The sequence below is a fragment of the Solanum dulcamara genome, chromosome 3 (genome assembly GCF_947179165.1).
Source record: "Solanum dulcamara chromosome 3, daSolDulc1.2, whole genome shotgun sequence".
In the NCBI taxonomy this organism is placed as follows: Eukaryota; Viridiplantae; Streptophyta; class Magnoliopsida; order Solanales; family Solanaceae; genus Solanum; species Solanum dulcamara.
In genome coordinates, this window is record NC_077239.1 from 37,741,314 (window position 1) to 37,885,492 (window position 144,179).

At 38.5% G+C, this 144,179-nt stretch overlaps 1 pseudogene; it reads right to left on the reverse strand.

Annotated features, from left to right (window-relative positions):
• Window positions 1–75,273: 75,273 nt before the first annotated feature.
• On the reverse strand, window positions 75,274–75,394 carry LOC129883808 (5S ribosomal RNA; annotated as a pseudogene).
• Window positions 75,395–144,179: the final 68,785 nt, after the last annotated feature.

Below are 144,179 nucleotides of genomic sequence, written 5' to 3' on the forward strand. Positions count from 1 at the left end.
TAGTGAGTCATAGGACCCGACTTACTTGTGTAAGCTATTACTTTGGATGTGTTATATACGTAAGCTACCAACTTGGAAATTTTACATACTTAAGCTACTTGAGTATGTACCAAGCTTACGTAGCAAGGATTACATAAATTCATAAAAGAAGACGAGATTATGAACCCACGAGGGGAAAAGAAGGTGACACGTGGCAACATGAGAGAGTGCCATATGGAAGCATGAGAGAGTGCCACATGGCAGCAACTGGAGCAAGGGGTGGGTCCCATATTCCACATGGCATCCCATGATTAGAGGAAGGGATGTGTTGGCCCAATGAGGGCTTGACACGTGTAACCACTTAAGGCTTAAATGTGTCACCACTTAGGGGATGACATGTGTCCCCTCCAAAAGTGGTCTATATATATATATATATATATATATATATATATATATATATATATATATATATATATATATATATATATAATTTAAGACTTTAAGTTCATCCTTATCCTATAAATCATCTTATCTCCAAGAAAGTTCTAGACAAAAAGAAGAGAAGAGAAACTTAAGCTAGAGAGAAGAAAGAGCTATGGTTTCGGAAGGAGAAAAAGGTAAGTTCTCCAATTCCGTTTCATGAATTAATTATATGGGGTATACCAAAAAGGTATTAAGGTGTTATTAATATAAATTTATGGTTTGGAGCAGACCCAAATGGACAACAAACAGCCACAAAGTTTCAGTCGCGCTAGAAGAGCTTCTAACGCGAGTTTTGGCGAGTTTCGGGCAAGGTAAGGATTTACCTTTCAAATTAAAGTTTATGATGTTGTTATGGGGTATATTACATGTCTTAAGTGAGTCTGTAAGTATAAAAAGTGTATAAGGATATTTGACGTTAGAAACAAACTAAATTAAAGTCGTAGTAGGTAAATCAAAGTCGAGTAGCGTATTGTTGTTGCGGTGCTGCAGGTTGGGGGTAGTTTAATTGTGTATTGCAGGGATGGAAAGTAATCAAAAATTTTTGTGTATTCTTCTGGTTTCATCCACACGACCCTTCATTTCGTATGGTAAAAGAGTTTATGAAATAAAGTCTAAGAACTCCATTTTGGCATCGTAGTTCGGAGCTAGTTGTTTGGAGTTGTATTAGGTAATGTTGAAGTGATTTATTTATATATATTCTGTTGGTTGTTGTTGTTGGTATGGTTTTTGAAATTTTGGCCGAGTTAAAATCTCGGGGATGTTGAAGTTATAGGGGAGATGCTGCCCAATGTTTGGTAACTTAGGAACTAGTAATGAACTAGTCGAGGGAAATCAATAAGGAAATGACCTCTATGGAGATTTGGTTGTAGAGTTGGAATTGGAAAGTGAAATATCATTTACCATAGTATTACTTTCATGTTAAATAGGTTCAAGAGACGACGAGGCGAACGTATTAGGAGTAATCCGTAAGAGGTATGTAAAGCTAACCATTCCTTCTTTTGGCATGTCTTTGGCATAAGTATGTAAAGATAATCGTTCCTTCTTTTGGTATGTCTTTGGCATAAGTATGTAAAGCTAACCGTTCTTTCTCTTGGCTTGTTTTGACATAAGTATATAAAGCTAATCTTCCTTTTTGGCATGGTTTTTATGAAATAAGTGTATGACTTTTATATGATTCCAAGGAAGTTCCTATTCGTAGAGCCACTAGGATGGCCAACTTCTTGATTTTCCAAAGGATATTTTATCATGCCTAGATACGTGTATATGATTCCAAAAGTTCTATTTGGATATAACTCATAGTGATTTTCAAAAGATACTTGATATGACTCTTGTCTTGATTTTTGAATAATAGCTCATTTTGTTAACTCCATCGAGTCTCAAAAATGATTTAAAGTACATTAAGTTTCTCACTACTCCACTCGTGGATGCCTCAATACATCCTTCACCTAGCCCAAGTTAGCTTTTATTATCGTGTGTAGTTCTCTGCATCATTCGCCATGCCCCGATGTGAGAGGGTAGGTACGCCCTGCACATGGGTTTGATTTGTGGGGTTATGTTGTTCCATGTACACATAGGATATGATATGATCTGATATGACCATCTGATATGATATGATTTGTTATGGAGATATTCTCTACTCTAGATTTATGATGTGTTGTGGCGCCAGTGATGGGAGGCGACCATGATTTGTTCACCGAGTCACATAATGGGGCCAGATATGGCATATGTTTTTCTCCATACATTATCTATGTTTATGAAAAGTATTTTGATATTCTAGACATTTTGCTCATTTTTGCACCTTATATTCTGGTAATGGCTTTACCTATTATAGTCCATGCTTTACATACTCGGTACATTATCCGTACTGACCCCCTTTCTTTGGGGGCTGCATTACATACCCGCAGGTATAGGCGCTCGGTTTGATGATCCGGTCGCTTAGGAAATCCACCCTGTTGGTTGGCAGTGCTCCTTTGTTCAGAGCCCTATTTTGGTGCTAACTTTTCTGTTGTACATTTGTACATGTTGGTTAAGGGTACGATGGGGCCCTGTCCCATTATATGACTAGGATATCATTCTGTAGAGGTTTCTAGATGTGTGATGTGGGTTATGTATATATGTTTTGGGCTTTGTATTCCGTGATGGCCTTAACAGCTCTCTTGTGCTATATCTGTTCTCATGCACTCTCTAGCGACCCCTTTTTGTTTTTTACTTTTATTTATTTTGCTAAAACGCTAAGTGGGGATAAGGATACATATGGGTGCCCAACTCAGGCACCAGTCACGACATACGGAGTTGGATCGTGACAATTCTGCTCCACATATTTCATTGTACTGACACGTAGTTGCAGTCTATTTTGTCATACTTGTTTCTCTTCCTTTACTTACTCTTAAGTTCTCTTATATTCTAACTTAGGAGGGACTTCTTCTCCTTTCTCTTTGTCTACTGGTATGTCACAATATTGGTAGCCAATAACTCTTCTACCAACATCTTAACCTTTAGTCAAGTATAGACTGACTATCCCTTATAGTGTCTTTAAGTTCTCATTATTATTCCTTTGTTGTATCCATCCCTTCTTATATGCGCTCATCCTTTGATGTCATACTATTCAAGGTCCTTCCTAATAATCATCCACACTGTCTCAGGTATTATCTTGGCTTCTATCCATCTATTACTGGCTTTTAGATCTTGCTAATTTAATCCAGTATGGGATATCACTTCAAGTTTGAGTGTTCACATTAACACATTGTAGTGTCGGTTGATTTAATCTCACACATGTATTTCTCATATCCACTTTCTCCCTTTAGGGCGTACCCATGTCATTGTCTGTTTGTTTTCAATCCTTCAAATGCATATGATTTTTTTCCAACACCTTTGGTATACTGCATCATATCCCTATCTTCATTTAGACCATCTATACCTTAGATTACCCATGTACGAAACCTTAACACGATTATGAGGTGCTTAGAGTCCTCAATATACAACACCAAATCTAGTCTGAACACTGGTACTCGAGTAGTATCCTTAAGGTAGCAATGCATTGAAGCCACATTCTATTCGTCCCAATCAGTAATTATCTAGTGTTCATAATCGCTTCAGCTTCTCCATTCGGGAGCACTTGTACTCTAGTGACCTGTGTTTCTAGCTTTACTGTAACACTATCTTTATCCAAGTAGATACCACTCATTCCTCTTACTAGATTCGCAACGCATCAATGATTTTGCAGAGCTGCCTTCCTCATCCTCTAGGGGTCTTATTTATTCCATGGTGGAATCATATATCTACAATACTTTTTTATATTTCATATGCTTTTATCCTTATCGGGTACCTGAGGTTAACTTCCAATCCTTCTCATTCTCATGTCAACTTTATTTTAATAGCGGTCTTGTCTTCCCGCCTTTTCGTACTACACCCTCAGCTCATAGCCATCTATTCCCCATTTTGTCTGGTACCAATACTTAATTGATCACGTCTATCTAGAGTGCTTCCTATAGCAGTCCTTTTATTCTTCCAATCCATGGCCATTTTTTTATGCTCGAGGAGTTTCATCTCATCCCTATGTCCTTTGGGAAAATCATTCCTTAATTTCAGCGACTCTTCTGAATCCTTCTAGTATGTTACCCAATATGTGAAACACATGACTCTGGACAGCCCATAAGTTCATGTCTTTCATCCACAAGTTACCTTTTCATTTAGTTACTTAAGAACCAATAAAAAGTTACCCTAAAGCATCCTCCAACCACCACCAAAAGGGGATTAAAATCCAATAAGCACCACAATACCTTTTAGTGCTTAATTCACATGGTTTCCCTCTAGGTTTATTCTTGAGTCATGAACAAATTATCTAGTTCACCACTAATCGTTCACCACTAATGGTTGAGGGTTCTGTACTTTCTTACCAAAATGGAATTCAATCGCTGGGCACTATGCCCTCCAACAGGAGTATTCTTCCGAAATAAAACTTCCCGAGTGAACATAGGGTCCCTCTTACCAACATGGAGGGTACCCCTACAGCTTTAGTTCATCATAATAATGGTACTCAGTATCGACTTCCAAGCCGTATGATGACCTTTTTATTCCATAACATATCATATCACAACCATAATGCCTCATAGGGACAACATATACATATGTTTCTAGCATCTCATACTATAGCCACACATGGCTTACTTTGACCCAGTGATCTAGGAGGTGAAGTGTGGTCCCCATCTTTATCTGTTTGCCATCTGCTCGTCTTCCCCTCGTCATCTTCCTCGCTTGAATCCAGGAGATAGATAACCAGGTAACCCCTAATTTACTGATGACCAAGATAAAGGGATCGAATATACTGTAACGCTTACCATAGAAGCCGACCTGACATAGTGCTATATCATAAGAGCAGCTGGTATGGCTTCTGGAACCATTTCCCTAGTCATCAAACACTCTAGGGAATTTGTTATTGGGCCCTCCAAGGGATCGGTCTCAATAGCATAATTGGGGTCTTCCGAAGGATCGGTCTCCGTGGAATAGCTGGAACTCCTCCTGCTAGGTCCTAGAACCTGAGGTCCTGAATGCACCCTGGGCCTTCTCTACACCCCCTCCACAATCTAGAGCTGGCTTTTTAATTTTTTCCCCATGATCTGTACCTACCTACAAGGAAGGAGGTCAGAAACAATCTCCCCTTATAGGCATTGGCATACATAATAATCTGTTAGGGAGGGATGGTCCTTAATAAGACAGCTCAATCGCACGATCTTGGATATGAAGGAAAGGTAACATCTTAAATGCCCTATAGCCTATTTTCTATAGATATGGTGCATAACACACCGATAAACAAGACTCTACTAGACATGGTCTGTAGATATTCCAAGGAAGAACTGCTCTGATACCACTTCTGTCACGACCCATCCCCATAGGCCGAGACTGGGGTTCGACTTGGACCCTTGTATACCTAACTATTAGATATAAGTACTTTTGTATATATGTAGCCTCTTTCATTTGCATCATACCATGGAAGGCCACGCAGGCCGATAAGGCTACCATAACATATCAATATTTATAACACATTATTTAGACACAGCTGATACAAACTGGTAATTAACCTACACACATATCTACAGACCTCTAAGAGTATGAGCCATAACATATGGAGGGATAGGGCCCCCATCGTACCCTTGAATAACAAGACCAATATATACATCAAGAGACCAGTACCAAAACTAGGCTTCGATACAATGAAGCTCTTTCCAACTTGCTAATTGGAGTCCTAAGCTGGTGGGTCTCCAAAATATATGTCTGTATATGCGGCATGACATGAAACGCAACCCCCTCGGGGAAAGGGGGGTCAATACGATATATATACTGAGTATACAAAGCATAACGTAGCATAAATAGAAGCATATCTGAAATAGAGGCTTAGGAGATAAGTATGTTACTTAAGAAACCACTGTATCTGTACCTTGTGAATCATAAAAGCATGCATGCCCATATCATACAATATAGCTGGCCCTTTTAGGGACTCGGTGAATCATATATCTTTAGGACCATCATAGGGCCCAGCTCCATCATCACCTTATCACACCACATCATCATATATATGCATACTTACCCGACCCTCTAGTGAGGGACTCGATGAGTCAATCATGTTATTGCATTATTATGTCTTCATATAGCATACCCGGCCCTTTAGTGAGGGACTCGGTGGACTATACAGTGAACTAGACACGATTACGTACCCGGCCCGGGACTCAGTAAAAGAAGTATTATAGTATGCACAAGCAGAGTAGTGAGCAACCATCCATATGCAATTTAAATCATCATTTAAGAGATAGAATAAGAAGAACAAGCTATCGTTTGAGGACCAGAGGAGTAGTGTAGTCATCTTAAGTTCCCTCTAAATGCCATTAGGGGCTATATCAATTAGGACCTTAGGAACCATAGACATATACAAAAATAGTGCTACCAGCTTATAGAATCGGAGATACCTGTTATCATATAGTCCTTAGGACTAAGGGCTTATACTTTTGTTATTTCTTACATATCGAGGGTTCAAGGAAGGTAGTTTAACTACTTCAAGAGTTTGACATCTAAAAGTGAATAAGAGATAGGAAGCACATTCGAAACTTAGGAATGGAATTACCCTGGAACTTGTATCATATTTAACTTACATCTAAGACTTGTCAAAAGAAGAGAAAGGATAATCTTTACATATTCCCTACTTTCCCTCATGTAGTCATCAAATACATATGTACCGAGGAATGTACGACCCAATCCTTATATAGAAACATGTGTCGAAGGACGTTTGGCCCGATCCTTATATACATATACCATACTCGGCCCATCAAGGGACTCAGCACCATAAACATCTCATCATAACATCATATTTATGTCAAGGACATATCAAGAGAAAAGAAGGGTAGATTTACATACCTTTTGATGGATTAACTGTAATCCAGCTTGCCTCGTTATCTCCTTAACCTATTAACATGAAAGTAATACTAAGATTAATAACCTTCACTTTCCAATTTGCAAATCTACAACCAAGTATCCATAGGAGTCATTTCTTTATCCATTTTCCTCGACTAGTTTATTACTAGTTCCAAAGTTAGCAGAAATCGAGTAGCGTCTCCCCTATAACTTGCCCTATCCAAATTCTAATCTTACCAGCCATATTACCAAAAAACACCAGCATCTATATACAATCAAATCACTCCAATATGATGCGCTACAAGTTCTACACAACTCTCCCAAAACCACAATACCAAAATAAGGTTTTTAATCTCTATTTCATAAAACCTTTGACCATACAAAATAGAGGGTTGTGTGGTTGTAATACACTCCATAACAATATTATTAACTCCACTTTGAAAGGGAAGACCTTACCTTGTCCATAACTTGGCAAAATTCACCTCAGAAGTCCTCTTAACGCGGCTGAAAGTTTGTGGTTGTCTGTTATCCTTTTGGTGTTTCTCCAAATCATAAATTTATATTAATAACACCTTCATTCCATCGTAGTACACCGTAGATAATTAATTCATAGAATGAAATTGGAGAACTTGCTTTTCTAGGCCAAATCAATAGCGCTCTCTCTCTCTAGGGTTCTAGTTCTTCTTTTCCTTTGTTCTCTTTAAATTTGTTCTAAGTGTAGAGGCTGAACTTAAGGAATTAGTCATCAAACATGTATATATACACCTCATGTGATGTTATGCAACGTACCTTTGTACTTTAGAATGCTTTCTTAAACTTTTTAAAAGTTGCTACGTGGCCCAGATTAGGTATAATGTTATTGAATAACTCTAAGGAAGAAAGAATGTAAAGCGCCATAAGAGTGAAGATTGGAAATAGGGTTATAAGTATTTGAAAGAAGTTGTGGGCCAAATAACAAGTTGTGGGACTCGACTTACCTGCGTAAGCTACCAATTTGGGTATTTTACACACTTAAGCTATTGGAGTGCATGTCGAGTTGATGTAGCAAGGATTACATAGGCTTTTAAATCGAGACGAAATTACGAACCCACATAAGAGGCAGAAGGAGGCGTAGCACCTACTCGGAAGAAAGTAGGTGATGCACCTACTTGGACTAAGTAGGTGACTCACCTACTTAATGTGGGTCCTATGCTACCATGTGGCAACAAAGAAGTGGGCGCATGATTAAGGTGGTACCCTAGGGGGATGCCACATGTTACCCCTAGGGGATGCCACTTTTCCCCTTTTAAGGACACATATATACATGTGTCTTAAGATCAATTTCTTCGCAAAATCAACTTTTCACTTAGAAAAGTTGAAAAAGAAACCCTAAAAGACTAGAGAGAGGGGCGACAGCTTTGGCCAAAAGAAAAGGTAAGGCTCGATTTCGTTCCATATATTAATAATTTAAGGTATTCTATGGTGATATAACGATGTTTAATAAAAAAAAGTTCATTTTGGGGCAGCAAAGTAGTGACATAAATAGTCCGCTAAGTTTCAGCACGTTAAGAGGACTTTCGAGGCACATTTTGACAAGTTTTGGACAAGGTCAGGTCTTCCCTTTCAAAGTGGAGTTAATAATACTGTTATGGAGTGTATTACATGTTTTAAATGAAGCTGGAAGTAAGAAAATTGCATAAGTAAACTTGGCATTGAAACAAACTAAATTAAAGTTGTTTTAGTTAAATTGAAGTCGAGTAGTATGTTATGATTATGGTGTTGTGGATTGGAGGGTTGGGTGGTACATTTCAGTGATAGAAAGTGTTCTAAACAAGGTATGGGTGCTGCTGATTGCAGCCACACGACCCTCCATTTCGTGTTGTTAAAAGTTTTACAAAATAGAGATTAAAACGAGTTGTTTGGAGTTTGTGTTGCATAATGTTGAAGTGGTTTACTTGTATATGAGCTGCTGATTGTTGTTTTTGGTTGGCTGCAATGATTGGAGATATAATTGTAAGTTCGGATAGGGCACGTTATAGGGGAAGTGTTGTCTGATTTCCGTTAACTTCTTAACCGATTAATAACCTACTTGACAAAGGCACCTAAGGAAATGATTCCTATGGATGCTTAGTTAGGGTTTGAGAAGCTGGAAAGTTGAAGGTTATTAATGTTAGTATTACCTTCATGTTAAATAGGTTCAGAAGGCGACGAAGCAAGAGTGGTTATGGTTACTCTATAAAAGGTATGTAAAGCTACCCTTCTCTTCTCCTAATATGTCTTTGACATAAGGTATGATGTTATGATGAGATGTTTATGGTACCGAGTACCTTGATGGGCTAGGTATGGTATATGTGTGTATAAGGATCGAGCCGTACATTCCTCGGCACATGTATATAAGACGACTACATGAAGGAAAGTAGAGACTATGTAAAGCTTATCCTCTCTCTTCTTTTGGCATGTCTTAGATGTAAGTTAAATACAATACCAACTATGGGGTAACTCCATTCCTAAGTCCTGAATGTAGTACATGTCTCTTATTCACTTTGGGAGGTCAAACTTTTATAGTAACTGAACTGCTTCTCGTGAACCCTCTATGTGTTAAGAAGTAATGAGTGTGTACACTCTTAGTCCTAAGGACTATATGATGACGGGTATCTCTAATAACATAAGTTAGTAACTTTGTGTTGGTACATGTCTATGGTTCCTGAGGTCCTAATTGATATGGGCCTTAATGGCAATTAGAGGGCACCTGAAATGAATACACTACTACTCTGGTCCTCGAATGATAGCTTACTCTTCTTATCTTATTGAGTCTCAAATGATGATTTAAATTATGTATGGTTTCTCACTACTCTGCTCGAGTATATGGCAACACATCTTTCTTTGAGTCCCGGGCCGGTTATAGATTCTTGCTTAATCTCACTATATTGTTCACTGAGTCCCTTACTAGAGGGCCGGGTATGTATGAATATATATGATGATATGACGTGATAAGGTGATGATGGTCCTATAGGTATATGTTTCACTGAGTCCCTAAGTAGGGCGGGTATAATATGTGGTATGAGCATGCATGCTTTTATGATTCATAAGGTACATGTGTAGTGGTTCCTTGGATACCACATTTGACTTCTGATCCTCTACCGTAACTGTGTTCTTATTTGTGATATGTCATGCTTTATATATTTAGTACATATATCGTACTGACCTCTCTTTCCTCGGGGGGCTGCACTTTATGCCCGCAGGTACAGATACAAGTTTTAGGAGTCTGTCAGCCTAGGATTCTGCTCAGCCAGTTTGGAAGGAGCTCCATTGTATCGGAGCTGAGTTTTGGGTACGAAACCTCCTTTGTATATATTTGTTTATTCAGGGCTACGGCGGGGGCCCTTTCCCGCCATATGTTATCTTTAACACTCTTAAAGGTCTATAGACATATGTGTGGGTTATGTATATATGTGTCTTTAGTTATGTCTGTATGACCTATGTTTTGGGATGTTCCCTTATCGAGGAAGCCTTGTTGGCTCGCGTGTATGTATATAATAGGATGACCCACATGCTATGATAGTCTCGTCGGCTTATATGTTATGCTACCTAAATGATAAGTTATGGCCTCTTAGGAGATAGGCTAGGCCAATACGTGATCATGCAACAGATTTACTTACAATTAACAGGGGTATACATGAGTGTCCAGCTTGGACAACTAATCGCGGCCCACAGGGTTGGGTCATGACAGAAGTAGTATCAGAGCAGTTCGTCCTTGGAGTATCTATAGACCGTTCTATTAGAATCCATTTTATCGGTGTGTTGTGCACCACATCTATAAATAGGAGGCTACAAGACATTTAGGATGTTGTCTTTCTTTCTTATCTTACATTGTGCGATAGAGCTGTAATATTAAGATAATTCTTCCCTAATGGTTTATCATGTTTACAGCAATGCCTCCAAGGAAAGCAGACACTGCCTAGAAAGGCAAGTCAGTAGGAGGGGAAAGTAGTCAGACCCCAAGATTTACTAGGGCTCATGCCCAGTCTATGCTAGGGATTGTGCTGCAATTGGCAAGTTCTACTACAATGCCATTTTCAGATGAACTTAGAGCAGCGGCAGCTACAGATCCCGAGACTCCAATACTTGAGCCTCCAACTCTACAACCAGGGCCTGAAGATAGGGCCATGAGGGATGTCATGCAGTTGCTGACCGGAATAATGGAAGGGCAGGCTCGAAAGCATGGGTTAGGAGCAGAAGATACAAATAGACAAGATAGTTTAAGGGTCGGTGACTTCCTATCCTGTAACCCCCCAGAGTTTTATGGGTCAAGGGCTGTGAAGGAGCCACAAAAGTTCACTCAGCAAATGCAATGTACATTGTGAATCATTAGGGCCTCGGAGACTGAGTCGGTTAAACTAGCTTTATATCGGCTGTGTGATATAGCCACTAACTGGTATGAGACTTGGGAGTTATCGAGGGGCGAGGGCACTCCTCTAGCAGAATGGGATGAGTTTATAGAAGCCTTTCGTGTCCATTTTCTCCTTCAGAAATAAGACGCGCCAGAGTTGATAAATTCCTACAATTAAGGTAGAATGGTAGGAGTGTTCGAGATTACAGCCTCGCGTTTGACTCATTAGCAAGATATGCACCCACAGTTGTAGCTGATATGGCAGATAGGGTGCATTGTTATGTGATGGGATTGGATCTCTATTTGGTTAATAGTTGTATGGTCGTGGCTTTTCAACTAGGTATGGATATTGCCCGTGTGCAGGCGTATGCCCAAGGGTTAGAAAAGCGGCATAGAGGGCGTTAGCCCAATAGAAGTTATGATAGAGGCCAACAAAAGAGGGCTAGGTCAGGGAGTTATCCGGGGGAACTTCGGAGCGGGTAGCCCCAACAGCATGATAGATATCTTTCCCAACTAGTGCGAAGTGTGCCCCCACAGTTTCCAGGTGGTAGATTTAAGAGCACAGGGTATCCGGGGGGCAGTCAAGGCTCCAGGATTTCAGGTACACAGGTTAATCGAAGTTCGCATCAGTTAAGACCACCATTGGCCTAGTGTCCCCATTATGGTAAATCTCATTTTGGAGACTGTCAATGGAATACAGGTGGTTGTTTTGCTTGTGGTCTTCAAGGCCATGTGATGAGAGAGTGTCTATTCAGGGGTACTCCAAGTGGCGTAGCTCAGCCTACTGGGTCGATTGTTGATTCTTCTTCTTAGGTAGCTACATGCCCTATAGGGCAGGGTATGCAGACACCAGCAGGATGTGGTAGAGGCCATGGTTGAGCTTCCAGTTCTAGCGGCTCTGCAAATCATATTCATGCCTTGGCCAGTAGATAGGACCAGGAGGCATTGCCAAATATAGTTACAAGTGCATTATCAATCTTCTCCCAAGATGTATATGCATTGATAGATCCAGGCTCCACTTTATCATATGTATCTCCTTTTATTGTAAGTCAGGTCAGAATAAAATCTGAGTCAAAAGATCCATTCGAGGTGGCTACCCCGATAGGAGATTCTATTATAGTAAAGTAAGTATACAGAAATTGCACGGTGGGTGTAGGTAGTCGTCATACCTTGGCTGATTTACTGGTGTTAGATATGATGGAGTTTGATGTTATTATAGGTATGGATTGGTTAGGTTTTTGTTATGCTAACGTCGATTGTAGAAACAAAGTAGTTCGGTTTTGGCTCCCAGACGAGCCAACTATTGAGTGGTTTGAGAATACGGCATCTCCAAAGGGTAAGTTTATTTCATACCTCAAGGCAAGGAAGATGGTTCAAAAGGGGTACATTTATAATTTGGTGCGCGTACATGACCTGGAGGTAGAGGTACCGACTCTTCAGTCTATACTAATAGTCAATGAGTACCCAGATGAACTCCCAGGTTTTCCTCCCGAATAGGAGATAGAGTTCACCGTAGATGGGCTACCAGATACTGAGGCCTATATCTATCCCTCTGTACAGAATAGCACCTGCAGAATTGAAGGAATTAAAGGAGAAGCTGAGGGACTTATTAGAAAAAGGATTCATTAGGCCCAGTACATCACCTTGGAGAGCACCGGTATTATTTGAGAAAAAGAAAGATGGGTCGCTGCGAATGTGTATTGACTATAGGCAGCTGAATAAAGTGATAATAAAGAACAAGTATCCTCTCCCCAGGATTGATGATTTGTTTGATTAGTTGCAAGGTGCCAAGTGTTTTTCAAAGATAGACCTGCGGTCAAGCTATCATCAAGTACGGATAAGAGAAGCAAATATTCCAAAGACTGCGTTCAGAACCCGATACTGGCATTACAAGATTAGGGTGATGTCGTTCGGATTGACCAATGATCCAGTGGTGTTTATGGACCTGATGAACCAGGTGTTCAAGCCATTTCTGGACTTGTTTGTGATTGTGTTTATTGATGTCATCTTGGTCTATTCACGATTGGAAGAGAAACACACAGATTACTTGCAGACGATACTTGGGGTGCTCCAACACCAGAAATTATATGTCAAATTCTCTAAGTGTGAATTCTGGTTGACCTCGATATCATTCTTAGGGCATGTTATTGGGACGGATAGCGTACGAGTTGATACGCAGAAAATTGAAGCTGTAAGGGCTTTGCCTAGACCAACGACTCCTATGGAAGTACGTAGTTTTCTGGGGTTAGCAAGATATTACAGAAGGTTTGTGGAGAACTTCACTTCAATTTCCGCACCTTTAACCAGGCTAACTCAGAAAGAGGCCAAGTTTCAATGGACCGGTCCATGTGAATGGAGCTTCCAGTTGTTAAAGGACAACTAGATTATGACCCCAGTCCTTACTCTTCTTGAAGGACCAGATGGCTACATTATTTACTGTGATGCTTCTGGTGTTGAGATAGGTTGTGTGTTAATGCAGCATGGTAGGGTCATATCTTACGTCTCTCGACAGCTTAGGAAGCACGAGAGGATCTATCCAACCCATGAATTGGAGCTGGCGGCTATAATTCATGCATTAAAAATATGGAGGCACTATTTGTACGGCATACATGTTGATATTTATACAGATCATAAAAGCCTCCAATATATTTTCAAGCAGAAAGAACTGAATTTACGGCAAAGAAGGTGGCTAGAACTATTGAAAAATTATGATGTCGATATTCTATACCACCCAGAGAAAATGAACGTGGTAGCTGATGCACTTAGCCATAAGTCAATGGGTAGTTTGGCAGACATATAACCAAAGCGGAAAGAGATGGTCTATGAAATTTGCCAATTAGCTAACCTTAGAGTCTGGTTGGCCGATTCAGAGAATAGTGGAGTTTCGGTTCGAGGGTTACTGAATCCTCTATCATGGAAGAGGTAAAGCAATGCCAGTACAAGGACACTATCCTGGTATAATATAGGGACGCAACTCTTCAAAAAGAAAAGACTCCATTCGAGATCACGCATGGCAATGTACTAAGATGTAAAGGCAGAATCTATGTACCTAGAATTGCGAGGCTACAATAGCAAGTGATGGGGGAGGTACACCATGCCCACTATTCTATTCATCCAGGGTCAACCAAAATGTATCATGACCTCAAATGTCTGTATTGGTGGGATGGCATGAAAAAGGATATCGTCGAATTCATATCCCAATGCACAAATTGTCAATAGGTTAAGATTGAACATCAGAAGCCTGGCGGACTGTTATAGGAGATGGAAATACCGACTTAGCAATGGGAAGCAATCAATATAGATTTCATTACAGGCTTACCTCACACTCTGCAAAAATATAATTCCATATGGTTTATTGTGGAAAGACTGACGACATCAGCCTATTTCCTTCTAGTTAGGACCACATACTCTGCTGAGGACTATGCAAAGTTGTACATCAAGGAAGTGGTGAGACTTCATAGGGTCCCTACATCGATTATATCATATAGGGGAGCTCAATTTACCGCTAACTTCAGGAGATCATTTCAAGAAGGATTGGGGACGCAGGTAAACCTTAGCATAACATTCCATCCTCAAACTGATGGACAAGCTGAATGTACTATTCAAATGTTAGAAGACATGTTATGGGCTTATATTATTGACTTTAAAGGTAGCTGGGATGATCATTTACCACTTATCGAGTTTTCCTACAACAATATCTACCATTCTAGCATTCAAATAGCATCGTATGAGGCTTTGTATGGCAGGAAGTGCAGGTCGCTAATTGGCTGGTTTGATATTGGAAAAACATGACTAATAGGCCCAAACATGGTTCAACAAGTGGTGGATAAAGTGAAGCTCATTTGGGAGAGGTTATTAGCAGCTCAAAGTCGATAGAAGGCATATGCAGATAACCGACATCGACCTTTAGAGTTTCAGGTAGATGATTGGGTATTCTTAAAAGTGTCACCCATGAAGGGAGTAATGAGATTCGGCAGGAAGGGGAAGCTTAGCCCAAGATATATTGGTCCTTATTAGATCATCCATAAAATGGGCAAGGTTGCCTATGAATTGAACCTACCATCAAATCTGGAAGTAGTACACCCAGTTTTTCATGTATCGATGCTTCGTAGATGTGTCGGTGATCCTTCCAGAATATTCCCTATAGATGATATCTAGGTGACTGAAGAACTCTCGTATGAGGAACACCCTATAGTCGTGCTTGATCGCCAAGTCATAAGATTGTGCACCAAAGATGTGGCCTCCATCAAGGTGTTGCGGCGAAATAAGAATAGAGAAGAGATGACTTGGGAAGCTGAGGAGGAGATGAAAAATAAATATCCATACATGTTCCCTATGTCTATAGGTAATCTCAACCCCTGAACTGTTACATTGATTGCTTAGTAAAATAATATATGGTTGCAATAAATAAAATTTCCCTGTAATCTATATAAGACCTTGAAGAGGGTTTTTTTTAACATTCGAGGATGAATGTGCTAAAAGAGGGAAGGATGTTATGCCCCGTATCTTTGTACTTAGGAATGCTTTCTTAAACTTCTTAAAAGTTGCTACGTGGCCCAGATTAGCTATACTGTTATTGAATAACTCTAAGGAAAGAAGGATGTGAAGCGCCATAAGAGTGAAGGTTGGAAATAGGGTTATAAGGATTTAAAAGAAGTTGGGGGCCAAATGATAAGTTGTGGGACTCGACTTACCTGCGTAAGCTACAAACTTGGGTGTCTTACACACTTAAGCTATTGGAGTGCATGTCGAGTTGATGTAGCAAAGATTACATAGGCTTTTAAATCGAGACGAAATTACGAACCCACAGAAGAGGCAGAAGGAGGCGTAGCATCTACTCAAAAGAAAGTAAGTGATGCACCTACTTGGACTAAGTAGGTGATGCACCTACTTGGACCAAGTAGGTGACACACATACTTAAGGTGGGTCCCACACTGCCACATGGCAGCAAGAGAGTGGGCGCAAGATTGAGATGGCGCCCTAGGGGCTGCCACGTGTCCCCTCTTAAGGACACATATATACATGTGTCTTAAGATAAATTTCTTCACAAAGTCATCTTTGCACTTAGAAAAGTTGAAAAAGAAACCCTAACAGACTAGAGAGAAGGGCGACGACTTTGGCCAAAAGAAAAGGTAAGGCCCAATTTCGTTCCATGAATTAATTATTTAAGGTATCCTACGGTTATATAATGGTTTTTAATAACAAAAAATTTCATTTTGGGGAAGAAAAGAAGTGACACAAATAGTCTGCTAAGTTTCAGCATGTTAAGAGGACTTCCGAGGCGCATTTCAATAAGTTTTGGACAAGGTAAGGTCTTTCCTTTCAAAGTAGAGTTAATAATGCTATTATGGAGTGTATTACATGTTTTAAATGAAGTTGGAAGTAAGAAAATTGCATAAGTAAGCTTGGCATTAGAAACAAACTAAATTGAAGTCGTTTTAGTTAAATCGAAGTTGAGTAGTGTGTTATGATTGTGGTGCTGCAGATTGGAGGGTTGGGTGGTACGTTGCAGGGATGGAAAGTGGTCTAAACAGGGTGTGGGTGCTGTTGGTTGTATCCACACGACCCTCCATTCCGTGTGGTTAAAGGTTTTATGAAATAGAGATTAAAAACCCTATTTTAGTATCATAGTTTTAAGTGAGTTGTTTGGAGTTTGTGTTGTGTAATGTTAAAGTGGTTTACTTGTATATGAGCTTCTGATTATTGTTGTTGGTTGGCTTCAATGATTGGAGATATAATTGGAAGTTTAGATAGGGCACGTTATAGGGGATGTGCTGCCCGATTTCCGTTAACTTCTTAACCGATTAATAAACTACTTGAGAAAGGCACCTAAGGAAATGATTCCTATGGATGCTTAGTTAGGGTTTGAGAAGATGGAAAGTTGAAAGTTATTAATGTTAGTATTACCTTCGTGTTAAATATGTTTAGAAGGCGATGAAGCAAGAGTGGTTACGGTTACTCTATAAAAGGTATGTAAAGCTACCCTTCTCTTCTCCTAATATGTCTTTGACATAAAGTATGATGTTATGATGAGATATTTATGGTACCGAGTCCCTTAATGGGCTAGGTATGGTATATGTGTGTATAAGGATCGGGTTGTATGTTCCTCGGCACATGCATATAAGACGACTACATGAAGGAAAGTAGAGACTATGTAAACCTTATCCTCTCTCTTTTTTTGGCATGTCTTAGATGTAAGTTACATACGATACCAACTCTGGGGTAACTCCGTTCCTAAGTCCTGAATGTAGTACATGTCTCTTATTCACTTCGGGAGGTCAAACCTTCATAGTAACTGAACTATTTCTCGTGAACCCTCTATGTGTTAAGAAGTAATGAGTGTGTACACTCATAGTCCTAAGGACTATATGATGACAGGTATCTCTAATTACATAAGCTAGTAACTTTGTGTTGGTATATGTCTATGGTTGATGAGGTCCTAACTTATATAGGCCCTAATGGCAATTAGAGGGCACCTGAAATGAATACACTACTACTCTGGTCCTCGAATGATAGCTTACTCTTCTTATCCTATTGAGTCTCAAACGATGATTTAAATTATGTATGGTTTTTCACTACTCTGCTCGAGTATATGGAAATACATCTTTCTCTGAGTCCCGGGTCAGTTATAGATTCGTGCTTAATCTCACTGCATTGTTCACCGAGTCCCTCACTAGAGGGTCGGGTATGTATGAATATATATGATGATGTGACGTGATAAGGTGATAATGGTCCTACAGGTATGTGTTTCATCGAGTCCCTAAGGGGGGCGGCTATAATATGCGGTATGAGCATGCATGCTTTTATGATTCATAAGGTACATGTGCAGTGGTTCCTTGGATACCACATTTGACTTTTGAGCCTCTACTATAACTGTGTTCTCATTTATAATATGTCATGCTTTATATATTCAGTACATATATCGTACTGACCCCCATTTCCATTGTCGGCTGCATTTTATGCCCGCAGGTACAGATATAGGTGTTGGGAGTCCGCCAGCCTAGGATTCCGGTCAGCCAGTTTAGAAGGAGCTCCATTGTATCAAAGTCGAGTTTTGGGTACTAAACCTCCTATGTATATATCTATTTATTCAGGGCTACGGCGGGGGCCCTTTCCTGCCATATGTTATCTTTAACACTATTAGAGGTCTATAGATATATGCATGGGTTATGTATATATGTGTTGTTACACCCCACACTCTTGAGTTCAGAATATCTCTCAAGCTTCTTAGAAGTTATCAAGTGAGTCGGATAATCTACTACACTATCACATAACTCTATGGAAGGGAGAATACGATACCCTGTGAGAGAAAAAGTTGGAAATAGGGCTAAGAGAGTCCGGAAGGAGTTGGTGGCCAAGTAATGAGTCGTAGGACTCAACTTACCTACGTAAGCTATTAGTTTAGAAGCCTTACATATTTAAGCTACTTAAGTACTTACCAAGCTTACGTAGCACGGATTACATAGGTTCTTAAAATAAGATTAGATTATGAACCCACGAGGATGAGCGGAGAGTGACATGTGGCAGCATAGGGAAGCGACACGTGGTAGTAGGTGACCCACTTGCTTGGGTTCAAGTAGGTCACCCACCTTCTTGGGGGGGAGAGGGGGGTTGGACCCCACTACCATATGGCAGTCTCTAATTGGCAGTATGTATGTGTTGGCCTAATGGGGGATGGACACGTATCGACCTTAGAGGTTGACACATGTCACCCCCTAAGGCAACATATATCTACATGTTAAATGACTCTTAGTCTCATTCCTTGTCCAAAAACTTCAGCAAGGACAAGAAACAAAAACCCTAAGCTAAGAGAGGAAAAGGTGACGGCCTAGGGAAGAAAAAGAGGTAAGTCCCAATTTCGTTCCATAAATTAATTATCTATGGTATAAAACGATGATATGGAGGTATTAATAGTATAAAATCATGGTTTGGAGAAGCACCAAATAGATAGCAAGCAGCCACGATGTTTTAACCGCGTTAGAAAAGTTCTGAGGTGAGTTTTGGCTAATTTCGGATAAGGTAAGGTCTTGTCTTCTAATTTGAAGTTTATGATGTTGTTATAGGGTGTATTATACACCTTGTATGCTGCTGGAAGTTAAGAATGTCGTAGAAATTCTCAACATTAGAAACAAACTAAATTAGAGTCGTTATAGTTAAATTATAGTAGAAAGAAGCATTGTGCGTGTAGGGTGCTGCTGCAGGTGTATGGTGGTGTGTTGCAGGGATAGAACATGGTTTAAATAGAGAGTGGTTTCTGCTGGTTGCATCAACACAACCCCCCATTTCGTATAGTTAAAGGTTTTATTAAATAAAGATTACAGACCCTATTTTGGTATCGTAATTTTAAGCGAGTTGGTTGGGGTTGTATTGTGCAATGTTGATGTGAATTGATTATATACATGCTGCAGGTTGTTGTTGTTGGTTGGCTGTAGTAAGTAGGGATGTAATTGGAAATTTCGATAGGGCACGTTATAAGGGAGGTGCTTCCCGATTTTTGGTAACGCCTTAACTAACCAAAGAGCTAATTGAGAAGACGAGCGAGAAAATGAGTTCTATGAATACTTGGGTGCAACTTAAGATGCTGAAATGTCAAGGGTTGTTGATATTCGTATTGCTTCTGCGTTGAATAGTTTCAAAGGACGACGAGGCGAATGTGATAAAGAGTAACTCGTAAGAGGTATGTGAAGCTTTCTCTTTGCATGTTTTTGGCATAGGTATGTAAAGCTAATTCTCTTTCATTTTGGCATATCTTAGCCTTAGGTGAATTGTATGTGAAATATGGGAATAATTCCATTCCTATAACTCCAAGTACGCCTCATAATCCCTATCCACAGCTTGATATTGGAACCGCTGCAAGAATTGAGTATTGCCTTTCAAGGCTTCTACGGGTTAAAGAGTAGTGTATGAAACTATCCTTCCTTTCCCCTGAGGTGTATTTGGCATGGAAATGAGGTAATGATGCCATGGTTGTTCACCAAGCCCCATGATGGGCCGGGTATGAAATATGTACATAATGACCACATGAAGGTAAGTACAGACTATGTAGAGCTTATCCTCTTTCTTTTTTTGGCATGTCTTAGACGTAAGTAGAACATGATACAATCTTTGGTGTAATTCCATTATTAAGCATCTCCTATTTACTTCTGGATATCAAACTCTTATAGTAGTTGTACTATTTTCCTTGAAACTTCTACATGTTAAAAAGGTAACAAGTGTACACGCTCCAAGTCTTAACGACTATATGACAATAAGTTTTTCTGGTTCCATAAGTGATTTGGCCTTACTTTAATACATGTCTAGGGTCCCCGAGATTCTAAGTGATATAGACCCTAATGGAATTTAGAGGGCACTTGAGAGGACTACACTACTACTTGGGTTCTTAGATGATAGCTTAATTTTCTTATACGATCTAGTCCCTGATAATGTTTTAAATTGCATATACTTACTCACTACCCTACTCATGCATACTGTAACCCTTCTATCACCGAATACCGAGCCGGGGTATGTAGACGTGCACAGTTCACTATATTATCCACTGAGTCCCTCACTAAAGGGTCGGGTACACTATACGAGGACATGATAATGCAATGACATAAAAAACTCACCAAGTCCCTCACTAGAGGGCCGGTTAAGTATGTATATATATGATGATGTGTTGTAATAAAGTGGTGATGGCATTGGGCCTATGATGATCCTACAGATATGATTCACCGGGTCCTTGATAGGGGCGGCTATATTATATAATTTGAGCATGCATCCTTTTATGATTCACAAGGTACAGGTATAGGTTTCTAATTTGATATTCTATCCATTACTTATCTATTTAAGATATGCTTCTAGTCGTATTATGTTATGTTTTACATACTCAGTACATATGTCGTACTAACCCCTTTTCTTCGACGAGCTGTGTTTCATGCCCGCAGGTACAGATACAAGGTTTGGGAATCCGTCAGCTTAGGATCCGTTCTACTCAGCTAGAAGAGGCTCCATTATATCAGAGCCTAGTTTTTGGCACTGGCCACTGATGTATATAATTGTTTTTTTTGTATATCCAGGGATACGGCAGGGGCCCTATCCGGCCATATATGGCTGTTAATATTTTTAAAGGTCTGCAGATATGTATATGTGGGTTGGGTATGTCAGTTTGGTTCAGCTGGGTCTACATGTATATGGTACATGTTGTTATGTTATGGCAGCCTTGTCGACTTGCGTGTCCTTTCATGATGTGATGCAAATGAAAGAGGCTACAGGTTTATGAAAATATTATCACCCAATAGGGTTCTGTTGTATGGTATGATTTTATTTATAGTTCGACTTGACTACAGCTGATAGACGTGTATATGAGGGTTCAGTTCGGACCCCTATCGCGGCCTACGGGGTTGAGTAATGACAAAAGTGGTATTAGAATAGTTCTTCCTTGGATTATCTACAGACCGTGTCTAGTAGAGTCTTGATTATCAATGTGTTGCAAGTCACGTCTATAAGTAGGAGGCTATAGGAAATTTAAGATATTACTTTTCTTTCATATCTGAGATTATGCTATAGATCTGAGTCAGAGGAAATCTTCTTATATTAACCTTGGATCTTAGCAGGAGGACAACATCGACAAAAGGAAGTAATTGACGACATGAGAAGTTACAAAGCATGCAGGTAAGTAAAGTAAAGGCACAAAAGATATTTGTTGGGTAAGGTACTGAAGTAAAAGTGAAATGTAACATCAAAAACTTGAAGGAAAAGTAGATAGGAAAGTGTAACAGATGCAGTTTGAAATTGGACACATGAGGTAAGTCCATTATTTCTATATTATTGTTGGTATTGAATGCCCTGTATGGCTGCGATATGAGATGATATTGAAATCTCTGTATGGCTGTGGTGTGATATGAATATATATATATATGTTGGCCTTGTGAGGCATTGTTGGTATTTTCTGCATGCAGTTTGTGGGACAATAAGAAGTATAGAGGAAACTCTGCCGAAATTTTCTCATAACAAGGAAAGGAATGAAACATAGATTGTTAATATGTCTTGGAAGTTGATAACGAGCACCCCTACTATGTTTAGTTAAAGCTGTAAGAGGTACTCTCCATGTCTTCGATAAGGGGCACCCTTTTTACTTGGAGAATTTTATTTCAGAGAAACAAAAGCCTATCTGAGCAGTAAAGTTTAGACAACGGCATCTCCAATCGTATTTGTGCAAAAACAAAGAGAGAAGCTCAGGTTGAAGGGTAAAATATCTCGTAAATGGGTTTCACTTTCCTTGAAAAGTACCAAGCCCCCAACTCCTAGTTATAAATTGGATAAGTTATTTATGAATCGAGAATAAACTCAGGGGGAGACTACGTGAGCCGAGTGTTAAGAAGTACTGTGATGTTTAAGGGATTCTAGTTTTCTTCTAACGATGGCTGGGAAGTGCTCTATGCTAACAATTTATTAATTCTCCACCAACTAATTGGAGAAAGAAATTCTAACCAAACCACCCCAGAGAGAGGTCATGAACTTAGAATAAGTATGAACTAAATAGGGGATACACAAGTATGAATTTAAAGGTGTGGTACAACAATACGGAGATAAGGTAAGACTATTAAAAAAGCGCACTTGGTAAGTGTTGACTAAGTTAAAAGCCTATGTTGGGTAGACAGTAAGGACAAGGGGCATAAGGTATAAAGGAATGATGTGTGTACATAAAATCACCCCAAAAATAATGGGACCCTTAAGGGACAAAGATGGTCCTTAAGGAATAAATGGTGCAACTTATGTTCACCCAAGAAACCAAGGATATAGGTTGGGATAAAGCTACTACTCCGAAAGAACCTTGGACAATCATCGTCGAAATACAAATGCTACCTAGTTAAAAGTGGAATGGCTACAAGTGTGGATTAACCTTTCATAAAGATAAATATAATGTGGCCTTGGATGAGTTGTTTCCTGGATCACATTACTCAAGTACAGATTAATGAATGAGATGTCGCAGTATGTATGGAAAGATTCTCATCGCCTTGTGATTTAGCTAAGGTTCTGTACGTAGATAATCAGGTTATAAAATATGCAAAGAGACGGAGACATGATACAGTACCAAGTAGATTGGGGAAAAAGATCAGATGAATTTGAGACTGGACATAGAGATATAGATAAAGGTATAAGTACCCTCTAAAGGGGGAAAGCAAGTGAGAAAACTGCAAGGGTAAGATGGAGGCAATTGATGTGGCAACATATTTAAGATGGATATTTAAACTTAAATAAGATCCCTTGTTGAACCAAGTTAGAAAGGCCTGGAAGCCACCAATAATTGGATAAAAGTCAGAATGCTATGTAATGCAGTGTTAAGAAGTTTTTAACAAGACATTGAATGACATCATGCTAGAAGAAAAGCCAAAATATTGGCTATAGAGTTGGTCGCAAATGATGTTGTAATAGATAAATAACCAAGGAAAAATGAACACAAAACCTCCTATGATAGGGGACGAGAACAACAAAGAGTAAATAAGGGACAAGAAAGGAATATAACAAGATGGGACAAGCAAGATTCAATGTGAGTGAGATGCGTACAGCAGAAGGAACCAAGAGACGGAAGGATTACATCTACCTCCTACAAGTTTCATCAGAATGGTTGTGCAACCTACGGATATGTACATATAAGCATCAGGCTAAGTGAGTAAGTACATGATAAAAGGAATAGGGGTTCAATAATGGCAATACAGTTATGATATTTTAAATACCCTACCAAGAGATACGAAGATAGGTTAAGCTAAACTATCGAGATGGAATTAGTACTACTAGAAAAGTAAGACATGGCCATGGTTGGACCAAAGGTCTACCCCGATACTGACTGTAGGATAAGGGAGGAAACGGCAAGGTAACATATGAGACTTAGCGAGACGACGCTAAGATATTTCTCAGGTTAAGTTGAGCACCTTCTCATATTCTTGTAAAGGTAAAGGATGACACAAGATAATAAATCTAAAGTGCTACAAGTTGGGGTGAGGAAAATTGTGAAATGGTTTAAACCAAGAAGAGCAGAACTAACGCGTTACTAAAAGATGGCGGACTTATATGCCAAATTCCTTTAGAATTATATCAGGTAATGACAGATGGAGCATAGAACGACTATGAAAGCCAACTTTAAGGATTGAAAGACAAAACCCAAAAGGTAGAGTACTAGTTAAGGCTTTGAAAAGAGTTGAAAAGGACTATATGAGGCTAAGGATTCCTAAATTATCCATGTCATTATGAACCTATTTTATACTCTGTGAGAGTAGGGTGCTATATGGGTTATTGTGAGTAGGCTAATGAACCAGCCCATTTTCTTTCAGTCAAGACCACCTATGCAGCTGAAACTAGGTAAAGTTATAGGTCAAGGATGTAGTAAGACTCCATGAGGTTTCCCCAGCTATTACCTCAAATAGAGGGACTTTAATTATAATTAACATCTGGAGATCAGTTCAAGAAGAGATCAGGAATATAGGTAGGTCTTGGTACCATATTTTTCCCTTGAGCTGCTGGACAGACTAAGTGTACTATCAAAATGCTAGAAGATATATTGCGAGCCTGTATTGTTGGCTTCAAAAGTAACTAGGACGATCTTCTACCACTTATTGAGCTTGCCTACAAGAATGGATACCATTCCAGTGTTCAGGTCCCCATACAAGACGTTGTATGGTAGAGTGTGTAAGTCCCCCTATTGGAGAAAAGACTAAAAGGCTCTGACATGATTGAGCAAGTTGTTGACTAGCAGCCTAGAGTTAGCAGAAGTAATATGCAGATAATTAACAATGATAGTTAGGGTTTAAGTTAATGATTAGGTGTTCGTAACAGGGTCACCCAGGAAGGGAGTAATAAGATTCGGCAAGAAAAGGAAACTTAGCCCAAAATACATTAAACCTTATCAAGTTGCTTGTAAGATGGACAAAGTTGTCTGTAAGTTGAACTTACCACCTGATTACGAAATGATACGCCCAGTACGTCTGATACGGATACCTCACAAATGTACTGGTGATCCACCTAGAGTATGTCCCATAGATAATGTCCACAAAATGGAATCCTGCGAGAAAAAACCTATCGCCATCTTGGATTGGTAAATTAGAAGGTTGCAAACTAGGACGTGACTTCCATAAAGGTATTATGGTAAAACAAAAAATAGAAATAGGATGACCTGGGAAGTCAAAAAGGAGATAGAGAGAAGATATTCGTACTTGTTCCCTATATACAAAGGTAATCTAAACCCCTAATTGGATTGAGAGACAACGGTTATACAAAACCCCAGAAATCTTTGTGAAACCCTACGAGGTAAGTTAACATTCGAGGATGAATGTTCTAAAGGGGGAAAGGATGTTACACCCCACACTCTTGAGCTTGGAATATCTCCAAAGCTTCTTAGAAGTTATCAAGTGAGTCGGATAATCTATTACACTATCACACATCTAAGGAAGGGAGAATGCGATACCCCATGAGAGGGAAGGTTAGAAATAGGGCTAGGAGAGTCTGGAAGGAGTTGGAGGCCAAGTAATGAGTCGTAGACCTCAACTTACCTACGTAAGCTATTAATTTAGAAGCCTTACATACTTAAGCTACTTGAGTACATACCAAGCTTACGTAACATGGATTACATAGGTTCTTAAAATAAGATGAGATTACGAATCCACGAGGAGGAGAAGAGAGTGACACGTGGAAGAATAGGGTAGTGAAATGTGGCAGCAAGAGGCCCACCTGCTTGGGGGGTAAACCCCACTGCCATGTGGCAGCCTCTAATTGGTAGCATGTATGTGTTGGCCCAATGAGGGCTGGACACGTGTCGCCCTTAGGGGATGACACGTATCACACCCTAAGGAAACATATATCTACATGTTTAATAACTCTTAGTCTTATTCCTTATCCAAAAACTTCAGCAAGGACAAGAAACAAAAACCCTAAGCTAAGAGAGGAAAAGATAATGGCCTAGGGAAGAAAAAAAGGTAAGTCCCGAGTTTATTCCATAAATTAATTATCTAGGGTATACCATGATAATATGGAGGTATTTATAGTATAAAATCATGGTTTGGAGAAGCACCAAATGGATAGCAATCAGCCACGATGTTTTAACTGCGTTAGAAAAGTTTCTGAGGTGAGTTTTGGCAAGTTTTGGCAAATTTTGAGTAAGGTAAGGTCTTTCTTTCCAATTTGAAGTTTATAATGTAGTTATAGGGTGTATTATATACCTTGTATATTGCTAAAAATGTAATAATGTCATAGAAATACTCGACGTTAGAAACAAACTAAATTGGAGTCATTATAGTTAAATTATAGTCGAAATGAGGCATTGTGCGTGTGGGGTGCTGCTGAAGGTGTGTGGTGGTGTGTTGTAGGGAAGGAACATGGTTTAAATAAAGTGTGGGTTCTGCTGGTTGCAGCAGAACCCACTCCTTACCTACGTAAGCTATTAATTTAGAAGCCTTACGTACTTAAGCTACTTGAGTACATACCAAGCTTACATAATACGGATTACATAGGTTCTTAAAATATAATGAGATTACAAACCCACAAAGAGGAGGAGAGAGTGACACGTGGCAGCATAGGGAAGTGAAATGTGGTAGCAAGAGGCCCACCTGCTTGGGGTCAAGTAGGTGACCCACCTGCTTGGGGGGTGGACCCCACTGCCATGTGGTAGCCCCTAATTGGTAGCATGTATGTATTGGCCCAATAGGGGCTGGACACATGTCGCCCTTAGGGGTTGAAATATGTCACCCCCTAAGGCAACATATATCTCCATGTTAAATGGCTCTTAGTCTCATTCCTTATCAAAAAAATTCAGCAAGGACAAGATACAAAAACCCTAAGCTAAGAGAGGAAAATATGACGGCCTAGGGAAGAAAAAGAGGTAAGCCCCAATTTTATTTCATAAATTAATTATCTAAGGTATACCACAATGATATGGAGGTATTAATAGTATAAAATTATGGTTTGGAAAAGCACCAAATGGATAGCAAGCAGCCACGATGTTTTAACCGCGTTAGAAAAGTTTCTGAGGCGAGTTTTGGCTAGTTTTGGCCAACTTCGAGTAAGGTAAGGTCTTTCCTTCCAATTTGAAGTTTATGATGTCGTTATAGGGTGTATTATACACCTTTACGATACTGGAAGTGTAATAATATCATAGAAATGGTCGAGGTTAGAAACAAACTAAATAGGAGTCGTTATAGTTAAATTATAGTAGAAATGAGATATTGTGCGTGTGGAGTGCTGCTGCAGGTGTGTGGTGGTGTGTTGCAGGGCTGGAACATGGTTTAAATAAGGAGTGGTTTCTGCTGGTTGCATCCACATGAACCCCTGTTTTGTATAGTTAAAGGTTTTACAAAATAAAGATTCAAGACCCTATTTTGGTATCATAATTTTAAGCGAGTTGGTTGGGGTTGTATTGTGCAATGTTGATGTGAATTGCTTATATACATGCTGCAGGTTGTTGTTGTTGGTTGGCTGTAGTAATTAGGGATGTAATTGGAAATTCGGATAGGGCACGTTATAAGGGAGGTGCTTCCCTATTTTTGGTAATGCCTTAACTAACCAAAGAGCTAATTGAGAAGACGAGCGAGAAAATGAGTTCTATGAATACTTGGGTGCAACTTAAGATGCTGAAAAGTCAAGGGTTGTTGATATTCGTATTGCTTCCGCGTTGAATAGGTTCAAAGGACGAAGAGGCGAATGTGATAAAGAGTAACTCATAAGAGGTATGTGAAGCTTTCTCTTGGCATATTTTTGGCATAGGTATGTAAAGCTAATTCTCTTTCATTTTGGAATATCTTAGCCTTAGGTGAATTGTATGTGAAATATGGGAATAATTCCATTCCTATAACTCCAAGTACGCCTCATAATCCCTATCCACAGCTTGATATTGGAACCCCTGCAAGAATTGAGTATTGCCTTTCAAGGCTTCTACGGGTTAAAGAGTAGTGTATGGGAAACTATCCTTCCTTTCCACTGAGGTGTATTTGGCATAGAAATGAGGTAATGGTTCCATGGTTGTTCACCAAGCCCCATGATGGGCCGGGTATGAAATATGTACATAATGACCACATGAAGGTAAGTACAGACTATGTAGAGCTTATCCTCTTTCTTTTTTTGGCATGTCTTAGACGTAAGTAGAACATGACACAATATTTGGTGTAATTCCATTATTAAACATCTCCTATTTACTTCTGGATATCAAACTCTTATAGTAGTTATACTATTTTCCTTGAAACTTCTACATGTTAAAAAGGTAACAGATGTACACGCTCCAAGTCTTAATGACTAATGACAATAAGTTTTTTTGGTTCCATAAGTGATTTGGCATTACTTTAATACATGTCTAGGGTCCCCGAGATTCTAAGTGATATAGCCCCTAATGGCATTTAGAGGGCACTTGAGAGGACTACATTACTACTCGGGTTCTCAGATGATAGCTTAATTTTCTTATACGATCGAGTCTCTGATAATGTTTTAAATTGCATATACTTACTCACTACCCTACTCATGCATATTGTAACCCTTCTATCATTGAATACCAAGCTGGGGTATGTAGACGTGCATAGTTTACTATATTATCCATTAAGTCTCTCACTAAAGGGTCGGGTACACTATACGAGGACATGATAATGCAATGACATAAAAAACTCACCAAGTCCCTCACTAGAGGGCCGGGTAAGTATGTATATATATGATGATGTGTTGTAATAAGGTGGTGATGGCATCGGGCCTATGATGATCCTACAGATATGATTCACCGGGTCCTTGATAAGGGCGGCTATATTGTATAATTTGAGCATGCATGCTTCTATGATTCACAAGGTATAGGTATAGGTTTCTGATTTGATATTTTATCCCCTACTTCTCTATGTCAGATATGCTTCTAGTCGTATTATGTTATGTTTTACATACTCAGTACATATGTCGTATTGACCCCCTTTCTTTGAGGCGCTGTATTTTATGCCCGCAGGTACATATACAGGTTTTCGAAGTCCGTCAGCTTAGGATTCCGTTCAACTCAGCTAGAAAAGGATCTATTGTAGCGGAGCCTAGTTTTTAGCACTGACCACTATTGTATATAATTGTTTTTTTGTATATCCAGGGGTACGACGGGGTCCTGTCCCACCATATGTGATCGTTAATATTTTTAGAGGTCTGTAGATATGTATATATGGGTTGTGTATGTCAGTTTGGTTCAGTTGGGTCTACATGATAGATGGTACATTTTGTTATGTTATGGTAGCCTTGTTGGCTTGCGTGTCCTTTCATGATGTGATGCAAATAAAAGAGGCTACAGGTTTATAAAATTTTTATCACCCAATAGGGTTCTGTTGCATGGTATGATTTTATTTATAATTCGACTTGACCACAACTGAGAGACGTGTATACGGGTGTTCAAATCGAACCCCATGTGTCAAGTAGGTGCATCACCTACTTAGTCTAATTAGGTGCATCACTTGCTTACTTTTTATTCGTGGGTTCATAATCTCGTCTTATTTTAAGAACCTATGTAATCCTAGTTACATAAGTTCGGCATGTACTCAAGTAGCTTAAGTACGTAAGACGTCCGAAGTGATAGCTTACATAGGTAAGTCGAGTCCTATGACTCATTGCTTGGCCTCCAACTTCTTTCGAATTCTCATAACCCTATTTCCAATCTTTCCTATTATGGGTATCCCATCCTTCTTTTCTTATAGTTATTTAATAGCGTGGTAGATTATCCGACTCACATGGTAACTTATAAGAAGCTTAAGAGACATTCCGAGCATAGGAGTGCAGGGTATAACAAAAATATACGTATGTATTGGAGATTTACGCATATATTTGGCACATTATTTATCTATCTGACACAATTTTGATGTATCCAATAGATTATTGAGTTAAGAATTATATGTATTTAGTTTTTATTGGTGTATCTGGTTAAGTGTATATGTATCTGACAAAATATACGCATGTATCTAAATAAGAGTTCATCAATTTGAGTTAAGAAGTCTAAACTTTACAAAATTGCTAAAAAAAACATTTTAAGTATTTTAATTTTTAAGGAGTTATGATATGACATATCCTCTAAAGTTGTTACAAATATGATTTTCTTCTTAATTAATGACTTTCAGTTATATCCCTTAATTAGAAATGCTCTTTAATTAATGACTTTCAATTATATTCCTTAACTAGACACACTAATTGATATGTATCTGCCTTACATATATGTCATATACATTTATCTAAAAGAGGCAGATACACATATCGAAGGCCCAAAGTAAGGTATGAATATAATATTCCAAACTAGCATGAATCTAACCCGTTAGCTCTTAAAATAGTGGAATTTGTCTAAATTACCCTAAAATATTTGACCCAATACATATTTGATATGGATAAATAGATAAACCTAATAGATAATATGAATATATGTATTATCCATTACTTCTTATTATGTAAAGAAATAAGTAATTCCACATTACAAGATTTTTTTCTTAATCTTTTGCTCCTTTTAAGGTGTGTTTTGCATAAAGGAAAACATTTTCATGTTCCTAGAAAATATTTTTATATTTTCCGAGAAAATATTTTTCTAAAAAATGAGTGGTCTTGAATCTTGGTTGGAAGGAAAAAATTTGGCTCTTGGGTTGGAACCAGGAGGTTGGTTGGGGTGGAAGTCAGACCTCAGGTCTGAACCCATTTTGGGTGCTAAGGTTTAAGGAAAATTTTAAAAGATATTTTTCTGATTAAGAACAGTTTTGAAATTTTTTCCCCTTACTTTATGAATGGAAGTCATTTTTCTTAAATTAGAGGAAATAATTCCATTTGTAAAATGATTTTCAAAATATTTAAGTCAATCAAATATGAAAAAATTGGAAAATATTTTTTTCATTTCAAACACATTCTTAATAAGTGTACTTTTAGATGTTCCTACACCCTTATGTAATTTAAGGGTAGTGCGATTGATGGATACTCATGCTTTAGTCATATATACTAAATGAATAATATGTGTTGATCCACATTTGACCCACTTTTAAATAAGTAAATAATCAACCCATTTAAAATGAGTAGGTTCAAATGAATAACCATAAATCTTAGTCATTTTTCCACTCCTAGTTGGAACTAAAGTATCACAACGAAAAGTATTATTAAAAATAAAAATAAGTACAAAAAAATAAATGAAAAATAATACAGTGTGGTTGCCACAAATTTAATGACCCAATTTTGTGGCATTGGATCCAAAATATATAGCAGAAGGGTCAGATGGCTACATAAGTTATTATGTATAATCAAAAGTTGTTCACTCAGAAGGAGGAGACTACATATTTCTTTATTTGAGACTATGTTCTAAAACTGCTGCTGCAAAAATCAACGAACTATTATGCAGAATGTCCAATTTAGAGGAGGTTAAAAGGATAATGTTTAGCTAAGTAGATCCAATGCAAGTGGTCTTGATGGACTCATAGGCCTGTTCTATCGAATTTGTTAAGAAACAGTTGGGGAGATGTGTTCATTGTTGTGACTTCTCTCTCGGACACATTTTACCTAAAACTGTTACCAAAGAAATCCATCATTCATACCTTTTCATACCTAAAGCTCATTAGTTTGAATTATTTTATCAAAAAGGTCATGTCAGAGTGGTTCACGAAAGGTTGGAGGATATCCTTTTCCAAGTAATATCCTCCAATCAATCTAGCTTTGTGAAATGGAGATGTATCATAGAAAAATATTTCTGTTGATTCAGGAAATCGTTACATACATTAGAAAAAGGGGGAAGCTAACTAATGTAGTGAGCTAGGTAGATATGATCAAAGCATATGATAGGGTGTCTTGATTATATCTCACTAGTGTCCCTAAGAATAAGTTTTGCAGAGATTTATTGATATGATATGAAGAATACTGTCCAACCACTAGTGTTCAATTCTTTTTAATGGTCAGTCTCAGGGCTTTTTTTCACTCCTATACAAGAAGACCTTTTATCTCCTGCACTTTTCATTCTATCTGCTGAGGTCTTATCAAGAGTATTTGAATGCTATAATGGATGTTAATAATTATCAAGAATTTGAAATACCTAAATAGGGTATAAACTATAGTCTTTTCATCAACATAGAGGGGTTCTACTGAGAGGATCAAGACCATTTTGCAAGGATATGAGAAGGTCTCGAGTCAATTTAAATAGACAAATCTGACTTTTGTATGCAACAAAAGTTTTAAAAGACCATATTAAAGGAGGTAGCCACAGTCTTTGGTGTCAGAAGAGGCTTTATCCCTTTCAAGTATTTGGATTTTCCAATCTTTCATAAAAGGAAGAAAAAGATGTACTACAATGATTTAATCAAAAAGATAAAAAAGCAGGCTCCATAATTGGAATAAAAAGCTCTTATCATATGGAGGAAAGGTTGTCCTAATTACCAATGTTCTACTGAGAATGTCTATGTATCAAGTGTCTGTTATGGCCCCTACTAAACATACATTGAATGAAAATCATGGAATATTTTTAAAATTTTATTGGAGTAATAAGGAAGAGGGTAAGAAAAATCACCGATCGGAAAGGTCGGCCGATCAGGATCAAGTCCTCATGACTAAAATTCTGTCTGCCAAAGCAAGAAGGAGGCTTGGGGTTTAGATCCCTATTTGATGTCTTTAGAAAATGTTTTTTCCATGTTGTGGTTTAAATTTAGATGTAACACCTCAAAAATCCTAACTTAGAGCAGATCAGAAAAGAATAAAAAAAAACTTTAAGTCTGCAGAATTCTAGGGTTTACAAGCATCATTTAAGACTAGTAAATAAAACTACAGCTTGTAAACCTACCTAGTGAAACCAGCTTCAGAAATTGGAAAATAGGCCCAAGATTTACCGACCAAATGTATGGACTGTAAATCCTTTTATGAGTCATATACTTGATCTGTAACACCCCATACTATCTTAACTTAGATAAACCCTAAGAACCCAGAGAAAAGTTGAAATGTGCACTGACCAGTAAGGGTACAAGTGCCACCTATGAGGCGTAGGCTATTCTAAGAGTCGTAGGGATGACTCATAGACTCCTCCCATACTTCTTACAAGCCGTCAATCATTATATGATACGTCAGTTCAATCATAAAGACGTGCGATACATTCCAGTAGCTACTAGAATATGCATTTGGATCATACGACCCAGGTCTATTAACTATCTAGGGTTCTACAACCCATAGACCCTAGGCCCAATCCCAGCTGAGTTCCATGAATGATCCTTTATTATCACACCTCAAATCCTAATGAGATGGACAGGCACCCAATACCTTTAAAGCTCGAAAGGACCAACCCATAACATGTGCTTACCACACATATAGCTGTGATTATAGTGATAGATGACCAACATAGATAGGCCCAAAATTTATGTGTAGGACTCTGCCGTTAAGGACACAATTATTAAGAGACAAGATACAACTTAACTTTATATATTAGTGTACAAAGCCTCTATAATACAATAACAAAAGAGATGCCAAAAATTCGGTAAAGCCTCGAATGACCTTGGAGCTCACCAATAACAACTAAGTGTCCTGTGCTTTTACTGGGGAGGTCTACTAGCTAGAGTACCTATACCTACAGTATGAAATGCAGTGTCCCCCATGAGGGACATCAGTACGAAATAATGTACTGAATATGTAAAGTAGTAGCATATGTAAAACAAAAACTCAAATAAATCAAGTATCAATACCTCAATGTATAAATCAGAATAAAATACCACCTTTGTTTACTCTTGTGGGATCATGTATGTTATATTCTTTTGTTTACTCTTCTGTGCTTTATAATATTGTAGGCATGTGATACAAATGACCAACTAATCAGTATTAAAAGAAGATGAACCATGCTATGCATTTTGACCCCTGAGATGTGGTCCTCATAAATATATAATTGGGATCGGACCATACTAGGCTTTCGCCTCTAGGCTGCCACCCTTATTCACAAATTGGGATCGACCCATGCTAGGTTTTTGCCCCTAGGCTGCCACCCGTACTATACAGATTGCTCCATCTTTTTCTTTAATCTTTAAGATTGTTATTTTGCTCGTCATAATCATTCTTAAGCTTTGAAACTATGGACCAATAGTATACATGAAAATAATCACTTAAGGCAGTACAACGACATAAGGAACAAATGTAACATTAACGTAATAACTTAGGAGTTTAAATGACACAATTAATTCTATGATGCTTGTTGTGGAAAGTATATTTTTCATACTAGTGCTTGGAAGAGTAAAACTGCAGATCTAATAGTAGCACATATTGAGGTACTTTGACACACAAGAAAGGGGGGAAATATTGTTAGCTACGTTGGAGATTGTATGCTGCCACTATGTATCTTTTAATTGAAAGAACACTTAAGAAGCTCACGTGTTGGTTGTGACACAAGTATTAGATTTCATGCCAAAAATTATGAAATTGAATAGCCTTAAATACCTTGTTGTACCACTCGGATAGTACAACAAATTAACCTCTTTCCTTTTAGATTATTAATCTATAATGAGATGAGTAATAGAACTAATATTAGTAGCTAATCAATAGATTGGGCTACCTGATCTTAGCAAAACAGAAATTGGGCAATAAACTCGTACTCTATCAAATCAAAGGTATCCTTTCCATTCCTTCTCCTCTAATTACGTCTATATAACAAAAAACCTTCTTATAAGGAGCCCCAAAACTCCCCAGGCTTCATAACACATACAAAATAGTATATACAAGTATTGCGGGCAGGAAGCTCAAGCAACACTCGATTAAGTGGTATATCACCACGCTCTTCAATGTTTTGACCTTTAAGAAGTTCTCATAACTCCCCCCTCACATCCAGCAATACCTCTTTATTTTAATATTCATAAAACAATCCTTAAACATTACAATGTGGCAGGGGGCGATATGAACTCAGGGATTCTGATCACCACCCCGTGATGTAACATCTCTCAAAATTTGAAAAAATAATAATTTATATATATACCCTAAGAATGCCTTGGAAATAGACCGCTCATGTAATGCATTACACTTAATATTTTTGAAAAATTCAAATTCAGAATATCGATCAGGGGGTCAAAACCTGCGGGAAAATGGTCTCGATGGATTTTTAGGATCCGTAGAACAAAAAAAAGATCGAAGAAACCACAAAATAGTGTGGTCCGTGACAGAACTGCATCGCAGATCTGGGAAGCCACACAAGATAGAGTAGTCCGCGATAGGACCATATCGCAGACCTAGGGACAGTCTTTTATCCGAGTTGGTTGCGATAGGTCCGCATCACGGACTTGAGAAGGTGTCCTAGCTGAAATTAAGCTTTTTTAAGGGCATTTTAGACTTTTTCAAAATTATTAGTTAATGAACCTAGACGTTTTTAGGACCTAATTCAACTCTATAAATTAACCTAAACCTCTAATTCAATTCATTCTTCTACAATTCATCTATCAAATACTTCTCTCTCTACAAAAAGGCTCTCAAGGGTTTCCATTGAAGACTTCAAGCAAATTCACTCAATTTCTCCATCAAAACTCTCAAGTTCTTCCAAATTAATTGGTGTTCTCACTCAAGGTATGTGGGTATTGATTCATGGATCCTTTCAACCATGTAGCTCAATCAATTTCTCAATGTTTTCTATCAAATTAAAGTATGGTATTTTATGAGTTTTGTGATCTCTATCTCAATTGTATGAATTTTGATTTAAAGTATGATCATAAGTCTATTTTGATATAATTTGATGGCTATTAAATTAAATTAAAGAGTTTTTCCATGAATTCTCCTATTTTGATTTCTAGGGTTCATGATGTAAATTATGAGTATTTTGATTCATACTTCTAAAGGATATTATCTATATGAATTATGTATGGGCTGATATAAAGTTTATGATTGTGCATGTTTTCAAGTAAATTTCATGAATTTCAAGTCAGTTGAACATGCATTATAGTCATGCCCTAATTTCAAGATTCAAGCTATGGTCATGAATTTTCAAAGTATGAATTATGACTATGTGTTTCCATAATGATCATGAATTCTAAGTATGTTTCAAGTTATGAATTTCATGCAAGTTATGAGGTAAGGTGACTTAGGATCCTATGTGGTGACCTAAGACTTATTGATATGAATTATGCAAAAAAATGATTGTAATGATGAAAGGACAATTCTCACATTACAAATATATTATAAAAATGAGCTACTCTATGATTTCAAGCCTATGAACATGACTATGATATATGATATTATGATCTTATGTTATATATGTATTCCGTGGGATTTGACTTAGCACCGAGTGGACTTAAGGTGGGGGCCCTACTAAAAGCTTTAGTAGTAGTCTCATATCCCATAAACTACGTGCCACTGTAGGTTGCCTTTATGATCTAGCTAGTAGATCCACAAATAGCACATGTTCATGATTAGGAGTCTACCTTGGCAAAGTAGCATCCTCCTTCTCGATGAGGGTATCATCGGATTCCATGTTATATCTCGCATGGTCTTATATCGGTTATGGTTCCTGTCCCACATATGTATGATTTCTTAAGTATGTTATGACTTGAACTTATGTTTTTAAATATTTTGGTCAATATGATTATCTCATGACTTTACGTATTTCATCTTATCATGTATTTTACTTAACCTTTGCATTTCATGATTTATGTTGCATGTCACGCCCTCATACTTAGTACATTCCAACGTACTAATGCATACTTTTTTCTTACATTGTCTCATAATGTAGGTGTTGAGGTTGAAGATCCTTATCGTCCATGTAACTAGTAGGCATCCTCTATTTGAAGGTGTTGTGGCGAGTCCTCATTGACCGAGGACTAGTTTCAAGTTACTTACTACTTTCTTTTCAAAAAACTTTTGCTTATATTGTATATTTAGGGTGAGATAAGGACATGTCTTATCCCCCGCCCATACTCATGTTTAGAGGCATCTAGTTGGACATATGTTCGACCTCAACACCTACATTATGAGACAATGTAAGAAAAAAGTATGCATTAGTACGTTGGAATGTACTAAGTATGAGGGCGTGACATGCAACATAAATATTTTTTTTCAGATTTCTATTAATGGTTTAGACTATCTTATGATGTTTTCGCTTTTATATTTTACCTTATGTATGCTTATGATATGTATAAGAGGCTTGGTTGGAGCCCTTCAGGGTTTCGATCGCCGTGTTATGACTAGGTCCTAGGTCGGGTCATGACACGTGAGTTCCAACTAACATTACATTTAAAATTCTCAAATGAGCTAACAATTGAGTTAGAAGAGACTCCCCCTCCATGGTTGTCCCAACATGCACAAACTACCACCATATCTTCCCCAAGATTACACCATACAAAAGGAACAATCCCAACTTGACTAACACATACCAAATATCCTAATTAACTCAAGCACAAGAGAGGGAGAAAATTGTAATAGCTTACTTTACTTGGAGGAGATTTTTATTCTCTTAACTCATACCCCCCAAGAGCTTGAACTCTCCTTCAATCCTAGCTTGAAAATAGGGAGAATATTTCAAGAACCCTAATGGTATGTAAGGCTTCTATATGAAGCTAAGAGAGAGTAAGAGAGAAGTCTAGGAAATCTGACTTTTTCCAACTTGAAATGGATGGAAAGAGCTGATCCTAATCCCTTTTAAAAGGACATGCTTTGGCCAACTTTGTTGGCTTATTTTGGGCCATAATTTGTCAAGTAGGTGATGTACCTACTTGGCCATTTAACTTGGACTTTGTTGGACTTCAATTTCTTGGGCCTTGGCTGCCTATTCGTCTCTCTTTCTTTCACTTGGTTTGGGCAAGAATTGTCAAGTAGATGTTGAGTATACTTGGGCCCTATAAAATGGTCAAATAAGTCATAGTAGGTGATACACCTACTTGGATCTTAAGGCTGTTCAAAAGTATAAGTAGGTGATTATTATACCTCGAAAATGTGAAAGGTCCTAAACCTAGGAGCCAAGGAAGAATTCTCAGAAAATGCAGAAAACTAGCACCAGGAGTCGACCACGGAAGCCATCATGAGCCGTGGTAAGCATCACAGACCGTGGTAAGCAACTATGGTAGAGAATCAGAGACTCTCACTTGCAAGGAAGGGACCATGGATCATGGTGTGTCCTCGTGGTGGACATCCTGTAAGTCCACATACAGGACCTGCACCACGGCTACCTTTCACGGACCGTGAAGGTGCACTGTAGTGATACTTTAGAGACTACCCCTGCAGGCCCTTTTCCAAGATATTTCTAAGTTCCTTACCACGGGATCCCACCACAGACCGTGGTGAGCACCACAGATTATGAAGGGTCTCTATGAAGTCCTTTTCGGCCAGATTTTAAAAAGGGTATTTTTGTCTTTTCCTGCGTCTTTACTCTAAATAGTGTCATTTTGGAGGTTGAATCCTTCTATCTAAAGACTCTAAAATTTGTAAAACCCTCATTCTTCATATTTAGACTCAATGTACTAAATTCCCCTCTTCTCAAGCTCTCCCAAGAGCTTCAAGGCAAAGCTAGGATTTTAATTTCAAGGCATTCAAGTCTTCTTTCTTCCTCAAGTCTTCATCGAGATTTTCATTTCCCCAAGGTATGTGAGTTTTCCATAAATGGGTCCTTCCACCCATGGATCCCAAAAGTTCTTCTCAACTTGATATTTCAATTCTAATGATGAATCTTCATAGGCTTTTATAAAATGACTCTAAAGGCATAGATTATGATGTATTTTAAGTTTATCTACCTGTATTGATGTATTTTGACTCTCAATTGCATAAATAGAATGATTTGTTAAAGTGCCTATATGATGGCTTGTAAGAGGTTTTTTAGTATGAATGGTGGTTGTTTTGAGATATTCTAAATTGATGTATTTCATCACTCTTATACATGCAAGAACTCTTTAAAATGCATTTGAAGGTTTATAAAAAGAACCCACCTAGTTTTTCTAATGATTAAAGTTATGTTGAAATGAACTTTTTGACTCCAAATGAAAGTTAAGAAGTAAGTGTTTATGTAAAGGGAGTCTTATGATTGAATCGATTGATGAAAGAGCTTAGCCAAAGTAAGGTTTCAATGTGAAAGGACAATTCTTGCATTGAATCAAATAAAAGGTTTTTAATAAGTTATTCCACCGAATGATGATTTAATGATAAAGTTATATAATGCTTATGCTAGTATGATGTTTAAAACGCATTCCATGGGATTGACCTAACACCGAATGTAGCATGGATGGGGACTCAACCTAAGGGGTCCTTAAGTAAAGTCTCATGTTGCATTAACTATGCGTCAACATAGGGACCCTTGTCGACTATTTTAGGCTAGTGAATCCACGATTATCCATAAAAGTTAAAGTTAACGAATGTTTAAAGTTAATGGAGCTCTACCCGATAAGTAGTTTTCCTGTTCCAACATAGGGGGTTAAGTGGGATTCTATGTAACAGCATGGTCTTAAATGTCGGTTACAACCACTTCCCCACAAAATAAATGTTTTAAGGTTTCATATGATGCTTCTCATGCATGCATTCACTTCTGCATATTGCTTACATATTTATGTGCCTTGATGTTCTTCATTTTAGCATGCTCACATATTTAATACAATCAAAGTACTAACACATACTCTTTGCCTAAATGATATCACCATGTTTTGGGAACAACACTCCTTCACCATGTTTTGAGAACAACACTCCTACATTTTTCTAGCTTATGTTATGTTTAAACATTTGAATTACTTTTAGTATCTTTTGACTAAATTTTGAGGGTGAGCTAGGGACATATCTTAGCCCCCGCGAAGTCTTATGTAGAAGGTATTGTTGGATATAGTGTATGTTGAGTTTGACTCTTATTGAATGTGAACTCACTTAGTCCCAATTACCCCTTATGTTTCTGCTTGTTGTTTATCATTACCGATGAAATATTCAATGAATGCTAAGAAGCTTGGGTGAGGTGCCTCCAGGTGCTTCATTCGCCGTTTCACGTCTAGGTTGTTGTGCCCCATTTTTCTCAAAATGGTATTGCTACAATGTGACAACTCTTTTTAGGATTTTTAAAAGAGAGAAGAGTCGCCACCTAATGAATTAAAGGCGTGTTAGGGCACCATTCTATTCTATAATACAACATAAAACAATTTTTAAAAAGGTTTACACTCTAAAAATTCGAATAACGATTTAGGTTACCTCAAAAGAAAGGTGTTAGGCACCTTTTAAGGTCTACAAAGGTTGGTCCCAGCTGAATCTTATAAATTATGTGAGGGTTTTAAAATATAGCAAAAAAGGTCTCTATTTTTATTAAATTTTAAGTAGAACTAAGTGATGGAAGGATTTTAAAACAAAGAAATGGAGAACATATTTTAAATATTAACTACCATTATAAAAGAAATAGACAAGCAAGAAGATAAAATTTTACACAATCATATATAAATTACAATATTCATTTTTATTAATATTTAAACTACCCCAAATAAATACAAATAAAAATATTAATTTAAACTAAATTAATTTATTCTACTCAAATCAGTCTCACGCTTCAAAAGACAAGACACATAAAATATGCCCAAATCGCCTTTTCATCATTTTCAAGGGGCCTATTTACCTCTACCTTCCCCTCCTAAGTTCATTTATCATTATAATTCTAAAATGATCTAAAAGAAATTATAAAATTAACGTCCTAAAAAGTGCTTAACGACTTGATTTAATATCCAAGAGGCATTGAAATTACTAATTGGATAAGTTCTAGACTAGAGAAAAATATAAGTTTCCTAATTAGACTCTTCGTCAATCAAAAAAAGTAAGTCAAGCAGTTAGTACATAAAATCTCAAGTATGCCTCTAAGTTAATTAATTAACATGCTTGAAAACACATAAAAGTTGTTAAAGCCATTATAAATTATGTGTGGATGCATACAATCAGATGTATGAGACTTAATGAAAAACTCGAACACGATAAAAAGAAAGGAATTCTTTATAGTTTTAGTTATTAACTAAAGACTTTAATAAAATCCTATGAACATAATTACTTATTAATAACATGTTAAAATATAGCAAATAAAATAGGCATGGTCCATAGATAATTAATTTATTAAAGTTTATAGGCATAATCTTTACTATAAAAAAAAGAATGAAAACTTATTAAAATTTTATAAGCATGTTTTCTGTAGAGAATAAGGCAAGCATTTATTAAAATCCCAAAGGCATGCTTTCTATACAAATTAATACGCTAAGAATAATTATTAAAACCTATGAACATGGTTTCTAGATAATGTAACATGTTAAAAATATTTATGAAAATCTTGTAGGCACAATTTCTATATGATAATAGGATGAAAAACTTATTAAGGTCCTATAGGCATGATTTCTAATTAATTAAGATGCTGAAAATTATGAGATTTAATGAATATGATGACATACAAAAATACTTGTTAAAGCCTATATACATGATTGACTATACCAAATAAGATGCTAGAATGTATTAATCTAATTTTAACGTGCTGCAAATATTATAGACAGTTTCTTTAACAACATGCTAAACTGTTCTTTAAATATATAGGCATGATCCCAACACAAAAATATGATAAACTTTTATTTAAATCCTATGGCCCTGATTTTTAGATAACATAATATGCTGAATATTCATTTATAGCTATAGGAATACTTCAAATAAAACAACATGACAAATGTATATTTAAAACCTATAGACATGATTACTAAATGATGAAATATTTATTAAACTATAGGCATGATTTAGATTGACAGATATGTAACAACACACTACATGAAACATGATTTCTATGTGATTAACATATTGAAAATTAAATCCTATAGCCATAATTTCTAAATAACATACATGTTCTAATGTAAACTTGATTATTTGAACAATTATTCTAATAATATGGGTTGGTGATTTTAGTTTAAACTAGACAAATATAAACATGTAAAAGTTAGGCAAATCTTTTGGAAATTCATATCATAATATATGAGAAGACAATACTAGGATAAGATTATTGGTATAGTAATTTCAGGCCATTTTTCCAATTACATAAACAAATACCTATAAAAAATAATATTCAGACCCAAATTTAGAATTTAATCTAAGTATGACGGTGATGGCATGATTTTTATAACTAAGATTAGTTTAACTACTATAAACATATTATCTTGCGCAGACACAAATTAAATCAAAGTAAACTAAATACAAGTAGCACATAGTTCCCCTCCCCCTTAGATTGCCCCCAACTTTTATTATAGAGTGTTTTACACCCAAATTATTACAGAACCAAAGAATAAATAATTTTAGATATGTATAAACTAGTCAAAAACATTAAAATAAGACTAAAAGTCCCGAAATTCCCTTCCCGGCGAATTCTTCTCATCTTGAACTTTATGTTCAAACCCTGCTATCAACAAAAGAAGAAATGAACAATATACCAAGAAATACCACACGTATGCGTAATCATTATAGGTACAAATAGACATGGAAGTGCAAATAATTGATATGGAGACTGACCTGGATGCTTTCCACAGAACGCTTAATGCATTCAAGCTTTCCAAATATTCAAATAATACAGAGCTACCATACAAACTATTGAATGCGTCATTAAGAGAACTAACCAGTTAAGTGTAGCTTAGTAAAAATAGATCTAAAAGACTAATAGCAACACCAAATAATTATCCGAGTTTGTAGAGTCTGCGTTCAACCTTTGACACATCAAGTTCACAAGAATCTCAAGGATTCCGAGCAGTGCTTGTGTAAAAGAGAACGTCTAGATCAAACCGAGGTAGGCCAGCAACAGAGAGCCAAAGTGTTGTATATATTGATGTTCAAAATGTATCCAAAGTATTCAAGATTTCAAGTAAGAAAATATAGAGTATGATATTTTAAAAATATGTGAACTTTGGTAGCTTCAGTAGATAAAGTAGTATCTCTGTCTAAAGCTGGAAATCAATTGATTGATATAATATTCAAAGTTACCATAAAGGACTTAGTAAAACCCAATCACTAAGTCAATTAGATTTTGAGACTGAAACAAAGGTTACCAAAAATATGAGTAAGAAAAGGAGCTTAGATTTTTACCAAATCAGTAGCAATAACTGGGAAGGATAGAAATTATATTATTAATTATATTATTTTCTACATCATCATAAATAAATAAGTAATAAAATAAATTAAATAGATCGAAATAAAATGTCAATGTTGTAAATTCTCCGACTAAATTATAGCAATTTTTCCATAAGTAATGCATGAAAGATGTTAAATCAATTTAAAAAGAAGAATGAAGCGTAATTAGCAAGAGAAATCTTTTCTCCTCCAAACTAATTAAAGAAATTGTCATTTCAGAAATAAATAGAGAAAAATAAAATACCACATTACATCTTACCAAAATTGGATCAAAATGCTAGCAATTTTAACAAGGCTTAGGACACATGATTTGGAATCAGTAGAGAAAAGAGTGTTATAACACAATACAAATTATTTGAAGCTCTAAAATATAGTAATATTTCAATAAGACATGAAATGGGTTAGGCAGAAGGTGTTAAATCAAAACACATAGGAAACATGCAAAAGAACAAAGCAAATGTGGGAATTTTATCCCTCTAAATCAGTTCATGAACAGATCAAACAACAAAATATTTAGAAAATCATACCTGTGACGGATAGATCTATCTTGAAAGAAATGACTCCTCAAAAACTCTAAAAGAAATAAAACATTTTAATCTTCGAAAACCTTCTGACCAAGATTTGAGCTCGACTGTGGTGGTGTCGTCATTACTGGCTAGAGTTGTTTTTTAGCGGCGTCAATGGTTGTCCAGCGGAGATGGAGTGGTGTTGATGCTCGACGACTATTGTCTCTCTCCATAGACGGAGTGGCGTTGGAGGGGAGGGTTTTCTCTGGTGGATCTTCGTCGGCGAAGAAGAGAGAAGGGAGTGGGGGAAGAAGAGGCCACTAGAGGCGTGGGTTTCTCATTGGAGCGGCGAAAAATAAGAGAGAGAACGGAGACGACGGTTGGTGGTTCGATGGTGGAGAGGACAGCGGTGAGGATGGTTCGCCGGAGAAGATGGAGAGACTGTAGGTTGAGAGAAGAGGGAAAGGAAGAAGGATATGGCGATGGAAGGTGTTTATGGAGGTTTCGCCAGCGGCGATGGAGTAGAGGAGATGGGTCGAGGTTCTTCTTTTTTAGAGAAGATGAGAGAAAACTAGAGTGTATGTGGGGCGGGTCTGATAGTTTTGTTGGGAGAAGAAGAAAAATTTTAGGGTATAGGGTGTGTTAGGTTAGAAATAGGAAAACAAAAAAAGGAATTAATTGTGGCCATGGATCAAGATAAGATGGACGTCTAGGATTACAAGTTGAAATTTGGGATTTATAATTTAGCCACATTTAATTAAAATGGGCCAGAATTGTTAATATTTGTACAATGAATTGGCTAGAATTGAATAAACAATTGACTAGGATTGAAATAAAATTGAGTAGAGAAGGTTATAATTTAAATAATTTGGAAGAAAATTGAATTGATTTTTATTTAATTAATAAAAAATACTACACATATAAAGTGAGTAAATAAAGAATAATGTTTCATATAAAAAAATATATTTCATAATACATTATATAATGTATACATACTAAGTAAACATTTAAACCTTGAAACTTATATAAAATTATTATTCTAAATTAAAGATCCATAATAATAAATAAATAAATAAATAATAACAACAACAACAACATACTGAATAATACTCAAATTCTTTTTAAATGTACGAAAAATTCATTATTCGAAAATTAAGAATTCATAAAATAGTTAAATAGTTAAATAATTATATAAATAATAATAAAATTAATAATAATAATAATAATAATAAATTTAACAACAATAGTTTTCTGTAAATTATGCATACCAAGATATGTAATTGATCGGATAAAACTTAAATCATAAAAATAGATAAGTTTTAAAATACTTACTCAATCAAATAGCAGTCTGAGAGTGGGTTTTATGTCGGTCAAAATTGGGTGTCAACATAGGTCCTAGACTTGGGTTGTGATAGTGATGCACCTACTTGTCACCTACTAGCTTAGTTAAGTCAATCAAGCAGCTCGCTTATTTTGTTCTATTTTTTAAATCTTAATCTATTTTGCTTTAACTTAACATTTCACTTTAAACTTTAAGTTCAAATACCACCTTACTACCTTGAGTTTAAATACTTCCGTCCAGGTTAACTTGGAATATACATATTGAAATGAGCAAGGCACTGCAACACCTTTCAATCTATTTCAAACCAACACTACTCATATAAGAAACATGGTCCCTCACCTATACGATAAAGTTATGTCACGTGTCGTATGAATAGAACTAGCATATGGAGAATACGGGGTGTTACATTTATGACCCGTCTTAGGTTCTACGATCCATAGAAGGTGGTCGTAGACCCATTCAGAAAACTTCTAGAAAGTCCTATTTTTGGACCCAAAGTTGTAAGACTGGCCTTCTACGGTTCGTAGAAGCCAGAAGCCAATTTTAAGTGGGGGTATATTTGAATTTTTCCACCTTTTCCAAACTAAAATCATGATGTTATGGGACTAAAATTAGTCCCTTATCAGTACCCAACGTGCCTTTTCTCTTATTATTACTTAGAATAATTTGAGAGCAAGGATTGGAGAGAAGAGGAGAAGCTAGGGTTCAAGTGTTTCAACCAATTTCTTCGAGTTTCGTTTAGATCTTTGATCTTTCAGGTATTTAAGGATAATCACAACATTGGATTAAGGTTTTTCCTCATGCCCTACATCTTTATTTAGTTGAGTTGAGTTTTGAGTTTGAGTTTCAAGCCTGTTAAATTGAGTTCTTGAGTTATCTATGTAATTCCTTGTTGTGTTCTTTATTTATAAATACATTGTGATGATTCCCATGATTTAAGTTCTTGAATTGTTATTCATGTCTAAATTTACATAGACCCTGGTTAAGTTTCTGCAGTAATTATTTTATGCATTATTTTGAGTAATAAGAATGATTTATTTCATCTTTGAATTGACTAAGAGTTGGAGCATGAGTTGAGTTTTGAAGAAGTCTTTTAATTATTATTTTGAGTATGAGCATTATGAGTCTAAATGAGTTGAGTATTAATGCATTCGAACATTTATTTTGAGATTGAGTTGAGAAGTCAAACTATGCTTTTAAATGAATTATTCAGTTGAGACTATATCAATTTTAAAGAGAAGAGATGAGTTGAGTTTTTGAGAAAAGTCCAATTAGACGAAATGAGTTAATTGAGTACATACACACACTTTAGATACAAGAATAATAAATATATTTTTGAGAGTAGTATTGAGCACTGATTTGGGTAAGAGTATAAAATAACTCGGACCCCATAAACTACATAGCCAACTATCACGACCCAAATTCTCAGGATATGATGACACCTGCTAACACCCATCAGTAGGTAAGCCTAACCCTTTAATCCTTAGCTTGGAACCAAAGGCAACGGGATATCAAGCGGAAGATTTATAAATAAAGTAGAAAGTGAGTGCTAATGAGAAGAGAAAGAACAATTGAGACAAACACAAGAAACCACCTAAGACCTGACATCAGTCAATAATCGAGCATCTAAACCAAAATAGAAGTACAAGACTTTTACAAATACAATATGAGTATAGACAGTCTTTAAAAGAAAGTAAAGACTATTCCTAATCTGGCATGGATGGAAATTGGGAACTCCGAACGCCAAGAGCTCACCAAATCTCCAGGTCAGAAGCTGCTCCGCACTAGTCCAAATAAACAACGCTAACCTTCACTATGATCTATAGGGGGAAGAAGTGTAGTATGAGTACCAAATGAATGGTACTCAGTATGCATAGGCCGACTGAGCTCCACAGATAAAGCAAGTATAATTAACATAGAATCAGGTAAATACTACATAAGTACATAATCAGGAATCTTCACACTAACGATAGGAAACAAGGCAAGAAGACCGGGAGCCTAGATAAAGGAACAGAGTTAAAAAATGCACCAAAACGCAATCCAACAACCTATTAACAGGAAGAAGACATCATAGGAGTGTACTAATAAAAATACAGTGCTAAGTGGCAACTCCAACCGCATAGTCACCTAGGAACTAATCTGACTGAGTTTAGCAGGAAGGGCCAACCACCATCCACTTAAATACCATATAGACAAACTACAAATACAACCTAGAGGTACCAACTACAAGTACAATAAGAGATAGGCACAAGTATAATCAGAAAATAACCAACCAGATGCTCATATCCCCGGAAGGTATAAGCAAGCACAAATATACCCCCGGCCCCCATAAAATTAGGGGACCACACCATACATATATGTAGGTAATAGGTGATGCTAATGAATGTAAATTTGTAGTAAAAACCAGTGACATCATCGGTGACTCTCAGAGATCAATAACAACAAGTGTATAGACCCACCTAAGCCCCCAGACTGCTAGGTAGGACCCATGCGACTCCCTCATCCAGTTCAGTGATGCATTGGCCAGAGGAGTCCATAGGGGATGCAACAAGTCCGTATACACTACCTAGGCAGAACCAGGTTTTACAAGATAAATAGTCTCCCCGTAGTGGCACCGGAGAGTGAGCAGCCAAGCTGATGTAGAATGGGTGACACCGCACTGAATATTAGTAAATCAGTAACCTTAACCGTGAGCACCCTAAAAAGGGGCCGCCCACCCAGCTAGTAAACTCACAGGGGCATGGCCTAGCTAACAAGAGTAAACCTCAGGGCATCAATGGGCCAAGAAAGGCCGTTGACATGCCGAACAACCAAGTAAAACTGAACACATCCCAGATGCCTCTAACGCCCAAGTAGAAAACAGAGCATGTCCTCGATGCCTCAGAAGTTTTCAAAACCAGTGACCAATTATCCATGTGGTACAACCCCCATTAAAACCAGTTTAAAATAGAAAAATAAGAAAAAGAATTCTCAAACATAGTAGTAAAAATTGCAATGTCAATACCAGAATCGTACCACAAAATGAGTGAATATGCTTAAACAATGCAAGCATGCCATCATCAACATCCAAACAAGATACACAAAGCCATAAGAAAATACCAGGTCCTAACACACAAATAAGTCAAGGGACTAACCTGGGATCCAATCACTCCTCGGATACGTCCACGAGCCCAATAATAGATAACAGGTGAGATGACATCATAAGTCTACCGTTAAACAAAAGCAAGATAATTAAGACATGGTTCAGAATCAGATAGGGGGAGAAATATCTCTAGGATTGACGCATTACCTTAAAAAAACCACTTCAGCTCCCAACAAGCACAACTAAGCCCCAGAGGCCACAGGCACTAGCATAAAGAGTATCATATCCATAATAAGCCCTATTGGAAGTTATGCCTAGCTAAGAGGGCAATAAACACCAGATAAAGCACCTAAGGCCCAACCCTAGACAGGCTATAAATACCCTTTCTAAAAAGGACAATAATGCTAACTTAACACCACAACCAAGGCCCACAACCTAATCTAAGGATTTTATGGGAATATTCTAACCTAAAGCTCACCTGGGAATAAGAAAACGAAAACGGATGAGGGGAATGCTAATCTCGGTAAATACTCACCTAAGTCACATGTAAAATATACTACACGATATATAATAGAGTTTAGTCAAAACGGGGAGACCATAGCCTACCTCAAAGTCGAATACGCGTGCTTTGAATCAACCACGATTAAGCTCTCGACCTCCAAATCGCCTCTAGTCGCTGCCACGCTAAAAAATGTTAAGCACCTCATCAATATGATTGTTTTGATGCTAAGATTATCTAATTTAGAGATGGGCCAATTTCAAAGTTAAATCGGGAATTATGGGACCCACGCTGTAACTTTTGGAATTGACTTCAAAAATAGGTCCTAAATGCTAAACCTAGCTTGTGTTCCAAAAGGAAGCATAATTCGCACACTAAAATAACTTCAGTATCAACATTCACCTATATACATAATTTGGCAAAAACCAAGAAGACCACAACAAAAACGAAAGAAATTACCTCTAACGAAGCTTCTATAGTACCTTCTGAGCACACCACCTGATTTCTCTCAAAAAACCATGCGAAATAGCCTTTTGAATTGCCCAAAATGCCCCAATATTGAGAGAAATATCAAGTCTCAAAGACAGATATTAAACTCCAAATTTGAACCTTAAAACAACCCTCAGGTGTTGCTTAAGCGGACCCTCGATGGTTACTTAAGCGACCACATCAAAGAGGTCGGCCTCGATTAAGGGAGGACCCATCGCCTTAGCGAGGGATCGCTTTAGCGACACCCGCCCATGAGGGACTGTCCACTTTAGCAGCTATCGCTTGAGCGATAGGAGTCGCTTTAGCGACGACAATAGACCCAGCTGGTGCAAAATGGACTAGACATGTCTAAATTTTTCGATAGGGTGCTCAAGATTCATTTGGAACCCCATGCATGCAAATGAGATATGCTAACCCACCAAATTTGATATTCCGGACTCAATGGCGCAGTCAAAATTTCCATACGAGGTTGTTATTACTGAATGTGGGTCCCACTCCCAATGTCATTTTAAACTAACTTCCACAATGGGCCTCGGGAAGTAAATGAAGGGTCGTTCTAGACCAAACTCGACATTCTGAAACTGACCATGCTATCATAATTTTCAATTTCAGTGTGTTTTCCAAGAATTTTGACCAAAGTCAACCATAGGCCAAATTTCAAAAGCAAAAGTGACGCATGGACCCAAACTCATATCAATTTCCTCGATACTTGTGCTGATCATGCTACCACCCTAATTTGTCCATTTCAGAGCTGACAAAACCATCAAAATTCTATTGTGAGGTTGTTAACTTGAAGTTATGACTGAAGTCAATGTTTCAAGTTATAAAAGCTCCAAAATAGGGAAACAAACATACAACCCAAATAAATGATCAGACGACCGAACTATTAGTGCCAGTAAGGCATAAATGACTTGGGGTCATTGCAGGGAGCTCTAAACGCTAAAAATATCAGAGAATGAAGAAAATGACCTAGAGGATCATTACAACATCTACTACTAAAAGAACTTTCGTCTACGAAAGTAAAAGTATAGTTGTAGTCTAGAGGCACAAAAGGACGAGAGTATTGCCTGCTCTGCTAGACCCTTGAATACCCTATCAGATCGAACAATACCATCACTGAACTCAGCTGAAAGGAAAATCCTCAAATTCCATTCAAACTCCCAAAAATTCTCCAATCCCTTCCCGAGTTCCAACTCTCGCTCGCTTTGCCCGCACTAGACTAAAACCACAGGGTTTTAACTGAGGTCGACCAAACTAAGCCAAAACCACTAATATAAGACATACAGGACCATGGCAGATGCAACTTACTCGAAATTCCAAATACTTGTCTTATACTTCCAAATCCATTTTTCTCTAGCCACCAGGGCGTTAGGCCAATCATTAGCTATCCTAAAAACCTTCAACGCCATTCTATAATTTTCTACCAAACCATGCAACACCAACATCGAAGGAGTTACTTATGTCGGGAGGAGGAGAAGAACAAAGATAAGGATAACTTTCTTTCTTCCATTACACTCTTGCTCCAATCCTAATAAGATAAATAGAGCTAGCACTTTCTATAAGGGCTTCTGACTTATCTAAAAATCGGTGGATGAAAACAACCCCAAAAAAGAAGATACCCCAGATAAAGACCCAAATCTCCAATCTGTACTCCAAAACCCACAATTCAAGCGTGAAAATACAATCTTCTGAAACTGAATTCTCCTCTCCAAAGGCATCTTCTTCCACTTAAAAATACTGCAATCTACCAAATATGTCGAGATCAAGCCTTTCATTCTAAACAAGTTCAAAATCCCAGACTCTACAAATTACTTTGACCCTATTTTATAGATGAAGTTTCTAACCAACTCCCTAACTTCCAACTTAGGCTATATCTATAGCCACCAAAGAAAACTACTACACCAAAACTAACTGACCAACAAAGCCTCTAGAGCTACCAACACCACTATGGGGAACTAATAAATGTAGTTAATAAGACACAATGGGAGATCACACATCCCAAATTCTTAACAAGCCATAACCGGTACCGAAACTCTTAAAAGAGATATCTCCCAAAAGATTGAACAAATAGAACACAACGTGCAGCTGAGAATAAGACCAAGGCAAATAAGAAGAGACGGCCAACTAGGATTACTACAAAGAATCCAACCACATAGGATAACTGAGCAAACCTCAACCCACAACCTAGAACCGAACCAACCAATACCCAACAATGAAAATAGACATCTAGGCCAAGAAACTAGAATGGAAAGAGAGAAATTCTATGTTATGCCCCATACTTTTATACTTTGAAACACTTCTTAAACTTCTTAAAGGTTGCCCTGTGACCTAGATTATCTACAACCTTATCAAATAACTCCAAGAAAGGGAGAATGTGATGCCCCATAAGACAGCAGATTAGAAATAGGCCTAGAGGGACTTGGAAGGTGTTGGGGGGCCAAATAATGAGTCATGGTATGCAATATACTTGCATAAGTTATCAACTTGTATGTACTACATATTCAAGTTACTTGAGTACATATCACACTTAAATAATGAAGAATACGTAAGATCTTAAAGTGAGATGAGATTACGAACCCACAGAAGAGGAGAAGGGAGGTGTAGCACCTACTTGGAAGCAAGCAAGTGATGCACCTACTTGGACTAAGTAGGTGACACACCTACTTAAGGTGGGTCCCACACTACCATGTGGCAGCCTTAGAGTAGTGACATAGGTTGGGTGGTCTAATAAGGTTTAGACATGTGTCACCTCTTAATATGTAGTATATAAGGACCATTTTATGACTAATGCATCATAAAGTCATCTTTTACACTTAGAACAAATAAGTAAATATTGAGAGAAAAACCTAGCAAGCCAAAGGGAGAGCTAGGGGTTTGGCCTCATCAAGGTAAGGTTCTAACTTTCATTCTGTGAATTAATTATTTAATATATTATACGGTGATATAATGGTGTTTAATAATGAAAAATTTTGGTTTGGGGCAGCAAGGAAGGGTAACGAGCAGTCCACTACTTTTCAGCGCGATTAAGGATCTTCCGAGGAGAGTTTTTTAAGTTTTGAACAAGGTAAGGTCTTCCCTTTCAAAGTGGAGTTAACAATTTTGTTATGGTGTGTATTACAGGTGTTAAATAAAGTTGTAAGTAGGAAAAATGTATAAGTATGCTTGGCATTAGAAACAAACTAAATTGAAGTCATTTTAGTTAAGTCGAAGTCGAGTAATGTGTTGTGATTGTAGTGGTGTGGATTGGAGGGTTTATTGGTATGTTGCAGGGATGTAACATGGTCTAACTAGGGTGTGGGTGATGTTGGTTGCAGCCACACGACCCTACATTTCGTGTGGTTAAAGGTTTTACAAAATAGAAATTAAAAACCCTATTTTGGTATCATAGTTTTAAATGAGTTGTTTGGGGTTTGTGTTGCATAATTTTGAAATGGGTTACTTGTATATGTCTGCTGATTGTTGTTGTTGGTTGGGTGTGCTTATCGAGGATGTAACTATATGTTCAGATACAGCTTGTTGTAGGGGAAGTGCTGCCCAATTTCCGTTAACTTCTTTATCGATTAGTAAACTACTTGAGAAAGACATATAAAGAAATGATTCCTATAGATGCTTGGTTATAGTTTGAGAAGCTGTAAGGTTTAAGGTTATTAATTTCAATATTACCTTTGTGTTAAATAGATTCAAAAGGCGACGAAGCAAGAGTGGGAACGATTACTCTATAAAAGGTATGTGAAGCTATCTTCTTTTCTTTTGGCATGCCTTCAAGTTAAGTAATGAATGATATGAGGCTAGAGGTCATTCCATTGCTAAGTCCTATATATAACTCATGACTCATATTTACTCATGAATGTAAAGTCTTTATAAGAATTAAAGTCTCTGATTGCATAAACTATATGGCATCATCTTGATACGTGCCTCTGATACTTGAGAATTTACTTGATATGATTCCTACTGACCGTTAGAGGGTACTTAAGATGAATTCTATCTTGATCTTCAAGTGAGGGTTCACTTGATTACTCAGTTGAACCTCGAATGATAATTCAGTTACATATGGTTACGCGCTACTTTGCTCGTGCACACAGTAATACATCTTTCACCGAGTCTCGGGCCAACTATAATATATGTATACGATTATGTATATATGGATCGGGCCGTCGTTCCTCAACATTGTTATATGATATATATCTATATGGATTGGGCCATTGTACCTCGATATTATTATGCAATATATGAATTGGGCTGTCATACCTTGGCATTATTATGCAATATACAGATCGGGACATCGTACCTCGGCATTGTTATATGAGATACATATCAGGCCGTCGTTCCTCGGCATTATTATACAATATGTGGATCAGGTCATCATTTCTCGGTAGGTACTTGCTATATACATGGATTGGTATGTATGTTCCACAACACTAATAATACACATGTGCTCATGATATTAGAATGATGTAATTATTACACTAAGTCCCTGAATAGGTCGGGTACAGTATGTGATAATAGTATGTATGACTTTGTTTTATAAGATGCAGGTACTGTGAATGGATAAATGTTATACTTGACCCTGCATCCCTATTTTAACTGTAATTTTTCACATAATGTTGTATGCTTACATACTCAGTACATCTGTCGTATTGACCCTCTCTTTCTAGGGGGCTGTGTTTCATGCCCGCAGGTGCAGACACAAGTTTTAGGAGTCCGCCAGCTTAGGATTCTACTCAGCTAATTTGGAAGAAGCTCCATTGTATCAAAGCCTACTTTTTGGTACTGACCTTTGGTGTATATATTTACTTTTATTTATTCAAAGCTACGACGGGGGCCTTGTCCCGCCATATGTTATAGTCACTACTTTTAGAAGTCTATAGACATAGAAGTGGGTTGTGTATATATGTATGCTTAATTGTGTTTGTATGAGGTATGTTTGGGATGTTTCCTCTATCGTGTCAACCTTATCGGCTCGCATGTATGTATATAATGGGACAACCCCATATGCTATGATACCCTCATCGGCTTATGTGTTGTGCTGCCAGAATAATAAGTTGTAGCCTCTGAAGAGATGGGTTGGGCTAATACGTGATCATATAGCAGGCTTACTTATAGTTTACAGGTGTACACGCGAGTGTCTAGCTTAGGAACCCAGTCACGGCCCACAGGGTTGGGTCGTGACAAAAGTGGTATCAAAGTAGTTTATCCTCGGAGTGTCTACAATCCATGTCTCGTAGAGTCTTATTTATCGGTGTGTTGTGCACCACATCTATAGACAGGAGGCTACAGGACATTTAGGATGTTGTCTTTTTTCTTATCTTATATCCTGCGATAAAGCTATGTGATAGAGGTGATCTCTCACTAACATATTATTATGGTTACAGTGATGCCTCCAAGGAAGGAGACAACTACCTAGAAGGGCAAGTCAGTAGCAGGGGAAACTAGTCAAACTCCGAGAGTTACTAGGGCTCATGCCCAGTCTATGCCAGGGATTTTGCTGTATACGGCGAGATCTACTATGCTGCCACCTCTAGAGGAGCCTAGAATAGCAGCAGCTGCAGATTCTGAAGCTTTAATGCCCGAGCCTTCAGCTCCACTGCCAAGGATGGAAGATAGGGCCATGAGAGATCCAGTGCAACTACTAACTAGGATAATGGCAGGGTAGGCTCGAAGGCATGGGTTAGGAGCGAATGATGTTGACAGATACAATAGTTTGAGGGTTCTGACTTCTTGACTTTTAACCCTCTAGAGTTCTATGAGTCGAGGCCTATAGATGACCCGCAGGAGTTTATTCAACAGATGTAGTACACATTAAGAGTAATTAGGGCTTCTACGGCTGAGTCTGTTGAGTCGGCTTCATATTAGCTGCGTGACGTAGCCATTAACTAGTATGAGTCTTGGGAGTTATCGAGGGGTGGGGGTGCTCCTCCAGCAGTCTGGGATGATGAGTTCATGGAAGCCTTCTTTGGCCATTTTCTACATCTGGAAATAAAATAAGCCAGAGTTGATAAATTCTTACAGCTGAGGCAGAATGGTAGGAGCGTTAAAGACTATAGCCTTGAGTTTGAATCATTGACGAGACTTGTGCCTACTATTGTGGCCGATATAAATGATAGGATGCATTGTTATGTGATGGGGCTAGATCATCACTTAGTTGATAGCTACATGGGCATGGCTTCTCAGCCAGGCATAAATATTGTTCGGGTATAAGCGTATGCATAAGGGGTGGAGGATTGGCATAGAGAATGTCAGCCCAAGAGAGATTTTAATAGAGGCCAGCATAAAAGTACTAAATCAGCTAGTTATTATGGCATTTTTTGAGGCAGGCAACCTTAATAGTACGGTAGATACCTTTCCCAGACAGCCTAGAGTGCACCCTCACAATTCACAAGTAGGAGGTTTTATATCACATGGTATTCAGGAGCTGGTCAGAGCTCTAGGGTTTTAGGCTCATAGATGAATAGGGGTTTGCATCTGTTGAGGCCACCTTTACCTTAGTGTTCTTATTGTAGTAAGTCTCATTTTGGGGAATGTCGTGTTGTTCTGGGTGCTTGTTTCACTTGTGGCCGTCAAGGTGAGTTTATGAGAGATTGCCTACTTAAGGGTAACCTAGGTGGTGTAGCCCAACCTACTAGGTCGGTTGTTGGTTCTTCATCCTCGGAGGCTATATGCCCTATGGGGAAGGGTATTCAGGCGCCAGCACGCCGCGATAAAGGCCGTGGTGGAGCTTCCAGTTCTAGCAGCCTTGCAAATCACAATTATACCTTGCCAGTAGATAGGACTAGGAGGCGTCACCAGATGTGGTTATAGGTATATTATCAATCTGTTCTAGGGATATATATGCATTAATAGATCCAGGCTGCACTTTATCATACATATCTCCTTTTGTTGCGAGTCGAGTCGAAATAAAATCTGAGTCAATAGATCCATTCGAGGTGGCTACCTTGATAGGAGACTTTATTATAGTAAAGCAAGTATATAGAAATTTCTCAGTGGGTATAAGTAGTCGTCATACCTTGGTTGATTTACTGGGGTTAGATATGACAGAGTTTGATGTTATTATGGGTATGGATTGGTTAGCTTCTTGTTATGCCAATGTTGATTGTGGAAACAAAGTAGTTCGTTCCGGCTCCCAAATGAGCCAACTATCAAATGGTTGGGAAATACGACATCGCCGAGGGGTAAGTTTATTTCATACCTCAGGGCAAGGAAAATGGTTCGAAAGGGGTATATTTATCACTTGGTGTGGGTGCATGACCTGGAAGCAGAGGTACTGACTCTTCTGTCAGTACCAGTGGTCAATGAATACCCAGATGTATTCCCAAATGAACTCCCAGGTCTTCCTCCCGAACAGGAGATAGAGTTCACTATAGATGTGCTACCAGATACTCAACCTATATTTATCCCTCCTTATAGAATGGCACATGCAGAATTGAAAGAATTAAAGGATCAGTTGAGGGACTTGTTAGAGAAAGGCTTCATTAGGCCCAGTACCTCACCTTGGGGAGCACCAATACTATTTATGAAAAAGAAAGATGGGTCGCTGTGAATGTGTGTTGACTATAGGCTGCTAAATAAGGCAACAATAAAGAACAGATACCCTCTCCCTAGGATTGACAATTTGTTTGACCACTTGCAAGGTGCTAAGTATTTCTCAAAGATAGACCTGCGGTCAAGCTACCATCAGGTATGGGTAAGAGAAACGGATATTCCAAAGACTGCGTTCTGAACCCGATACGGGCATTACAAATTTAGAGTAATGTCATTTGGACTGACGAATGCTCTAGCAATATTTATAGACATAATGAGATGGGTGTTTAAGCCATTCCTTGATTTATTTGTGATTGTTTTTATTGATGATATTCTAGTCTATTCACGATCAAATGAGGAACATATGGATTATTTGCGGATGGTACTTGGGGTGCTTCAACACCAGAAATTGTATGCTAAATTCTCTAAGTGTGAATTCTAGTTGACCTCGATATCATTCTTGGGGCATGTTAATAGGATGGATGGCGTTCGAGTTAATACACAGAAAATTGAGGCTGTAAGGACTTGGCCTAGACCGACGACACCTATGGAAGCATGTAGTTTTCTGGGGTTAGCGGGATATTATTGAAGGTTCATGGAGAACTTTGCTTCGATTTCTGCACCTTTAACTAGGCTAACTCAGAAAGCGGCCAAGTTCCAATGGACTGATGCATGCAAATGGAGCTTCCAGTTGTTAAAGGACAAGTTGAGTATGACCCCAGTCCTGACTTTTCCTGAGGGACTAGATGGCTACGTTATTTATTGTGATACCTCCGGTATTGGTCTAGATTGTGTGCTAATGCAGTATGGTAGAATCATAGCCTATGCCTCCCGACAGCTTAGGAAATATGAGAAGAACTATCCAACCCATGACTTGGAGCTAGCAGCAGTAATTCATGCATTGAAAATATAGAGGCACTACTTATACGGTGTACATGTTGATATTTATACAGATCATAAAAGCCTCCAATACATTTTCAAGCAGAAGGAGCTGAATTTACGACAAAGAAGATGGCTAGAATTGTTGAAAGATTATGATGTTGATATTCTGTACCACCCAGGAAAATCAAATGTGGTAGCTGATACACTTAGCCGTAAATCAATGGGTAGCTTGGAAGATGTACAACCAGAGCGGAAAGAGATAGTCCGCAAGATTTTCCAATTAGCTAACCTTGGAGTTCGGTTGGCCGATTCGAAGAATGGTAGAGTTTCACTTTGAGGAGTTGCTGAATCCTCTATCATGGAGGAGGTAAAGCAATGCCAGTACAAGGACCCTATCCTGGTACAATATAGAGACGCAACTCTTCACAAATAAAACACTCCATTCGAGATCACACCTGATGGGGTACTAAGATGTAGAGGCCGAATCTGTGTACCTGAAATTACAGGGCTATGGCAATAGGTGATGGGGGAGGTACACCATGCCCACTATTCTATTCATCCAGGGTCAACCAAAATGTATCATGACCTCAAATGTCTGTATTGGTGGGATGGCATGAAAAAGGATATCGCCAAATTCATAGCCTAATACCCAAATTGTCAACAGGTTAAGATTGAACATCAGAAGCCTGGCGGACTATTACAGAAGAGGGAAATCCCAACTTGGAAGTGGGAAGCAATTAATATAGATTTCATTACAGGCTTACCTCGCACTCTGCTGAAATATGATTACATATGGGTTATTGTGGATGGATTGACGAAATCAGCCCACCTCCTCCCAATTAGGACTACATACTCAGCTAAGGACTATACAGAATTATACATCAAGGAAGTGGTAAGACTTCATGGGTCCCCACATCGATTATATCTGATAGGAGAGCTCAATTTACCGCTAACTTCTGGAAATCATTTCAAAAAGGGTTAGGGACGCAGGTAAATCTTAGTATAATATTCCACCCTTAAATGGATGGGCAGGCTGAATATACCATTCAAATGTTAGAAGACATGTTATAGGCTTGTATTATTGACTTTGAGGCAGTTGGGACGATCACCTACCGCTTATCGAGTTTGCCTAGAATAACAGCTATGATTCTAGCATTCAAATAGCGTCGTACGAAGCTTTGTTTGGCAGGAAGTGTAGGTCACTGATTGGCTGGTTTAATGTTTGTGAAACATGACTCATAGGACTAGACATGGTTCAGTAGGCCGTAGATAAAGTGAAGCTCATTCAGGAGAGGCTATTGGCAGCTTAAAGTCTATAGAAATTATATGCAGATAATCAACGTCGACCTTTGCAGTTTTAGGTGGTTGATTAGATGTTCTTGAAGGTGTCACCCATGAAGGGAGTATTGAGGTTCGGAAAGAAGGGGAAGCTTAGCCCAAGATACATTGGTCCTTATCAAATCATCCGTAGAATAGGCAAGGTTGCCTATGAGTTGGACCTACCATCGGATTTAGAAACGGTACACCCGATCTTTCATGTATTGATGCTTCGCAAATGTGCTGGTGATCCTTCCAGAATATTCCCTGTGGATGATGTCTAGGTGACTGAGGAACTATCATATGAGGAACGCCCTATAGTCATACTGGATCGCCAAGTCAGGAGATTGCACGCTAAAGACGTGGCCTCCGTCAAGGTGTTGTGGAGAAATAGGAAAAGAGAAGAGATAACTTAGGAAGTTGAGGAAGAAATGAAGAATAAATATCGTACTTGTTCCCAATGTCTATATGTAATCTCAACCCCTGAAACTATTACATTGATTACTTACAAAAATCATTTATGGTTGCAGTAAATAAAAGTTCTCTGCAATCTGTATAAGACCTTGAAGAGGGTTTTGCTTAACATTCAAGAACGAATGTTCTAAAGGGGGGAAGGATGTTATTCCCCATACTTTTGTACTTTTAAACACTTCTTAAACTTCTTAAAGGTTGCCCTGTGATCCAGATTATCTACAACTTTACCAAATAACTCCAAGGAAGGGAAAATGTGATGCTCCATAAGAGAGAAGATTAGAAATAGGTCTAGAGGGACTTGGAAGGACTTAGGAGGGCCAAATAATGAGTCGTGGTATGCAATATACTTGCGTAAGTTATCAACTTGGATATCCTACGCACTCAAGTTACTTGAGTACACATCGCGCTTAAATAGTGAGGAATACCTAAGCTCTTAAAGTAAGATGAGATTACGAACCCACGAAAGAGGTGAAAGGAGGCACAACACCTACTTGGACTAAGTAGGTGATGAACTTAATTGGACCAAGTAGGTGACACGCCTACTTGAGGAGGGTCCCACTGTGCCACATGGAAGCCTTGGAGTGGTAGCATGGGTTGGGTGGTCCAATAAGGGTTGGACACGTGTCACCCTTAGGGGTTGACATGTGTCACCTCTTAAGATGTAGTATATAAGGATCATTTGATGACTAATGCATCATAAAGTCATCTTTTAAACTTAGAACAAATAAGGAAAAGTTGAGAGAAAAACCTAGCAAGCCAAAGGGAGAGCTATGGGTTTGGCCCCATCAAGGTAAGGTTCCAACTTTCGTTCCATGAATTAATTATTTAAGATATAATATGGTGATATAATGGTGTTTAATAAAGAAAAAATTCGGTTTGGGGCAACAAGCAAGGGTAATGAGAGTCCACTACTTTTTAGAGTGATTAAGGAACTTCCGAGGAGAGTTTTTGCAAGTTTTGAACAAGGTAAGGTCTTTCCTTTCAAAGTGGAGTTAATAATGTTGTTATGGAGTGTATTACAGGTGTTAAATGAAGTTGTAAGTAGGAAAAATGTATAAGTATGCTTGGCGTTAGAAACAAACTAAATTGAAGTCGTTTTAGTTAAGTCGAAGTCAAGTAATGTGTTATGATTGTGGTGGTGTGGATTGGAGGGTTTGGTGGTATGTTGCAGGACTTGAACATGGTCTAAATAGGGCGTGGGTGATTCTGGTTGCAGCTACACAACCCTCCATTTCTGTGGTTAAAGGTTTTACGAAATAGATATTAAAAACTCTATTTTGATATCGTAGTTTTAAACGAGTTATTTGGGGTTTGTGTTGCATAATGTTGAAAAGGGTTACTTGTATATGTGATGCTGATTGTTGTTGTTGGTTGGCTGTGCTTATCGAGGATGTAACTAGAAGTTCAGATAGAGCAAGTTATAGGGAAAGTGCTGCCCGATTTCCGTTAACTTCTTTACCGATATGTAAACTACTTGAGAAAGACACATAAAGAAATGATTCCTATAGATGCTTGGTTATAGTTTGAGAAGATGGAAGGTTGAAGGTTATTAATATCAGTATTACCTTTGTGTTAAATAGATTCAAAAGGCGACGAAGCAAGAGTGGGGACTATTACTCTATAAAAGGTATGTGAAGCTATCTTTTCCTTTCTTTTGGCATGCCTTCAAGTTAAGTAATGAATGATATGAGGCGAGAGGTCATTCCATTTCTAAGTCCTATATATAACTCATGACTCGTATTTACTCATGAATGTAAAGGCTCTATAAGAATAAAAGTCTCTGATTGCATAAACTATATGGCATCATCTTGATACATGCCTCTAATACTTGAGACTTTACTTGATATGATTCCTACTGACCATTAGAGGGTACCTAAGATGACTGCTACCCTGATCTTCAAGTGAGGGTTCACTTGATTACTCGGTTGAGCCTCGAATGATAATTCAGTTATATATGGTTACGCGCTGCTTTAGTTGCGCACACAATAATATATCTTTCACCGTGTCCTAGGCCATCTATAATATATGTATACAATTATGTGATATGTAGATCGAGTCGTCATTCATCGGCATAGTTGTATGATATGTATGTATACGGATCGGGCTGTCATACCTCAACATTATTACGCAATATATGGATTGGGCCATCGTACTTCGATACTATTATGCAATATACAGATCGGGCCGTCATACCTCGGCATTGTTATATGAGATATGGATTGGACTATCATTTCTCAGTATTATTATATGATATGTGGATTGGACCTTCATTCCTCGATAGGTACTTGCTATATACATGGATCGGGCTGTACATTCCATAGCGCTAATAATACACATGTGCTCATGATATCAGAATGATGTAATTATTACACCAATTCCCTGAACGAGCCGGGTACAGTACGTGATAATAGTATATATGACTTTGTTTTATAAGATGCAGGTACGATGAATGGCTAAATGTTATACTTGCCCTTGCATCCCAATTTTAATTGTAATTTTTCACATAATGTTGTATCCTTACATACTTAGTACATGTGTCGTACTGACCCCCTCTTTCCGAGGGGAAAGGGGTTGCATTTCATGCCCATAGGTGCAGACACAGGTTTTGGGAGTCCGCTAGCTTAGGATTCCGCTCAGCTAATTTGGAAGAAGCTCTTTTGTATCAGAGCCTAGTTTTTGGTACTGACCCTTGGTGTATATATTTACTTTCGTTTATTCAAAGGTACGGCGGGGGCCTTGTCCCGTCATATGTTATCGTCACTACTCTTAGAGGTCTATTGTCACGACCCAACTCCATAGGCCGTGATTGGTTCCCGATTAGGGCCCCCATACGTACCCTTAGCCCCACTGAGTATGTTAGTAGAAGAAACAAATAAGGAAATCAAAATAGACCACTAGAGAGCGCACAAAAATAAATGTGGCACATGAAGGCTGTTAAGGTCGTCACTGAACACAAGCCCAAAACATATATACATAACCCACATCACAAGTCTACAGACCTCTACAGAACAATAGCCTAGTCATATGATGGGACAGGGCCACATCGTACCCTTAACCAACATGTATAAATGTACAATAGAAAAGTTAGTACCAAAATAGGGCTGCGGACAAAGGAGCACTGCCAACTAATAGGGTGGATGTCCTAGGTGAGCGGATTAGAAACCAAGCATTTGTACATGTAGGCATGAAATGCAGCCCCCCAAAGAAAGGGGGTCAGTACGGATAATGTACCGAGTATGTAAAGCATGGACTATAATAAGTAAAGCCATTACCAAAACAAAAGGTGCAAAAATGAGCAAAATATCCATAATACCAAAATGTTTTTCATAACCACAGATAATGTATGATGAAAACATATGCCATATCCTGCCCCATTATGGGACTCGGTGAACAAATCGTGGTCGTCGCCCCATCACTAGTGCCACAACATATCATAACTCTAAAGTAGGGAATATATCCATAACAGATCATACCATATCAGATGGTCATATCATATCATATCATATGTGTACATAGCACATCATAACTCCACAAATCCCATGTATAAGTCGTACCTGCCCCCTCACATTGGGGCACGACAAATAATGCAAAGAAGTACGCATGATAACAAATCCTAGCCCGAGCTCAGTGAAATAAATATTGATGCATCCACGAGTGGAGTAGTGAGAAATTAAATACAATATAAAATACAAAATATTTCCAGAGACTCGATAGCATAACCCTGATGCGAAGTCATATAGGAGAAATTGAGTGATAATCATAGTGCATGTCTTTTAGATGTCATGATAGTCTATGTCAAAATAGTCTTTCTGAAATCGTTTCCATATTTCAAACTATATTATAGGGCTCAATGGAATAATTAAAATAAGCTATCATTCAAAATCAAGACAAGAATCATATCAAGTACCTTTTGAAAGTCACTATGGATTACATCAAAATGGAACTTCTGGAATTATATACTCGCATCAAAGCGTAATAAAATGTTTTTTGGAAATTAAGAAATTGGCCATCCTAGTGGCTCTAGGAATAGGAACTTCCTTGGAACCATAAAAAAATCATATATTTATTTCATAAAGACCATGCCAAAAGAAAGATTAGCTTTTCATACTTATGTTAAAACATGACAAGAGAAAGAATAACCTTTACATACTTATGCCAAAAATATGCCAAAAGGAGGAAACGTTAGCTTTACGTACTTGTGCCAAAAATATGCCAAAAGGAGGAAACGTTAACTTTACATACCTCTTACGAATTACTCTTAGCACGTTCTCCTCGTCGTCTCTTGAACCTATTTAACATGAAAGTAATTCTAAGGTTAGTGACCTTCAACTTTCCATCTTGTAATTCTACCACCACTTACCTATAGGAACCAATCCCTTATCCATTTCCTTAGACTAGTTCATTACTAGTTCCTTAGTTAGTTAAGGAGTTAACGGAAATTGGGTAGCACCTCCCCTATAACATGTCCGATCCGAATTTCCAATTACATTCCTAATTACCACAGCCAACCAAGAACAACAACCTGAAGTACATATACAAGCACTTCACTTCAACATTACAATATACAAACTCCAAACAACTCGTTCAAAACTACGATACCAAAATAGGGTGTTTAGTCTCTATTTCGTAAAACCTTTAACCCTACGAAACAGAGGGTCGTGTGGCTGCAACCAGAAGAATATACAACCCTTTTAGAATACTTTCAAGCCCTTAAACCCATAATCAAACCACCTGCAAGCACATCACAACAACCATAACACACTATTCAACTTTGGTTTAACTATAACGACCTTAATTTAGTTTGTTTCTAAAGTCAAGCATCCTTGTGCAATTTGTATACTTCCAGACACATATAAGACGTGTAATACACTCCATAACCACACCATAAACTCTAAATTGAAAGAAAAGACCTTACCTTACTCGAGATTGGCCAAAACTTGCTAAAACCCATCTCAGAAGTTCCTTAATTGCGGCTGAAACGTCATGGCTGTTTGCTATCCATTTGGTGTTGCTCCAAATCATAACTTTACATTATTAACACATTCATATTATTTCCAAACCCTTACCAAAACGTGAGATAAGAGAACCAAGACATATCTTACTAAAACTTGTCTCGGAAGTTCTCTTAACATGCTGAAAATTAATGGATTGTTTGTACCTCTTCCTTGCTTCCCCAAAATGAGCTTTTACGTTATTAAATATCGCTATATAACCGTATTATATCTTAAATAATTAATTCACTGACCAAAATCCGAAACCTTACCTTTAATTGATCCAAATTTGTGGTTCTCTTTCTCTTGTTCTTCACGTTTTTCTCTCCCTCTCTCTCATGTTTTCTGGTTGTAAAATGAAGTCCAAAGTAAATATTAGTCATCTTTACACATGTATATAACCTTTTTGGAGAGTGATACATGTCAGCCCCTAAGGGTGACACATGTCAAGCCCTTAGGCAGCTACGTTATCTTATGCAACCAATCATATGTTGCCACGTGGTGGGTGGGTGGGGGTCCGCCTCAAGCTACTGTATCACCTGCTTGAACCTAAGAAGGTGCATCACCTGCTTGTCCAAGTAGGTGCATTACCTACTTGCTTCTCATAGGCGCATTGTTTCCTTATTTTGCTTTCGTGAGTTCGTAATCTCGTCTCACTTCAAGAGCCTATGTATTCCTTTCTACTTAAGCTCAACGTGTACGCAAGTGGATAAATTTTATAAGCCATCCAATTTTGTAGCTTACGCAAGTAAGTCAAGTCCTACGACTCATTACTTAGCCTCCAACTTCTTCCGACTTCTCATAACCCTATTTCCAACCTTCCCTACTATAGGGTATCACATTCTTCCTTCCTTAGAGTTGTTTGATAGCGTTATAGATTATCCGACTCACATGACGACTTCTAAGAAACTTAAGAGCCTTCTCAGAAACTTAAGAAGCTTAAAAAGCGTTCCAACCTTCTTGAACAACTAAAGCATCACCAACAACCCTCTGAGCTGTACCGCTAACTGAAGGTGGCATAAAACCATGATACTGACCTGACTGAGAAACCTGTACACTGGTCACACGCCGGGGACAATCTCTAGATTGATGGCTAAGCTCTCTATAGGTACAACAAGGCCTAACAACCCTAATCTGGTGATTATGAGCATACTCAAAGATCGAATCTTGCCTGGGGTACTCCCGAGACCAGTGGTCAAGTGAACCACAATCATAACATCCATGTGACTATCAACTGAAAGCTGAAGGTCAACCACCTCCTCCCTGACTCGGACCAGCACTAGAGCCACCCTGATGGGGTTGCATGCCATAGCTATCCCTTTCCCTAGTTGATTGCACCGGGGCTCTATAACGCTCCCTAACAAAGTAAACTTCCTCTACAACCTCAAGGCAACCGTCACCAATGACATCCAGCTGAAAGGACCCAAATAGGTTAGGATAATATTATACCCCGTACTTTTTGTATATGGGAATATTTATTTAGCTTCTCTAAAGCTACCATGTGATCCATGTCATCCATAAGGCTATTAAATAATTCTAAAGAAGGGAGGATGAGGCCGCCACAATTTTTTTTAAGCTATCTCTATTTGAGTAGTTCTCACGACCCAACCCCGTAGGCCGTGATTGGGGTCCGACCTGGACCCCCCATATACCTAACTATCAGCCGTGGTTAAATTGAACTGTAAATAAAACAATATCATGTAACAGAGCCCTATTGGGTGATAACACTTTTATAAACCTATAACCTCTTTTATTTGTATCACCTCATGAAAGGGCATGCACGCCGACAAGGCTGCCATAATATAATAACATATATCATACATCACGTAGACCCAACTGAATCAAACTGATATACACAACCCACATATACATATCTGCAGACCTCTAACAATATTAATGACAACATATAGCAGGATAGGCCCCCAGTCGTACCTCTGAATAGACAAAATAGTTCTATACATCAGTAGTCAGTACCAAAAGCTAGGCTCCGATATAATAAAGCCTCTTCCAGCTGAGCTGAGCTAAATCCTAAGTTGACGGACTCCAAAACCTGTATCTGTACCTGCGGTCATGAACGTAGCTCCCTCAAGAAAAGGGGGTAAGTATGACATATGTACTGAGTATGTAAAACATAACACAATACGACTAGAGACATATCTGAAATAGAGAAGCAGAGGATAAAATATCAAATCAAAAACTTGTACCTGGAAAAGTAAAATTATGCATGCTCAAATTTTCAATATAGCCGGCCCTATTAAGGATCCGGTGAATCATATTTGTAGTAGCATCACCTCCTTATTACAACACATCATTATATCATCATATATATACATACATACCCGGCCCTCTAGTGAGGGCGTGATGAACAATGCAGTGGATTGTGCACGATTACTATTCCCGGACCGAGCGCGATGAAAGAAGTATTACAGTATACACTAGTAGAGTAGTGAGAAACAAAACACAATTTAAATCATTATCTGAAACTCAATGAAGTCATCAAGTGAACTATCACCTGGAGATCAGGGTAGGAATGTCATTGTCAGGTTCTCTCTAACTATCACTTGGGGCTATATCAGTTAGGATCTCAGGGACCCTAGACATGTACTACACTAATGCTAACCGCTTATGAATTCAGAAGCACTTGTTGTCATTTAGTCTCTCAAACTAGGAGCCTGTATAGTTGTTATTTCTTTAACATATATAAGTTTCCAGGGAACTAGTTTAACTATTATAAGAGTTCGATGTTCAAAAGTAAATAAGATATGTTCAAGGATAGAGTTACCCCAAAGCTCGTATAATATTTAACTTACAACTAAGACATGCCAGAAGAAGAGAAAGAATAGGCTTTACATACCTATACCAAAAACATACCAAGAGAAGCTTCACATACCTATTACGGGTTATTTCTTATCCCATTCATATCGTTGTCCTTTAAACCTAATTAACATAAAAGAAATACGAGTATTAACAACCCTTGTCTTTCCAGCACATTAGGCTACCCATAAGTATTCATAGAACTTAACCCTTCTCTTGCTTTCTCGACTAGTTTCTTAACTAGTTAAAGAGTTACCAAAAATCGGACAGCATCTCCCCTATAAATATGCCCTATCCAAATTTCCAATTACATACATAATTACTAAAGCCAACCAACAATAACAACCTGCAGCTTATATACAAGTAAAACATGGAGACATTACACAATATAAACTCCAACCAACTTGCTGAAAATTACAATACCAAAATAGGTTTCTAGTCTTTATTTCACAAGGCCTTTAATTATATGAAACGAGGGGTCGTGTGGCTGAAACCAGAAGAACCCACACCCCTTTTATAACACATTTAGTACCTGCAACAAATCCCCACACACCTGCAATAGTACACCACAAACATAACACTTTACTTCGACGACAATTCAATTATAGCCATTCCAATTTAGTTTGTTTCGAACATCAAGCATTTCTATGACATTTACATATTTCCATCCACCTATAGGGAGTATAAAATACTCCATAACAACAAAATAAATTCCAAATTGAAATAAGAAACCTTACCTCACCCGAAATTGGCCAAACTGCCAAATTACAACTCGGAAACTTTTCAAACTTGCTGAAATCGCGCGGACTGCTTGTTATCCGTTTGGTGCTGATACAATCCATGATTTTTAATTATTAACACCTTCATATCATTTACAAACCCTTACCAAAATGTGGGAGAATAGAACCAAGCCATACCTTAACAAACGGCTTCCCAAACTTGCTGAAAATTAACTTCGGAAACCCCCTTAACGTGCTGAAAGTTGCGGACTGTTTGTACCACTTCTTCGCTGCCCCAAATTGGAATATATTGCTATAAAACATAATTATACAACTGTGCTATACCTTAAATAATTAATTCACGGAATGAAATTTGTCCTTACCTTTTCTATGGACCAAACCCATAACCCTCTCTTTTTGGCTTTCTAAGTTTTCCTTTAACTTTTTCTTTTTTGTTCCAAGTGTAAATCTGAAAACATGATTCCGTAGGCATACTAAGACACATATATACACTTCCACGTGGTTAAGGAACACCGTAGGTAAGTAATTCATGGGGAGAAACTTGGAAACTTATCTTTAATTTCTCAAAACTATGGCTGCCTTTCTTTTTGCTCTTCACGTTTTTCCTCTTCTTTGGCTGCTGAAGTTTTGACTAAGAACTGAAGTTCTTAGTCACAATACATACATATGTAGGGTAGTTTAGGAGGTGACACGTGTCATCCTCTAAGGGTGACACGTGTCCAACCCTTATTGGACCACCGTAACTATGCAACCACTTAGGGGCTGCCATGTGGCAGTAGGGTCCACCCCCACCCCCAAGAAGGCAGGTGGGTCACCTCCTTGCTTGAGGTTCTTCCATGTATCACTCTCTTATTGGCTGCCTCGTGTCATCTTATTCCCTTCCCTGTGGGTTCGTAATCTCTTCTTACTTTAAGAACCCATATAATCCATGCTACGTAAGCTTGGTACATCTTTAAGTAACTCACGTGTATAAGACTTCTAACTTAGTAGCTTACGTAGGTAAATCAAGTCCTGTGATTCATTTCTTGGCCTCCAACTCATTCTGGATTCTTACAACTCTATTTCCAACCTTCTCTCTCATGGGGTATCACATTCTCTCTTCCTTAGAGTCATTTGATAGTGTCATAGCTTATCCGGCTCACATGATAATGTCTAAGGAACTTAAGAGACATTCTGAGTTTAAAAGTGTGGGATGTAACATCTTTCCCCCCTTTAGAACCTTCATCCCTGAATGTTAAATAAAACTTCCCTTAAGACTTTATACTATTTGTAGGTAGATTATTTGCTATTGCCATAACACATTCCATCCAAGTACTTAGTATACGAGTTTCAGGAGTTGGGGTTACTTGTAGACATTAGAAATAGGTACGAGTACTTGTGTTTCATGTCCTCTTTAATTTCTCAGGTCATCCCCTTTTCTAGTTTTTGTTTTGCCACAGTATCTTGATGGAGGACACGTCTTTAGTCTATAATTTTCTAGTTTGTCGATCTAAGATGGCGATAGGTTATTCCTCGCAGGATTCCATTTCCTGGACATCATCTATGGAACAAAACCTGAGTGGCTCGTCAGTACCCTTGCGAAACGTCCCTATCTGATGGACTGGGTGTATAGTTTCCAAATAATGTGGTAAGCTCAACTTACCAGCCACTTTGCCCACCTTACGAGCAACTTGATACAGTATAATATATTTTGGGTTAAGTTTCCTTTTCTGGGTGACCCTGTTATGAACATCCAATCATCAATTTGAACTTTGTATGTCGATGTTGATTATCTGTATATCATTTCTGCCGACTCTAGGCTATTAGTCCATAGCTTGCTTAATCATTTCATAGCCTTTTTAGTTTAGTCTTTCTAACATCGACCCATCCAATAGGGGACTTACACGTCTTGCTCTACCAGTCTTGTATGGGGCCATTAGGATACTGGAGTAGTAATTATTATTATAGGCAACTTGATAAGTGATGGATAATTATCCCAACTACCTTTGAAGTTAACAACACCAGCTCATGACATATCTTCTAGCGTTTAAATGGTACGCTTTAGCCTGTTCATCAGGTTTGAGGGTAAAGTAGTGTATGAAGACTTATGTGTCCTCCTAGTTTCTTCGCGGACTGATTCTCAATAGTCAATTGTAACTTGGGCTCCTTCGTCTGGGATAATAGCTAGGGGGACTCCGTAAGGTCCTACCCCTCTTTTACCCTATAATTTTACACCTTCTCGGTTGAGTTGGTAGCCTTTGATTGAAGGAGCATGGGATAATATCGTTAATCCCTAAGTAACATTCCCTCCAAAGTAATCTGTTGACGGAGTGCGAAGTGAGTCTTGTAGCCATGGTCATATTGTGGAATATTTGACCTTGGGTATTACTTCCTATCTTCCGTAAATTATATTAATTGGTACCCTTACCTTTTGGGTTTTGCTTTTCTACCCCTCTAAGTTGGCTGCCAAGTGGTGTCGAAATTTCCTCGCCCACTGGCCAATATAGCCCTTCTGTGGTTTGCCTCTCATTAACTAGTAATATGTTGATGAACTGTGGCATTCGAGTGCATCGTCAGTTAGCAATTAGCTAATTCTTCTTGTCTTGCTTAAATCCTTTTTACAATACCCTCAACGTAACTTATAGTACTCCAGGAACATATTCTCAAATCATTTTTCCGCCACTAGTTCAAATTCTTCTATCTCGCGCGTTCACACCCGCACTATCGCACTAAATTCCACAAGAATTTAGAAGTTAAGCGTGTTTGGGCGAGAGTTATACTGGGATGGGTGACCTCCCTGGGAAGTCCTCGTGTCACATTTCATGGTAGTCCTTGCAATAATGTGCGGGGCACTCAACTTAGCCCAAGATTTATCTTAGCGTTGTCTCATTAGTCTTTATGTGTTGCCTTGCCCTTTCCTCTTTTATCTTGCAACCGGTATAGGGGTAGATCTTTAGTTCCGCTACGACCATGTCCCTTTTTGTTCATTTTTGTTTAACTCCTCCTATTGTATTCACCCCTTTTTGTACGCACCCATTCATTAGGGTTGGCTACTGAGTAGCGCTAAAGTTCATTCATATAGTGGCCTTTTGAGCAACTTTGAGTTCTGTCTATCATTAGCTGGCATAGTTTTAAAGGAATTTGTCATATAAGCTTGCCAATCCTATAGTAACCAGCTAGTCCTGTCTATCTTATTTAAACCATTTCACAATTTTTCCTTACCCCTGCTTGTAACCTTCTTGACATATTCTCGTGTCATTCTTTACATTTACTAGAATATGAGAGAGTACAAGAAATACCTTTTCGCACTTCTTTCTATTTCCTTATTTACTCCTTGCTCATCTTATCTCCTACCATAAGAGTCTTGCTATTTATTTTCCTTGGTTATTTATCTATCGCAATATCATTTGCGACCAACTCTACAACCAACATTTAGCTTTTGACCCAACATGGTGTCATTATCCTTCGTAGTGTCTCTTGAGTTATTCGATATCCTTTTATTAGTATACCCTTTTCTTTTCATATGCATTCACCTTCAAGCGTTACGTCATTCAAGGTCTTATTGAATGTCACGACCCAACCCTGTGGGCTGGGACTGGGGTCCGACCTGGACCCCCGTATACGTAACTTTCAAATATAACCAAATTAAACTATGGGTAATGTGATAAAACCCCCCAAAACCCCAATGGGTTAAAACTTTTTCATGCTTATGTAGCCTCCTTCATTCATATCGTATCATGGAAGAGAATGCAAGCCGACAAGGCTACCATAATGTAAAACATTTACAATGTTCCGTATAGGCATAGCCAAAATAAACTCATGAACAACCCACACATATATGTCTACAGACCTCTAAGAATAGTACGGTAACATATGGTGGGACAGGGCCCCCGTCGTACCCCTGAATAAAAAAATACATATGTACAACAGAGGACCAGTACAAAAAAACTAGGCTCTGGAATAGTGGAGCACCTCCAATCATAGGTGAGCGAAAATCCTGAGCTGGCGGGTCTCTGAAATGAACGTCTGTACCTGCGGGCATGAAATGCAGCCCCCGAAGAAAGAGGGGTCAGTACGATACATGTACTAAGTATATAAGTATAACATAACTGAGATAACAACTGAAACAGGGATGCAGGAAACCAAGTATAGTATTTAATAGGGTACTGTACCTGCACCTCACAAAATAAAGTCCTGAATACCATTATCACGTACCGTATTCGGCCCGCTCGGGGACTCAATGTTAAAAACACATCATCTATCATTATATGCATATATATGCTCTTAGCGTTGTGGAACATACAACCCGATGCATGTATAGAGCAAGTACCTGCCGAGGAACGATGGCCCGATCCACATATCGTATAATAGTGCCGAGGAATGATGGCCCGATCCGTCTATCATATATCAATGCCGAGGTACGATGGCCTGATCCATATATCGTGTAATAATGCCGAGGTACAATAGCCCAATACATAAATAGATCAACATGCCGTGGAACGTACGGCCCGATCCTTACATAGCAAAATATGCTGAGGTACGTTCGGCCCGATCATATATATCATAATGCATATACGTGCACGTAAGATTTCGTAACATATCATACATCCCCCAACCATTATCATAAATATGCCTAATAGACCATAGATTTAGGAACTTACACACCCAATCACTATTCAGCCTATAGAAGGCTCGAGGGTCGTATTTCAACTACCTTAAGAGTTTTAGCATTTAGGAGTGAACATGAGTCACGAGTTATACTTGGAACTTATAACTGGAATTGCCTCTACACTCATATAATATCTCAATTCACTTACATTTAATACATTCCAAAGGGAAGAAGAGACAAGTTTTACACATACTACCTTCCTTCATATAGAAGCCCTAAAAGGGAACAACTCAACTACTACAGGAGTTCTAATATCACGAAGTCAATGAAACTCATGGCTCATGCTTAGAATTCATGGATGGAATTACCCCAAGCTCATATACATATCATTCATTACTTACGTCTAAGACATGCCAAAAAAGAGAAGAATAACTTTACATACCTCGTATGGACTTCTCTTAATCACGTCCATATCACTGTCCTGCAAACCTATTTAACATGGAAGAAATGCGAGTATCAACAACCTTAACTTTTTAGTGCCCTCAGTTGCACCTTAGCATTCATGGAACCTATTTCCTTATTCGCCTCCTCGACTAGTTCTTTAGTTAGCTAGAAATTAATGGAAATCGGGCAACACCTCCCCTATAAAGTGCACTATCCGAATTTCCAATTACATCCCTAATTAATAAATCCAACCAACAACAACACACTGCAGAATATACACATAAAACATGGTGACATCACACAACACAAGCTCCAAACAACTTACTGAAAATTATGACACCAAAATAGGGTTTCTAGTCTTTCTTTTGCAAAGCCTTTATTTATACGAAATGAGGGGTCGTGTGGATGATACCAGAAGCACGCACAACCTTTTTAGAACACATTTAGTCCCTACAACAAACCCCCACACACCTGCAGCAGTACACCACAAGCACAACACTTTACTTCAACGACAATTCAACTATAGCGATTCCAATTTAGTTTGTTTCGAACATCAAGCATTTCTATGATATTTTCACGTTTACAGAAACTTAAACAACATATAATACACTTCATAACAACACCATAAACCCCAATTTGAAGGGAAAGGTCTCACCTTACCCGAAATTGGACAAAGCTTGCCAAAACTGCATCTCGAAAACATCTTGGTATGCTGAATTGGGGCAGACTGTTTGTGCCCCTTTTCTGCTGCACCAAATTGGAATTTTATATTATAAAACACCATTACATAACTTTGGGATACCTTAAATAATTAATTCACGGAAAGAAACTCTGAGTCTTACCTTGGCAGCCCCAAACCCCGTAGCTCCTCTTCTTGCCCTCCACATTTTCCTCTTCTTCTTTCACACTTTCTCTTGTTTGTTCCAAGTGTAAAGCTGAAGGTATGGTTCCTTAGGCATCATAAAATATATATATACACCTTGACGTACTTGAGGAACACCATAGATAATTAATTCACGTAGAAGAATCAAAGAACTAACCTTTAATTCTTCAAAACCGTGGCTGCCTTGTTCCTTTTGGGTTCTTCACATTTTTTCTCTTCTTTGGCTAATGTTTTTGGATGGAAAATGAATTAAGAGTCAGCCAACATGTATATATACACCTCCTTAGGAGGTGACACGTGGCATCCCCCTAGGGGTGACACGTGGCAGCCTCATAGGGTGCCACCTAATCTAAGCTTCCAACCCAAAGATGCCACGTGGCAGCGTGGGGTCCATTCCAAGTAGGTGAGTCACCTGCTTGCTTGTCACTAGCTTGCTTGTCACCTACTTGCTTTACTTTCGTAAGTTCAGAAACTAGTTTTTGCTCCCTTTCGTAGGTTCATCATCTCGTCTTACTTCAAGAGCCTATGTATTCCTTGCTACGTAAGCTCAACACGTACTCCAATAGCTTAAGTATGTAAAACATCCAAGTTGATAGCTTATGCAAGTAAGTCGAGTCCTACGACTAATTACTTGGCCTCCAACTCGTTTCAAATCCTTATAGACCTATTTCCAACCTTCACTCTTAAGGGGCGTCACGTCCTCCCTTACTTAGCGTTATTTGATCATGTTATAGATAATCTGGGTCATGGGACAATTTTCAAGAAGCTTAAAAAGATGTTTTGGAGCACAAAGGTACGGGGTATAACATCCTTCCCTCCTTTAGAACATTCGTTCTCGAATGTTAAGTAGTCTATAAGGTCTTACGAGTGCTTCAAGATTTCTCTGTATTGGTTATCATCGAAAGGCCTCTTATTAACCCATATAGTCAATTTAAGAGGGTAGATTACCTGTAGGCATATAGAACAGGTGATATTTCTTTTCCATTTCTTCTTTTCCAGTTTTGTTACCACACATTATATTGTACCCTTTACACGAACATGTGTAGGAGCTTAAAATGGCTCGGAAGATGCCTTAGCATTGCCATACTAGTCTGTACGTAAACCTGTATCATTTCTTACTTCCTTCATTTGATGTTAGGGCTCCACTATAGCTTTTGTCCTTAGTATTGGTTGTACCTTAAAGGTTTTGCTTCAAACCATCTTATACCTTCCCTTAATGTATTCGAATATAGTAGTTACATGGACGCTAGTGACTTCGTTTATCGAGTAACCACCTAGTTTTACTCTTGGTATATCGCTATTTATAAGTTGCATCAGTTGTTTTGCAAAGCTACATCCCCTATCTCAAAGGGTCTTATCATCTTTCACGGTGGAGTCATATATCCACAATACTTCTTTATACCAATAATGCCATGCAAGGCCAACATATACATACATCCATATCATCTCATATCACAGCCGCATAGGGCTTTCCAAGGGGTTATCTATCCTAGTACTACTCTCGCCCAAGCATGCTTAACTTCGGAGTTCTGATGGAATCCGGTGCGTTAGTGCTGGTATGATCACATCCATCCCTTGTGGGGTCTCTTTTGAATTTTAAGCGTTTCCATTTACATATGATAGCGTTAGTTAATTTTCTCTTATGCTTGTACTTCTCTTTCCACTTCCCCCCTTTAGGGTGTATCCATGTCATTGTCTGTTTATTTCTAACTTTACAAATGCATAGGAGTCCTTTCTAACTTATTTAGTATACTGCGTTATTTCCATATCTTCCTTTACATCCCCTATACTTTGGGTTACCCATGTACGAAACCTTAATACTATGATGAGGTACTTAGAACCCTCAATTTACAGTACCAACTCCAGTCTTGAAAACCAGTATTCGAGTAATATCCTTAATGTAGTAGTGTATTCAAAGCCATATTCCATTCATCTCGATCAGTAATTATCTCGTGCTCATAATTGGTTCAAATTCTCCACTCGGGAGCACTTATACTTTGATGATCTATGTTTCAAGCTTCGTCATAATACTAGCTTTAGTCCAGTGGATACCACTTGACCTTTTATTCTGAACATTCCCTATAAATCTGTGTAAGTCTTTCTTATTCATTCACTATTTGCCTTTCTATCTTCCACATAACTTATTCTGCTTTACACATTTCACAGTACCGGCACGCACTCACAGTCTAGTTTGTCATACTTGCTTTCGCTTCTCTCACTTACCCTCAAGTTTCCTCCTATTTCACTATAGAGGATATTTCTCATCCTTTTCTTTTTTTTGTTACGTATATATCACAATATCAATTCAGTCGGTACCTTAATAAATCTATCACGACCCAATCTCGTAGGCCGTGACTGGGGTCCGACCTAGACCCCCGTATACCTACCTATCAGTTGAAGTCATATTGAACCATGAACAAGGTGATACAACCTCAATAGTTTAAAACTTTTTCATGTACGTATGGCCTCTTTCACTCGTCTCATAACACATAAGGGCCTGCAAGACGACAAGGCTGCTATAACCAAAAAAACATTCACAACATGCCGTATAGGCACAATAAAAAATAACTCACAAACAACCCACATCCATATGTCTACAGACCTCTAAGAATAGTAACAGCAACATATGACGGGACAGGCCCCCCGCCATACCCCTGAATGTACAAATATATACATTAAGTGACCAGTATAAAAAATTAGGCTCCAGAACAATGTAGCACTTCCGACATAGCTGAGAGGAACTCCTAAGCTGACGGATCTCCAGAGTTAACATCTGTTCCTGTAGGCATGAAATGCAGCCCCCCGATAAAAGAGGGGTCAGTACAATATATGTACTGAGTATGTAAAGCATAACACATCGTAACTGAGACCATAACTGAAATAAGGATGCAGGGGACACGTATAACAACTTAACGAATTACTGTACCTACACCTTAGGACACGTAAATCATACACCTTATCATATGTTGTGCCCAGCCCTCTAGTGAACTCAGTGTTATAATCATTACCTCATATTCACATATTATCGTATCATCATGCATTTTATTTCATCATATCATCATATACGGTATCATATCATCGTATACGGTATAATCTTATAATGTATGTCATCGTATTATATCCGGTTCACTATGGGGCTTGAGGTCACAAATGTATCACCCTAATCTCATATGCATGCCTACATAAAGTATCCGGCCCTTTTAGTGAGGAACTCGGTGAATGGAGTGGTGTACGTCTACAGCATACCATCATAATATACATACTGTACCCGGCCCTGTAAGGAGGAACTCGGTGTTCCTTCCTTATTTCGCTATATATACTATCATATTAAAGCCGGTTCGGGACTCGGTGAATAATCGTATCGTCATAACATATAACATATATCATACCTCACGTACGACATCCTCTCTTCGTGCATGGAACTATACACATCCGGCCTGGGATGCGGTGAAAGAAGTAGTAAAGTTGCGCCCGACATAATATCGAGCCCATCATGGGATGCGAAGAAAGAAGGGTTACAGCATGCACTAGTAGAGTAATAAGAATTTATATGCAACTAAGTCACCCTCTGAGACTTAATGAAACACTCAAGTGAACCGTCACCTGAAGACCAGGAAGGTACTTATCCGAAGAGCTCTTTAGATTTCATTGGGGATTACATCAATTGGAGCATCAGGAATCACAGACATACATCAAGACAATGCTACATAGCTTATGCAATCAGAAACATGGTTTATGCAATCAGAGACACGGTTATGCAATCAGAGACACAATTATGCAATCAGAGACATTGATCATTTCAGAGCCTTCAATAAAAGGAGCTTGTATCTCCAGTTCCTATTCACTATATAGCAGGCTCGAGAATAATAGTTTGACTACTTTCAGACTTTTAATGGTCAGAAGTGACTACAAGTCATGAATTATACTCAGAACTCATAATTGGAATTTTCTCTAAACCTATATCATATATCATTTCACTTAAAATTAAGCCATTCCAAAGGAAATAAGATATAGGCTTTACATGTACTAGTTTTCATCACATAGAAGACTTAAAGGCAATGACTCAGTTATTGTAGGAGTTCTAATATCAAGAAGTAAATGCGAGTCTCGACTCATACTCAGGGATTTATGAATGGATTGAATCCCAAATGTGATATACATATCATTTATAGCTTACATCTAAGACATGCCAAAAGAAAAGAAAAATAACTCTACATACTTATTCTAAAAATACGCCAAAAGAAAGCTTCACATACCGTGTCTAAATTATTTCTTATCTTGTTTGCCTCGCTGTTCTTTGAACCTATTCAATGTGAAAGTAATATGAATATCAACCCCTCATAACTTTCCAGCACCCTAGGTTACACCTTAGTATAAATGGAATCTATTTCCTTAGTCGTTTCCCCGACTAGTTCTGTTATTCGCTAAGGCATTGACGAAAATTGGGCAGCACCACCCCTATAATGTGCCCTATCCCAAATTCCAATTAGGTACCTAATACCTACATCCAATCAACAACAACAACCTGCAACAATTCACCCCAACAATATACAACATAAACTCCAAACGACTTATTTAAAAATACAATATCACAATAGGGCGTCTAGCCTTTATTTTGTAACGCCTTTAACTATACGAAACGAGGGGTCGTATGGATGAAACCAGAAGCATACACACCCATTTTAGAATGCATTTAGGCCCTTCAACAATACATTACACCCCTGCAGCAACAACTCACAAGAACGACACTTTATTTCGACGACAATTCACTTCTAGCAACTCCAATTTAGTTCATTCCGAACGTCAAATGTTCCAATAATATTTACACACTTCAAGACACCCACAAGGTGTATAATATACTCCATAAAAACATCATAAAGTCAAAATTGAAAGGAGAAACCCTTACCTTACCTGAAATTAGCCAAAATTTTCAAAGCGCAACTCGGAACTTCTCCAAACGCGCTGAAATTGAGCGGGCTGTTTGTGTTACTTCTTCGCTGCCCCAAATTGAAATTTTATGTTATTAAAAACCATTATACAACTTAGGTACACTTAGAATAATTAATTCATAGAATGAAACCCGAAAGCTTACCCTAAAAGGGCCAAACCCATAGCCCTCCTTCCTTGCCCCTTTAACGTTTTTCTCTTCTTTTTCTTCCAAATTTCCAATTGTAAAGCTGAAGTTTTGGTTCCATAAACATCATAAAACACATATATACATATCCACATACTTAGGTAACACCGTGGATAATTAATTCACGCAAGAAAAGTGAAGAACTTACCTTAATTTCTTCCAATATGTGACTGTCGTTCTGTACTCTCTTTCTCTCACGTTTCTCTCTATACTTTGGCTGATTTTTAGACTTCAAATGACTTAAGAGTCATTAACATACATATATATGGTCCCTTAGGAAGTGACATGTGTCAACTCCTAAGGGTGACACGTGTCAAGCCCTTATTGGGCCACCTCAACCATGCGGCCAATGGGGTGCTTCCACGTGGTAGTGGGGTCCACCTCCCCAAAGAAGGTGGGTCACCTACTTAACCCCAAGCAGGTGGGTTACCTGCCTGCTTGAGGTGCAGCCACGTGTCACCCTCCTAGGCTGCCACGTCATCACTTTTTTTTCCTCCCTCGTGGATTCATAATATCATCTTACTTTAAGAGCCTATGTAATCCATACTTCACAAGCTTGGTACGTACTCCAATAGCTTAAGTATGTAAGAATTCCAAGTTAGTAGCTTACGTAGGTAAATCGAGTCCTACGACTCATTACTTGGCCTCCAATTCCTTTCGGATTCTTATGACTCCATTTCCAACCTTCCTTCTCATGAGGTATCACAATCTTCTTTCCTTAGAGTTGTTTGATAGTGTCGTAGCTTATCCGTCTCACATGGTAGTGTCTAAGGAACTTAAGAATACATTCCGAGCTCGAGAGTGCGGGGTGTAACAATATCATTCTATCTAGATCTATCAGTCTTCCTTAAATCATCTTCTTAGGGTCACAAGTCTTTTCCAACATTGGTTTACCATATCAATATCGACCTCCTAGTTTCTATTGCCATCCATTCAGTAATTAACTTATTTTTCAAGGTCATCCATACTTGTGGTTTATCTAAATTTCATCATTATTTTGGATACGACCTTTCAAGACATACTACAACCCTGTATCCATTCTTTTTCTATTTCTTGGAAAATTTGGGTAGAGTTTCCTCTGTATTTCTTACTATCTCAAACCTGTACGCAGAAAATACCAACAGTGCCTCACAGGGCCAGCACTCATAAAGATACATATATACATATCATATCACATCATATTGCAGCCTCACAGGGCGCCCAATATCAACAATAGTATAAAATAATGGACTTACCTCACATGTCAAACTCGAACTACGCCTGTTAGTCTTTCCGTCCCCTTTTCCTTTCAATTTTCGACTTTTACTTTTTCCTATCAATTTTTGACTTTACATGTCAATCGTATTTCCATACCTTACTTGGCACAACTCTCTCGTGCCTTGTCTTACCTATGTGCTTTGTAACTTCCTATATCGTCAGTTATTTTCTTCTATCGACGTTGTCCTTCATTTGAAATCAGAGGTTAGTATAAGAAATTCCACTTCCTATGACTCGGCTCTATCGCACGACCTTAGATATGAAAGAAAGAAAACATCTTAAATGTCCTGTAGCCTCCTGTTTATAGATATGGCGCGCAACACATCGATAATCAAGACTCTACTAGACACGGTCTGTTGTACAAAAAAACTAAGCTCCAGAATAGTGGAGCACCTCCAATCATAGGTGAGCGAAAATCCTAAGCTGGCGGGTCTCTGAAATGAACGTCTATACCTGCAGGCATGAAATGCAGCCCCCAAAGAAAGAGGGGTCAGTACGATATATGTACTGAGTATATAAGCATAACATAACTGAGATAACAACTTAAATAGGGATGCAGGAAACCAAGTATAGCATTTAATAGGGTACTGTACCTGCACCTCACAAAATAAAGTCTTGAATACCATTATCATGTACCTTATTCGGCCCGCTCGGGGACTCAATGTTAAAAACACATCATCTATCACCATAGGCATATATATGCTCTTAGTGCTGTGGAACGTACAACCCGATCCATGTATAGAGCAAGTACCTGCCGAGGAACGACGGCCCGATCCACATATCGTATAATACTGCGGAGGAACGATGGCCCTATCCATCTCTTATATATCAATGCCGAGGTACGATGGCCCGATCCATATATCGTGTAATAATGCCGAGGTACGACGGCCCAATACGTAAATAGAACAACATGCCGTGGAACGTACGGCCCGATCCTTACATAGCAAAATATGCTGAGGTACGTTCGGTCCGATCCATATATATCATAATGCATATACGTGCACGTAAGATTTGGTAACATATTAGACATCCCCCAACCATTATCATAAATATGCCTAAGAGACCCCAGATTTAGGAACTTACACACCCAATCACTATTCAGCCTATAGAAGGCTCGAGGGTCGTATTTCAACTACCTTAAGAGTTTTAGCATTTAGGAGTGAACATGAGTCACGAGTTATACTTGGAACTTATAACTGGAATTGCCTCTACACTCATATAATATCTCAATTCACTTACATTTAATACATTCCAAAGGGAAGAAGAGACAAGTTTTACACATACTACCTTCCTTCATATAGAAGCCCTAAAAGGGAACAACTCAACTACTACAGGAGTTCTAATATCACGAAGTCAATGAAACTCATGGCTCATGCTTAGAATTCATGGATGGAATTACCCCAAGCTCATATACATATCATTCATTACATACGTCTAAGACATGCCAAAAAAGAGAAGAATAGCTTTACATATCTCGTATGGACTTCTTTTAATCATGTCCACGTCGTCGTCCTCCGAACCTATTTAACATGGAAGAAATGTGAGTATCACCAACCTTAACTTTTCAATGCCCTCAGTTGCACCTTAGCATTCATGGAATCTATTTCTTTATTCGTCTCCTCGACTAGTTCTTTAGTTAGCTAGAAAGTTAATGGAAATCGGGCAGCACCTCCCCTATTAAGTGCCCTATCCGAATTTCCAATTACATCCCTAATTACTACAGCCAACAAAAAACAACACCCTGCAACATATACACATAAAATATGGCGACATCACACAACACAAGCCCCAAACAACTTGCTGAAAATTACGACACCAAAATAGGGTTTTAGTCTTTCTTTTGCAAAGACTTTATTTATACAAAATGAGGGGTTGTATGGATGATACCAGCAGCACCCACACCAATTTTAGAACAAATTTAGGCCCTGCAACAAACCCCCACTGTCATGATCCAACCTAGTAGGCCGAGACTGGGGTCCGACCTGGACCCCTGTATGCCTACCTATCAGTTATAGTCATATTGAACTATGAACAAGGTGATACTACTCACAAAAATCCCAATAAGTTAAAACTTTTTCATGTACGTGTGACCTCTTTCTCTCATCTCATATCATATAAGGGCATGCAAGCCGACAAGGCTGCTGTAACATTACAATATTCACAAAATGCCATATAGGCACAAATGAAACAAACTCACCAACATCCCACATCCAGATATCTACAGACCTCTAGGAATAGTAATAGCAACATATGGTGGGACAGCGCCCCCGCCGTACCCCTGAATGTATAAATATATACATTAAGTGACCAGTATCCAAAATTAGGCTCCAGAACAGTGAAGCACTTCCGACATAGTTGAGAGGAACTCCTAAGCTAACGGATCTCCAGAGTTAACATCTGTTCCTGTGGGCATGAAACGCAGCCCCCCGAGAAAAGAGGGGTTAGTACAATATATTTACTGAGTATGGAAAGCATAACACATCGTAACTGAGACCATAACTGAAATAAGGATGCAGGGGATAAGTATAACAACTTAACGAATTATTGTACCTGCACCTTAGGACATGTAAGTCATAAACATTATCATATGCTGTGCCCGGACCTCTAGTGAACTCAGTGTCATAATCATTTTCTCATATTTACATGTTATCGTCTCATCATGTATTTCATTTCATCATATCATCGTATACGGTATCATATCATCGTATACGGTATAATCTTATCATGTATGTCAACATATTACATCCAATTCACTACAGGGATCGGGGTCACAAATGTATCACTCTAATCTCATATACATGCCTACATAAAGTATCCGGCCCCTTTAGTGAGGGACTCGGTGAATGGAGTGGTGTACGTCTATAGCGTACCATCATAATATACATACTGTACCCAGCCCTCTAAGGAGGGACTCGATGTTTCTTCCTTATTCCGCCATATATACTATCATATTACAGCCGGCCAGGGACTCGGTGAATAATCGTATAATCATAACATATAACATATATCACACCTCATATACGAAAATGTCTCCTCATGTGTGGAACTATAGACATCCGGCCCGGGAGGTGGTGAAAGAAGTAGTAAAGCTGCGCCCGACATAATATCCGGTCCATCGTGGGATGCAAGGAAAAAAGGGTTACAGCATATACGAGTAGAGTAATGAGAAACTATATGCAACTAAGTCACCCTCTGAGACTCAATGAAACACTCAAGTGAACTGTCACCTGAAGACCAGGAAGGTACTTATCCGAAGTGCCCTTTAGATGTCATTAGGGGTTACATCAATTGGGGCATCGGGAATCACATACATGCATCAAGACAATGCTACATAGCTTATGTAATCAAAAACATGGTTTATGTAATCAGAGACACAGTTATGCAACTAGAGACCCAATTTACCTAGTTAAAGACTCAACTTATGCAATCAAAGGCATTTGTCATTTCAGAAACTTTTAAAAAAGAGGAGCTGGTACCTCCACTTACTATTCATTACATAGCAGGTTTGAGAATAGTAGTTTGACTACTTTCAGACCCTTAAGGTTAAGAAGTGACTACAAGTCACGAGTTATACTCGGAGCTCATAAATGGAATTACCTCTAAACCCATATCATATATCATTTTACTTAAAATTAAGTCATTCTAAAGGAAAGAAGAGATAAGCTTTACATGCACTTGTTTTCATCACATAGAAGACTTAAAGGCAACAAACCAACTATTGCAAGAGTTCTAGCATCAAAAAGTAAACGAGGGTTTCAACTTATATTCAAGGCTTTATGAATGGATTGAATCCCAAATATCATATACATATCAATCACAACTTATATCTAAGACATGCCAAAAGAAAAGAAAGATAGCTCTACATACTTATTCCAAAAACACGCCAAAAGAAAGCTTCACATACCTCGTATGGACTTTTTTTAATCACGTCCACATCGTGGTCCTCGAAACCTATTTAACATAGAAGTAATGCAAGTATTAACACCCTTTTACTTTTCAGCAACTTAGAATACCCATGAGTATTCATAACATTCATCCCTTCGCTCGCCTTCTCGACTAGTTCCTTAACTAGTTAAGGCATTAACGGAAATCGGACAACACCTTCCCTATAATGTGCCCTATCCAAATTCCTAATCATTTACTTAACACCTATAGACAACCAAAATCATAACCATAAGCTCATATATATATAACATGGCAACATTACACAATATAAACTCCAAACGACTCGCCCGAAGTTATGATACCAAAAGAGGGTTTCTAGTTTCTATTTTGCGAAACCTTTAACCGTACGAAGTGGGGGGGGTCATGTGGATGTAACCAGAAGCTAACCCACCTAATTTAGAACACTTTTAAGCCTGCAACACGCCACAACACAACCAGCAGCATCCCCCACGCGCACAACACCTTATTTCGACAATAATTTAACTATAACGATTCCAATTTAGTTTATTTCGAATGTCGAACTTTTCCAGACTTTTTCCCAACTTCCAGCAGCCCAAAATGTGTGTAATACACCCTATAATAACATCATAAACTTCAAATTATAGGGGAAGACCTTACCTTTCCCGAAATTGGCTAGAACTCGCCGAAATCGCACCTCAGAACTTTTTTTAGCGCGCTGTAACGTCGTGGCAGCTTGCTGTCCATTTTTTGCTGCACCAAACTCTAATTTTATACTACCAATACTTCCATATCATCTTGGTATATGCTATATAATTAATTTATGGAACGAAATCGGGACTTACCTCTTTTTTTCCCAAAGTCGTCACCCTTTTCTCTCTTAGCTTAGGGTTTGTTCATCTTCACTTTGGATGGAAATTTGATGAAGGAACTGAAGTGTATGATGTATATACATATATATATGTGTTCCTAGGGAGTGAAACGTGTCATCCCCTAGAGGTGACACATGTCCATCTCCTATTGGGTCACCGCATCCATGCAGTCAAGGAGGGGCTGCCACGTGGCAGTGGGGCCCACTTCCCCCAAGAAGGTGGGTCACCTACTTTACCCCAAGCAGGTGGGTCACCTGCTTGCTTGAGGTTCTGCCACATGTCACTCTTCCATTGGCTGCCCCGTGTATTTTTTTTTGTCTTCCTCGTGGGTTCGTAATCTCATCTTATTTTAAGAGCCTATGTCATCCGTGCTACGCAAGCTTGGTATGTACTCAAATAGCTAAAGTATGTAAGACTTCTATGTTAGTAACTTACGTAGGTAAATCGAGTCCTACAACGCATTACTTGGCCTCTAATTCCTTCCGAATTCTTATGACTCTATTTCCAACCTTCTCTACTATGGGGTATCACATCCTCCCTTTCTTAGAGTCGTTCGATGATGTAGTAACTTAGGGGGCTCACATGATAGCTTCTATGTAACTTAAGGAACCTTCCGAGTTCAATAATGTGGGGTGTAACATCCTTCCCCCCTTTAGAACATTCGTCCCTGAATGTTGAATAAAACTTCCCTTAAGACTTTATACAAATTGTAGGGAGATTCCTTTCTATTGCAGTAACATACATTTTCATCCAAGTAATTAATATATGAGTTCCAGGACTGGGGTTTATCTGTAGACATCGAAAATAGGTACATATACCTGTGTTTCATGTCCTCTTCAACTTCCCAGGTTATTTCTTCATGATTTTTATTACGCCACAGTACCTTGACGAAAGCTACGCCCTTAGTTCGCAACCCTTTTAATCTTCTTATCCCGGATGGCAATAGGTTGCCCCTCGTAGCATAACTCCCTGTTATGTGGACCTTCTTCGTGGGAAATATTCTAGTAGCATTATTTATATGCTTGCGGAGCATTGATCTGTGAAAACTGAATATATTGCTTCAAATCGGATGGTAGGTCCAACTCATAGGTAGCTGTCTCTATTCTATGAATGACCTGAGAAAGGCCAATGTATCCCCTTCTTGCCGACTCTAGGCTGCTAATCAATACCCTGTCCCAGAATAAGCTTTACTTTATCAATAACTTACTGGATCCCCTCCGGGCCTATCCATTAACCGAAGGGCGAAATATCGTATTAAGATTCACCTATGTTTCCAATCCTTATCAGAATAATCTCCAGCGATTAGCTGTATGTTGAACTTCCCCGTCCGAGATAATAGATGTGGGAACCCCGTGAAATCTTATTGTTTCCTTGCTATGTCATCTCGTATAAACCTTAGCTGAATATACCTTCCTAATTGGAAGAAAATGGGTTAATTTTGTCAGCTTATCTACCATAACCCATATGAACTTATACTTCCGTAGAGTTCGAGATCAGCCTGAACTATAACCTACATTAATCGCCTTCCATCTCTAAGTCGGGATTCCCATCCCCCGTAACAGGCTATCAAGCCTCTGAGACTCTACTTCGTTCAAACTATTATACAACTCCTCTTAATTCAACTTGTAACACCTTAGGTACGCTATCTTGCTCTTTTACTCAGATCTTTTATCTAATTTTATTACTAAACATTATGCTGTAATTCTTACTCAAACGTGTGTAGGTACTTAGAGCAATTCAGAAAATGCCTTAGCATCGCTATACTAGTGTCTTACCTCCTTTAGTCGAGGTCAGGGCTCCACTAGGGCTTTTGTCCATAATACCGGTTATATCTTAATAGTTCTGCCCCGAACCCTCTTCCACTTTCCTTGAATAGATTCTAAGTATGGCATTTACCTTGATATTACTGATTTCTTTTTATCGAGTAATCACTTGATCTTACTCTTAGTATGCCAATGCTCATAGGCTGCACAATTATTCTTGTGCCATTTGCACGAGGTGCGTTCCAATTTAGTCATAGTCTTTTCTTTTCTTGGCTTACTCTGTTCTATATGTGTCATTGTACTAACATGCACTTACAATCTCTTTTTGTTATACTCGTTTCATTCCCTTTATCACTTCCTAGGGGGTTACCTATCCCAATGCTACTCTCACCCAAGCACACTTAACTTCGGAGTTTTGACAAAATCCGGTACATTAGTAAGGGTATGATCGCGTTCATCCCCTATGGGGTCTCATTTGAAGTGTAAGCGTTCCCATTTACATACGATAGCGTCAGTTGATTTTCTTTTACGCTTTTACTTCTCTTGTCCACTTCCCCCCTTTTAAAGTGTACCCATGTCATCCTCCATTTATTTTTAGCTATTCACACGCGAATGATGTTACTCCAACATATTTAACGTGCTGCACCATATCTACATCTTCTGTTAAATCATCCCCACATTAGGTTGCCTTTCTAGGAAACCCTAGCACAACCATAGGGTGCTTTAGTATTCGCAATGTATCATATAAAATGTCCTTTAATGGTTGATACTCAAGTAATACCCATAATGTAGCAGTACATTCAAAGCCACATTCCATTCATCCCAATCAGTAATTAGCGCGGCTCGTAATTGGTTCAAATTCTCCACTCGAGAGTACTTACACTTTGATGATTTGTGTGTCAACCTCCGTCAGTAGACTAATCTTACTCCAGTGGACACCACTTATTCTTCTAATAATCTCGTAAGGCGGCAGTTGTTCTGCAAATCGACATTTCCTCTCCTTTCAAGATTTCACTAATCATCAAGGTTGAGTCACGTATACATAATACTTCTTTATGCATCCTGACCTTGCATCTTTGTCGTATACTCAAGGCTCGCTTCTAATCCTGCTTAAAACCATATCAACTTTGTTGTAGTAGTGGCCTTATCTTAATGCCTTTTCATCGTACTATACCTCCAGTTCGTAACTGTCTATTTCTTTTTTTGTTCTATACTCATACTTAATTAATCACATTTATCTTGAGTGCTTCTATTAGAACTTCTGTATTATTCCTTCAACTCATTTCTATTTTTGGTTGGGCATAAGGAATTCCATATTACCCTTTATTTCCCTGCACTAGCTATCCTTTTCGTCATCATATAACCTTTATTCGAAACTTTCCTTACGGAACTTGATAAATCTCCCTTATTTGTTCCATAGCTTGCTTTTCCGTTCCACACCTATCTCTACATTCCATTTACATGGACCACGTCATACCTTCTAGTTAATTCCTTACTACACTTTACTTATTCTCATAACAGTGTTTGTTATATTCACCTGGTACCCTGTTCGCACTCAGTCCCATAGTATAACACCGCTTGACCTTCTTCACGATTCTTACTATGGGCTACTTACCCTTGTTAGCTAGTATTATCCTTAATGTTTCACAAGCTGTCTTCTTAACACTTCATATCCGTCACAATTCTTTATCCCTCGTACTCTTGTCTTAATCATATTGTTACTTCTTTTAACTATAACTTGTCATAGTTTATCTCCATGTATCAATTCAGGAGATGCCTTACTATATTATTCTATCCTGATCAATCAGTCTTCTCTAAGTCATCTTCTTTGGCTTATAGCTCTTTTCCAACTTTGTTTACTATATCAGTATCGACCTTCTAGTTTCTACTGCCATATATCAGCGATTAACTCATTTCTCGAGGTCAGCCATACTTTTTTAGTCAAATCTCATCATTGTTGTAAGCACAACCTTTCAAGATATACTACAGCCCTATATCTCATTCTCTTTTTATTTCTACAAAAATTTGGGCAGAGTTTCCTCTGTAATTCTTACTATCCCAACACCCGCATGCAGAAAATACCAATAATGCCTCCCAAGGAACATATATATATATATTCGTATCGTATTATATCATAGCCACACAGGGCGCCCAATACTGACAGCCAAAAGAGACATATAACAAGGTGAAGTTTGGATCTATTAATACATATACATCCTGAGAGGAGATTAGTAATATACCTGTAACTACATTTGCCAACGCCTTCTGATCCTGCCCGCTAGCCAAAGCATCAATGCAGTTCAAAGGGTTCCTAGCACTAGAAGGGCTGCCACGATCTCTACCATGGCCTGCTGAGGTATGAATACCCTACCTTATAGGGTGCGTAGCCAACGAAGAAGGAACTTCAACAACTGATCCAATAGGTTGAGCTGCATCTTTTAAATATTTTCTGAATGGACACTCTCTCACAAAATAGCCTTGACGGCCGTAGGTGAAACAAGCACCTGTAGTAAAACGACATTCCCCAAAATGAGTCTTGCCACAGTAAGGACACTAGGGAAAAGGAGGCTTCGACTGAAGGGAACCTTTGCTCATTAGTGAACCCAAAACCCTGGAGCTTTGACCGACTCCTGAACATCCTGGGTTATTGAATGTTCCACCTGGGAACTGAAGAGGCACCCTCTAGGCTGGTTGGGTAGGGTATCAACTATACTGGTAAGGCTGTCTGCCTTGAGGCTCCCCCGAATCACTAGCCAACCTAGCCTTCCTATGCTGGCCTCTATCGTAATCTTTATCGGGCTATCACCTACTGCATTGCTTTTTTATCCCCAGCCCATGCCTTTGAACTTGCCCTGCAATTAATCTGGTCAATAATTGAACTGTATCCCTTATTGCCCTGTTTTCTGGCCCTAGCTGTGGGGCTAGAGACCTAGGCACTGGAGTCTCGGGGTCTGCATCTACTACTGCTCTAGGCTCCTCTGGGGGGAGGGGCGTAATAGAGCTCGGCGACTAGAGCATGATTCCCGGCATAGACTAGGCATAAGCCCTAATAACCCCCGAGGTCTGACTTGTTTCATTTGCTATTGACTTGCCCTTCTGAGCAACTGTCGCTTTCTTTGGAGGAATTACTGCAAACACAATGGTACATTAGTGAGGGGTCATCCTAATAACATAGCTCTAATGTATGATCTTAGATGTGAAAGAAAGTAACATTCTAAATATCCTGTAGCCTCCTGTCTATAGATATGGTGTACAACACACCGATAAACAAGACTCTACTAGACACATTATGTAGACAGTTCAAGGACAAACTGCTTTGATACCACTTTTGTCACGACCAAACCTCGTAGGCCGCGACTGGGGTCCGACCTGGACACCCGTATGCCTACCTATCAGTTATAGTCATATTGAACTATGAACAAGGTGATACTACTCACAAAAATCCCAATGAGTTAAAACTTTTTCGTGTATGTGTGGCCTCTTTCACTCGTCTCATAGAACATAAGGGCATGCAAGCCGACAAGGCTGCTGTAACATAATAATATTCACAAAATGCCGTATAGGCACAAATGAAAAAAACTCACCAATATCCTACATCCAGATGTCTACAGAACTCTAGGAATAGTAATAGCAACATATGGCGGGACAGGGCCCCCGCCGTACCCCTGAATGTATAAATATATACATTAAGTGACCAGTATCCAAAATTAGGCTCCAGAACAGTCAAGCACTTCTGACATAGCTGAGAGGAACGCCTAAGCTGACAGATCTCCAGAGTGAATATCTGTACCTACGGGTATGAAATGCAGCCCCCCGAGAAAAGGGGGTCAGTACGATATATGTATTGAGTATGTAAAGCATAACACATCGTAACTGATACCATAACTGAAATAAGGATGTAGGGGACAAGTATAACAACTTAACGAATTACTGTACCTTCACCTTAGGGCACGTAAGTCATACACATCATCATATGCTGTGCCCGGCACTCCAGTGAACTCGGTGTCATAATCATTTTCTCATATTCATATGTCATCGTATCATCATGTATTTTATTTCATCATATCATCGTATAAGGTATCATATCATCGTATATGGTATAATCTTATCATGTATGTCATCGTATTACATCCGGTTCACTTCGGGACTCAGGGTCGCAAATGTATCACTCTAATCTCATATGTATGCCTACATAAAGTATCCGGCCCCTTTAGTGAGGGACTCAGTGAATGGAGTGGTGTACGCCTATAGCATACCATCATAATATACATACTGTGCCCGGACCTCTAAGGAGGGACTCGGTGTTCCTTCCTTATTCCGCCACATATACTATCATATTACAGCCGGCCCGAGACTCGGTGAATAATCATATCGTCATAACATATAACATATATCATACCTCACATATAAAATCATCTCCTCATGCGTGGAACTATACACATCCGGCCCGGGACGCGGTGAAAGAAGTAATAAAGCTGCGTCTGACATAATATCCGGTCCATCGTGGGATGCAAAGAAAGAAGGGTTACAGTATGTATGAGTAGAGTAATGAGAAACTATATGCAACTAAGTCACCCTCTGAGACTCAATGAAACACTCAAGTGAACCATCACCTGAAGACCAGGAAGGTACTTATCTAAAGTGCCCTTTAGATGTCATTAGGGGTTATATCAATTGGGGCATCAAGAATCACAGACATGCATCAAGACAATTCTACATAGCTTATGCAATTAGAAACATGGTTTATGCAATCAGAGACACGGTTATGCAACTAGAGACCCAATTTACCTAGTTAAAGACTCAACTTATGCAATCAAAGGCATTAATCATTTCAGAACCTTTAAAAAAAGAGGAGCTGGTACCTCTACTTACTATTCATTACATAGCAGGATTGAGAATAGTAGTGTTACACCCCATACTCTCGAGCTCGGAATGTCTCTTAAGTTTTTTAGACATTATCATATGAGCCGGATAAGCTACGACACTATCAAATGACTCTAAGAAAAGGAGATTGTGATACCTATAGTAGGGAAGGTTGGAAATAGAGTCATAAGAATCCGAAAGGAATTGGAGGCCAAGTAATGAGTCGTAGGAGTCGATTTACCTATGTAAGCTACTAATTTAGAAGTCTTATACACTTGAGTTGCTTAAGGACATACCAAGCTTATGTAGCATGAATTACATAGGCTCCTAAAATAAGATAAGATTACGAACCCATGAGGAGAAGCGACACGTGGAAACACCTCAAGCAAGAAGGTGATGCACCTACTTAGGGTCAAGTAGGTGATGCAACTGCTTGAGGGGTTGGACCCCACTGCCACATGGCAGTCCCTAGTTGGCAGCATGATACGGTGGACAATCATGGCTTGACACGTGTCACCCTAAGGGGCTGACACATGTCACCTCCAAGGCACCCTATGTATTTTTGTTGTATGACTCTTAAGGTAAGTTTTTTATCCAAAATTTCAGCAAACATAAGAGAAGGAAGAGAGAAAACATTAGAGAGCAAAAGAAGGCAGCCAAGGCTTAAGAGAAAAACTAAGGTAAGTTTCTAATTTTCTCTCTGTGAATTAATTATATACGGTATTCCTCAAGCACGTGGAGATGTATATATTTATCTTACGATGTCTACATAACCATAACTTTAGCTTTACGCTTGGAACAAACTAGAGAAAATTGAAAGGAAAAATTCTAGGAACAAGATGAGGGAGCTACGGGTTTGGCCCTTTGGTGGTGAGTCTCCGACTTTCGTTCCGTGAATGAATTATTTATGGTATAAAATGGTTGTATAAAAATGTTTAATATCTTAAAATCATAATTTGGGGCAGCGAAGAAGTGTCAAAAACAGTCCACTCCATTTCAGCACGGCAAGAGATTTTCGAAGCAAGTTTTGACGAGTTTTGGCCAATTTCGGGTAAGGTAAGGTTTATTCTTTAAATTTGGAATTTATGGGATTTTTATGGAGTGTATTAGGTACCTTTTATACTGCTGGAAGTATAAAACAGTCCACTCCATTTCAGCACGGCAAGAGATTTTCGAAGCAAGTTTTGACGAGTTTTGGCCAATTTTGGGTAAGGTAAGGTTTATTCTTTAAATTTGGAATTTATGGGGGTTTTATGGATTGTATTAGGTACCTTTTATACTGATGGAAGTATGAAAAAAATCGCGGGGATGCTCAGCGAAAGAAACAATCTAAATTGAAGTCGTCGTAGTTAAATTATAGTCGAAGTAAGGCGTGGTGTGTTTGGAGGCTGCTGCTGGTTGTGTGGTGTGTGTTGCAGGGTGTAAATGTGTTCTAAAATAGGTTTGGTAGCTTCTTATTTCAGCCATACGATTCCATTCTTCGTACGATTAAAGGTTTCACAAAATAGAAACTAGAAACCCTATTTTGGATATCGTAATTTCGAGCGAGTCGTTCAGAGGTTGTAATGTATAATGTTGCAAAGTTTTCTATATATACGAGCTGCTGGTTATGTTCTTGGTTGGCTGTAGATATTAGGTACATGATTGGGAATTCGGATAGGGCACATTATAGGGGAGGTGCTGCCCGATTTTCGTTAACGCTTTAACTAGTTAAGGAACTAGTCGAGAAGGCGAGCGAGGGAATGGGGTTTATGAATACTCTTAAGTAATGTAAGATGCTGAAAGGTCTAAAGAGGTTGATGTTCATACTGATTTCATGTTACTTAGGTTCACGGGATGACAAGGCGACCGAGACAAAGACTAACCCATAACAGGTCTGTAGAGCTATTCTTCTTTTCTTTTGGCATGTATTAGGTATAAGTTATGAATGGTTTGTATACGAAATGTGGGGATAATTCCACTCGTGAAACTCCAGGTGTAATTCATAAACTTTATTCACTTTGTGATGTTAAGACGCCTGTAATAGTTGAGTTATTTCCTTTTAAGGCTGCTAGATCATGAATAGTAGTATATGTAGAGGCTGTCTGTTCTTTCTTTTGGAAGGTCTTAAGTATAAATGTAATAGCATATGATATGAGGTGGAGGTAGTTCCAGTTATAAGCTCCAGGTATAACTTGTGACTTTTATTTACTACTTGGTATTAGAATTCTTAAAATAGTTAAACTACCCTCGAGTCTCCTATCTACTGAATAATACTTGAATGTGTCAGCTCCTATTCCTAAAGTCTCTGCGATGACAAATGTCTCTAATTCCATAAGATCTTTATCCTTGTCTCGTACACGTCTACGATTCCTGAAACTCCAGTTGATATGCTCCGTAATGATATTTAGAAGATACTTAAGATGATTACTACTCTGATCTTCAGGTGACGATTCACTTGACTGTTTCATTGAGTCTCAAATGATGACTTACTTGCATATAGTTTTTCACTACTCTACTCGAGCACCCTGTAACCCATCTTCCTTCGAGTCCCAGAAGAGGGCTGGGAATGCGGTCGTGCCTAGTTTTACTATTCATTCACCGAGTCCTAGGCCGGCTATATATATATGTATGAAGTATACGAGGTTAAAATATCGTATATGATGAAGTGAAGCACACGATGACGCTGTATGTGATGATGTTCGTCACCGCATCCTGGGCCGGATATATAATTGATGATATAATGGAAAATGTGGATTGAGCCATATGTTCTTTGGCATTGTTTTAAATTACGGATCGGGCCGAAAGTTCCTCGACATATTTTACTGTATGATGATGGTATGCTATAGACGTACACTACTCTTTCACCGAGTCCCTCACTAAAGGGCCGGATAATTTATGTAGGCATGCATATTAAAATATAGGGATACATTTATGACCCCGAGCCCCAGAGTGGACCGGATATACTGTGATGACATACAACATTATGCCATATACGATGGTATGATGCCGTATATGATGACATAATAAAATGATATACATGGTGATATGACGACATATGATTATGATATCGAGTTCACTAGAGGGTCGGTTATAGGGTATGATAAGGTATATGAATGCATGTCCTAAGCTATAGGTACACTAATCTGTTAACTATTATACATGTTTTCTGTATCCCCATTTCAATTGTTGTTTCAGTTATGATTGTTATGCTTTATATACTCAATATATATGTCGTACTGACCCCCTGTTTTCCGGGGGGATGCGTTTCATGCCCGCAGGTATAGATGTTATTGTTGGAGATCTGCTAGCTTAGGGTTTCCACTCAGCTATGTTGGACGTGCTCTGCTGTTCCGAAGCCTTACTATTGATGCTGGTCATTCATCTATATGTTTATTTATTTAGGGGTACGGCGGGGGACTTGTCCCGCCATATGATACAGTTATTACTCTTAGAGGTCTGTAGACATGTGTATGTGGGTTATTTGTAAGTTTGTTTCAGTTGCGCTCATACGACGTAATGTAAATGTTTTCATGGTGTGGCAGCCTCATCAGCTCGCATGCCTTGTCCTGTTATGATACAGGTGAATGAGGCTATAGGTTTATAAAAAAAAGTTTTTGACCCATTGGGGTTCGTGTAGGTATTACATCACACACGGTTCAACTTAAGGGTAGCTGATAGATATGCATAAGGGGGTCCAAGTCGAACCCTAGTCGTGGCCTACGGGGTTGGATCGCGATAGAAGTGGTATCAGAGCAGTTCGTCCTTGGAATGTCTATAGACCGTGTCTAGTAGAGTCTTGTCTATCGGTGTGTTGTGCACCACATCTATAGACAGGAGGCTATAAGATATTTAGAATGTTACTTTCTTTCATATCTAAGATCGTGCGATAGAGCCGAGTCATAAGGAATGAAATTTCTCATACTAATCGGTGATTTGAGCAGGAGGACCACATCGATAGAAGCAAGCAACTGACGATATCAGAAGTTACACAGCATGCAGGTAAGAAAAGGCATGAAGGACATATATCAGGTAAGGTATTGAAATATGAAAGGAAAGGTAAACAGAAAAGTGTAACAGGTGCAGCTTGACTGAACATAACAGGTAAGTCCATTTCCATACTGTTAATTATGGGCGCCCTATGTGGCTGCGAGACGAGATGATATGACTATATACGTGTGCCCTGTGTGGCTGTAATCTGATATGATCTGAATATATACATGCGTGCCTTGTGAGGCACTGTTGGCATTTTCTATGTGTAGGTGTTAAGATAGTAAGAAATATAGAGGAAACTCTGCCCAATTTTTCCTAGAAATAAGAAGAGAAGGAGATATTGTACTGTAGTATGTCTTGGAAGGTCGTGCCTACAACAATAATGAGATTTGATTAAACTACGAGTATGGCTGACCCTGAGAAATGAGTTAATTGCTGAATTGATGGCAATAGAAACTAGGAGGTTGAAACTGGTATAGTAGAACAAAGTTAGAAAGGACCTATAAGCCAAAGAAGATGACTCAGAGAGGACTAATAGATCGGGATAGAATGATATAGTAAGGCATCGCCTAAATTGGCACATAAGGATAAACTATGACAAGTTATAGTTAAAAGAAGTAACCATATGATGAAGACGAGAGTACAAGGGACAAAGGATGATGATGGATGTGAAGTATTAATAAGATAGCTTGTGAGACGTTAAGGATAAGACTAACTAAGAAGGGTAAGTAACCCATAGTAAGAATCGTGAAGAAGGTTAAATAGTGTTATACTATGGGATTGAATGCGAACAAGATACTATGTGAATATAACGAAGATTATTATGAGAGTAAGGAAAGCCTAGTAAAGAAGTAATTGAAGGATACGAGGTGATTTAGGAAGAATAGAAGGGCAAATAGTGAATGAGTAAGAAGGACTTGCACAACTTTATAGGGAGGGTTCAAAATAAAAGGTCAAAGGGTAGCGAAAGTGAAAAGGAGCGACAAGACAGGATGAATTCCAGAAATGACTGGTATACTAAGAGCAGATAGAGATAAACAAGAAATGTTTTGAAAATGAGAAAGGAATGTCATGTAAAACTAATGTTTTTCGGAGGATATAGGAGTAACATGGAACTTGTTGAGCACAAAAACAAATGGACATAGACAAGAGGAGTGAAAGGATTACCAAGAGAGACACTCGAGATAGATGTGATTAATTAAGTATGAGTATCGAACAAAAAGGGAAATAGATAGTTACGAACTGAAGGCATACTACGATAAAAATGTGATAAGATAAGGCCACTACTACAATGAAGTTGATATGGTTTTAAGCAAGATTAGAAGTGAGCCTTAAGCAAAAGACAAAGATGAAAGCTCATGAGGCATAAAGAAGTATTATGTATACGTGAATCAACTTTGGAGATTAGTGAGATCCTGCAAGGAGAGAGAATGTCGATTTACAGAACAACTGCTGCATTATGAGGTTATTAGAAGAATAAGTGGTATCCACTAGAATCAGGCTAGTGTTATGATGAAGATCGAAACATGGATCATTAAAGTATAAGTACTCTCGAGTGGAGAGTTTGAACTGATCATGGGCATGAGACAATTACTAATTGGGATGAATAGAATATGGCTTTGAATGCACTGCTACATTATGGAGGTTACTCGAGTACCAACCGTTAGATGAGATTTTTTATGATATATTGCAAATACCAAAGCACCCCATGGTTGTACTAGGGGTTCTTATAAGAGCAATCAAATGTATGGATGATCTAACAGAGGATGTGGACAGGGTGCAGCATGTTAAATATGTTGGAGTAAAATCATTCGCGAATGAATAGCTAAAAATAAATGGAGGATGACATGGGTACACCCTAAAAAGGGGGAAGTGGACAAGAGAAGTACAAGCATAAGAGAAAATCAACCGATGCTATCATATATAAATGGGAATGCTTAAACTTCAAACGAGACCCCATAAGGGATGGACGTGATCATACCCGCACTAATGCACTGGATTCCATCTAAACTCCGAAGTTAAGCATGCTTGGCTGAGAGTAGCACTGGGATGGGTGACCCTTTGGGAAATGAAAAAGGAAATGAAACAAGTATGACAAAAGAGACTGTAAGTGCGCGGTAGTACAATGACACATGTAGAGTAGAGTAAGCCAAGAGCAGGAAATTAAAACTAAAATGGAATGCACTTCATGCAGATAGCACAAGAATCGTTGTGCGGCCTACAAACATTGGCATATTAAGAGTAAGATCAAGGGATTACTCGATAAAAAGAAGTCAGTAATAGCAGTGTGATGACCATAGTTACAATCGATTAAGGAAAAGTGTAAGATGGTTCGAGGCAAAACTAGTAAGATATAATCGATCTTAAGGACAAAAGCCATAGTAGAGCCCTGACCTAGACTGAAGGAGGTAAGCTTCTAGTATAGCGATGCTAAGGCATTTTCTGAATTTCTCTAAGTGCCTACACACGTTTGTGTAAGAATTACAACATAATGTTTGGTAGTAAAACTGGAAAGAAGATTTGAGTAAAAGAGCAAGATAGAATACCTAAGGTGTTACAAGTTGAATTAAGAGGAGTTGTATAATAGCTTAAACGAAGTGGAGCATTAGAGGCTTGATATCTTGTTACGTGAGATGTGAATCCCGACTCGAAAATGGAAGGCAATTAAGGTAGGTTATAGTCCAAAGTGACCTCACACTCTACGAAAGTATAAGTTTATATGGGTTATGATGGATAAAGCTGCCTATGAGTGGGACCTACTGTCCGATTTGAAACAATACATTCAGTTTTCACAGATCAATACTTCGTAAGTATATAAATGACCCTTCTAGAATATTTCTCGGGGAGGAGGTCTATGTAACAGGGAGTTATCCTACAAGGGTCAACTTATTGCCACCCTGGATCGGCAGATTAAAAGGGGTGCAAACTAAGGACGTAGCTTTTGTCAAGGTGCCGTGGCGGAATAAGAATCATGAAGAAATAACTTGGGAAACTGAATAGGGCATGGAACACAGGTATCCGTACCTATTTCAAAATGTCTATGGGTAAACCCCAACTCCTGGAACTCATATATTAATTACTTGGATGAAAATGTATGTTATTGCAATAGAAGGGAATCTCCCTACAGTTTGTATAAAGTCTTAAAGGAAGTTTTATTCAACATTCGGGGACGAATACTCTAAAGGGGGGAAGGATGTTACACCCCACACTCTCGAGCTCGGAATGTCTCTTAAGTTCTTTAGACATTATAAAATTTAATATACACTTGTAGCCGTTCTAAATTTTCTTTTAACTCGGCAACATTTGTATTCCGACATTCATTGTCCAAGGTTCTCTTGGAGTAGTGGCTTTCCCAACCTATATCCTTTGTTTCTTGGGATGAATGTAGGTTACACCAATTATTCCTTAAGTTTGCCGTCCTCATCCCTTAAAGGTTCTACTATTTTTGAGGCGACGTTGTGTACACGCGTCATTCCTTTATATCTTAAGCTCCATGCTCTTACTGCGTATCCACGCAGGCTTTTAACTTAGTTAGCATCTACCAAGTGCGCCTTATTAGCGGTTTCACTTTGTGCCCATACTGCTATACCACATGTTTAAATTCAAACTCATATCCAGTTCCTGACATCTCTTTGAGGTGCTTCTGTTTAGAAGTTCTTTCCCCAATTAGTCGGTGGAGAACTATAAACTGTTATCGTAAACTATTTCCCGACCATTGTTGGAAGAAACTAGAATCTCTTAAACATCACAATACTTCTTTTAATACTTGACCTACCTGGTCTGCTTCCGAGTTTATCCTCGAGTTGTGGATGAATTATCTAGTTCATAGCTAAGGGTTGAGGGCATGGTACTTTTCATCAAAAATGAGACCCGATCGTTAGACATTGGCCCTTCTTAGTTGGTCCCATCCTCAATATCTCCCAAGTTTTCTTATTAGTACTTCATATCAGTCACAATTCTATTTTCCTTGTCTTAATCATACCGTTAGTTATTTTACTAATAGCCCCTCATAGGTTATACGTGTATCTCAAGTCAGTCAGTGCCTTAATATATCGTTCTATCCAGGTCCACTAGTCTTCCCTAGATCATCTCCTTAGGGTCCTAAGTCTTTTCCAACTTTAGTTTACCTCATCAATATCGACCTTCTAGTTTCTTAGAAAAATTTGGACAGAGTTTCCTCCATATTTCTTACTATCCCACAACCTACACACAGAAAATACCAACAATGCCTCATAGGGCCAACACACACACACATACATATATATATAGATTCATATCGTATCATCGTTGCATAGGGCTTTCAATATTATCTTATATCGCAGCCACACAGGGCTTCCAATATCAATAATAATATGTAACTTCTGGACTTACCTCGTATATCGAACTTCGAACTGCCTCTGTTGCACTTACTTTCTGCTTGCCTTTCAGGTTTCAACTTTACATTTCAATCACATATCAATACCTTTCCCTATAGATATCTTTCGTTCCTTTACTTACCTGTGTGCTTTGTAACTCTTCATGTCGTCAATTACTTCCTTCTATTAATGTCGTCCTTCTACTAAAAGCCAAGGTTAGTATAAGAAATTTTCCTATGACTTGGGTCTATAACATGATCTCAGATGTGGAAGAAAAGTAACATCTTAAATATTCTATATCCTCCTATATAAAGATGTGGCATGCAACACATCGATAATCAAGACTCTACAAGACATGGTCTGCAGATACTCCAAGGAAGAACTACTCTGATACCACTTCTGTCATGACCCAACCCCGTAGGCCGCGACTGGGGTCCGACCTGGACCCCTTGTATACCTAACTATCAGTTGTGGTCAAATTGAATTATAAATAAAACAATATCATATAACAGAGCCCCATTGGGCGATAACACTTTTATAAACCTGTAGCCTCTTTCATTTGTATCACCTCATAAAAGGGCATGCAAGACGACAAGGCTGCCAAAACATAATAACATATATCATACATCACGTAGAAACAGCTGAATCAAACTGATATACATAACCCACATATACATGTCTGCATACCTCTAACAATATTAATGATAACATATAGCGGGACAGGGCCCTCACCGTACCTCTGAATAGACAAAACAGTTCTATACATCAGTGGTCAGTACCAAAAGCTAGGCTCCGATACAATAGAGCCTCTTCCATCTGAGCTGAGATGAATCCTAAGCTGACGGACTCCAAAACTTGTCTCTGTACCTGTGGGCATGAACGCAGCCCCTCTGAGAAAAGAGGGGTCAGTACGACATATGTACTGAGTATGTAAAACATAACACAATATGACTAGAGGCATATCTGAAATAGAGAAGCAGGGGATAAAATATCAAATTAGAAACCTGTACTTGGAAAAGTAAAATCATGCATGCTCAAATTTTCAATATAGCCGGCCTTATCAGGGATCCGGTGAATCATATTTGTAGTACCATCACCTCCTTATTACAACACATCATCATATCATTATATATATATATATATATATGTACCCGACCCTCTAGTGAGGGTGCAATGAACAATACAGTGGATTGTGCATGATTACTATTCCTAGATCGGGCGCAATGAAAGAAGTGTTACAGTATACACGAGTAGAGTAGTGAGAAAAAAAACACAATTTAAATCATTATCTGAGACTCAATGAAGTCATCAAGTGAACTATCACCTAGAGATCAAGGTAGGAATGTCATTGTCAGGTGCCCTCTAACTGTCACTCGGGGCTATATCAGTTAGGATCTCAGGGACCCTAGACATGTACTACAGTAATGCTAACCATTTATGAATTCAGAAGCACTTGTTATCATTTAGTCTCTCAGACTAGGAGCTTGTATAGTTATTATTTCTTTAACATTTCTAAGTTTCCAGGGAACCAGTTTAACTATTATAAGAGTTTGATGTTCAATAGTAAATAAGATATGTTCAAGGATAGAGTTACCCCGAAGCTCGTATCATATTTAACTTACAACTAAGACATGCCAGAAGAAGAGAAAGAATATGCTTTACATACCTATACCAAAAACATACCAAGAGAAGCTTCACATACCTGTTATGGCTTACTTCTTATCCCGTTCTTATCATTTTCCTTTAAAACTAATTAACATAAAAGAAATATGAGTATTAAAAACCCTTGTATTTCCAGCACCTTAGGCTACCCATAAGTATTCATAGAACTTAACCCTTCGCTCACTTTCTCGACTAGTTTCTTAACTAATGAAAGAGTTAACAAAAATTGGGAAGTATCTCCTCTATAAATATGCCCTATCCGAATTCCCAATTACATAACTAATTACTACATCCAACCAAAAACAACAACCTGCAGTTTATCTACAAGTAAAGCATGGCGACATTACACAATATAAACTCCAACAAACTTGCTGAAAATTACAATACCAAAATAGGTTTCTAGTCTTTATTTCACAAAGCCTTTAATTATATGAAATGAGGGTTCATGTGGGTGAAACCAGAAGTACCCACACCCCTTTTAGAACACATTTAGTACCTGCAACAAATCCCCACACACCTGCAGTAGTACACCACAAACACAACACTTTACTTCGACGACAATTCAATTATAGCCATTCCAATTTAGTTTATTTCGAACGTCAAGCGTTTCTATGACATTTCCATATTTCCATCCACCTATTGGGAGTATTAAACACTCCATAACAACACCATAAAGTCCAAATTGAAAGGAGAAACCCTACCTCACCCGAAATTGGCCAAGTACCAAATTACAACTTGGAAACTTTTCAAACTTGCTGAAATCGCGCGGACTGCTTGTTATCCTTTTGTTGCTGATACAAGCCATGATTTTTAATTATTAAAACCTTCATATCATGTAAAACCCTTAACAAAACGTGATATAATAGAACCAAGCCATACCTTAACAAACAGCTTCCCAAACTTGCTAAAAATTAACTTCGGAAACCCCCTTAACGTGCTGAAAGTTGCGGACTATTTGTGGCACTTCTCCGCTGCCCCAAATTGGAATTTCTTGCTATAAAACATCATTATACAACTTTTATATACCTTAAATAATTAATTCACGGAACAAAATTGGGCCTTACCTTTTCTATGGACCAAACCCGTAACCCTCTCTTTTTGGCTTTCTAAGCTTTCCTTCAACTTTTGCTTGTTTGTTCCCAGTGTAAATCAGAAAACATGATTCCGTAGGCATCCTAAGACACATATATACACCTCCACATGTTTAAGTAAAACCTTAGGTAAGTAATTCACGGGGAGAAACTTGGAAACTTACCTTTAATTTCTCAAAACTATGGTTGCCTTTCTATTTGCTCTTCACGTTTTCCCTCTTCTTTGGTTGCTGAAGTTTTTGCTAAGAATTGAAGTTATTAGTATCATTCTTCTAGGTATGTAATTCTAGTCACAGTATTAGACTAAGTTTGTCCCACACCCTACATCAAATTCAGTCAATAAGAGTTAATTCTAGGGTTTTCACCCTAAGTTTCTATGATTTCAAATGGTTTCTTTATTTCTTATTATTGATTTCTAATTTTATCATTGAGATTATGATTCTTCGTGTATTTATGATTCTTGAAGTATTTCTATACTTATTTAACCACATGAACTCCAATTTGCTAAGCATGAGTGAAGGCTTTTGCATTACTTTTATTTTGAATTATTTTATAAACTAAACAAGTTCGAGTATTTTATGTTATCAGTTGACAATAGTTCTAAAAGAACATTAATCATTCCAAGTGCATCATTTTTATAGTAAAGAGCAAGGCTATTTTTTAAAAGAAAGCATATTTCGTTAAGAGATAAGTTCAATTAGTTCAAGTTCAATTTAGTATACTTATAAACATGTATTTTGAGTAATAACTCAGCATAAATATTATTACGAGCATAATGCATATTTTGGGAGTAGTATTGAATACCAATTTGGGTACAAGTACGGATAACTTGTTATACCCCGTACTTTTGTGTCTTGAAAGACTTTTGTACCTTGAGAGGTTTTTGAGTTTCTTGAAAGATTTGTAAGCTTCTTAAACTTCTTAAACTTCTTAAGTTTCTTGAAAGGTTCTTAAGCTTCTTAGAAGTAACCACGTGAGACGGATAAGCTATAACGCTATCAAATAACTCTAAGGAAAGGAGAATGAGATACCCCATAATAAGGAAGATTTGAGATAGGGTTATAAGAATCCGGAAGGAATTGGAGGCCAAATAGTAAGTCGTAGGACTCGACTTACTTGTGTAAGCTATTACTTTGGATGTGTTACATACTTAAGCTACTTGAGTACATACCAAGCTTACGTAGCAAGGATTACATAGGTTCATAAAGTAAGATAAGATTTCGAACCCACAGGGAGGAAAAGAGAGTGACACGTGGCAGCATGACAGATTTCCATGTGGCAACAGCTGGAAGTGCCATGTGGCAGAAGCTGAAGCAAGGAAGTGGACCCCACCTACCACGTGGCAGCCCCGAATTGGAGGAGGGGATGCGGTGGCCCAATGAGGGCTTGACATGTGTCACCAGTTAGGGGTTACACATGTCACCCCTCTAAGGTAGCCTATATATATATATATTTTATGATTCATTCTTATCTACAACCAAAGTCATTCTTATCTACAAACTTCTAGAGAAAAAAAGAAGAGAAGAGAAACCTTGAGCTAGAGAAGAGAGAGCCATGGCTTGGAGAAAAAAAGGGGTAAGTCCTCCGATTTCGTTCCATGAATTAATTATCTAGGGTATACCATGATGATATGAAGGTGTTAGTAATGTAAATTTATAATTTGGGGCAGCCAAAAGGACAACAAGCAGCAACAAAGTTTTAGTCGCGCTAAAGGAACTTTTGAGGCAAGTTTTGGGTGAGGTAAGGTTTTTCCTTTCAAATTGGAGTTTATAATGATTTTATGAGGTATATTATATGTCTTAAATAAGGTTTGAAGTAGAAAAATTGCATAAGGATGCTTGACGTTAGAAACGAACTAAATTGAAGTCGTTATAGTTAAATCGAAGTCGGGTAGTGTGATGTGATTATGGTGCTGCGGTTGCAGCAGGTTTGGTTTTGTGGTGCAGGGATGTAAGGTGTTTTAAAAAAGGTGTGGGTGCTTCTGGTTGCAGCGACACGACCCTCCATTTCATATTGTTAAAGGTTTTGCGAAATAAAGATTAAAAACTCTATTTTGGTATCATAGTTAAGCGAGTTGTTTGGAGTTTGTATTGTGTAAAGTTGAAGTGATTTACTTATAAATATGCTGCTGGTTGTTTTTTTTGGTATGGTTATTGATATTTTGGCCGAGTTGAAATCTCGAGGATGTTGAAGTTATAGGGGAGATGCTTCTCAATTTTCGGTAACTTCAGAACTAGTAATAAGCTAGTTAAGGAAAATGGATAAGGAAATGATTCCTATGGATACGTGGTTGTAGAGTTGGAAATTGGAAAGTGAAAGGTTATTAATCTTAGTATTACTCTCATGTTAAATAGGTTCAAAAGACAACGAGGCGAACGTGGTTAAGAGTAATCCATAAGAGGTATGTGAAGCTACCTTCTTTCTCTTGGCATGTTTTTGGCATAGGTATGTAAAGCTACCCCTTCCTTCTCTTGGCATGTTTTGAGATAAGTATTACATGATGTATGTTTTGGGGGTTATCCCATCCATAAAGCTCCGAGCATGATTTATGACTCTTATCTACTTCCTAATGTTAGAACTTCCATATTAATAGAGCTATGGCTCTCAAGCCTTCTATATGATGGAGAGTCGTAAAACAATGAGATATGATATGGCCACCTGATATGATATGATCTCTTATAGAGATATTCCCTACTCTGGAGTTATGTTGTGCTGTGGCGCCGATTGCCATGACCTAACCTCGTAGGCCGCGATTGAGTTCTGACCTGGACCCCCGTATGCACACCTATTACATATAAGAACTATACCTAAGCACCCCAATGGGTCATAATATCTTCTTATATATGTAGCCTCTTTCATTTGTATCATAACATGGAAGGACACGCAAGCCGACAAGGCTGCCATAACATAACAACACTTACTACACGCCATATAGGCACAATTGAAGCAAACTTACAAACAACCCACACACACATGTCTACAGATCTCTAAGAATAGTAGTGTAACATATGGTGGGACAAGGCCCCCGTCGTACCCCCAAACAAACAAATATATACATAGGAGGACTAGTACCCAAAAAGCTAGGCTTCAGAATAGTGGAGCACTTCCAACATGGCTGAGCGGAAATTCTAAGCTGGCGGATCTCCAAAATGAACATCTGTACCTGCAGGCATGAAATGCAGCCCCCCAAAGAAACGAGTATTAGTATGATATATGTACTGAGTATATAATGCATAACATAACATAATTGATATAACGATTAAAACAGGGATGTAGGACATAAATATAACATTTAACAACTCACTGTACCTACATCTTAGGAGATGTAGTCATATACATTCTCATACACTGTACCCGACCCTCTAGTAAACTCGGTGTTATAATTGTTTCACCATCTTAACATGTCATCATATCATCATGTATATCACTTCATCTCATCATCATATATGACATCATATCATTATATATGGTATAATCTTATCATATATGTTATCACATTACATCTGGTTCATTATGGGGCTCGGGGTCACAAATGTATCACTATATTTCCATATGCATGCCTAAACAAAGTATACGACCCTTTAGTGAGGGACTCGGTAAAGGGAGTGGGGTACATCTATAGCGTACTAGTATCATATACATACGTACCTGACCCTATAGTGAGGGACTCGGTACCTCTCCTTATTTCACCATATATACCATCACACACGTACCATCATATTACAATACATACCATCATATATCGTACCCAGCCCAGAACTCGATGCATAATCATATCGTCATAACATATTACTGTGCCTCACGTACAAAATTATCTCCTTGTACATGGAATTATACGTACTCGGCCCAGGACTCGGTGAAAGAAGTAGTAAAGCTGCGCCCAATATAATATCCGGCCCATCATGGGACCCAGAGAAAGAAGGGTCACAATATGCACAAGTAAAGTAGTGAGAAACCATATGAACCTAAGTCACCCTCTGAGACTCAATGAAATAGTCAATTGAACCATCACCAGAAGACTAGGAAAGTAATTATCCGAAGTACCCTTTAGATGTCATTAGGAATTACATCAATTAGGGCCTCAGGAATCACAGACATGTATCAAGACTATACCACATAGCTCATGCAAGCAAAGACAAAACATATGCAATCAAAAACATTTATCACTGTAGAGCCTTTAGGAAGAGGAGATGGCATCTCCACTTACTATTCACTGTATAGAAAGCTCGAGAATAGTAGTTTAACTACTTTTAGACTTTTAATATTCAGAAGTGACTACAAGTCATGAGTTACACCCAAAACTTATAAATGGAGTCACCTCCAAATCCATGTCCTATATTACTTATAGTCTAGTCTTTCTAGAAGTAGGAAAAGACAAGCTTTACATATACTACTTTTCATCACATGGAAGACTTGAAAGGTAATGACTCAACTTATTACAGAAGTTCTAATCAGTTGGAAGTGAACAAGAGTCTTAACTCATACTCAGAGTCTTAAGAATGGAATGACTCCCAATTTCATATACATAATACTTACATCTAAGATATGCCAAAAGAGAAGAAAGGGTAGTTTCACATACCTTTTATCGATTGCTTTTAACCCGGCTTGTCTCGTCGTCCTCTGGACCTATTTAACAAAGGTAATACTAATATTAATAACCTTTAACTTTCCAGATTCTAAATCCATAACTAAGAACCCATAGGAATCAATTTCTTATTCAACTTTCTTGACTAGTCTCAAGTAGTCTATTAGTTAGTTCTAAGTTAACAGAATTCGGGCAGCATCTCCTCTATAACTTGCTCTATCCGAACTTCCCATTACATTGTCAATTAGTACAACCAACCAAAAACAATAACCAGCATCCAATACATAATTATACCACCTCAACATCACACCAAACAATTCCCAAACAGCCCGCTCACAACTATAACTCCAAAATATGAATTTCAATCTTTATTTCATAAAATCTTAACCACACGAAATAGAGTGTCATGTGGATGCAAATAGACGCACTTATACCCATATTTAGACATGTTTCCAGCCTCGAAACACCACAAAACAATAACAAATCTGACACTATAATAACAGCGACACTAGTTACATTTTAAGCCACTAGAATATGTCAAAACAGTTCCTACACGACCTGCAACTTCCTTCAGCCGTAACGTCCACATTTTCACATCTCCAACTCATGTTTACACACCAATAACATGCTTAAAAATTTACCAAAACATGGAAGAAGTGTCACGACCCAACCCCATAGGCCGCGACTGGGGTCCGACCTGGACCCCCGTACACATATCTATTAGTTGTGGTCACATTGAATCATAAATAAGATAATATCATGTAATAGAGCCCCACTGGGCGATAACATTTTCATAAACTTGTAGCCCTTTTTGTTTGTATCATAACATGATAGGGCACACAAGCCGATAATGCTGCCATAACATAATCACATGTATCATATATCAAGTAGACCTACCTGAAGCAAACTGGCATACACAACCCACATATACATGTCTGCAGACCTCTAAAAACATTAACGACAATATATGGTAGGACAGGGCCCCTGCCGTACCCCAGAATAGACAAAACACTTTTAAACATCCATGGTTCGTATCAAAACTAGGCTCCGATACTATGGAGTCTCTTCCAACTGAGCTTGAATAGAATCCTAAGATGTCGGACTCCCAAAACTGTACCTGTACCTGGGGGCATGAAACACACTTCCCCGAAGAAAGGGGGTTAGTACGACATATGTACTGAGTATGTAAAACATAACATAATACAACTGGAAGCGTATCTAAAGTAGAGAAGTAGGGGATAAAATATCAAAATTGGAAACCTGTACCTGTACTTTGTGAATCATGAAAGCGTGCATGCTCAAATTATACAATATAGCCGGCCTTTTCAGGGGTATAGTGAATCATATCTGTAGGACCATCATAGGCCCAGCGCTATCACTACCTTATTACAACACATCATCATCATATATATATATACATACGTACCCGACCCTCTAGTGAAGGACTCGGTGGACAATGTAGTGAGTTGTGCACGAATGGAACCGGCCTGGGACTCAGTGAAAGTAGTGTTACCGTATACACGAGTAGAGTAGTGACTGACTATATGCAATTTAAATCATATCGGAGACTCGACGAAATAAGAAAGTTAAGCTTTTGTCTGAGGACCCGAGCAACGGTGTAGTAATCTCGAGTATCCTCTAAGTGCCATTATGGGCTGCCTCAAAAGTAATATCGGGGACCCTAGACATACATTAACATAGGTCCAAATCATTTAGGGAGTCAAAACACTTAGTCTCATATAGCCTTTACGACTTGGAGCCTGTACATTTGGTACCTCTTTAACATATGGGAGTTTCTAGGGAAATAGTTCAACTACTATAGGAGTTCAATATTCAGAAGTAATCAAGAGGTGTTTTAGAATGGAGTTACTCTGGAGCTCATATCATATTCAACTTACAACTAAGACAAAGACATGCCCAAAAGAAGAAAGAGAATAAGCTCTATATAGTGTGTACTTTCCCTCAGGTGATCTGCATATACATATTTCGTACCCGGCCCATCATTAGGATTGGTGAACCACTATGGCGTCATAATCTCATTTTTGTATCAAATACATCTCAATGGAAAGGAGAGATAGCTTCTCACACACTACATTCTAACACATAGAAGCCCTACTAGGCAATACTTAATCTTTACAGGAACTCTAATACTGAACAGTGGATAGGGGTTATAAGGCGTACTTTGAATTCTGGGAATGGAATTATCCCTGCACTTCATATACAATTCACTTAAGGCTAAACATTGCCAAAAGGAAAGAAAGATAGTTGTACGAACTTATACCAAAACATGCCAAGAGAAATCTTTACATACCTTGTCAGAATTAGTCCTTATCCTGTTTGCCTCATCGTCCTTTGAACCTATTCAACATGAAATTAATATGAATATCAACCCCTCTTAACTTTCCAGCACCCTAGGTTACACCTTAGTATTAATGGAATCTATGTCCTTAGTCGTTTCTCCGACTAGTTCTGTTATTTGCTAAGGCATCGCCGAAAATTGGGCAGCACATCCCCTATAATGTGCCCTATCCAAATTTACAATTAGGTCCCTAAGACCTACAGCCAACCAAAAATAACAACCTGCAGCAATTTACACCAACAGTATACAACATAAACTCCGAACGACTTATTCAAAAATACTATATCAAAATAAGGTTTCTAGTTTCCATTTGGCAAAACCTTTAACCGTACGAAGTGGGGAGTCGTGTGGATGCAACCAGAAGCTCTACCACATCTTTTAGAACATATTTAGACCCTTCAATGACACATCACACCCCTGCAACAGCAACTCACAAGAACAACGCCTTACTTTGACGACAATTAGACTATAGCCACTCCAATTTAGTTTATTTCGAACGTCGAATATTTCCACGACTTTATTACACTTACAGCAGCCTAAAAGGTGTATAATATACTCTATAACAACACCATAAAGTCTAAAGTTAAAGGAGAAGCCTTACCTTACCCGAAATTGACCAAAACTAGCCAAAATTGTGCCTCGGAACTTTTCTAGCGCGACTTGAACGCCGTGGCTGCTTGCTTGCCAATTTTTTCTGCACCAAGCCATGATTTTATACTACTAATACCTCCATATTATCGAGGTATATGCTATATAATTAATTTACGGAATGAAATTGGGACTTACCTCATTTTTCCTCCAAGGTTGTCACTCTTTTCTCTCTAAGCTTTAGTGTTTTTGTTCTTGGTTTTTGGCTGAAGTTTGAGATAAAGAGTAGCCTCTTAGTAACAATATACATATATGTAGGTGTCCTTAGGAGGTGACACGTGTCACATCAGCCCCTAAGGGTAACACGTGTCCAGCCCCTATTGGGCCACCGTATACATGCCTCCACTTAGGGGCTGCCACATGGCAGTGGGGCCCACCTCCCCCAAGCAGGTGGGTCACCTACTTGACCCCAATCAGGTGGGTCACCTTCTTGCTTGAGGTTCTGCCATATGTCACTCCTCCATTGGCTGCCACGTGTCACTTTTTTTCTCCCTCGTGGGTTCGTAATCTCGTCTTATTTTAAGAGCCTATGTAATCCATTCTACGCAAGCTTGGTACGTACTCCAATGGCTTAAGTATGTAAGACTTCCATATTAGTAGCTTACGTAGGTAAATCGAGTCCTACGAATCATTACTTGGCCTCTAATTCCTTCCGGATTCTTATGACTCCATTTCCAACCTTCTCTACTATGGGGTATCACATTCCCCCTTCCTTAGAGTCATTTGATAGTGTCGTAGCATATCCGGCTCACATGGTAATATCTAAGGAACTTAGGAGATATTCCGAGTTTAAAAGTATGGGGTGTAACAAGAAGATAACCAACTCATACCTTGCTAAAACCCAGTAAAACTTGCCTCAAAAGTTCTCTTAACATGCTGAAAATTGACGGGTTGTTCGCGTCACTTCTTCGCTGCCCCAAATAGTAATTTTATGCTATTAAACACCATCATGTAGCCGCAGAATACCTTAAATAATTAATTCACGGAGCAAAAGTTGGAGCCTTACCTTCAATTGGAGCAACCCATAGCTACTCTTTACTTTCTCTCACGTTGTTGCTCTCAATTTGGCTAAGAAATATTGCTGAAAATAAGATTTAATTCAGCATAACATACACATATACACCTCCTTAGGAGGTGAAACATGGAAGCCCCCTAGGGGTGACATGTGGCAGCCCCCCTAGGGTGCCACCTCATGCCATGCAGCCACCCATATGTTTCCACATGGCAGGTGGGGTCCACCCTAAGTAGGTGCATCACCTATTTAGTCCAAGTAGGTGCATCACCTACTTGTTTCTGAGTAGGTGCTACACCTCCTTCCATCTTTTTCGTGGGTTTGTAATCTCGTCTTACTTTAAGAACCTATGTAATCCTCGCTATGTAAGCTCAATATGTACTCAAGCAGATTAAATATATAAGACCTCTGAGTTGGTAGCTCATGCAAGTAAGTCGAGTTCCGTGACTTGTTATTTGGCCTCCAACTTCTTTCAAATCCCTATAACTCTATTCCCAACCTTCACTTTTTATGGGGCATCACATCCTCTCTTCCTTAGAGTTATTTGATAACAGTATAGATAATCTAGATCACGTGGAACCTTTCAAGAGATATAAAACAATGTCCCAAGGTGCAAAAGCATGGGGTATAACATCCTTCCCCCCTTTAGAACATTCGTCCTCGAATGTTAACTAGTCTCATAAGGTCTTACGAGGACTTCAGGTTTTGTTTGTACTAGTTGTCTTCCATAGGCCTCTTATTAACCCATATAATCAGTTTATGAGGGTAGATTACCCGTAGGCATAGGGAACAAGTACGGATATTCCTTTTCCATTTCTTCTTCGACTTCCTAGGTCCTCTCTTCTCTATTCTTATTTTGTCACAAGACCTTAACAGAAGCCACGTCCTTAGTTTGCAACCTTCTAATTTGCCAATCCAAGATGGCAATAGGTTGCTCTTTGTAGGATAACTTCTTTGTTACGTGGACCTCATCTACAGGGAAGATTCTGTAAGGGTCACTTATAAATTTGTAGAGCATTGACGCATGAACAAATGGATGTTTTGCTTCCAGATCAGATGGTAGGTCCACCTCATAGGTAATCTTGCCTACCTTGCAAATAATATGATAATGGAAAATGTATCTTGGGGTAAGTTTTACTTTCTTGCCTCATCTCATTGCTCCTCTCATTGTGAGGTTTCAAGAACTCCCAATTTCTAACTTCGAACTCTACGTGTTGAAGTTGGTTATCTGTATATGACTGTTGTCGACTCTAGGCTGTTAATAGTTTTTCTTGAATAAGCTTCACTTTATCAATAACTTGTTGGATCACATCTGGGCTTGTCCATTAATCAAAGGGCGAAATACCGTACCAAGATTCACCTATGTTCCCAATCCTTTTTGGAATGATCTCCCAAAGTTAGCCGTAATTTAAACTTTCCTGTCTGAGATAATAGATGTGGGGACTCATGAAATCCTACTATTCCTCTAATACATAGTCTCGTATAGTCCTCAGTTGACTATGTAGTCTTAGCTGAAGGAAATGGGCCGATGTTGTCAGCCTATCCACAATAATCTATATGAACTCATACTTTCATAGAACACGAGGTAATACTATATTACAATCCATATTAATTGCTTTCTATATCCCAGTCAGGATTTTCATCTCCCGTAATAGGTTATCAGGCTTCTGATGCTCAATTTTATTTAGGCTGTCATACAATTTCTTTTAATCCAACTTGTAATGCTTTAGGCGTGTCGTACTGCACTTTTACTCATATTTTCTTTCTAGTTCTCTTACCAGGCATCACATTCCACCTTTACATGAACATGTGTAGGAGCTTAAAGCAGACCAGGAGATGCCTTAGCATCGCCATACTAGTTTGTATGTAAACCCGTATCATTTCCTACTACCTTCAGTTGGTGTTAGGGCTTTACTATAGCTTTTATCCATAGTACTGATTATACCTTGAAGGTTGGCCTTAAACCATCTTATACTTTCCCTTAATGTATTCAAATATAGCAATCACATTGTTATTATCGACTTTTTTTATCGAGTAATCATTTAGTCTTATTATTGGCATACTGCTATTCGTAGGTTGCATAATCATTTTGGTATAATTCGTACAAACTGCATCCAATTCCAATCATAGTCTGTCCTTTTCTTGGCTTACTCTACTTTACGTGGGTCAGTGTATTAACATGCACTTACAATCTCTTTTGTCACACTCGTTTCATTTCTTCTACTTACCCTTAAGTTTTCTCATATTCCAGTACAAGAGATCTCTCTTATCCTTTCTCTTTCACTGCTTGTACATCATAATACCAGTAGTCAGTAACTTTGTTACCAACATCTTACCTTCAGTCAAATATAGCCTGTCTATTCCTTACGGTGTCTTTAAGTTCTCATGGTAATTCTCTTGTTGTATTCATCCCCTTTGTATGCACCCATTCTACGATGTCATACTTGTTCAAGGTCGTTACCAATAATTCTCAGCACTGTCTCAGATATCATATTGACTTCTATCCATTTATTGCTGGCTTTTAGATTTCGGGCCAATATGGGGTCTCACTTGAAGTTTAAGTATTCATATTCAAAATGTTGTAATGTCAGTTGATTTCATATCATACTTGTATTTCTCATATTGACTTCCCCCTTTAGGGTGTATCCATGACATTATCTATTTATTTTGAACTTTTAGATGCAAATGAGTCTTTTCCCACATATTTGGTATACTGCACCACATTCATATCTTTCTCTATACCATCTATTCTTCAGATTACCCATGTACAAAACCTTAACATAATCGAGAGGTACTTAAAAATTCTAGATATACAGTACCAAATCTAGTCTAAACACTGGTACTCGAGTAGTATCCTTCAGGTAGCAATGTATCACGACTCAACCCCGTAGACCGCGATTGGTGTTATGCCCTATACTTTTGTACTTCGAAAAGCTTTCTTACACTTCTTAAAGGTTTCCATGTGACCAAGACTATCTATAATGTTATCAAATAACTCTAAGAAAGGGAGAATGTGATGCGCCATAAGTAGGAAGGTTGGAGATAGGGTTATAAGGATTTGAAACAAGTTGGGGGCTAAAACAACAAGTCGTGGGACTTGACTTACTTGCATAAGCTATCAACTAGGATGTCTTACGTACTTAAGCTACTAGAGTACATGTTAAGCTTACGTAGCAAGGATTACATAGGCTCTTAAAGTGATATAATATTATGAACCCACAGAAGAGGCGAAAGGAGGCGTAGCACCTACTTGGAAGCAAGTAGGTGATGTACCTACTTAGACTAAGTAGGTGATGCACCTACTTGGACCAAGTAAATGACTCACCTACTTGGGTGGACCCCACACTACCATGCGGCAGCCAAGGATTGGAGGCATAGAGTGAAGTGGCGCCCTAGGGGGATGCCACGTGTCACCTTCTAAGAAGGTGTATATATGTACATTATGCTGAAATATAATTCATTTTCATCATGTTTATCCTTGGAAAAAGAAGAGAAAAATGTTGAGGAACAAGAGAGGGCAGCAACGGATTAGGCCAATTTGAGGTAAGCCTCCAACTTTCATTCCATGAATTAATTATATAGGGTATAGAACAATGAAAGTAAGGTGTTAGTAATATAAATTTATGGTTTGGAGCAGAACCAAAAGGATACAAATAGTCCGCTAAAGTTTTAGTACGTTAAGGAACTTCCGAAGCCAATTTTCAGCAAGTTTTGGAAGCCGTTTGTTACGGTATGGCTTGATTCTCTTCTCCCATGTTTTGGTAATGGTTTAAGAATTTTATGGGTGTGTAAACATGAATTGTATACTTGAAAATATGGATGTTACGGCTGAAGGAAGTTGCAGGTCGTGTAGGGACTGTTTTGACGTATTCTAGTAGCTTAAAATGTAACTAGTGTTGTTATTATTGTAGTGTCATATTGGGAATTGTTTTGTAGTGTTGTGGGTATGGAAACATGTATAAATATGGGTATAAGTGCTTCTGGTTGAAGCCATATGATACCCCATTTCGTGTGGTTAAGATTTTACGAAATAAAGATTGAAAATCATATTTTGGAGTGGTAGTTTTGAGCGGGCTGTTTGGGACTTGTTTGGTGTGATTTTGAGATGGTATAATTTTGTATTGGCTGATGGTTGTTTTTTTTGGTTGGCTTTACTAATTGAAAATTTAATTGGAAGTTCGAATAGGGCAAGTTATAGATGAAATGCTGCCCGAATTCCGTTAACTTCTTAACTAACTAATAGACTAGTCGAGACTAGTCAAGAAAGGAGAATAAGTAATTGATTCATATGGATGCTTATTTGTGGATTTAGAAGCTGGAAAGTTAAAGATTATTAATGTTAGTACTACCTTTGTGTTAAATAGGTTCAGAAGGCGACGAGGCAAGAGTGGTTACGATTACTCTATAAAGGTATGTAAAGCTATCTTTCTCTTTTTTAGGCATGTCTTCAAGTTAAGTATTGAATAATATGATCTTGAGGGTAAATCTACTCATAAATGTTAGGCGTAATCCACGGTCCTTACTTACTTCTTGATGAAAACACTTTTATAGTAATTGAACTAGGGCTTCTCAAGCCTTCCATACATTAGGAAATGATGAGTATGTGAAGCTATCCTTCTTTTCTCTTGGCATGTCTTAGCCATAAGTGGTTTGTATATGAAATGTGGTGATAGTTCCATTCTTAGAACCTCGAGCATGACTTGTTAATCCTATTCACTTCTTGATGTTAGAACTCCCGTGATGGTTAAGTTATGGTCTTGTAAGCCTTCTACGTGATACAAAGTAATACACGTGAAGCCTATCACTCTCTTTTCTTGAAATGGCTAGTGAAACGATGTATAATATGAGTTAGAGACAGTTCCATTTATAGGTTCTGGATGTGACTTATGACCTGTACTTACTTTTGAATGATAAGGGTCTTAAAGTAGTTGAACTACGACACTCGAGCCTTTTATAGGCTGAATAGTGATGGAATGTGTAATCTCCTATACCTAGGGGCTCTTGAACATATTTTATAGTGATACCTGAGGGATGTTTGATATGTTATAGAGTTTTACGTGCACGTATATGCATTGTTATGTGATATGTGGAATGGGCCATCGTTTCTCGGCACTATTAAATGATATATATATGAATACGGACCGGGCCATCGTACCTCGGCATTATCATACGATATATGGATCAGTCCGTCGTACCTCGGCATTATCATATGATATATAGATCGGGCCATCGTACCTCGGCATTATCATACGATATATAGATCGGGCCATCGTTCCTCAGCATTATTACATGATATGTGGATTTGGCTATCATTCCTCGACATGTGCTTGCTATATACATGGATTGGGCTATACGTTCCACAATGCTAATGGCATATATATACATATTATGATAGATGATGTATTTGTAACACCGAGTCCCCGAGTAGGCCGATACAGTACATGATAATGGTATACATGACTTTATTTTGTGAGGTGCAGGTACAGTACCCTATTAAATATTATACTTGGTTTCCTGCATCCTTGTTTCAGTTTTTATCTCAGTTATGTTATACTTATATACTCAGTACATATTTCATACTGACCCCCGTTCTCCAGAGGGCTGCGTTTCATGCCCGTAGTGTTACACCCCGTACTTTGGTACCTTGGAACGCTTCGTAAGCTTTTTCAGTCTGGGAAGGCTTTTAAGTTTCTTAGAAGTCATCATGTGAGTCGTAGGAATCTACGTATTTGTGAAAGCTATTACTTGGGACATGTTGCATACTAAGCTACTTGAGTACACGTTGAGCTTAAATAGCAAGGAATGCATAGGCTCTTGAAGTAAGACGAGATTACGAACCTACAAAAGAGAAATAAGGAAACGATGCGCCTACTCGAAGTAAGTAGGTGATGCACCTACTTGGAAAAGTAGGTGATGCACCTACTTAGGCTCAATAGGTGATGAAGCAGCTTGGGGTGGACCCCCACTGCCACATGGAAGCATGTCATTGGCCATATGGGTTGAGGTGGTACCCTAGGAGGCAGCCATGTGTCACCCCTAGGGGCTACCACGTGGCACCTTCTAAAGAGGTACATATATATGCCTTATGATGACTATTAACTTCAGTCCTTAGCCAAAAATAAATCAGCAGCAACATGAAATAAGAACCCTAATCCAAGAGAGGAAAGGGTGATGGCTTAGGAGGAAAAAACAGGTAAGTTCCCTGATTTCTTTCCGTGAATTAATTATTTAAGGTATCCTACGGTGATATGACTGTCACGAACCAACCCCGTAGGTCGCGACTAGGATCCGACCTGGATCCATGTATACCTACCCATCAGTTATAGTCATACTGAACTATGAACAAGGTGATACTACTCGTAAAAACCCCAATGAGTTAAAACTTTTTCGTGCACGTGTGGCCTCTTTCACTCGTTTCATAGCACATAAGGGCATGCAAGCCGACAAGGCTTCTGTAACATAACTATATTCATAAAATGTTGTATAGGAACAATCGAAACGAACTAACAAACATCCTACATCCATATGTCTACAGACCTCTAGGAATAGTAACAGCAACATATGGTGGGACAGGGCCCCCGCCGTACCCCTGAATGTACAAATATATACATTAAGTAACCAGTATAAAAAATTAGGCTCTAGAACAGTGAAGCACTTCCGACATAGCTGAGAGGAACTCCTAAGCTGACGGATCTTTTGAATGGATATTTGTACCTGCGAGCATGAAATGCAGCCCCTCGAGAAAAGGGGGGTCAGTACGATATATGTACTGAGTATATAAAGCATAACGCATCATAATTGAGAGAATAACTGAAATAGGGATACAGGGAACAAGTATAATAGTTAATAAGGCACTATACCTGCATCTTATAACATAAGGGCATGTACAACATCTTCATGTACTGTATCCGACCTGCTAGGGGACTCGATGTTACCATGTCATAGCATACGGCGTCATGTAATATATTACAATTACATTATTATGTTTTCACATGCATGCCTATCTATCATTACATATCATATTGTACCCAGCCCAGTATGGGTCTCGGTGTTATAATCATATCATCACATACCGTACCCGACCCATTAAGGGACTCGGTGTTATCATCATATCATCATATACCATACCCGGCCTATTAGGGGACTCGGTGTTATCATCATATCATCATATATCGTACCCGGCCCATTAGGGGACTCGATGTTATTATCATATTATCATATACCGTACCTGGCCCTTTAGGGGATTTAGTGTTATCATCATATCATCATATACCGTATGCGGCCTTTTAGGAGACTCGGTGTTATAATCATATCATCACATATCGTACCTAGCCCATTAGGGGACTCGGTGTTATCATCATATCATCATATATAGGTAGATCATTATATGGGACTCACTAGGGTAATCATACTGAACTATCGTTCGTGGATCAGGATAATAATCATCTCAGATGCCCTTTATGTGCCACTAGGGCAATATTAAGTGAAGTCTCACGAATTATAGACATATTTTAGGGCAATGCCAATTGGCTTAAGGAAATCATAAACATCTGTCATCACATAGTCCTTAGGAATAGGAGCTCTAAGTCCCACTATTAATCAATATATAGACGGTTCAGGGAAGGTAGATCAACTACGATGAGAGTTTTGCTGCCAAGGAGTGAATATGCCACATAGAGCATATTCGGAGCTTAAGAATGGACTTACTCTAGATCTTATATCATGTATCGGTTTCTTTCAGACATGTCAAAAGAAAGAAAGAGTAGGCCTCACCTGTTTATCCCTTCCTATTCCAAAGGAGTTTGAGAGACAATAATTCACCTATCGTAGGCGTCCTAGTATTCAACAGTGGATAAGAATCAGGAGGTATGCTCTGGGCCTTATGAATGGGATTATCCCCACTTGCATACGCAGATATACATATTGCACTTCTATTAAGGATATGCTAAGAGAAGGGATGGATAGCCTTACATACTTATCACTTCCTAATGTATGGCATTTATGAGTAGATTTACCCTCAATCTCATACCATTCATTACTTAACTTGAATACATGCCAAAAGAAGAAACAAGATAGGCTTTACATACATATGCTAAAAACATGCCAAAAGAAAGCTTCACATACCTTGTCTGAATTATTCCTTATCCTGTTTGCCTCGCCGTCCTTTGAACCTATTCAACATGAAAGTAATATGAATATCAACCCCTTTTAACTTTCCAGCACCCTAAGTTACACCTTAGTATTAATGGAATCTATTTCCTTAGTCGTTTCCCCGACTATTTCTGTTATTCGCTAAGGCGTCGACGAAAATTGGGCAGCACCTCCCCTATACTGTGCCCTATCCAAATTTCCAATTAGGTCCCTAATACCTATAGACAACGAACAACAACAACCTATAGCAATTCACACCAACAATATACAACATAAACTCCGAACAACTTATTCAAAAATACGATATCATAATAGGGCGTCTAGCCTTTTTTTTATAACGCCTTTAACTATACGAAATGAGGGGTCGTGTGGCATGTTTTCATTTGCTTTGGCTGAAGATTTGGGGAACAATATGAAGTATTAGTCATATATACATATATATATAGGTGGTCCTAGGGTGTGAAATGTGTCATCCCTTAGAGGTGACATGTGTCCAGTTTCTATTGGGCCACCGTATCTACATGATAAAGGAGGGGATGCCACGTGGCAGTGGGGCCTACCAGGTGGGCCACCTACTTGACCCCAAGCAGGTGGGTCACCTGCTTGCTTGAGGTGCTGCCACGTGTCACCCTCTCATTGACTGCCCTGCGTCATTTTTGGTTTCTTCCCCGTGGGTTCGTAATCTCGTCTCACTTTAAGATCCTATGTAATCCACGCTTAGCAAGCTTGGTACGTACTCCAATGGCTTAAGTATGTAAGACTTCCAAGTTAGTAGCTTACGTAGGTAATCGAGTCCTACGACTCATTACTTGGCCTCCAATTCCTTTTGGATTCTTATGACTCCATTTCCAACCTTCCTTCTCACGAGGTATCACAATCTTCTTTCCTTAGAGTTGTTTGATAGTGTCGTATCTTATCCGGCTCACATGATAGTGTCTAAGGAACTTAAGAAGACATTCCAAACTCGAGAGTGCAGGGTGTAACAATGACGGTGTTTAACAACATAAAAATTATCGTTAGGGAAAAGAGTATAATTTTTTTCTTGTTAACAGACCCATTTTTGAATGATACTGCTATTAGTAAAACGAGTATAACTCCTTATGTAAGGCTTAGTTTCAAGTGATTCAAGATGTTTTGGAAAGCTATTTCATAGGGATATAACTTTCATTTATCCTCTAACACCCAGTTTTGCTTTTCTCTGCTCGAAAATGGGTGGTGAATCAGGGGGGAGCTGTTGCCTAGATTTCGTTTTAGAAATTCTACAAGGACTGCTGTTGGTATTTTGGGCACATCGTTTTGTACAAAATTGCTGTAGGGTTAATTCAAAATTGTATGCGACCCTAATACATATATATATAACTTTCATTGAGGATATAAATCCTGTTTCCCTCAATTACCCCTTCGAAACTAAGCGACAATACAAGACAGTAGGCTGTCCAAAATTCACATTTTGATAATTTTGGTGAGTTTGACGAGTTTAGGTTAAGGTAAGGGTTTTCCTTCCAATTTGGAGTTTATGGTGTAGTTATTAAGTGTATTAGACGTTGTGTAAGTGGATGGAAATAGGTAAATTCCATAGATATGCTTGTCGTTTGAAACAAACCAAATTGGAGTTGCTATAGTTAAATTGTAGTCGAAGCAAGGTGTTGTGCTTGTGGTGTGTGGACGAAGGTGCGTGGTGATGTGCTGCAGGGCCTAAAAGTGTTCTAAAATAGGTGGGGAAGATTATGGTTGAAGCCACACGACCCTACACTTCGTATGGTTAAAGGTTTTATGAACTAAAAACCCTATTTTGATATCGTAGCTTTGAGCGAGTCGCTTAGAGTTTTTATTATGTAATTTTGAAGTGAATTTCTTGTATATATGCTGCAGGTTATTGTTGTTGGTTTGATGTATTGCTTAGGGATATAATTGGAAATTCGGATAGGGCATGTTATAAGGGAGGTATTGCCCGATTTCCGTTAACTTTCTAGCTAACTAAAGAACTAGTCGAGGAAGCGAGCGAGGAAAGGAGTTCTATGAATACTCACGTATAACCTAAGACGCTGAAAAGTTTAAGGTTGTTGAAATTCATATTGCTTTTATGTTAAATAGGTTTAGAGTACGACGAGGTGAAGGCGGTAAACATTTATTCGTAAAAGGTATGTAAAGCTATTCCTTCTTTTGGCATGTTTTGGTATAAGTATGTAAATCTATTCCTTCTTTTGGCATGTTTTGGTATAAGTATGTAAAGTTATTCCTTCTTTTGGTATGTTTTGGTATAAGTATGTAAAGTTATTCCTTCTTTTGGCATGTTTTGGTATAAGTATGTAAAGCCTATCTGTTCTTTCTTTTGGTCATGTCTTAGATCTAAGTGACAAGTGATAGGTGTTTGAAGCTTGGGGTAACTCTATTCATGAGGTCTGAACATGATTCATGATTCATAATTCGTGTTCACTATTGAATGTTAAGATTCTTAAAGTAGTTAAGCTTCCATTACTCAAGTCTTCTATATGCTGAGAAGTAGCGTATGTAAAGTTATTCTTCCTCTCCTTTGGCATGCCTTTGATGTAAGTATTATGTATATGAAGTTTGAAGTTATTCCACTTTTAAAACTTTGAGGGTGAGTTAAGACTCTTGTTCACTTCCTACTGATTAAAACTCTTGTAACAAGTTGAGTCATTACTTTTCAAGTCTTCCATGTGATAGGAAGTGGTGCATGTAAAGCTTGTATTTTCCTGCTTCTAGAAAGACTAGACTAAACGTTCTATATGACATGGATGTGGATATAGCCCTATTTATAGATTCTAGATGTAACTCATGACTTGTACCCACTTTTGAATGATAAGGGCCTTGAAGTAGTTGAACTAGGACCCTTGATCCTCCTATAGGTTGAATAGTGTTGGGATATGTAAGCTCCTATACCTAGGGGCTCTTGAACATGCTTTATGATGATATCTAAGGGATGTTTAATATGTTATAGAGTTTTGCATGCACGTATATGCATTATGATCTATATATGGATCAGGCCGGACGTACCTTGGCACATTTTGCTATATAAGGATCGGGTCGTACGTTCCACGACAGATTATGCATTATACAGATCGAGCCGTCGTACCTCGGTATTATAATGAATTATACGTATCAGGCTATCGTACCTCAGCATTATTATGCATTATATGGATCAAGACATCGTACCTCGACATCATCATGTAATATATGGATCTGGCCGTCGTACCTCGGCATTAGCATGTGACATATGGATCGAGCCGTCGTTCCTCGGCATGTGCATGCTATATATATGAATCGGGTTGTATGTCCCACAGTGCTAATAATATGCATATACTTATCATGATAGATGATGTGTTTGTAACACCGAGTCCCTGAGCGGGCCAGATACGGTACCTGATAAGGGTATACATGACTTTATTTTATGAGATACAGGTACAATACCCTATTAAATGCTATATTTGGTTTCCTACATCCCTATTTCAGTTGTTATCTCAGTTATGTATGCTTATATACTCAGTACATGTATCGTACTGACCCGTCTTTCTTTAGGGGGTTGTATTTCATGCCCGCAGGTACATATGTTCATTTCGAATATTCGCCAGCTTAGGATTTCCGCTCAGCTATGTTCGAAGTGCTTCACTGTTTCAGAGCCTAGATTTTGGGTACTGGTCCTGCGATATATATATTTGTTTATGCAGGGGTACGATGGGGGCCCTGTCCCGCCATATGTTGTCGTTCCTATTCTTAGAGGTTTGTATACATATGTGTGTGGGTTGTTTAGGAGTTTATTTCGGTTATGCCTATGTGATGTGTTGTAAAAGCTATTATGTTATAGCAGCCTTGTCGTCTAGCTTTCCCTTTTATGACATGATGCAAATGAAAGAGGCTACACGTGTATGAATATTTTATCACCCACTAGGTTCATGTGTTTGGTTCCTATATTTAGGAGGCTATATGAACATGAAAAAGTTTTAACCTATTGAGGATTTTGTGAGAAGTATCATATTATACATAGTCCAATTTGACTATAGTCGACAGATAGGTACACGGGGGTCCAGGTAAGACCCCAGTCGTGGCCCATGGGGTTGGGTCGTGATAGAAGTAGTATTAGAGTAGTTCATCCTTGGAGTGTCTACAGACCGTGTCTATTAGGGTCTTGTTTATTGGTGTGTTGTGCACCACATCTATAGACAAGAGGCTATAGGACATTTAGGATGTTACCTTTCTTTCATATCTACGATCGTACAATAGAGCCGAGTCATAGGGAATGAAATTCCTCATACTAACTTATGATTTCAGCAGAAGGACAACGCCGATAGAAGAAAGTAACTGATAATATTGAATGTTACGGAGCACGCAGGTAAGCAAAGGCACGAAGGACCTATGTTAGATAAGGTGTTATAATACGATTAATATATAAAATTGAAAAATAAAAGGGAATGTATACAAAAAAGTGTAACAGGTGCAGTTTCAGTGGACATACGAGGTAAGACCCTTTCCATACTGTTAATTGTGGGCGCCTTGTGTGGATGCGATATGAGATGATATAAATATATGTGTGTGCCCTGGGTAGCTGTAATATGATATGATACGGATATATATATGTGTTCCCTATGAGGCATTATTGGTATTTTCTGTGTGCAAGTGTTGAGATAGTAAGAAATATAGAGGAAACTTTGCCCAAATTTTCCTAAAAATAAGAAGAGAATGAGATACAGGGTTGTAGTATGTCTTGAAAGGTTGTGTGATGACGAAAAGGATAGATAGTACAAGGAAATAAAGAGTAATATGGAATTCCTTGCGCCCAAACAAAAATGGATATGAGAAGGAGGAATAATAGAGAAGTTCTAATATAGGCATTCAAGATAGATGTGATTAATTAAGTATGAGTACCGAACAAAAAGGGAAATAGATAGTTACGAATTGAAAGTATAGTATGATGAAAAGGTAGTAAGATAAGGCCCCTACTACAACAAAGTTAATATGGTTATCAGCAAGATAGAAGTGAGCCTTAAGCACCTGACAAAGATGAAAGTTCAGGAAGCATAAAGAAGTATTGTGTATATGTGACTCTACCTTGATGATTAGTGAGATCCTGCAAGGAGAGAGAATGTTGATTTGTAGGACAATTGCTGCATTATGAGGTTATTAGAAGAATAAGTGGTATCCACTAGAATAAGGTTAGTATAATTACGGAGCTTGAAACACGAATCATCAAAGTATAAGTACTCCCGGGTGGAGAATTTGAACCAATTATGAGCACGAGCTAATTACTGATTGGGATGAATAAAATGTGGCTTTGAATGCACTACTACATTATGGATATTGCTCGAGTATCAACCATTAGATGAGATTTTATACGATATATTGTGAATATTAAAGAACCCTATGGTGGTGCTAGGGTTTTCTGTAAAGGCAACCTAACGTGGGGATGATTTAACAGAAAATATAGATATAGTGCAGCACGTTAAATATGTTGAAGTAGAATCATTCACGTGTGAATAGATGGATAAAAATGGAGGGTGACATGGGTACACCCTAAAAAGGGGGAAGTGGACAAGAGAAGTACAAGCATAAGAGAAAATCAACTAATGCTATCGTATATAAATGGGAACGCTTAAGCGTCAAACAAGACCCCATAAGGGATGGATGCGATCATACCCGCACTAATGCACCAGATTCCGTCAAAACTCTGAAGTTAAGCGTACTTGGGTGAGAGGCGCTAGGATGGGTGACCCCCTGGAAAGTGAAAGAGGAAATGAAACACAAGTATCCATACCTATTTCCTATATCTATAGGTAATCCTAACCTTTGGAACTCTGATATTGATTGCTCGATGAAAGTAAATGTTATGGCAATGGGATAGAGGACCTCTCCATATAATTGGTATAAGGTCCGGAGGAAGGTTTTGGTTTACATTCGAGGACGAATGTTCTAAAGGGGGGAAAGATATTACACCCCGTACTTTGGTACCTTGGAATGCTTCGTAAGCTTTTTAAGTATGGGAAGGCTTTTAAGTTTCCTAGAAGTCGTCATGTGAGTCGTAGGACTCTACGTACTTGTGAAAGCTATTACTTAGGACATGTTGCATACTAAACTACTTGAGTATACATCGAGCTTAAATAGTAAGAAATGCATAGGCTCTTGAAGTAAGACAAGATTACGAACCCACGAAAGAGAAATAAGGAAACAATGCGCCTACTCGAAGCAAGTAGGTGATGCACCTACTTGGAAAAGAAGGTGATGCACCTACTTGGAAAAGAAGGTGATGCACCTACTTAGGCTCAAGTAGGTGATGCAGCACTTGGGGTGGACCCCACTGTGATATGGCAGCATGTGATTGGCCATATGGGTTGAGGTGTCACCCTAGGAGGCAGCCACGTGTCACCCCTAGGGGCTTCCACGTGGAACCTTCTAAATAGGTACATATGTATGCCTTATGATGACTATTAACTTCAGTCCTTAGCCAAAAACAAATCAGCAGCAACATGAAATAAGAACCCTAATCCATGAGAGGAAAGGGTGACGGCTTAGGAGGAAAAAAGAGGTAATTTCCCTGATTTCTTTCCGTGAATTAATTATTTAAGGTATCCTACAATGATATGATGGTGTTTAACAACATAAAAATTATCGTTAGGGAAAAGAGGAGGTTTTTGTTCTTGTTAACAGACCCATTTTTGAATGATACTACTGTTAGTAAAACGAGCATAACTCCTTGTGTAAGGCTTCGTTTCAAGTGATTAAAGATGTTTTGGAAAGATATTTCATAGGGCTTTAACTTTAACTATCCTATAAAACCCAGTTTTTCTTTTATCTTCTCAAAAAAGGGTGGTGAAGCATGGGAGAGCTGCTGCCTAGATTTCAATTTAGAAATTCTACAAAGACTGCTGTTGTTATTTTGGGCATATCGTTTTGTACAAAATTGTTGTAGGGTTAATTCAAAATTTTATGCAACCCTAAGACACATGTCTATAACTTTCAATCAGGACACAAATACTGTTTCCCTCAATTACCTCTTCGAAACTAACCGACAATACAAGACAGTAGGCTATCTAGAATTCACATTTTGATAATTTTGGCGAGTTTGACGAGTTTAGGTTAAGGTAAGGGTTTTACTTCCAATTTCGAGTTTATGGTGTGGTTATGAAGTGTATTAGACGTTGTGTAAATGGCTGGATATAGGTAAATTCCATAGATATGCTTGACATTCGAAACAAACTAAATTGGAGTTGCTATAGTTAAATTGTAGTCGAAGCAAGGTGTTGTGCTTGTGGTGTGTGGCCACAAGTGTGTGGTGATGTGTTGCAGTGCCTAAAAGTATTCTAAAATAGGTGGGGAAGCTGTTGGTTGAAGCCACACGACCCTGCGCTTCGTACGGTTAAAGGTTTTACAAACTAGAAACTAAAAACCCTATTTTGATATAGTAGCTTTGAGCGAGTCACTTGGAGTTTGTATTATGTAATGTTGAAGTGAATTTCTTGTATATATGCTGCAGATTGTTGTTGTTGGTTGGCTGTATTGCTTAGGGATATAATTGGAAATTCGGATAGGGAATGTTATAGGGGAGGTGCTGCCCGATTTCCATTAACTTTCTAGCTAACTAAAGAACTAGTCGAGGAAGCGAGCGAGGAAAGGAGTTCTATGAATACTCACGTATAACTTAATATGCTGAAAAGTTTAGGGTTGTTGACATTCATATTGCTTTCATGTAAAATAGGTTTAGAGGATGACGAGGCGAACGCGATAAACATTAATCCATAAAAGGTATGTAAAGCTATTCCTTCTTTTGGCATGTTTTGGTATAAGTATGTAAAACTATTCCTTATTTTTGCATGTTTTGGTATACGTATGTAAAACTATTCCTTCTTTTGGTATGTTTTGGTATAAGTACGTAAAGCTATTCCTTCTTTTGGCATGTTTTGGTATAAGTATGTAAAGCCTATCTGTTCTTTCTTTTGGGTATGTCTTAGATCTAAGTGACAAGTGATAGGTGTATGAAGCTTGGGGTAACTCTATTCATAAGCTATGAACATGATTCATGATTCATAATTCGTGTTCACTATTGAATGTTAAGACTCTAAAAGTAGTTAAGCTTCCATTCCTCAAGTCTTCTATATGCTGACAAGTAGCGTATGTAAAGTTATTCTTCCTCTCCTTTGGCATGACTTAGATGTAAGTATTGTGTATATGAAGTTTGAATTTATTCCACTCTTAAAACTCTGAGGGTGAGTTAAGACTCTTGTTCACTTCCTACTGATTAAAACTCTTGTAACAAGTTGAGTCATTACTTTTCAAGTCTTCCATGTGATAGGAAGTGGTGCATGTAAAGCTTGTCTTTTCCTGCTTCTAGAAAGACTAGACTAAAGGTTCTATAGGATATGGATTTGGATATAGCCCCATTTATAGATTCTGGATGTAACTCATGACTTGTACCCACTTTTGAATGATAAGGGCCTTGAAGTAGTTGAACTACGACCCTTGAGCCTCCTATAGGTTGAATAGTGTTGGGATGTGTAAGCTCCTATACCTAGGGGCTCTTGAACAAGCTTTATGATGATATCTAAGGGATGTTTGATATGTTACAGCATTTTGCGTGCACGTATATGCATTATGATATATATATGGATAGGGTCGGATGTACCTCGGAACATTTTGCTATGTAAGGATAGGGTCGTACGTTCCACGACAGATTATGCATTATACGGATTGGGCTATCGTACCTCAACATTATTATGCATTATACGGATTGGGCCATCGTACCTCAGCATTATTATGCATTATACGGATCGAACCATCGTACCTTGGCATCATCATGTAATATATGGATCGGGCCATCGTACCTCGGCATTATCATGTGACATATGGATTGGGCCGTCGTTCGTCGGCATGTGCATGCTATATACATGAATCAGGTTGTACATCCCACAATGCTAATAATATGCATATGCTTATCATGATAGATGATATGTTTATAATACCGAGTCCCCAAGCGGGCCAGATACGGTACGTGATAAGGGTATATATGACTTTATTTTATGAGATGCAGGTACAGTATCCTATTAAATGCTATACTTGGTTTCCTGCATCCCTATTTCAGTTGTTATCTCAGTTATGTATGCTTATATACTTAGTAAATGTATCGTACTGACCCCCTTTCTCTAGGGAGCTGTGTTTCATGCCCGTAGGTACAGATGTTTATTTTGGAGATCCGCCAGCTTAGGATTTCCGCTTAACTATGTTGGAAGTGCTTCACTATTTCGGATCCTAGCTTTTGGGTACTGGTCCTGCGATATATATATTTGTTTATGCAGGGGTACGGCGGGGGTCCTGTCCGGCCATATGTTTTCATTCCTATTCTTAGAGGTCTGTAGACATATGTGTGTGGGTTATTTAGGAGTTTATTTCGGTTATGTCTATGTGATATGTTGTAAAAGCTATTATGTTGTGGCAGCCTTGTCGGCTGGCTTTCCCTTTTATGACATGATGCAAATGAAAGAGGCTATACGTGTATGAATATTTTATCGCCCACTAGGTTCATATGTTTGGTTCCTATATCTAGGAGGTTATATGAACATGAAAAAGTTTCAACCTATTGAGGTTTTTGTGAGGAGTATCACATTATATATAGTCCAATTTGACTATAGTCAACAGATAGGTACACGGGGGTCCAGGTCGAACCCAGTCGCGGCCCATGGGGTTGGGTTATGACACGCAGGTACAAACACAGGTGTTGGAAGTCCACCAGCTTAGGATTCCACTCAGCTAGTTTTGAAGGAGCTCCATTGATTTAGAGCCGAGTTGTAGTACCAAACCTCCTATGTATATATTTGTTTATTCAAGGGTACAGCGGGGGCCTTGTACCGCTATATGCTACTATTAATATTCTTAGAGGTCTATAGACATATGCGTGGGTTATACGTGTCAGTTGTGTTCAATTATGCCTACATGATGTATTATAAATATTAAGGTACTATGGCAGCCTTGTCGGCTTGCACGCCCTTTTATGATAAGATACAAATAAAAGAGGCTACAGGTATGAAAATGCTAGGACCCATGGGTTCTTATGGATAGTTCTTACATTGATCATTACATTTGATAGATTCGGATACAAGGGTCCAGGTTGGACCACAGTCGTGGCCCATGGGGTTGGGTTGTGACACAATACGAATATCAACAACCCTTGACTTTTCAGTATCTTAAGTTGTACCCAAGTATTCATAGAACTCATTTACTCGCTCGTCTTCTCGACTAGCTCTTTGGTTAGTTAAGGTGTTACCGAAAATCGAGCAGCACCTCCCCTATAATGTGCCCTATCCGAATTTCCAATTACATCCCTACTTACTATAGCCAACCAATATGTCACGACCCAACCCCGTAGGCCGCGACTGGGGTCCGACTTGGACCCTCTTATGCGTATTTATTAGCTACATTTAAGTGGAACCGTGTGTGATGTGATACTATACACAAAAACCTCAATAGTTTAAAACATTTTCATGTACCTGTAGACTCTTTGATTCGTATCATATCATGAAAGGGCACGCGCCGACGAGGCCTCCATAACATAAAAACATTTACAACATGCCGTATAGGCATAGTCGAAACAAACTTATAAAAACCCACATCCATATGTCTACAGACCTCTAGGAATAGTAACAGCAACATATGGCGGGACAGGGCCCCCGCCATACCCCTGAATGTACAAATATATACATTAAGTGACCAGTATCAAAAATTAGGCTCCAAAACAGTGAAGCCCTTCCGACATAGCTGAGAGGAACTCCTAAGCTAACGGATCTCCAAAATGAACGTCTATACCTGCGGGCATGAAATGCAGCCCCTCGGGGAACGGAGGGTTAGTATGATATATGTACTGAGTATATAAAGCATAATGCATCACAACTGAGAGAACAACCGAAATGGGGATGCAGAAAATAAGTATAACAGTTAATAAGGCACTATACCTACATCTTATAATATAAAGGCATGTACACCATCTTCATATACCGTATCCGGGATGCTGGGGGACTCGGTGTTACCATATCATCGCATACAGCGACGTGTCATATGTTACGATTATATTATTATGTTTTCACATGCATGCCTATCTATCATTACATATCATACAGTACACGGCCCAGTATGGGTCTCGGTGTTATAATCATATCATCACATACCGTACACAGCCCATTAGAGGACTCGGTGTTATCATCATATCATCATGTACCGTTCCCAGCCCTTTAGTGGAATCGGTGTTATAATCATATCATCACATATCATACCCGGCCCATTAGGGGACTCGGTGTTATAATCATATACCATACCCTGCCCTTTAGGGGACTCAATGTTATAATCATATCATCGCATACCATACCCGACCTATTAGAGGACTCGGTGTTATCATCATATACCATACCCGGCCCTTTAGGAGACTCGGTGTCATAATCATCATATATAGGTAGATCATTATCTGAGACTTACTAGGGTAATCATACTGAACTATCATTCATGGATCAGGATAATAATCATCTCAGGTGCCCTTTGAGTGCCACTAGGGCTATATTAAGTGAAGTCTCAGGAATTATAGACATATTTTAGGGAAATGCCAACCGGCTTAAGGAAATAATAAACATTTGTCATCATAGAGTCCTTAGGAATAGGAGCTCTAAGTACCACTATTAATCGACATATAGACGGTTCAGGGAAGGTAGGTCAACTACGATAAGAGTTTTCCTACCAAGGAGTGAATATGAGACATATAGCATATTCGGAGCTTAATAATAGACTTACTCTAGAGCTCGTATCATGTATCATTTTCTTTAAGACATGTCAAAAGAAAGAAAGGGTAGGCCTCACCTGTTTGTCCCTTCCTATCCCAAAGGAGTTTGAGAGATAATAATTCACCTATCGTAGGCGTCCTAGTATTCAGCAATGGATCAGAATCAGGAGGTATACTCGGGGCCTTATGAATGGGATTATCCCCACTAGCATACGCAGATACACATATTGCACTTCTATTAAGGATATGCCAAGAACAAGGAATTAGATTTACGCACCCTCTACTTTCTATTATCTAGGAGACCGTGAGAGACACTAACTCAATTAGCATAGGAGCTTTCACCTCCAGAAGTAGGTAGGGGTCGTGAATCATATTTGGAAATTCATGAGTAGATTCGTCCCCACATGTTATATACGCATCATATTTAGGACTAAGACATTCCAAGAGAAGGTAATGATAGCCTTACATACTCATCACTTCCTAATTATGGAAGGCTTGAGAAGCCCTAGTTCAATTACTGTAAGAGTGTTTTCATCAAGAAGTAAATGAGGACCGTGAATTACGCTTGGCATTTATGAGTAGATGTACCCTCAATATCATATCATTCATTATTTAACTTGAAGACATGCCAAAAGAAGAAACAACATAGGCTTTACATACTTATGCCAAAAACATGTCAAAAGAGAGCTTCACATACCCTATCTGAGTTATTCCTTATCCTGTTCGCCTCGTCGTCCTTTGAACCTATCCAACATAAAAGTAATATTAATATCAACCCTTCTTAACTTTCCAGCATCTTAGGTAACACCTTAGTATTAATGGAATTAATTTCCTTAGTCGTTTCCTCGATTAGTTCTTTAGTTTTTTGAGGCGTTAACGAAAATTGGGCAGCACCACCCCTACAATGTGCCCTATACGAATTTCCAATTAGGTCCCTAAGACCTACAGCCAACCAAAAACAACAACCTGCAGCAATTCACACAAACAATATATAACATAAACTCCAAACGACTTATTCAAAAATACGATATCACAATAGGGCGTCTAGCCTTTATTTTGTAACTCCTTTAACTATACGAAACGAGGGGTCATGTGGCTGAAACCAGAAGCATCCACACCCATTTTAGAATGAATTTAGGCCCTGCAACAATACATTATACCCCTGTAGCAGCAACTCACAAGAACAACGCCTTACTTCGACGACAATTCGAATATAACGACTATAATTTGGATTGTCTTCAACGCCAAGCATTTCTATACTGTTTTCACGTTTCCAGCAACAAAAAAGGTGTATAATACACTCCATAACAACACCATAAATTCCAAATTGAAAGGAGACACCTTACCTTATCCAAATTTAGCCAAAATTGTCAAAGCGCAACTCGGAACTTCTCCAAACGCGCTGAAATTGAGCGGGCTGTTCGTGTTACTTCTTCGCTGACCCAAATTGAAATTTAATGTTATTAAACACCATTATACAAGTTAGGGACACTTTAAATAATTAATTCATGGAACGAAACCCGGAAGCTTACCCCAAAAGGGCCAAACCCATAACCCTCCTTCCTTACCCTTTTAACATTTTTCTCTTCTTTTTCCTCCAAATTTCAACTTGTAAAGCTGACGTTTTGGTTCCATAAACATCATAAAACACATATATACATATCCACGTACTTATGTGTTTTATGATGTTTATGGAACCAAAACTTTAGCTTTACAATTGGAAATTTTGAAGAAAAAAAAGAGAAAAACGTTAAAGGGGCAAGGAAGGAGGGCTACGGGTTTGGCCCTTTTGGGGTAAGCTTCCGAGTTTAGTTCCGTGAATTAATTATTTAAAGTGTCCCTAAGTTGTATAATGGTTTTTAATAACATTAAATTTCAATTTGGGTCAGCGAAGAAGTAACACGAACAGCCCGCTGAATATCAGCGCGTTTGGAGAAGTTCCAAGTTGCGCTTTGACAATGGTATTGTTATGGAGTGTATTATACACCTTTGTTGTTGATGGAAATGTGAAAATAGTATAGAAATGCATGGCATTGAATACAATCCAAATTATAGTCGTTATATTCAAATTTTCGTCGAAGTAACGCGTTGTTCTTGTGAGTTGCTACTGCACGGGTGTAATGTATTGTTGAAGGTCCTAAATGCATTCTAAAAGGGGTGTGGATGCTTCTGGTTTCATCCACATGACCCCTCATTTTGTATAGTTAAAGGCGTTACAAAATAAAGGTTAGACGCCCTATTGTGATATCGTATTTTTGAATAAGTCGTTTGGAGTTTATGTTGTATATTGTTGGTGTGAATTGCTGCAGGTTGTTGTTTTTGGTTGGTTTTAGGTCTTAGGGACCTAATTGGAAATTCGGATAGGGCACATTGTAGGGAAGGTGCTGCCCAATTTTCGTTAACGCCTTAACAAACTAAAGAACTAGTTGAGGAAATGACTAAGGAAATTAATTCCATTAATACTAAGGTGTTACCTAAGATGCTGGAAAGTTAAGAAGGGTTGATATTCATATTACTTTTATGTTGGATAGGTTCAAAGGACGACGAGGCGAACAGGATAAGGAATAACTCAGATAGGGTATGTGAAGCTCTCTTTTGACATGTTTTTGGCATAAGTATGTAAAGCCTATGTTGTTTCTTCTTTTGGCATGTCTTCAAGTTAAGTAATGAATGATATGAGATTGAGGGTAAATCTACTCATAAATGCCAAGCGTAATTCACGGTCCTCATTTACTTCTTGATGAAAGCACTCTTACCGTAATTAAACTAGGGCTTCTCAAGCCTTCCATACGTTAGGAAGTGATGAGTATGTAAGGCTATCCTTCCCTTCTCTTGGTGTGTCTTAGCCTTAAATATGATGTGTATATAACATATGGGGACAAATCTACTCACGAAGTTCCGAATATGATTCCCGACCCCTACCTACTTCTGAAGGTGAAAGCTCCTATGCTAATTGAGTAAGTATCTCTCACGGTCTCCTAGATAATGGAAGGTAGAGGGTACGTAAAGCTAATTCCTTGCTCTTGGCATATCCTTGATAGAAGTGCAATATGTATATCTGCGTATGCAAGTGGGGATAATCCCATTCATAAGGCCTCGAGCATACCTCCTGATTCTTATCCACTACTGAATACTAGGACGCCTACGATAGGTGAATTATTGTCTCTCAAACTCCTTTGGGATAGGAAGGGACAAACAGGTGAGGCCTACCATTTCTTTCTATTGACATGTCTTAAGAAAACGATACATGATACGAGCTCTAGAGTAAGTCCATTCTTAAGCTCCGAATATTCTATATGTCTCATATTTACTCCTTCGCAGGAAAACTCTCATCGTAGTTGAGCTACCTTCCCTAAACTATCTATATGTCGATTAATAGTGGGACTTAGAGCTCCTATTCCTAAGGACTCTGTGATGACAGATGTTTATGATTTGCTTAGGCTGGTTGGCATTGTCCTAAAATATGTCTATAATTCCTGAGACTTCACTTAATATAGCCCTAGTGGCACTCAAAGGGCACCTGAGATGATTATTATCTTGATCCACGAACGATAGTTCAGTATGATTACCCTAGTGAGTCTCAAATAATGATCTACCTGTATATGATGATTATGACACCGAGTCTCCTAATGGTCCAGGTACGGTATATGATGATATGATTATAACACCGAGTCCCCTAAAGGGCCAGGTACGATATATGATGATATGATTATAACACCGAGTCCCCTAAAGGGTCGGGTACGGTATATGATGATATGATTATAACACCGAGTCCCCCAAAGGGTCGGTACGGTATATGATGATATAATGATAACACCGAGTCCCCTAAAGGGATGGTACGGTATATGATGATATGATTATAACACCGAGTCCCCTAAGAAGCCGGGTACGGTATATGATGATATGATGATAACACCGAGTCCCCTAATGGGCCGAGTATGGTATATGATGATATGATTATAACACCGAGACCCATATTAGGCCGGGTACGGTATGATATGTAATGATAGATAGGCATGCATGTGAAAACATAATAATGTAATTGTAACATATGACACGACCCCGTATGCGATGACATGGTAACATCGAGTCCCCTAGCGGGCCGGATATAGTATATGAAGATGGTGTATATGCCCTTATGTTATAAGATGCAGGTATAGTGCCTTATTAATTGTTATACTTGTTCCTTGTATCTCTATTTTATTTTTTCTCTCAGTTATGAAGCGTTATGCTTTATATACCAAGTACATATATCGTACTGACCCTCCTTTTCTCGAGGGGATGTATTTTATGCCCGCAGGTACAGATGTCCATTCTGGAGATCCGTCAGCTTAGGAGTTCCTCTCAGCTATATCGGAAGTGCTTTACTGTTCTGGAGCTAATTTTTGATATTGGTCACTTAATTTATATATTTGTACATTCAGGGGTACGGTGGGGGCCCTATCCCGCCATATGTTACTGTTACTATTCCTATAGGTCTGTAGACATATGGATGTGGGATGGTTGTGAGTTCGTTTCGATTGTGCCTATACAACATTTTGTGAATATAGTTATGTTACAGAAGCCTTGTCAGCTTGCATGCCCTTATATGCTATGAAACGAGTGAAAGAGGCCACACGTGCACGAAAAAGTTTTAACTCATTGGGGTTTTTGCGAGTAGTATCCCCTTGTTCATAGTTCAGTATGACTACAATTGATAGGTAGGTAAACGCGGGTCCAGGTCGGACCCCAGTCGCGACCTACGGGGTTGGGTTATGACAATCATGCCATATCGCAGCCAAACAGGGCATCCAATATCAACAGTATGAAAATAGACTTACCTCATATGTCCATTCGAACTGTACCTGTTATACTTTCCTGTTTACTATCCCTTTCACCTTTCAACTTTACATGTCAATCATATTTCCATACTGTCACGACCCAACTCCGTAGGCCATGACTGGTGCCCGAGTTGGGCACGCATACGTACCCTTAGCCCCACTTAGTACATTAATCGAATAAACATAGGTAATGATTAGAAGGGATCTCTAAACAGATATAATGCACGAGGGCCGATAGGCCATCACGGAACACAAAAAAACCCAAAACATATATACAAAACCCACATCTCATGTCTACAGACCTCTAAAGAATGATATCCTAGTCATATGACGGGATAGGGCCCCGCCGTACCCTAAACAACATATATATATATACAACAGAAAGTGTCAGTACCAAAAATAGGACTCCGAACAAAGGAGCACTGTCGACCAACATGGTGGATGTCCTAAGCGAGCGGATCAGCAAACCAATCGTCTGTACCTGCGGGCATGTAACGCAGCCCCCGAAGAAAGGGGGTCAGTACGGAAAATGTACCGAGTATGTAGAGCATGAACTGTAATAAATAAAGTTATTTCCAGAGCAGAAAGTGCAAAAATGAGCAAAATATCAAGAAATATCAAATGCTTATCAAACCACATATAATGGGTTGTAATAAGTAAAGTCATTACCGCAATAGAATGTACAAAACTGAGCAAAATGTCCGGAGATATCAAATGCTGATAAAAACCTCAGATAATGTATGCAGAAAAACATATGCCATATCCGGCCCCATTATGGGACTCGGTGAACAAATGTGGTCGCCCTCCTGTCATTGGCGCCACAGCACAGCATAACACCAGAATAGGGAATATCTCCGTAACAAATCATATCATATCATATCAGATGGCCATACCAAATCATATCATATCACATCATATCATATCATAAGCATATGTGTACATGGCATAGCATAACTCCGTGGCATAACATACACCACCCCATGTACATGTCATACCTGCCCCCTCACATCGGGACACGGCAAACAATGCAGAGAAGTATGCACGATAACATATCCTGGCCCAGGCTCAGTGAAGGAAGCATTGAGGAATCCACGAGTGGAGTAGTGAGAAACTATATGCAATTTAAATCATATTTAAGACTCAATGGAATAATCAGAATGAGCTATCATTTAAAAATCGAGACGAGACTCATGTCAAGTACCTTTCAAAAGTTACCCTGGATTATATCAGAATAAATCTTCTGGAATCATATAGACGTATCGAAGAATAATAAAATACCTTTTGGAAATCAAGGAATTGGACATCCTAATGGCTCTAGGAATAGGAACCTCTTTGAAATTATATAAAAGTCATATTTTTGTTTCATAAATACCATACCAAAACAAAGATTAGCTTTACATACATATGTCAAAACATGAAAATCGAAAGGATATGCTTTACATACTTATGTCAAAAATATGCCAAAAGAAAGAAAGGTTTTACATACTTATAACAAATACATGCCAAAAGAAGAGAAAGTATAATCTTTACATACTTATGACAAAGACATGCCAAAAGAAAGAAAGGTTCGCTTTACGTACCTATTACGGATTACTCTTAACTATGCTCGCCTCGTCGTCTCTTGAACCTATTTAACATGAAATTAATACTAAGGTTAATAAACTTTCACTTTCCAATTTCCAACTCTACACCCAAGTAACCATAGGAATCATTTCCTTATCTATGTCTCTCGACTAGTTTATTACTAGCTCCGAATCTACCGAAAATCGGGCAGCATCTCCCCTGTAACTTGAACATCCCCGAATTTTCAACTCGGACACCATGTCAACAACCATACCAACAACAACAGACAGCAGCATGTATACAAGTAAATCACTTCAACTTTACACAATACAAGCTCTATACAACTCATTCCAAACTACGGTACCAAAATAGAGTTTTTAACCTTTATTTCATAAAATATGTAGTCATACCAAACGGAGGGTTATGTGGCTGCAACCAGAAGCACCCACATCAATTTTTTAGTACTTTACAGCCCTGCAACACGCAATTAAACCACCACCAAACTGCAGCACCACAACAACAACACACTACGCGACTTCGATTTAACTACTACGACTTCCATTTAGTTTGTTTCCAACGTCAAACATCATTATACATTTTTTCCACTTCCAGCATATTTTAAGACATGTAATATACTTCATAACATCATCATAAAGTCCAGTTCAAAACAGAAAACTTTACCTTTCCCGAAATTCACCAAAACTCGCCAAAACTTGCCTCGGAATTTCCTTTAGCGCAGCTGAAACTTATGGGCTGTTTGGTAACGTTTTGGGCTGACTCAAACCCTAAAATTTCATTAAGAACATATTCATAACATCATGTTATATCTCATATAATTAATTCTCGGCACGGAATCGGAAAACTTACCTTTTTTTCCTCCCAAAACCGTAGCTCTTTCTTCTTTCTAGCCTAAGTTTCTCTTCTCTTCTCTTCTTTCTTTCTCTTGTCATTTCGTTTTTATTGTATTGAAATATCTAGATGAGTGTGGAAATTAATGAGTCATAAGACTCATATATATATATATATATACAAATTTAGAGGTGACACATGTCAAGCCCTAAGTGGTGACAAATGTCAAGATCTAAGTGGTGACACATGTCAAGGTTTCATTGGTCCAACACACCCCTTTTCTCCAATCATGGGCTGCCATGTGGCATGTGGGGCCCACATGAGTCTTCTTGAAGACTTTGTGAAATTACCATTTTACCCCTAGCCTTCCACAATATTATCATAGGCCACTTTGCGAATTTTCCTTTTTGCCCTTTGTCTTTTCCATTATTTCCACACTATTAATGATCATAAATAATATTCATATCCAACTTGTATATTAAATAAATGTTTGGAAGATGTTCATTCCCTTAACTTTACCACGGCTACCTTAAAACATCCAACCGTATAAAATACGGGATATAACATCCTCCATGAGAAATTCCAATTTTTGCCCCTTACTTTTTCTAATATTTCCAAGTTGAAATTCCAATTTAGTCATAAGAATTTTGTATCCAACAAGATCAACCATTGCCTTGCCCTTGACTTATTACCGTTATCCCGAAATGCCCTAATGTGCAAAATACGGGTTATAACATTCTTCCCCCCTTTTGAACATTCGTCCTCGAATGTTAAACTAACCTCATGGGGTGTCTTCATACTTCGGGCGGTTCCTCTTATTGTTATCCTTTTAATCATGCTCATTTCTTATCCCTTTTTTCATGCTTTTTAAGGTGCCGAAAAGCGTAAGTTATAACTTTACCATGCTGCATTAAGACACAACCTATTCTTACACCCGAAGCATCACAATAAATAACATACCTATCTGGTCCATCTGGAAGAGTTAGAACTGGAGCTGTAGTCAACTTCTCTTTCAATAACTGAAAGGTTCGTTGACAGGCACGAGTCCACTAGAATTTGACTCTCTTCTGAGTTAATCTTGACAGTAGTGCTGAAATTGAAGCAAATTTCTCTAAGATATCCTATAATAACTTGTTAATCCCAAGAAGCTGCGTACCTCTATAGGTGTCGTCGGCCTAGGCCAGTTCTTTACGGACTCGATCTTCAGTGTATCTACCCAAATACCATCAGCGCCAACAATATAACCCAGAAGTGCCATAGAAGTCAACCAAAATTCACATTTGGAAAATTTAGCATACAGTTTCTGGTGTCAGAGTACTACAAGTACCGCTCTCAGATGATTTGCATGCTCTGCTTCTGACCGAGAATAAATCAGAATATCATCAATAAATATAATCATGAACATATCCAAGAATGGTCTAAATACCCGATTTATCAGGTCCATGAATACCGCTGGAGCATTTGTCAGGCTAAAAGACATCACTCTGAACTCGTAATGGCCATATTGGGTCCAGAATGTTGTCTTTGGTTTATCTGATTCTCTTACCCGCACCTGATGATAACCCGATCGCAAGTCTATTTTTGAAAACCACTTAGCACCCTCCAACTGATCAAATAAATCATCAATCCTGGGAAGGGGGTGTTTATTCTTAATGGTTACCTTATTCAGCTGCCTGTAATCAATACACATCTGCATCGACCCATCTTTCTTTTACACAAATAATACCGGGGCTCCCCAAAGTGAAGTACTTGGTCTGATGAAGCCTTTTTCCAGTAAGTCTTTTAACTGCTCCTTCAGCTCTTTTAATTTTGCAGATGCCATTCTGTATGGAGGAATATATATCATATGGGTATCTAGGAGCACATCTACGGTAAAGTCTATCTCCCATTCGGGAGGAAGGCCTGGAAGCTCGTTTGGGTATATATATGAGAATTCATTAACTACGAGAACTGACTGAAGGGTTGGCGCTTCCACTTCCAAATACTGTATGCGAACCAGGTGATAAACACAACCTTTTCTGATCATTTTTCTCGCCTTAAGGTAGGAAATAAACTTCCCTCTCGGCGATGCTGTATTAACTGCCCATTTCATCACTGGTTCTCCTGAGAATTGAAAATATACTCGAACTACTAGGTCTTAAACGAGTCCTCATTCCCCGTTATGGGTTTCCTTTTTTGGTACTTGAGAATATTGTGATCCCTCTTTGGCCTATTATAATATGGTCTCGCGCCTTGCCGGTGATTTCTCTCGGGAGTTTTACTTACTGAGGTTTCCTTACTTTTCACCTCCTTCTAATAGTTTGATCTCTTTGTTTTCTATCTACTTACCCTCTTTATTTCCCCAATATCGCTCTACTAAAATCTCCAATTTAACCTACAGTCAAATAATAGTAGAGTACGTTGCAACAGTTGTACCTTTTATTCTTATGTCGCTCGATCTTTTGTACCTTAGCGTGATTAATACCTTCCTTACTGTGACACCAGTTGTTGGAACTCACATGTCCACCGATATAATCGTACATGGGACATCCTGCACATTCATATATATATATATGTATATATTCACTATCAACTAGACTACAAAATAGCTCCAAACGCTGTTCAAGCATATCGTTGTTCTAGAGCTGTGATGTACTTTCTGTCTCTTCACCAGCCTAGTCTACATCGTCTTACGCGGCCTCTTACGGTTTATAGCCATTCCATAAACTCTAGTTTTCCCTTAAGTTACTCTAGCCTCTCATTTGTGTCTTACGTCTGAATATATAGAATTCTTGCATACTTCTTAGGGGGTCACCCATCCTAAAATTGCTCCCTCCTGAGCACGCTTAACCTCATAACTTTGATGGAATTGGGTACGTTAATGTTGATATAATCGCGTCCATTTCCTCATTTTACCTTTATTACATCATTGGGAGCGAGTCGAGATCTTACAGATTCTGAGACACTTTCGTAACACATCCATCTTTTACAATTACTGTTTTACCCTTTTTGATCCTCAATCTTTACTTTTTGCTTTCGTGCGTGACTATCTTTCATCCTGGACTACCAGATTCCCAAGGGTAGTGATCGCACCATCCATCAAGGTCTCTACCAATGATTCTTCACATGGTCTCAGATACCGCAGCTTATATCTATTTATTATTAGCCTCGAGATCCATCCATCTGTTATAGGATCTCGTTTGGAGTATAAGCGTTCCCATATACATATGATAGCATCAGTTGATTTTCTCTTACGCTTGTATTTCTCTTGTCCACTTCCCCCTTTAGGGTGTACCCATGTCATCCTCTGTTCATTTTCAACTATTCATGCGCAAATGATTCTATTTTAACATATTTAACATACCGCACCATGTCTACACCTTCTATTAGAATATCTATACTTTAGGTTGCCTCTATAAGAAACCTTAGTACAACCATGGGTTGCTTAGTATTCTCGATGAATAGTACACAATCTAGTCCAAGTACTGGTACTCGAGTCATATAACTAATGTAATAGTTTAGTCGAAGCTACATTCAATTCATCCCAATCAGTACGTCACTAGTTCTTATGGCCGTGTCCGATTCTCCATTTGGGGCACTTATACTCTGATGACACATATTTCACATTTTGTTATCACAGTTTTTCCCAATGGATACTATTTGTTCCTTTAATAATTTCATAATGCCTCGGTTGTTTTGTAATTTCTGTTCTTTCTCCTCTAGGTATCCCACTATTTTCCAATATGGAGGTACATATACATAATACCCTTTTCTGCCTCATGAGCTTTCATCCTTATCATGTACCCGATACTAACTCCTAATCTTACTCACGACCATATCTTGTAGTTGCTTCCTTACTAAGCTTTACTTATTTCCATAACAATTCTCGTATATTCACAGTATACCCTACTCGTATAACACTTCTTCACCTTCCTCACAATTCTTGCTACAGGTTAATTCTAGTTGGTGAGGCAAACGTATTCAACCTTTGTCTAAATCATCCCTCCGTATCGCAGGCCCTAATGAATCACCCCAGCATTCTTCCACCACATGAAACACGTGACCTTGAATCGCCTACAAATTTATGTTTTTCCATTCACAGGTTACACCTCCAATTAGTCGACTAGGAACTGATAAGATGTCCCCATACAACATTTTCCCAACCTCCACCAGAGAGGAACTAATATCCACTAAGCATCAGAGTACTTCCTAGTACTTGACTCACATGGTCTTGAGTCGTGAACAATTTTTTTTTTCTCGTCCTCAAATAACAGCTGAGGGTTTTGTACTTTCCAGCAAGAATGAAACTCAATCGCTGGACACTTTTCCTTCCAACCGAAATTCTCTTTCGAAATATGACTCTCCAAGTAAAAATGGTACTCCTTTTACCGACAACATAGAGGGAACCTCTTTCAGTTTTAGTCCAACGTTATAAATTTTACCCTATCGGTATCAACTTCCAAGACATCTTCTAAATGTATGTCTCAGTCTCTTCCTTGCTTTTGTTCCATTCTCAAAAAAAAAATTGGGAATAGTTTTCTCTGTATTTTGTACTATCTCAAAACCTGCACGCAGAAGATAGCAGCAATGCCTCACAGGGCCAACATATACATTTTTTTATATCACCTTATATCACAATCACACAGAGCTTTCAATAGCAATAACCGTATGAAAATAATGGACATACCTCATGTGTCTACCTCAAACTGCATTTATTGCACTTTCCTATCTACTTTCCTTTAAATTTTCAACTTTACATTTCAAGCTCAACACCTTACTCAACATATCGCTTTCATACCTTTACTTACCCGTATACTATGTAGCTCCCAATATCATCCATCACATTCCTCTATCGATATCGTTCCTTAGCTGAAATCAAATGTTAGAAAAACGAATTTCATGTCCTATGGATGGGCTCTATCGCACGATCTTAGATATGAAAGAAAGGTAACATCCTAAATGCCCTGTAGCCTCCTATTTATAGATGTGGCGCGCAACACACCGATAAACAAGACTCTACTAGACGCGGTCTGTAGACATTCCGAGGAAGGATCGCTCTGATACCACTTCTGTCACGACCCAACTCCGTAGGCCATGACTGGTGCCCGAGTTGGTCACGCATACGTACCCTTAGCCCCACTTAGTACATTAATCGAATAAACATAGGTAATGATTAGAAGGGATCTCTAAACAGATAAAATGCACGAGGGCCGATAGGCCATCACGGAACACAAAAAACCCAAAACATATATACAAAACCCACATCTCATGTCTACAGACCTCTACAGAATGATATCCTAGTCATATGATGGGATAGGGCCCCGCCGTACCCTGAACAACGTATATATATATACAACAGAAAGTGTCAGTACCAAAATAGGACTCCAAACAAAGGAGCACTGTCGACCAACATGGTGGATGTCCTAAGCGAGCGGATCAGCAAACCAATCGTTTATACCTGCGGGCATGTAGCGCAGCCCCCGAAGAAAGGGGGTCAGTACGGAAAATGTACCGAGTATGTAGAGCATGAACTGTAATAAATAAAGTTATTTCCAGAGCAGAAAGTGCAAAAATGAGCAAAATATCCAGAAATATCAAATGCTTATCAAACCACATATAATGGGTTGTAATAAGTAAAGTCATTACCGCAATAGAATGTACAAAACTGAGCAAAATGTCCGGAGATACCAAATGCTGATCAAAACCTCAGATAATGTATGTAGAAAAATATATGCCATATCCGGCCCCAT